Here is a 121,896-nt window from a genome sequence, read left to right on the forward strand (position 1 = left end):
CTGACTCTCCAGCAGACATGTGTGCCACCCACATGTGCTGTGGGTCCTCCTGGAAATATGCTCTGCCCCGTACTCGGCCTTCTGCTGGGTGGTGCCACGGCCCACTCTGGGGGACCTGGGAGCAGAGTACAAACAAAGCTAGGTCTCTGGTTGTGCCACTGCCCAGTCTGGTCCATGACTCCTGGTTAGACCAGGAGCCAGAGATGCGGTCCTTAGAAAACACACCCCCTCTCAGAAGTGCTCCAGAGTGGACCCCAGGCTCCCTTTATCAAGCAAGGAAAACCCTGCCCGGGGTCAGCATGTCACCCAGCACCTGCCCGCTGCCTCCTTTGGAGCTGTCCAGAAGGAGGAGGAAAACAACCTAAATGGCGTCACCCAAGGCTTTTCTGCCTCGCCCGATGCCCACAGAACCTCGCCTCCGAGGGCACGGCGTGTGCCAGCAGAAGCCCACAGTCTTGTGCTGCCCTCCTTAGGCCAGTCCATGCTGAGGGGCCCGGGCTCCATTAGGACTGTTTTGGAAACTTCTGTATTGGTCCACGTGCCTGTGGTCTGGGGGTCTGGGATGTTAATGCAGTGCAGGCCCTTATAGTACATTCCAAATGGATCCCTGGCCACCTCCTTTCAAGAAACACGCGTTTGCCACTGATTTTAGAAGACTTATCTGTGAGTCATCCTTTCGATTATCTGAACAGATGCTGCTGACTCTGGGCAGCACAGCAGGAGGGATGAGTCCCCGAGGCGTGGTGTAATCAGGCAGCCCGTGCAGAGGGCCAGCACGGGAACAGTAACTCTCCACCCGGGCCGTGGATCAAAGGCTGATCGGGATGGAGCTGTTGCCTCTGCTGACCAGTAGCCCGGTCCAGACCTGAGCTTTAGTCGCCAGCTTGCTCTGTGCACATCACAAAAGGCCACCTGAGCGCCCCAGGTGGCTTCTCTCACTCATCACGTTGAGTTAGTGGTCCGCCTTCTGCCCGACCACAAAAATCCTGCTGACCCTGATCTCAGGTGCGAGTGGCTTTTATTCCCTCTAACCCGGAAAGATGAAGATTTTACAGCTTTTCCTTTTCTCTGGCCCAAGTCCAGAATTCAAGGTAAATGCAGCTTTGCAAAGGTGTGAACTAAATAAAAGCAACCCTTAGGCATTGGGCCCAGGCAATCAGGGAACAGCAGGATTTCGTGAGAGGCTCGAGGCTTTGCATTTTCTGCCCCGTCTTTACCTGGAACAGGAGTTTCCAGAAGGCTCTCCTTCCCACAGAAGCCACTCTGCATCCCCTCCCTGTAAGGCTGGCAGTGCTGGCAGCACCCTCCCCATCCACGGCCAGCCCTGGAGAAGTTCTTCCTGCAGCAACAAGCAGCTCTTTACTCGTGGAGAAAATGCACAGGGCGCTTGGCCCCTAGCATCTGCTTTCCAGTCTCCACCAGGCCCTCTGTTTCGCAGCTGTTGTTGTTTTTTTTCATCCTCCTAACCTCATCCCATATTTTATCCCACAGTCTCTTTTCTACTCTCAAGCCACAAACACCACCTCTGCCCCTTCGATTCCCACAGACAACCCTGTCTCATCCCCCCGGGGGCAGGGGGCAGACCCAAGTTTCCTGACATCTCCTCCCACTTTATCCTCTGATGTGCCTCCCTTCCCAGGGCACCTGGTCTGACTTTTTCCTCCAAGGAGTTACCTTCCCTGAGTATTGCAGGTATCACTCTGTCCCCGATTCCTCGGCGGACAGAGACTGAGCCCCAGAGTAGGTTGGTCTGGTCTAAACATGTGACCACAAGGACGTCCCCGGAACTGACAGCTCTGGTCATTCCCATCCCCTCTGCCTCTCTGTGCTCTCAGGAGAGCAGGGCCCGGAATGTGAAGTCACGTGGAATCAGCTGGATTGGAAAGCTGGGAGAACCTCATGTCACGTACAGTAAGTCAGGGACACAGCGCCACTGAGGCAGGGAGCTGTGGCACTGGACCAGAAGCCCTGGAGTTAGAGTGAGGTTCCAGGGTCACCTGGCTCCTGCCCTGTGAGCTGGGACCTCAGCCAACTCACAACTTCCCTGAGGTGTGGTTCCCCACTGGCAAAATGGCAAACAATAATGGTGTCCCCAAGACCAGGTGTGCTGTGTGAAATAAGTGAGATGCTATGAATGGGCCCAGGACTGTGTGAGGCATAAGCACTGTTCTCCCAGTTTTCCCTCCCTCCCCCATCCCATCCTCCCTTCCTTCCCTTTTTCTTCTCTCCCTCCCTCCTCATTTGCCTCCTGGGCTGTAAACACAGGAAGATGAATCAAGCACAGCTCCAGCCCCTTGTTTAATAAGCCACTGTTTCAGAGGTGGGTGCAGACTCCATGGAGCTAAGACACGGTCCGGTCCGAGGCTACAAGACCTGAAACAGAGACAGAAACAAGCCTTGGTGAAGAGGAGGGTAAATGAGTTATGCCTCAGGGCACGGAGAAGGTGACGAGGAGGCAACTCTGAATTTGGCCTGGAACCCACCTGCCCTGCCTGCTGGGCCTGGGGCTGAGCACAGACTTGCAGACTCAGGGCTTCTGCTGTTGGTTTAAGGCTAATAAAGCAGATGAAAACAGGGCCGGGGGCAGAAACACGCCATAGTCCCAGAGCACTGTGGGGCTCCTACCCACTCAGAGATTCTTTTCTTCTTCCTTTTAAAGATGAGAAAATGGGGACCCTGATACAGCAGTTGACTTGTCCGAGGTCACAAAACTGGCCCCTAGTGGAGCCAGGGGGACCCATGTCATCTTACTCCATGACCAGAGATCTTTCTGCTGCCACCTCTTACTCTGCAGCCTGAGAAGAATGTAGATAAAAGAAAGGAAGGAAGGAAGGAAGGAAAGAAAGTAGGAAGGAAAGAAGAGAGAGAGAGAGCGAGGGAGCGAGGGATTGGGGGGTGGGGGAGTGGAGCAGATTCCCTCGCACCTGCAAAGTCCCTGATGCTTCCTTGAGTCTCTCAACTAATCAAGGCGGCTTGAGCGCTGTTTGCCACTAAGGACAGAAATCCTTCTAAAATTACTTCTCCCCTCATCTCGTCTGACCTACCACACTGCCTCTTAGAGTCGCTGCCCAAATGAAGAGGTTGGGACACTGGGCAACATGCTTAGCCCCTCATTCCGTCAGGCCCCTTCCCGGGGGGCCCTATGGTCTCATCCTCAGGGCTCTCCACCGCGCCCACGCGCGCTGGCACAGAGGTTTTCTGATTCAAGGGCCCCGTGATTGAGGTGGGACCGGAAGAGACTTCATGATTCCCTCCATCGGACCCCAACCAACTTGTCCTCCAGAAGTAGAATCTTCTGCACGTACGATTAGCGTGTTATTCTGATGCGTCGCATCTACTTGGGGCTATGTCAGTGTAACCTTCTGAGAGTCCTTCTTGTCAAAACAAAAACAAACATGATATGTAATGACTGGGGGGCCAGGTTGCTCTGTCCCACAGGCCAGTGCAACCGTCTCTTGCCTCGAGGTGACAGCAAGAAAAGGGGGGTAGGGACTGCAAAGGCAGAAGTGCTTAAATCTTTCTGGACATTGAAACCCTCCACCCAAACCTTTTTTTCATTTTTTTGTTTTTGTTTTGGTAGGTAAGGAGAAGCTTCTTCTCACCCAGTCTTCCTGTGGCTGGGACAGGGCCTTTCTGCAGTTCATTTAAATCTGGTCTGTCCACTATCAAGAGGTGGGAGAGAAGAGGAATTAGTCTCAAAGCTCCCCACCCCCAGCCCAGGGCCTGACCTTGTCGGGGAAAAGTTGTGTGTTTATACATCTGAGCATTTTCAGTGATTCTAAGATGACAGGGTAGGAACCATTGCCTTGGGAATGCACATCTCTATAATAAACATCCCATTTTAGGGGTTAATGTGAAGTTTCCTTTTCTCCTTTATCCAAGGAAAGTAGCAGGTCCATCGCGCAAGATCAAAGCGTAAGACCAAGTCTGAACCACACAGGCCTCTGCTTGACAGCTTAGCATCCCAGCGAAGTTAACCCGAAATGTTTCTCTTCGGTGACAGGAGAGTGTGGGCAGGAAAGAGGGGACATAGGCATCGACCGGGGAGAGATGGGCAGAGAGCCGGAAAGCACGCTGAACGGGTTTTTATGAGTTTCTGACTCTTGCGCCTATACCTCTGGGTTTCGGAATGTAAAGAGGAAAAAAAAAAAAAAACCCTCCCACAGGCTGCTAGGCTAACACGGCCTTCGAATTCCAAATTGAACACACTTTGGTTCTGGTTTTTCAACAGTCGCAAGACCAAGCCGTCCACGGGGAGGAAAGCCAGAGGGGGCCAATTAGGAAGGAAGAAATTAAAGGGAGGAATAAAGGAAAGGAAAAAGCCCAGATGAAAGGTCCAGCGGAGAGTGAGTGACAAGGCCGGAGGATGGCAGCCGGCGGCGGAGGTGGGGAGGCGGCTGCGCTGCAAGCTGACAGGTGGGTCTCGGGCCTGGAAGGGGGCGGGTGGGCGGGAGACCCTCCAACCCCTGGGCAGCGCCGGCCGCCGCGGCGACGCCTCCCGAACCCGGGCCGCAGAGGAGGGGCGGGGAGCGCGCGGGGCGGGAGGCGGGCGCGCGGGCTCCCACTCCGGCCTCGGCGCCACTCGCCCGCCGCGCTCCGGGCGTCCCTTCTGCCTCCGACGCGCCGCGGATACCCCAGCCTCCGGCGCCTGGTACGGGGAGCTCCCCGCGCCTGCCGGAGGAGAGGAGCGAGGCCGAGCCGGGTTGGCCCCGGGGCACGATTCGTCGCGGAGACGCGGGGACCAGACCTGAGGATGAGCGGCGGAGGGCGGCCCGGGCACTGACGCGAGTTGGGGCCACGGCTCCCGGCCGCCGGCGGTGCGATGAGCCTGCCAGCGGAGACGCCCTAGCCGGGTGCACGCGCCGGGCGAAGCGCGCAGGTGGGGCTGCGCTCTCCGCGGTGCGCCCCGCGCCGGGCCCCCGCCGGCCGGAGGATGGGCGCCGGCGCCCCAGGGCCGCGCCCGCCGCTGCTGCCCCAGCGCCCGCCGCGAGCCCCGCGTCCGGCCGGCGCCCTGTGCTCATGTACGTAGGCTGGGCGCCCGCCCCCGGGGGGTGAGGGTCCATGTTGGGTGTCCGCGCCCGGGGCGCCCTTCCGCCTCCCTGCTGCTCGGGAGCAGCCCCCTAACCCAAGGCCAAGTTTGTACATATGGGTGATCGCCCGGGCTGAAGTCCGCCGGACCGGGGATGGGGGTGGGCAGAGGGCACGGACGACCCGAGCCTGCTTGAGAGGGGTGGGGATGAGGGGGAGGAAGCCACCCGGAGGCGCGCTGAACGGGGGGGGCGAGGGGAGTTGGAGGGCTTGGTGGAGAGAGGCTGGGTGGCCAGCATCCTGCGGCGTCTAGGGTTCCATGGGCCCCTTGGGGCGGCATAAAGTTTGGGAACCAGAGAGGCTTTCGGAGACAGGCAGAGTGAAGGGGGCTCGCCCCGCCCGGCGCCCGCCATCCCCGGCCTCCTCCACCGCACACCCTAGTGCTGCCGGGCCCCCCTGCTCCACCGCCACGACCCCTCCCGGGTCAAAGAAATTAGGCGACTGCGCGTTGCGGCCCACGCAGGGGTCTCTGGTCTGCGCCCCGAGTCGCTGAGCGGCTGCCGGGGTGCTGGTGGAGGAGCCCCAGCCTCCCAAAGCCCCGACCCGCAACCGGGAACGGGGGTTGGGCTGGGGGACAGTCACGGACCTTCTGAGCAACCGGGCGGAGGGCGGAGGGCGGGGAAGGGGCGTCTGCGCCCCGCACTGGTGGCGTTTGCAAAGTTGTTAGGATGAGTCACCGGGTCCTGGGAGCTTTCTTACCCCCCTCGCGCCCTTCTTCCCCAAACACCTTCGGGCAAGCGAGGAAGGGTTTCCCTCTTATTTTCCTGCACTGCCGTCAGCGCCCGCTCCACTGCGGAATTCTCCACTGAGTCGCCTTTAGGGAAGTGTGGCCGGGACCCGGAGGGGGCTCCGGGCTCCGGAGTTCTGTGGCTCCATCCGAGCCTTGCAGGGGGCGCGGGCCCCGCTAGCTGCATCCCCGCTGCTCCGCCACCCGCTAATCAAGAAGACACGGGGAACACTGCGGGCCGGTGTTTTCCTGGGACTCGCTTCCGTGTCCGTGTCCACAGTCTGGGATGTGTAGGACCCCGGGCCGTGCCCCGGCGCCGGGCATGCCGCCTCTGCCCTCGGGGTCCGGCGCGTCCATTTCGGGAGCCGCCGGGCCGGGCGCGCGCGGGCCTCGGGGCTCAGCTGTGCTGCTTTCTCTCCGCAGGGACGGCGGCTCCAGACTGGCGGCGGCGCGCCCCCGGGCTGTGAATGCGACTCGCCCCTCGACCTCGCTCCCCGCCCGCCCGGCCGCCGGGACGCGGTAGGGGTTGCCCAGCTCCACTGCGATGGCAGTTGGCGCGCTGTCCAGTTCCCTCCTGCTCACCTGCTGCCTGATGGTGGCTCTGTGCAGCCCGAGCATCCCGCTGGAGAAGCTGGCCCAGGCGCCCGAGCGGCCGGGCCAGGAGAAGCGCGAGCACGCGTCTCGGGACGGCCCGGGCCGGGTGAGCGAGCTCGGGCGCCCGGCGAGGGACGAGGGCGGCGGCGGCCGGGACTGGAAGGGCAAGGGCGGCCGCGGGCTGGCCGGCCGGGAGGCGTGGAGCAGGCAGAAACAGGCCTGGGCCGCCCAGGGCGGGGGCGCCGGGGCCGGGGACCTGCAGGGGCGGCCCCGCGGGGACACCCCGCACGAAGAGCCCCCGGCCGCCGCCGCCCAGGACGCGGCGGGCCCAGACCCAGAGCCCACGCCCGAGCTGCCGGAGGAGTACGCGTACCCGGACTACCGGGGGAAGGGCTGCGTGGACGAGAGCGGCTTCGTGTACGCGATCGGGGAGAAGTTCGCGCCGGGCCCCTCGGCCTGCCCATGCCTGTGCACCGAGGAGGGGCCGCTGTGCGCGCAGCCCGAGTGCCCGCGGCTGCACCCACGCTGCATCCACGTCGACACGAGCCAGTGCTGTCCGCAGTGCAAGGAGAGGAAGAATTACTGCGAGTTCCGGGGCAAGACCTACCAGACCCTGGAGGAATTCGTGGTAAGAGGCGAGCGCCCGGGCGACTTTGCCCGTCCCAGGAGAGGGTGAACCGGCTCTGAGTCCCCACTTTGGAGAAGAGGCGCTCTGTGGTTTTCAGAGGTGGGCGGCGCTGTGCCCACGTCCCCTCAGCACGACCCCTCTTTTTCAGTGCTGAAGTAATTTTTGAAAGCCGTGTGCCCAGTCCATGTGCATTCGCTCGGTCTTCACGATAAAAGGGTTTCCTTAGAGTGAAGCCCGTGGCCCTAAGGCGAACAGCCTGAGCAAAATCACTGGCTGTACTTTTAACCTTAATTGGCTGCTCCTGAGTTAAAAGTGTTGCTGCCGAAATGCTCGCCCTGTTTTCAAACACAGGGTAATTTACCCTGCTGTTTGGGATGTGTTCTTGAGCTAATAGCTCATTAAGGGAGACCGTACATATAAATAAGCCGTTTCCCTAGATTATGTGCTGGGTATCAGGCAGATGTTCTAGAAATTAAAAGAAAAAAATGCTTGCTCAATAGATGCTAAAACAAAGTCGACAGCAAAAACAACAAGTCCAGGTTACGGTTAAAAATGGTTTTATTTTAGGTGAGTACTGGTAATAATATTAGTAGTGCTATTTCCTGAATGCCTAGTGTATGTTAGACTCCAGGCTGCATTTCTCACCTGTATTAACTTAGTTAAACCTCAAACCACGCAATAAAGTAGATTATTATCTACTATCTCCAGCTGATAAAGAAGAGGAAACTGAGACACAGAATATTTTTAAAAGGTGTCGAAGGCAACACAGCTGTTAAGGAGCAGATTCATGTGTCAAGCACGCTTTTACCCCCTACACTCTTATTTGAACCAAAAGCCCAGCCCCACAGGGGCACTGGTGTGGATGGAGATGCCATCCAGTGCTTGTGCTGGCCGGGGGGGTGAACTCCCCCCGAAAACCCTGCTTCTTCAGTACCGAGCCTGGGAGACAACTGCACGGCTGCTCAGTCATTCCAGTCCCCCATGGTCGGCTCAGTCCAACTGGACTTGGCCAGTTGACTTGGGATGCCAGAGGTTTCCCGGGCAGCAGAGGGCATCCTGGCACCTCCAGCCCCCAAAGCTGAACAAGGAGGCAGGTGCGAAGGAATCCTTCAGGGTGCCCAGACCATAGCCTCTGAGATCTGCAAGTTGAGAATGTGCCCAGGATGTGACAGTGTGTAGTGAGTTTTAGGAATGAATTCCTGAGTGTTGTAGAACTATTAATATAAAGCCGAGAAGGACAGATCTATAGGTAATGTACAAAGTGTGGAGATGCTGGGATTTGGTCAGAAAAGATGAGTTTCCATTCTGGTTTTGCCACTAATGGGCTGCATGATGGGAACAAAGCACATCTCCCCTCTGGCTTTCTTTTTCCTCATCTGTAAGGTAAGGGCCCGAAATTCCTTAAGGCTCCTTGGAGTTCTAACAACCTGACACCCAGGGTTTATCTCCAGGCAAACCTGTTTAAGACAGTTCTTGGCTTCAGCCCTTTGGAGAGACAGACAACCTTGATGAGAACCTGCTAGGAACCAGGCCCTGGCCATACTACAGAAGTAAGTCTGGAACCCTGCCCTCAGAATGCTCCTGGAGGACTGGGGAGCTGGGCAGATGCCTCCCCAGATGTTCTGGGGTGCAGCCCGGAAGTGCATAAGTAATGCTGGCCGTGGGAGCTGGTGGAGCCCAGAGGAGGGGCCTTCCGTGTTGGCCTGGGACGGGGCTGTAGCCGAATGATTCTCTGGAGTTTTAGATTCATAGGAAAACCTAAGTGTTACAAGATCGAAGACGAGGGATTCGTTTCTAATTAATACCATTTATGGTTTGCACTGTGTGTGGTTCCATAGTCATTTCTTGTAGGTGTCCATGAGGTAGGATGAGGAACTACTAGCATTTTGATCTCAAAAGCCCAAACGCATCCCAGAGCAGCCACCACAGGTAGAAGGAAGAATTCGAGCTTCTGTTCTGTTATTCATTGCTAAGTGCTGGATGCCATGAAGCTGCCCATGTGTATGGGGGTGGGAGATCGTTTTTTTGTTTGTTTGTTTGTTTTGTTTTTTTAACATCTTTATTGGAGTATAATTGCTTTACCGTGGTGTGTTAGTTTCTGCTTTATAACAAAGTGAATCAGCTATACGTACACATATATCCCCATATCTCTTCCCTCTTGCGTCTCCCTCCCTCCCACCCCCCCATCCCACCCCTCTAGGTGGTCACAAAGCACAGAGCTGATCTCCCTGTGCTATGCGGCTGCTTCCCACTAGCTATCAGTTTTACATTTGGTAGTGTATATACGTACATGCCTTGTATTGTATTCCTGTTTTCAAAAATTGGTGCATAAGTAGAATGTGTTTCCCACTCTGAGATGGAAGATGATAGCACCTAAAGGTAGATTGGAAAGATTATAATCTCAGTGAGAATTAAAATACCAATAAAGCTATTTTTAGAGTATTAAGCACATCTTTCATCTTCAAGTGATCCTTTGTTCTTAACTTTCATCCAATCATTACCAGATGCTAGGATGACACTGTGCACAGCTGCTATAAAATTTTCATTATATTCCTGCTCCTATGATAAGTACAACTGCATAACGATTGCGTTGTATATATCATGCTTGTTCATTCTGTTAGTATCAGGAACACTCCTAAGGCATTTCCCTTAGTGTGGCTTTGTGCAAGTTTCATTCCATGAACAAAAGAGGGTGCGGTGCTTTCTGGGAGTGTTGGGAGGATAAGCATAGAGGGGTATAGGGTCAGCTGTGAGTCCAGGGGTTTGTGGGGCACAACTGCTCTTGTAGCTGCTCTGGGTCCTCCAGGCTTCCAGGAGACCCATCAAGGCCTGCAGTTTGCACAGCACACAGTACATGGACGACAGGAAAGGAACGCATTTTACATCTGAAGCGCTTTGCGCTCCTCTGAAAACAATGTAATTCAGTGGTGGTTGAGGTGCCAGAGGGTCATGTCTGGGGCGCTCCCAATCACGGCCAGGTCGGCGGGGGGGCGGTGGGGTGAAAGGCAGGCCGGTTCTGGGCCTCTTTCCTTGGGAGGCACGCAGGCGCTTTCTGTTCTCTGCTTTCCGAGAGAGAGTCGGTTACTGAGGGAGGCTGGGAGCTCGTGGTGGGTGCCTGAGAAGGTGGAACCCCGGATCCTTGTGCCTGTGATGCTATTGCGCACATGTTCCGGACAGAGCGTGTCTCTTGCCTGCCCTCTCGTGCTCCTCTGTCCTGGGTATGTGTCTGCAGTCCCTGTGCCCGGTGCACAGTGAGGCCAAACAAACCGAAACGTCAGAGTTCGGAGCCGAGAAAGGTTTATTTATCACGGGGCCACGCCAGGAGAATGGCTGACTCATGCTCCAAAGACCCAGTGGGTTTCAGGGAAGAAGGTTTTATAGGCAAAACCTGGGGGGTGGGATTCAGGGTGTGTAACCCTACTCTGATTGGTTGGTGGTGAGGTCACAGGGCGGTGCTCCAGGGATCTGTGCTCAGCCTGAAGTCACCATCCTCCACCGGGATGGGGGCCTTAGTTCCTGCAGAAGAGCTCAGGGATATGGATCAGATATCTGTGCCCACCCCTCAGGAGGAACTGGGACCCTCCCACATCCTGCCCCTGTTTCCTTCTGCGTTTCCTCGCTCCCCTAATTAGTGACTATTTGAATCTGCCCTTTGGAACTCAGGGAAGGTCTTGGAGGCAGAAACCTTTTTCCTACAAACAAGAAATAGAAAGCACAGAAGGGCTTTTGTACTTGGGAGGGCCCCACAGGGTCCTGCAGGGTTTCACTCTCTGCCCAGTTTTCTCTGTACTTCAGTCCTGTCTTTCCCCTTCTCACCGAGGCTCTTTACCCCATTCAAATTCCCATTCCTTACAGCCTGGTTGATCTCAGGCAGATGTCAGCAGAAGACCTTCAGTGAAATACCGTTAAGCTGCTGATAACAATTAGAGTAATACCCTCATCCCTCCAGGGATGTTTGCAGTTTAGTTTGTATATTCAAATAAAAACATAGTTACCAGTAGAATGTCCTCCGCTGCCTCTGAAATTATACCAAGCGTCCTGTTCTTACACCAGCAGGCCTCCAACTTCGAGTAAGGAAGCTGGTCTATGCGTTTATAATTTTTATACACGATGCTATTTCACGTGCTCTCTCGCTTCCTGGGGCGTGCCATCTGTATAACAAAGTACCACAGACCCGGTGGCTTAAACAATAGAAACTTACAGCTTCACAGCCCTGGAGGCTGGAAGTCTGAGATCAAGGGGTGGGCAGGGCTGATTCCTCCTGAGGCCTCTCTCCTTGGCATGTAGAGGACCGCCTTCTCCCTGTGTCCTCACATGGTCGGCCCTCTGTGCATGTCTGTGTCCTGATCTCCTCTTCCTATAAGGACACCACTCATATTGGATTAGGGCCAACACATATGACCTATTTTACCTTAATTACCTCTGTAAAGACCTTGTCTCTAAATACAGTCACGTTCTGAGGTATTGGGTTTAGGACTGCAACATCTGAGTTTGAGAGGGGACACAATGCAGCCTGTAACATAGGGTCAGTGACCAGAGTTGACCTCGTAGGCCTGGGTCCAAGGAGGTGTAGGGAATGCAGTGGGGCAAGGATGCATCAGCAAGTATGACAGGAAGAAAGAATTAGTAGAGAAGGCACAGAGTGATGGGTAATACACGGGATGCCTTATGAACATAATTAAGCCACCCACCCAGATTTTGGTGATTTAGTGTCTATTCCATTCTGAGCTCCACTTCAGGAATTACTGTGCTACTTACTTATGTCATACTTGTATCATACGTATGAGGGCCTTACTTTTAAATTTGCCCCTGAGAGCTACCATACATGCCAGCAGCAAGTCAAATTTGAAATTCATTAGTTAAAACACGATTCCATTTTGAGCAACAAAAGAACTTGTTCCCCTCCTGGGAATCCTGATTTCAGGGGAACCGTGAAGACAGAAACAGGGTCTGCAAGCTTGTTTCCGTGTTCTGTAGAAGCTAACAGAATGCATGCGACTCCCCGAGATACAGGAGAACTGAAATTTCACTTTGCTTTCGGTTGGGATGGTATCAGTTCTGTGTGTCCACGCTGGTTACCGTAGCCGATCAGGAGGTCTGACTGGCAATTGTATTAAGTCTTAGAAGAAAAAGAGAAAATGAATTATTGATACGTGTTGCTTGCTGGGCTGTCTTGCAAAGCATGGGGACCGTTGGACAGAAGATCAGTGAACGAGGTAGTCACAGGTGAGATGACCCGGGACCACTGAGTCACAAGCCTCTCCTGGGGCCTCAGCAGCCGACTTGTTGCAAAATCTCCTTTCTCGGAGTTTATTAATGAAAAAGAACTTACATGAAATTTGGAATCAAAAGCTCCATCTCAATAGGTCTCTACTGCAATTATGAGCAAGTGCCCATAAAGAGAAAGACACAATTCTCCATATTTTTCAGTCTAATCGTATTTATATTCTTTTGACTGATGTTACTTAGACCACAACAACACCATTATTATTTTCCTTTGCCGAGGAACATGAACTAAGTTGTGTAAAGTCGACGTTCTTTCCTGTAAGTCAGTTTCATGTGCGCGCTATTGCTGCGACTGAATTTGTTTTGGCTTCTAGGAAGACTTGGCAAATTCTGGACTTCTTAGTTTCTGCCCTTCTGTGCAATGCCATTTAAATGTTAACTTTTGTTTTTTTAAAGAAAGGAGAGTACCTATGGTTTCCCTAGACCTTTCAGATGTGTCCCTAACTCAGGTAGGGGAAACCTAACGTGAATGACTGCACTTTTACATGCTCCGTGCAGTACTTTATTTGTGTGTATGAGACAAATGCTATAAAAGTTCCCACAGGACATTTGGTCCTATCCAAAACTTCCATAAAACCTCTGGTCCGTAAGATATTCCACCTCTGCCAAAAGGTCCTTGATATTTGCAAGACCATTTTGTCCGGTCCAAAACTTACATAAGATATTTGGTCCATAGCAGAAGGTCTTTGTAGCAACATGGATGGATCTAGAGATGATCATACTAAGTGAGGTAAAACAGGAGGAGAAAGACAAACGTCATATTATATTGCTTATATGTGGAATCCAAAAAAAGATACAGATGAACTTTTTACAAACGAGAAATAGACTCACAGACATAGAAAACAAATTTATGCTTACCAAAGGGGAAAGCAGGGGGAGAGATAAATTAAGAGTTTGAGATTAACACACACACACCACTATATATAAAATAGATAATCAACAACCACCTACTGTGTAGCACAGGGAACTGTATTCATATCTTGTAAAAACTGTAATGGAAAAGAATCTGAAAAATTATATATACTAATATAATATAATACTGAAACATTTTGCCGTACACCAGAAACTAACACAGCATTGTAAGTCAACTATACGTAATAAAAAAAGAAGAAAGGTCCTTGATATTTGGTCTTGTCCAAAGCCATTTGGCATGGACTCTTTGGATAGGACCGAATTTCAAGGACCTTTGGGTGTGGACCAAATGTCTTATGGAAGTTTTAGACAGGACAAATATCTGCTAACCTAAATGTTTAGTCTTTTATGTTGGGAAGAAGGAAACCAACATTCATCCATTGCTTATATGTTTTATATGTTGGGTGGGGGCAGGGTTTACACAATAGACTGATGAGCTGGTGGTATTTTTTTTCTTAAAGGAGAGAAAACTAAGGTTCAGAACAGTTAAGTAACTTGACTGAAGTCATCAAGCTCGTGATGGGGGAGCCAGGATTTGAGTCCTGGTCTGTTGGACACTTCCTTCCAACTCTGCCTCTTTACCTTCCTCATCCCGTGGGGATGGAGGGGCATTTTGTGTGTGGCTGGGACTGCACAGAGTCCTTACCCTCTGAAGACGTGAGCTTGTGTTCTGGTTCATCCCTGTGCCCATGGGCAATACTCAGAACCTCCTTATTAGCTGGCGGGAAAACGTGGAGAGGATGCTGTCTCTCACATTATAAGAAGGAAATGAGAGATATGAGAACCTGCAGAGCTCTGCGCAAACAGCAGAACAAAAGCCTGCTGCACTTGCGGCCTGGGGAGTTGTGCATCTCAGGGGCGGTCCTGCCCCAGCATGGCGCTTGGTCACCAGCAAGATGGCCTCTGAATTTCCTCACCATCAGAGAGTGACTCTAGGGCGCTGTGTGTGCCCAGAAGTGTTTCCTTCTCAGATCTGATAAGTCCCAACAGAAAGCTCATGCTTACATTTATTTATTTAAAAATACTTTTTTGAATAAATATTTGCAGGCATTGGGCTACATCCTGGATATACAGTGACAAACCGTCAGGTCCCTCCGATCAAGGGGCAGTGACCCTATAGAGAGTGATGTGCCCAGAGGTTGGTCAGGTGGGGTCGCGGTCTGCAGGGTAGGCAGGTGGAGGCCCCTCACCTAGATCTCAGTGCTGTTAACGCTTTGTGTTGAAATGACAGAGGAAGAAGGATCCTGGGGCAGCTTTCTAGGGAAAAGACCAGAGCCTGTTTCCGATAGCGTAGTTGTGAGATTGAGTAAAGGATACGGTTTTCCGCTCAAGTCTGCAGCCCCTGTAGCCGTCCTTCATGGCACGGTTCTGATTATGTAGCCGGAAATCCTTCTTGCTGCTTATCTGTTCCAAGGCTGAGATCCTGCCAGCTGGATCTCACTTCTCCTTCTATTTCTGTCGGGCACTGGGGTGCGTCCAGGACAGAGGGTGCCTTTCGAATGGATGCAGAAAAGGATGATGTCAGGCATCTGCCCGTGGCCCTGCGAGCTCTCTGGGAAGCCCTAGGCCTGTGGAAATGCATAGCAATGGAAAACTAAGATGCCGTGTGGCCTGTGCATTTCCCCTCATGGCAGAAATGATTTTACCTGGGAATATGGAAGACTCATAGGCTGAAAACCCACTGTTTAGAAAACTCATGAAATCCTGGATCTCATACAATAAAACACATCTTCTCAAAAGCACAGCAGGAATGGCAAAAAAAATAAGAGAAATTAGTCCATAGAGGTGGATGTATGAAACCAGAGAGGAAAGTCAGTCGTTCAGGAGAGGCCGTCCTAGGGTGTCCACTGATACCCGGGGCCTGGACCCTTGGTACTCGAGGCCAGGCTGGGCCACGTCACAAGTCCAGGGCCCCAGGTAGGGAGAGTCAGATCAGGGTACCTCTCATAAAAGCAGACTCCCCGGAAGAGCCTGTCCTGCAAGAGGTCCATGTAGACACACCCCCTGGATGGCATCAGCACTGGGCAGGGCTGGAGGCTTCCCTCTCAGCAGTTGCACATGCCCTGCTGTGGATGTGGAGCCCCTAGTCATGCTTCCCTGAGGGCTCTGGATAATCCATGTGGAATATTTTTATTTAAAGTGGTCCCAGGTTGGCAGGGCCCACAGGTATCTGACAAAGGCAAACACTCTCCGGCCGCAGAGAATCCCCCCAAATAAGGTTCCAAGGAATGTGATGTCAAAATAACAATTCCACACAAGAGGAAAGAGCGTCAGAAACCAGAGTCAGCCGAGACAGACGCAGTCAGATCAGACCCAGATGCTGGGATACAAACGAGAATATTTTCTTATGCACAGAGAAATAAATGCGGGAATCAAGTGGATGGGTAAACCACATCAGTACATACCAAGTGCTTGCCAGCTTTGGAAAGGAATCACATAGAGCCTGTATAAAGGAATGCTACAGTAATTGGAACTAATCTTCAAGGGGAGGATCTGACAGGATGATAGGTGCAGGTTGTGAGATAAGTTAGTGAATCTGGGGGTAGATTTGAAGAAGTTGCCCAGAATGAAACACAGGTGCACGGATGGAACATAGGAAGGAAATGTTTTGGTATATGGAGGATAGAGAAAGAAGGTCTAACATACATCCAGTTAGAATTTTGAAAGAAGTAGCAGAGAATGTGGAGAAGATGAAGTGATAGTGCCAGAGACTTTCTAGTTGAAAGACCCCTATTTCCTGATGCAGGAATCCCAGTGAATCTAAAAAAAGATATATGTATGTGTGTGTATATATCTCACACACACATATATTAAGTATATATAAAATATTTATATATATACATATATGTGTGTATATATATATGTATGTATATGTATAAAACCACACCTAGTGAGAGTGCAGAACACCAGAGAGAAAGGAAACATTTTAAGAGGGACCACAGAGTCAAGACTTTATCTGCAAAATAGCAGTAACTAGGCTGACCCCTGACATCTCGTCAAGAATAGAAAATTTCCGCCAGGATTTCCCTGGCGGTCCAGTGGTTAAGAGTCCATGCTCCCACTGCAGGGGCCATGGGTTCAATCCCTGGTCAGGGAACTAAGATGCTGCAAACCACCTGGCACAGCCTAGAAAAAAGGAATAGAAAACCCAAAGCTGTAGAAGAACATCTTTAAAGAACAAAGAGAAAATAAGCATGAATTCAATGGATGTACCTGGCAAAACTGTCTTTCAGGAATGAGCCTGAACAAAAATATTTTTCAACAAAAATAGAGTGCGTACTACCAAGAAACCTTTACTAAAAGAAGTTCCAGATGCAATCTAAAGGCTGAAATCCAGGAAGCAAAACAGGATCCCAGAAGCAGAGGCACAGAGTTAAGAAAGAAGGGATCAAAACCCCTCCTTCACTAAATTGCAGATCAGTAGTTCTCAACTGGGGTCCACGTTGTCCCTACGAGGGAGCCTTGGCCACATGTGGAGGCGTTTGTGGTTGTCATAACTGGGGTGGGCAGACGTTACTGACATCTGGTGGGCGGAGGCCAGACAGGCTGCTGGAATCCTACAGGGTCCAGAACAGCCCAACAACCAATATCAAGGGTGCTGGGGCTGAGAACCCCGACTGCCTATTACAAAAGCGGGGGCCTCCGGGGTGGTGACAGCTGAGCTGGTGGTGGGGCTGATGTTCCCGTGCCTTGCAGGGGTTGGTGTGTCCTGTACTGAATTTTGAGCTGTGCAATTTATCCTTAAACAGGAGATGCCATTAAATACAACTTTTAAATGTTCTTGGAAAAAGATGATCGCTGGGGAGCTGGTGCAGCTTGAGGCCAAATTCTGAAATAGGTGAACATTTTCAAAGGCTCCTTCTGTCGTCCAGGGCTACAGGTCACAGGTGGCACCAAGCTCCAGTAGGCCATGGCCAACTGTTCTGCCCTTCCTGGAAGAAAATTCAGACCACTTCGAAGTGATATGCCCCCTGCTCCCGAAGCGCCTCAGACATAAATACTAACATACACCGTACCAGACAGGTCGGCCCTTCTGTATCATGTCTTTGCTTTTGTCAGAGGTTGACATGCTACACTCGTTTATATCTATCTCCCTGGTCCAACTTTAAAAACAGTTTCTTACTTACATTTTACTTTTAAATTTCATGCATTTTTTGGAAAAGTATCTCAATATTTTCGTTTCAGAAGGCTTGAAACAAAATACGCAATTAGTTTCAAGCAAGCCAGGACTCGTATTTATTCATTCCTGTTAAGGTGTCAGGAGCCGTAGCTCTGTCCCCGGTCACGCTCTCTCATTGTTGACAGTTATGTTCTGGGGGCACAGGGCGCTTGGCCAGTGGACGGCTGTCACCGTGGCACCTTTCTCCCCTGGGGCCGCAGTACAGGGAGTCCCCAGCTGGCCAGGAGGCTGGCAGTCCCTTCCCACGTGGAACAGGGCCCCCCTGAGCACCTTTGCCTCAATCGGCTGGTAGTTCAGCCATGTCACACTTGGCAGAAATGTCAGGGAGTGTGGGGTAGGAAAAGAAAGAATTCTGACAAGGCTGCTGCCTTTCCCTGGGCCTGTGAGGAACAAGGGACGCTGGTGGCCTGAGGGATAAACTGTGCTGGGATGTCAACCCCTCAGCTCAGGTCACCTCCTGCAGCAGAGCCCCCTCTGGCCTCCTGTGCCCTCCAGGGAGTCAGAGAAATAAGCTCATCTTGCTCTAGGGTGACAGGATGCAGCAGCTGACACAACTGAGTGCTCGGCTCTCAGGGGTGCCTCTGAGCTCAGAGACGGATCCCTTTCTTGTGAGTGAGCCCCACAGTCTCTTAAACCCCCGTGGAAAGGGACCTCATTAACTGGAGAAACTGCTGGGCTGGCCTGTTGTAATATCAGGATGCTTTGGAAGAGGCTCAGCTTCAAGGGGAAGTGCAGGGGCCAAAGGTGTGAGCTGAGGATGCCTGTGCCCCGTTCTCCCGCCCTGGTCCAGCACTTGCTGGGTGATTGGCAGCTGAGGCAGGCTGATGGGAGCCAGGCTCCGACCTCAGATGTGTCCGGGTGGCCACGTCCTAGTTGGCGATGGTGAGCCTTGTTCCTGGAGCTGGGTCAGCTGTCCTCTGGTTAGCACAATTTTGTGTGCCTGACGCACAGTGAGGCCACGCACTGGAACGTCGGAGTTTGGAGCAGAGAAAGGTTTATTGCAGGGCCATGCAAAGGAGACTGGTGGCTCATGCCGTAAAAAGCCCCCAGCTCCTCAAAGGGTTTCGGCAAAAGCCAGGTGAGGGAGTGGGGCAGGTCGTAGGGTATGTGATCAGCTCCTGCACAATTCTCAGATTAGCTGATGGCGAGGGAACAGGGCAGGGTCACAGGGGTTAATGTTATCAGTCCTTAGGCTCCAGGAGGCCTGGGGCTATGGGCTCATGGTCATCAAGTAGTTAACATCTTCCATTTGGTGAGGGTTTTAGCATCTGCAAAACAACTCAGGAAATGTGCATCAGATACTGTTATCTGAGTACTTCCGAGAGGCCCCATGGCAGAGGACATGGGGAGGGGTCTGTCCTGGGGACAGACAGACCCATTGGGTCCTGCTCAGTTACACTCTGGTCACCTTCACTGCTCCCTGCTTAGCGTTTAAACGATATTACTGCCGTCTCAAATGAAGAATGATGAAAGGGAGCAGCATGGTTTTGTTTTCTGCGTGTGCGTGTGTGTCTGTGTGTGTGTGTGCGTGTGCGTGTCTATATTAGGAAGAGATACGCACATGGGTTTCAATGCATTAAGTGTTTTCCCCGTTTGCTGCAGTCTCCACCACTCCCTATTATGCACCTAGTTCACTGCCTCGTTTTCTTACATGACGAATCCCTGAAAGAATCTGAATTTGTGATCCCTGAGAGAACCAATCCCCACATCACACCGCACACCCATCTTTTAAAAGCCTACTCTTGGAAAACAGTTAGTTTTAGTCATTTATATGTTAAAGGAAAACCATTTCCTTTTCATTACTTCTTTCTGCTAAGGATAACTGATCCTTAATCTTTTATACTAATTCTAAAAAAAGGGTTTAGTGCTTCCCATGTTTTAAGAGGAGTTTGGCTTTAACAAAACTGCCCCCAGCCCCAGTCTGTAGGTGGTCACGCCCAGTTGGCATCACAGCCATTCTATTAAGGTCTTAATTTAGAAATCTGTGAATAGGCAAAGTATCTATTAGAGCTACTCCATCAAAATCTCACCATCACCCATGCTCCCAATTGGGAGGAGAGAGGCCGCACCTGACTGGGCCCAGGGTCCAGGGTAGCACTCCAAGCCTATCCGCCTGTGGCCCTGGGGTTACTCCGAGCCTTGCTGGCCCCTTCTCCTCCTCTCTGCACGGCTCTGTTTGCAGCAGGCCAGGACTGGGCGCCAGGGGCGGGTCCACCGTGGGCACACACCTGCCTCCACCACAGAAATGGGGGTGCACGTGCTGTCTTAGCTCAGGCTGCCAGAGCAAAATGCATGAGACTGGGTGCCTGAAACAACAGAAATTTACTTCTCCTGGTTCTGGAGGCTCGAAGTCCAAGATCAAGGTGTCTGCAGGGTCTGGTTCTGCTGAGGACCCGCCTCCTGGCTTGTACACTGCCGCCTACTCATCATGTCCTCACTGGGTGGGGAGAGGGCCCTCCTCCTCTCCTTACAAGGACACTAATCCCACCCTCCAGGGCCTCACCCTCGTGACCTTGGCCTCATCTAACCCTTATGACCTCCCAAAGGCTCCGCCTCCAGAGACCATTGCATTGGGGGTGAGGGCTTCACCATATGAATTTAGGGGGAGGCATTCAGTTTGTAACAGGAAGCCAGCAGGTTTTTGCTACATGTGATCGGACTGTGTGATCTGTTAGGTCAGCACCCTTCCAGGACATTCCCCAGGTCTTCAGCCCAGAAGAAGCACCTGCTTCATTTTCATCTGTTTGCCACCAAGTGAAATACACCATGTAAACACTGCCTGCATCTTTCCCCTGTAAGTGAGTTCCTGCATGATCCGTATTTATCTGAGGGAACTATTCACAAGAGGATTTGAAAGACATTAAGGGGTCCTGCCTCAAGCTAAACTACAAAAGTCAGTCTTTGGTGCCTGAGAAGAAAGCGGTGCCTTGTCGGGTTGTCAGACTGTTGTTCTGTTCATCTGCTCTGTGTGTGTGTGTGTGTGTGTGTGTGTGTGTGGGTGTGTGTGGTGGAGTCCTATTCTTCCTGAGACTGGAAGCTGACAGCTCCTGGGGACAGTTCTTAATTAAGTCCCTTTGTGTGCAAATCCGTTCTCTGACAGCCAGTAGAAAGACAAAAAGAACAAAACAAAACCAGAATCTTCTCTGAAGACGCAGGAAGCAGCAGCTTGCGGTAGCTCCGTGGCCATTGGCTTGTGCTGGAGGCTGGAAGGTGGCTGTGGACCAGGTTCATCCGGGGCTGCTATTCCCATGGGAGGGAAGATGGGGGGTGGGGACGGAGGGGCTGGAGCCCTCCCTGCTGGCCCTGATGTACGAGGGGAGCTCAGACAGCGGGCGGAGCCAGGGAGGCATGGGCTGCTGGGTGGGCACCTCTGTGTCTGGCCCGGACCCTGCTGCTTCCCAGGGTGGAGACAGAGCCTTGCTCTAGTTGAAGATATTTCAGGTCGAGGAAACTTGAGTAAGGTTGGGAAAGGACTTAGTTTGAGGTGACTGTTGAAAAGAAAGCTGGGACCTGCATAGCATCTTCCAGGCATCTTGCAGGGAGTCGGGAGGGTGGTCAGAGCAGGCAGGGTGGCCCAGCACATACTCATGAAGATGGTACGTGAGCAGAGCCCGGTGGCCTGACCAGACCCTGCGTTCCGGCCGCTGCCTTGCCTTGCTGTGTGGGTTTCTTGACAATTCACCCGACCCCTGGGTGTGTGTTCACCCCGTAAAAATGCAGAGTTGAAAAGCATTGCTCCTGCGTTTTCTTCCAGCTCCAAAATATCACAGCTCCGGGTTATCAGAAGCTAATGAGACCTGTGGTTTAAGTAGAAGGGGATTCCCCTTAAGTGCAGCGCACTTGACCCTGGGCACTTTTGGGAAGACACTAAGCAGCTGGAAGGACACTTTCGCCATCTGGTGACAAAAGTGTGACAGTGGCTTTGGGAGGATGCTTTTCATCCAGGGCCACGCCAAGGACTGCTTTCAGCGAAGGGCGATTTTCGCTCCTGCCTCTTGTTTCTTCTTTTTCTTTTTTTTCCTTTCTTTGTTTTTATTAGTTTCAGATATCATTTGATTTTATCACATTCAATTTTTGTTAAAATAAAATGAACATTATCCTATTAAAATGTAACGTCAGAAAAATAGAGAGAGGTTATTAAAGAAGTTACTATCCTTTTTGGGGAGAGAAGATATGCTTGAACAGAGGAATTCTTTTTTTTTTAAGAAGATTATCTGATTGCAAAACTTTAACTTAGATTGTTGTTTTGGAGGTAAAGAAAAAAATGAAATGATAAAACGATATAGTATCCAAACTCTAATACACTTACTTTAGATTTTTATTTTGAGAACTATTGAAAAATTACTTCTGGAAAAAAAGGTTAAAATTTATATTTATCTCTGTACACGGCAGCTTGTTTCTTAATTGGAAGTTATCAGAATAATTATGCAACAGGGTCATAACGTGCAAACAGAACTCAAATGCACAAACACTGAGATCTCGTTCTTTAGCTTTAGAACAATTCTTCTAGTTCTGCTGATGGTGGGAAACGTTATGCTTTCCAGTTTAGATTTCTAAGTCTCTTTGGGGTAGGTTCTCAGCCCCAGGAGGGAACCGTGGAGCCGGCGAGGCCCCTCCTTGTCTCCATGGCGCCCCTCTCCACCTGCTCTATCCTCCCCAGCTGACTTATCCACATTCCAGTCTGATCCCTTTCCTCTCCCTCCCACTCCAAGAAACAGCTCTGCCTTTAAAAGCCATAACATGCACACAGCTCAGCTGCCATCTGCCATTGCCTGCTTTTCTGTTAGTTTCTCTTTTTATGTGTCAGCTCCCCAGCCAGACTGGGCACAGAGGTGAGCGACTTGGGTGTGTCTTTGTGTCTCTCTGTGAGGATACAGGATTCTGTTCGGGTCCTGAGCCTATGGGATTGGTCAGTGGAGGGTGGAGGGCCTGGTGGTGGGGCTGAGAAGCCTGCTCTTGTATCATTGCCCTGATCCCCAGCCTGCAGGGTGGGTGTGTCCACATCGTATATCTTCCACTTTTGGATTTGAAGTTTGTTCACTGCGTAAGTAAGAGAGTATGAGTCCTCAGCTACTCCTTATAAATGTGAGCGATATATAGGAAACACTGACACACAGAGTAGAATAGTTAGGAAAGATGTAATAGGCAGAGGGTGGTGTGACACCTGCTCCCCACGTGCAGGACTAGATTGCTCCAAAATCTCGAGGTTTTGCTTCCTGATCTCAGGCTGTGCACTTAGGGACCCTGTTTCTAGCCATGCCCTTTATGCACTTGTCAGATCCCTTCTGGAAAGCCTCTGCTTTCGTGTCTATATCATCCTAGCATCTGTGTCTTCTCTTCCATTTGTGGATTAAATGTGTAATCCACATCTTGATCCCTCATGATGGAAAGATTCCTCTTTCTTCCCTTTGCCTCCTGTGTGGGCATCCAATCCTCCAGCAGCTCCTTACCAGGTGGTGACAGCCCTTCCTGAAGCAAAGCTGTAGATTTCATTTTTTATGTTTCTCCTCATGTGCTGTGCAAGTTAATTTCAGCTCCTGTGTCTTTAAATGGTTTCTTCCTTGACTCAGTCAATATTTATTGAGCCTGTGCAGCGTTTTGCATCAGCTCAGTTGCTGTAATCATCCTGGATGTGACAGAGACATGACACGCCCTGGCCCTTGAGTTGCACTGAATCTAGCTGGCAGCTGACTGCAGGCTGGGAGTCGGGCTCTCAGTGACAGGACACAGTGCTCTTGGCCAACACGCCCGGAGGAATTCAAGGGGTCCTGGGCTTATGGAGATTCAAAGGAAGGGGGGAGGGTCGAGGAACTGGGAAAGAGGAAGGGAGAGGGAAGCCCGGATTTCAGGGTTTCTCTTTGTTTTCATGTTAATCTTAGTTTGTGTCATTGTAGAATCCAACACTATGGGGGTTAGAAACATAAACGGAACCTCTCTGGTGATGGACAAAATAGAGAAATGGAGAGAAGACTTTATTTTAGGTGGAATGGTTTTAACTGAGAAAGGTCTGGGCTGACACCTCTTAGCTCACAAATTAATCCCATCTATGAAAACATTACAATTCCTTGGGAAGCTATGCTGGGATTTTCGTGCCTCTCATTTGTCTGTTCCTGGGGAGGCATCTGCATTCAGCCTGGAATTAGTGGGGTTTCGTGGCACCCACGCCAGCAACCACAGGGCGAAGTTCCAGATAGGAAATATAATGGTGGTTGCTTGTCAGAGAGCAGGATTCTGGTGATACAAGGCATCTTTGAGTTCTCACCCAGGCCACTGGCCTTTTCTGGCAGCTCAGGACAGAAAGATGTGTTGAAGCTGGATTTAAGAAAAGTATGTTGGCCTTTCCAAGTAGGTGGGCATTCTGCTGGGTGTGGAAGGTGCAGCTGTGTAGGCAGGATAGAGCAGGAGGAAGTGTCTGGAAATTAGTTTCTTTTTTTTGTGCATGAATTTTCATAGCAGCTTGATGGGTAACAGCCCCAAACTAGAAACAACCCAAATGTCCATAAACAAGTAAATGGATAAACAAACTGTAGCATGTCTATACAATGGAATATTGTCAAAAAGGAATGACAGGAAACAGCACAGACGCATCTCAAAATAACTATGCTGAGTACAAGAAACCAGACAAGAAAGAGTACATGTATGAAATAAGTTTCTGCCTTCCAGAATGCAAAGACATTTGGGACACAGACAAGAGTGAGATTCAAATTCAACCTGCCTTCTGCTGTATTTCAGAGCCTGGTCCTTCTCATGGTTATGAAATGACACAAGGCAAAGCTCCTTACAGATAGCTATCTAACTGCACCAGAGTCCATAAATGTGAAATATATGAGATAAAATACAACTGCTAACAAGCAGCTAGTACAGAAGCTCCTCCCAAACGACCACTTACTTCGTGTAGATCCTTTTATGTACGAGGCCCTGACTGTAAGCGGTTTCCATTAGGAAGGCCTCATTCTACATCTGAGAAGTGTTTCCCACGTAAATTAGATTGCTCGTTCCTACTTAGCTGTTTAGAAACCGGCTCAGTATGTATTTTACAGGCCTTAACTGCCTATGTACATGTGATACGGACATGTATATCATTACTGCGCGTTCCGAGGGTCTAACTAATTGGGAAAATACTTTAGCTGCCATCAAGTTAAGATCTTTCTTTCCCCTCTGCTGTGCACTTTGTATTCACGGCTGCTTCGTGGAAAGCATGCTCAGACGTGTCTGTTCTGCATGGTTTTGCTTCAGGTTAGACCCACGTTGCAGCACTGTCGTTCCTAAGCCACAGTCACTGGGGTGACTCTGAAAGCAGAGGGGGCCAGTGAGAGCCCTCAGCAGAGCCCTCAGCATCAGTACCTGGATCCGAGGCTGGTCCAGGCGCTGGCCCTTTGCCAGCCTTCCTAACCCCTCCCCCTCCTCCCCCCCAGCCATCACCCATGTTCCTACCTGCCTGGAACTAGCACAAGTGGGTCTCATCGGTCTGGGCTCAGGATTGGGATGAATGAATGAAGAGCACAGAGCTTCTCTTTACTCTCACTCCCAATTCTGCAAGACTGTGCTCTTTTCCTCCAGCACAGCGGTTGACTACTCCAGCCCATAGTGGGTACCTTGAGAATGGCTCCTCTTCCCCAGATGCCCGGGTGTTCCTCTAGGTGCTCCATCTAAGTTCTGTACAAAACTTGATTTGTAACCGGAAGATTGCAGAGGATGGCATTTCTGTCATTAGGCGTGTTATACAAGGTGTAGGTGGCTATTGCTAGCAGGCGGGATTGCAGAAACACCCTAGAAGCTCATGTTCCTGCTCACAGATCCAGCAATGCACTGGGCATTCTTACCTTCCGTTTGCACAGAAGGACAGAGAACATGGGTCGACAGGAGGCCTTCTGGTGCTTGAGCTGGTATCTGAGGGCTCTTCGGCTGGGGTGACGCTCAGACCTGGTGCCTGGAATCAGAGCAGCATGTGGAATCCAGTCACAGTCTGGGCAGGCTGACATCCCACCAGGGTCCCAGACACCGGAGCTGGCTGCCCCACCTGCTACCATGGGGTGTGGGGTGGATCCCAGCCACACGAGTGGGCTGGGGCAGACAGAGCAGGGCTGGGAGCTGAGGCCAGGGAGGGACACACACACACACTCGTGACCCTCACTGTAAGCCTCAATTGTGATTTCTGAGAAGTAAGCAAATCTCCCCATAGTTGAACCAGGATTTCCAAGTGTGTAGCGATAGTAAGACCCACAGTTCAAGTTCTGAGCACGCTGCAGACCTTTCAGAATTTAGCAGTCCTGGCTGCGTGTGTGGTTTGAGCATGGCTCTGTGGTGGGAGAGGGCGATGTTTCAGGCCCAGAGCGGGAGGAGGGTTTCGTTTGCAGGCCTGCCCAGGAGGGGCCCCTCGGGGCCTGTGACGATGCCTTTCTGATTTGGAGTTGCATCTTTGTTGTTCTCCTGAAGCCCTGTCCTGGGGACAGGACAGAAGGGCCCTTCTCTCCTTTCAAATTCCAAACCGAAATGGGGCTTTTTCCTGCCCCCTGCAGAACAAGAAGGGGGTGGGAAGGGCCTTGAACTCGAGCCGGAGCCCTGTCTCTGATGAAAGGTCTGCCCACAGCCTTCCAGAACAGGAAGGGCCGTGCCCCTTTCTTGAGGACAGACCCCAGTCATCCCCGGCCCTCTTTGCTCCTTCCTGACTATCCAGCCCTCCAGATGGGACCGTCCTCACCTCACCCGGGGCAGGGGCTGCCTCCCCACCGTCTGACCCAGAGGGCGAGTGCCCTCCAGACTGTGTGTCCCGCCCTGGAGGGGGCAGTGAGGAGTCTTACAGTGTTCCAGAAGCAGAGGGCGTGGTCAGCTCCTGGACATTCTTCTGATTGGCTGCTGGTGAGGTCATCGGGAGTCGGCATCAGCAACCTCCTGGCTCCAGCTGGTCTGGGGTCTCCGTGCTGGTGAGCAGCTTGCAGCTAACTTCTCCCACCCGGTGGGGATGTCAGTATCTGCAAAACAGGTCAAAGGACACGGCTCAGAGTATTGTCTACAGGGCTTGAGGAGGAGCTAAGTTAAAGGTCCTTGACTTTGTTTAATGGCTAAAGTATTATTTTGTCTTGCTTGACTGTTTCCCTTTCTTTCTGCATGTTCTCACTTCTCTGATTAAATTTACTCTTTGGCTAAAGTTTTTCTACAGACAAAAGACAGGCTGAGGACATGGGTGAGGGTCTATTCGGGGAAGGACCCATAGGGTCCTGCTCGGTTACATCCTGTGCAACTCAGGGTCTCTGCTTTTAGAATTCCGAATCCTTTTCTTATCCTGCTTGCTGAGTAAACCCACCCTGGACACAAGGATGCTACAGGCTGACAAGAGAACTGGTAGGAGACAAGGACAGGAGGAGAGCGTTGGCAGAGAGACGCTTGTTATGGTAGCGAGAGAACCTTCTTGTGCCAGCACCGCTTCTCAAAAACGTGCCTTTACGTTGTTGTAAGATTGATTTTTAACTTCTAAGGCTATAATGCAGACCGGGTCAAGATTTTGTCCCGGGCCACTCTAAAGGTTTCTTCTCAGTGTTTTCTTTCTTTTGTTACTTTCGAAGCGTGAACACACACACACACACACACACACACACCCCCCTAAGTCGTGACTCCCAGCCAGACAGTGGTCTAGCGCCTTTCAGTACAAATTGAGCTTTTGCTTCATGCAGTAACCAGGCCACTTGGTGGAGTTTGCAGTTTGGGGTTTTTGCACGGTATAGACCAAGGGAGCACCCGCGAGTGCTGTTTGCGCAGTGCTGGTCGTGCCACTCGTGTTGCACGCAAAAGTCAAGTGGGGCCTCCCTGCCCAGAAAACTGTTTGGTACCCCATCCACACTGTCCTTTAAAGCACGTATTTCCACATCACAAGTCCCGATTGCTGGGTCCACATGTGCTGTTTCTGCTTTGGCATGGGTCACCCCAGATGAAAAATCACTCTGTGGGTGGTTTCCAGGAAAAAAGGAATCATCCCCGTCACGGCCAGCCTGAGTCGCTACAGGAGGATTTGTTGGCAGTGTCCAGCGTTGCCAGGAATGGCCATTACGCTTGATTGGAGCCACCCAAAAAGGTAGAATTGGGGCCAGTGGCTGGAAAGTGCAGCAAGGCCAGTTGGAGCCTGGAGATGAAGGCCATGGTGACGCTGGGTGACGACCCCTGAGAGGCCTTGGACTCGAGCCGGAGCCCTGTCTCGGATGAAAGGTCTGCCCACAGCCGGTGGCCTGATGCCTCTGGGTCTCAGTTTCCTCTCCAGAAACTAGGGCGATCATGTTAGTAGGGGTGTTTAGTATTGATCTCATGAGACTGACATGAGATCACGTTGGGACGGCTCCCCGCCGGGTCCCCGGCCCTGAGAAGCCCCCCGTTTCTCCTTCCTTTACCCTGCCCTTCCTGCCCTGCTCTGCTGTCTTCTCACAGCAGAGATGCTGGGGGCGGGCCGGGCTGACTGGGTGGCCCTGGGCAGAGCTGTGGGAAAAGGGTTCACCTGCAGGATGCGTGGCTGGGCAAGAATTCAATATGACGTGTTATTTAATTTTTTAAGAAACAAAACCCTTTCTTCAACAGAAAGCTTATAAAGAAGCTCACTATGTGGGTTGATAAAAATACAGAGGCTCGGGTGTAGAGCTGGGAGGGATTGAGCCCCACCAGTGTGCCCCTCCTTCCCCCCAGGGGAGCCTGCTCAGCCCCAGTCCCGTCCTCACGCTCTGGGACCCCGGGGCTGGTGAGTGCCTGACGTTCAGGGCCGAGGATGGAGACACTGCCCTGACCGTGGCCTGTGTTGCAGGTGTCGCCGTGCGAGCGGTGTCGCTGCGAGGCCAGCGGGGAAGTGCTGTGCGCGGTGTCCGCGTGTCCACAGACCGAGTGCGTGGACCCCGTGTACGAGCCCGACCAGTGCTGCCCAATCTGCAAAAACGGTAGGTGGATGCGCGTCCGGCCCGCGGCCACGCAGGGGTCCCTGCGCGCTTCCCGCCGATGAACCACGGGATGCAGTGTGGGATACACTGCGGGAGGCATGTGAGTTTCAGTATTTGCATCCACGCCCTTGCACGCGGGTCCCTGCCCTCTGAGTCCCGGGGACCCGCGGGAGCTGGGCTCCAGTAAGGCCTGCTCTGTCTTATCGGTGTCAGCACAGTGTTTTACACACGTTTAGTTCTTTGGGGGAAAATTCAATTTCCACTCTTGAGGAGAGTCGCTTATTTTAATTTAACTTTGTTTGTTCTTGCAAAGCAGTTTCTCTCTTTCCGAGACAAATCAAACATGCCGGTTGGGCTTATTTACTTTTCATTACTAAGTGGATTAAACGTGAAACATCGTTGAATATTTTTCATAAGCAACATTGGCAGGAAGAGAACCCCCTCTTACTCCCAGTGAGAGCCTGGGGGAGATCAAAAGCCTTGTCTGCTTTGTGAAAGAAAAATGGCAGGATGGCTTTGGTTAGCAAGGGAGAGTGTTTCCTCATCCTAAAGGATAAGCACTTTGTACCTGAGATGCGGCGTGCATCCAGGCTTCACTTTAAGAGGGTGTTGAGAAGAGTGGGTTCCCAGGGAGGATGGGATGAAGACCCGTGGCTCAGGATGGTGGTTGGATGAAGCAGTTGAGCGCAGCTTGGAAGAGAGCAGACTCTGGACATAAGACCACATCTTCAAGTACATGCGGGTACTGCCTTGGGAGAGGGTTGGGCCGTCTCTCTGTGGCCCCAAGGCCACAGTGCTAGGACGAAGCCAGGGCAGAGTGTCTCAAAAAGAAGGCAACTCCATGGCCTGAGCATTTCAGAGACGGGAGGGGCTCACCTGTGATGTTGTCAGCTCATCATCTGTGGGGTTGCTGGACATCAGGCCGTGTGCTGTGGGCTTTGTCAGTGGCTGACGGTTACATGGGGCTGCTCTCAGTGTCTGCGGCAATTCTGAGATTCTGCAGTCATGCCCACTGTGTGGGCTGTGAGGTTCCACGGATGCCTTTCACCAAGTGCACACAGAAACCCAGATTTCACCACAAGAAATTTTAAAACTCTTGAAAGGAATCAATAGAAGAGGATGTGAAGCTTCTGTGGAAGCAGGACGGTGGCAGCCTCTCCACCGCTGGTGTGGAGTGAAGTAAGCATGGGGAGGGGGCGCTGGTGCCTGGGGTTGGTGAGGAGACCGCAACGACTGAGGTCCAGGCTGCAGCACACTGCACGAGGCGGCATGACTGAGCCTTCCCGAGTCAGTGATACTTAGTGAATGGCTTGAATATAAGTGGCTCAAATAGTTGGCATCTTAAGCATGCAAGATATTGTGTGGCTCTTGTCAGTTATGACAAAAAAATAAACACAAAGTTTTGGCCTTAGACAGGGAATCCTCGTTTCGATGTTTACAAAAGATGGAAAGACATGATTTCCATCCTTGAGGATATTTTCAATCCCCGAAACTTTAGAAAGGTTTCAGACCTACAGAAAAGTTGATAAATAGCACAAAGAACAGAGGTATACCCTTCACTGTATTTACCTATTATTCACATTTTGCCGTTTTATTTGCTTTATCTCTTTTGAGCTCTGTCTCTGTCCCCGTCTCTCCCTATCTCTGTATATCACCCAACACTGTCAATACATTTGCTTATTTGTTCTTTTTCATAATACACACAGGATACCTTCTATTTATACCACAACCAGCATGAAACCTACTGGTTAAAGTTCAAGATTTTTTTGCAGTTCTTTTTGCCCTTAAGATATATCCCACTTAGGGTATAGAGTTAGAGAACTTAGAAATTATTTGAATTAATTCTTTATCCTGTGTGGATATGTTAAAATTTTATAAAGATTTAAAGTCACTTATTTCTGGTTGATTCAGTTTTTAATGTTAAGATTTAATTTTATTGTTTGAAGAAGCAAACAGTGTTCAAAAGTAAAACCTGTATAAATACGGTATAGTCAGAGATTCACAGAATGTTTTACTGTTGCACTGATGGTTTGGGGAGAGAGATGGTTGTTGCCCTGATAGCAAACTTCTAAATGCTCTACCATTGCCTTTACACTTTGAGAGACAGCATAGAATGAAATAAGGCAGGATTGGGGGTATTGTATTAAAGATTCTTAGAAGGAGGATGAATATGTTTTGTAAAACTAGATTAAGAAAGATTACAGGATACAAAAGGATTTGTATTCAAAGGTTTGATCCAATTATATCAAAACAGCAACAACTTTTTATTTTCAGGAATACACCCAGAAATAAATGTAAATGTCTAATCATGTAAATTTAAATTTACTCTTAAATTTTGTTATAACGTATTCACTAGATATAATCTGTCTTTCATCTGTCTCTAGCTGTAGGGTATTCTGACCTTGACAGGGCAAATGGTGTTCGGAATTCTTACTGAAAAATTTGCTTGAAAAGTGAGAACAGTTTCTATCAGAAATGAACGTCCTGTAATAATTGGTTGAGATTAGCGAATAAGTGACAGTGGTCCATCCCTACTGCTGTGCACAAAAATCAATGTTTTCAATAAGAAAAAGTTATACATCTGATAGATCCCAGATTACAGGACGTCAGAAGTGATGCCTTGTAAAATTAAATGTTTGGATAGACTTAGCTTGGATGGAAAGGAAAATCACGATTCAGTTGCAAGCTGCCAAAGTCACTTGCATCAAAGGAACAAAAGTTTGACATCAAGAATGCCTGGAATATAAATAAATGATCACAAGTAACATACAACTTAAAATAATCACTTTGTTGATTTGTATAGATCAATCTCCCAAGGATTTTCTTTTCTTTGGGACTGGTTTTTGGATTTTTCCTACTGATACAAACAGTGAGTGTTCTATTGACTTTCGGGATTTCAGGTTTTCTCTGGTGCTGGTGTACCTCAGATGAGGCTTACGTTCACAGCACACATTCTCTTCAAGCCGGAGATCAGAAGACTTCCGTCCTGCTTGTGTGCACCTTACCTTACTTTAAACATTCAAAGGAAGGAAACTGACGAATGTAAGACATTGATGTTGACATACGAGGGCCTTGTTGGGCTTAGCGCTGATTCTCCAACGTGGAGTATTATACCCAAGAGGGAATATGTACACCAAAAGCACAAAGGCACTGAGTATAGAGATTGTATATCTCCCTGAAGTATTCAGTACTACCTGATGGTAGTTGTTTAGAACTTTATTTCTACCAGAAAATGAATATGGCTATTTTTGGAGGAAAATGAAAACTTTTATGAAATTTTTAAGATAAATATGGAGACTTCAAACTATTAGAAGCACTTTCATGGAAAACATGTGAGAAGCACTAAGAATTGGACATGGTTGTTTTTGTGTTTCTCTTGTGTATTTCAGGCAGTAAGATAAGATCATAATTAAACCACATGTAGTGAGTTGGACAGAACTGAATGGGGTGTGTGTGTGTGATTCATATCAAGATCCTTCTCACAAGGAAAAGCCTACTCCCGTCGTATGGCTTCAACATTACATTTTTCCAAAATTTTTACCAAAGTGATAATACCAATCTTGTGGAAACACTTGATCATTATTTAAGATGACATGATCTTAACCATAAAAAAAATAAAGGAAACTACAAACATCAGAATTAATACTTGATTATACCAAGTTTGTTTTACAAAATCAATATGTAAAAGTCAGCTGTATGTCTAGATACCAGCAACAAACAAATAGAAATGAATTAAAAACTACTCTTTCAAATAACATCGTACATACCAAATAATTAGAAGTAAATGTAACAAAATTGGACAAGAGTGCCACACTTAAAAATCTTGAAGATTTATTGAGAGAAATTAAAGAAATCCTCAGTAAATGGAAGGATAGACAATATTCATGATTGGAAAACTCACTAATGTAAAGATGTCAGCAGCCTCAAATTATTCTATTAAAGAAATAAAATCTATGTATTCAGCATAATTCCAGTAAAAAAAATACAATGACTTTTTTTGTGCAAGTTACCAAATTGATTTTAAAATCCACATGGAAAGACAAGTTAAAAACTGGCCAGTGAAATACAGAAGAAGAACAGCAAAGCTGTAAAATGTATACTGTAAAAGTGATTAACACACTGTGGTACTGTCTCAAAGATCAAAAGACTGACAAACCAGAGCAGAATAGAGTCAGAAAAGACTTAGGAATGAAAAACCTCTAGATACACGATGAAGATGATCCTGCAGTATAGTGGGGAGGGGGTGATCTTTCCAATAAATGCTACTAGGTCAGTTGGGAGCAATATGAAGATGAATGTTGATTTCTTCCTCACACTGTACAAAAAAAAAAAACAGTTCCAAATAGATTACAGATTTAAATATGAAAGTTAAAATAATGCTTTCAGAGGAAAACATAGAACATCTTTATGATTTTGATTAGGCAAAGGTTAATTTTAAAAGATACTAAAATCACTAACCATATGGAAAGAATTGATACATTGGACTTTATTAAAACTAAAAACCTCTGTTCATCAAACAACATTACTAAACCAACGCAAAGCAGCTCACATGTTGGGAAAAATATATGCAATGCATATATCTGACAAATGAATAAACCATTCTAACACAGAAAAACAAAGTAGAGAGATGAAAAAGTAGAGATGAAAAGTAGAAAGAAAAATGTAAAGGGATTCCAACTGTCTGTGGACCTCTGTGTCTTTCTTCTAGTTCCGCTAATCGTACACACAAGTTTTCTCACTGAGTTGTATGCACTGGGATGCTGCCACTCACCACTACTTTTGTAACATTGTAGTTCTGTGATAGGACCTGCTCTTGGTGTAGAGTCACGAGAGAACAATAAATTGGATTTCCTATTTTAGTGAAAATAATCTAGTATTAATCTGAAGTAGATTGTGATAAATTAAGATGCATATTTTAATTCTTAGAGCAATCACTAAGAAAATGAACAAAGGAATTAAACATAGCACACTAAAAAATATTTATTTAACTTAAAAAAGGCAGTCAGGGAGGATCAGAGGAATATAAAGCCAGAAAACTTGTAGACAACAAATAAAAAAATGTATATGCACTTAATAATAGAACCTCAAAATACAGAAAATAAAAATTGATAGAATTCAAAGGAGAAATAGAAACTTAATCATAGTTGGAAATTTCAACAAGCTATTCAATAATTCACAGAAAATCTAGACAGAAAATTAGCAAGGATATGGAAGACTTGAATGACACTGTCAACTAACTTGACCTAACTGACATATATGTGGAACATGGCACCCAGCCACTGAAGAATGCTTTTCAAGTTGGTGGACATTCTCCAGGGTAGACCATATGTCGGGACATAAAACAAATCTTAATAAATGTAAAGAACTTACTCATACAAACTCTATTCTTTGAACATAACCGAGTTCAGCAGAATCGATAACAGAAGAAATCTGGGAAATTTGCAAATATTTACAAATTACATAGCACACTTCTGAATAACCCATGTGTCAATGAAGAAATCACAGAGAAATTAGAAAATATTTTGAACTAGTACAAATGGCAACAGACCATACTAAAATGTATGGGATGATGCTAAGGCAGTGATTAGAGGGAAATTTACAGCTTTAAGCACCTATATCAGAAAAGAAGAAAGCTCTCCAATAAATATGTAAACTTCCACCTTAAGGAATGAGTGGAAGAAGAGCAAAGTATTCTAAAAACATAGCACACAGTGAAAGAGAGAAAGTAACAAAAACGTGAGCAGAAATAAATAGGATAGAAAATAGGAAAAGCTTAGGAGAAAGTTAGTTCAGTTAAGTTAGCTCTTTGAAACCTGGGACTTTGAAAACATCAGTAAAACTGACAAAACTTTCACTAAACTAAGAAAAAATCAGAGAGACAAATCAAGATGGAAAGAGGAGACATTACCGACCCTACAAAAATGAAAAGGAATATAAGGTGATATTATTAACAACTTTATACCAACAAATTGAACGAGTTGGAAGAAATGGACAAATTTCTAAGAGAACACAAATTGCTAAGACTAAGTTCATTTCTGAATTGCCCTAAAAGAAATAAAAATTCAAATTTGTAATCAAAAGCTTCCCACAAATAAAAATCTAAACCTACATGGATTCACTTTAAATATATTGTCAAATATTTAAAGAAAAAAATAACACCAATCCTTCACAAACTCATTCAGGATATAAAGATGAAGGAACATTTCTCAATTTATTCTGTGTGTTTTTTATGGTCCTGGTACTAAAGCAAAGCAAAGGTATCACACACAAAAATACAACTACAGATCAATTTCTTTCATGATTATATATGGAAGACTCCTTAACAAAATATTAACAATCTGAATCCAGCACCATAAAAGGGATAATACACTATAACCAAGTGAAATTTATCCTGGGAATGCAAGGTTGGTTTATGATCTGAAAAATCAATTAGTGTAATATGCATATTATCAAAAAGATAAAGAATAAGAAAAATTACCTAAAAAATGGAGAAGAGGTATTTGACAGTATTCAACACTCATTCATGATTAAAGCTCTCAACAAAATAGCAAAAGTGAAATTTCTATCCTGATAAAGGGCAACTATGAATAATCTATAGCTATAGCTAACATCATACTTAATGGTGAAAGACTGGATGTTTCACCAATAAGATCAGAGAGAAGGCAAGAATATCCACTTTTGCCACTTTTATCCACTACTGTAGTGGAGGTTCTACATGGTGGGGTTAAAAAGAGGAAGTAAGAAAGAAAAAAAATACAATAAAGCAAATTAAGAGGTAAAATTGCCTTTACTTAGAGATGTCATGAAAAATATTTGAAAAATTCCAAGGATTACACACACACACACACACACACACACACACGCAACTATTAGAACTAATGAAGAATAACACCAGATTAATGTATACAAAGTCATTTTTTGTAGCAAGCAGTGAACCAGTAGCAATGGACAATAAAAAAGAAATTGAGAAAATAGCTCCACTTGTAATAGCATCAAAAAGAATAGAATACTAAGGAATAAATTACCAACAGATGTGCAAGATTTATACACTGAAAGCTACACATTATTACTGAAAAGAGATATAAATAAATGGAGAGACATTTTATGAGTAGAAGTCTTAATATCATCAAGATTGCAGTTGTCGCCAAATTGATCTATAAATTCAATGAAATTCTATACAAATCCCAACACACTTTTTGGGTAGAAATTGACAAGCTGATCTTCAAATTCCTATGGATCATAAAGGATAGACAAAACAATTTGAAAATGAACAAAACTGGAGAATTTGCACTATCCAATTTCATAACATATTATAAAGTCTTAATAATCAATATACGGTGGTATTGGTGTAAGGAGAGACGTGCAATAATGGAACAGAATTGAAAGTCTAGAAATAAACCCAGAATGTAAATCCTTACCTATTTATTTTTCACCAAGATACTAAGGCATTTCAACAGGGAAAGAATGAAAGAACATCCTTTTCAACAAATGGTGCTGGGGTTATTAGACACCCTTGTGAAAAAAAGAAAAAAATTAACTTACATCCTTACTTAGATCACCCCATGTACAAACACTAACTCAAAATGAGTCACAGACCTAAATGTAAGAGTTTAAACTATAATTTTTATATTATTAAAAATAGAACATCTTCATGACCTTAGGTTGGTCAAAGAGTTCTTAGATTCAACACCAAAATCACAACTCATGAAAGGCAAAAAACCTGATAAATTGAATACCATATAAATTAAAATCTTTCACATTTCAAAGCACCTCATTACAAAAATGAAAATATAAGCTACAGACAGTGAGAAAATGTTTACAAATTATATACCTGATAAAAGTCTTGTATCCAGTATATATAAAGAACTCATACAACTCAATAAGAAGATGAACAACCCAATAAAAAATGGACAGAGGATTTGAACAGACAATTCAGTGAAGAAGGTAAACAAATGGTAAATAAGCACATAAAAATATGCTCAACCTCCTTGGTCCTCAGGGAAATAAAAATTAAAGGCACAGTGGGATACCAGTATACCCCCTCTAGAATGGTTCTAATCAAAAAGATAGACAACATCAGGTGTTGGCACAGATGTGGAAAAACTGGAACCCTCAAGCATTTCTGGTGGGAATGGTCCATGTGCTTTGGAAAACAGTTTGGCATTTTCTTAAAAAGTGGAACAAAAACTTTTATCTATCCTAGCAATTGCATCCTGGAATTCAATCCCAGGAAACTGAACACATGTCTATGCAAAGGTGTGTAGGTAAATATTCATAGCAATATTATCCTTTGTAGCCAAAAATAAATAGAAATAACCCAAATGTCCATCAGCTGGTGAATGGATAAACAACGTGATTATATCCACGCAATGGAGATCCACCAATAAAAAGAGATCAGCAAATGATAAATATATGCTACAAAATGCATGAACCTCAAAAACATCCTAAATGAAAGAAGCTAGTTGCAAAGACCACATATTGTATGATTCTACTTATTTGGAATGTCTAGAGAAGGCAAATTTACACAGGGAGAAGGCCCCTCAGTGGTGGCTAGATCTAGGATCAAAGAGGGGAATTAATCACAGATGGGCAGGAGGGAATTTACTGAGGTGAGAGAATGTTTATTAACTGGGTTGATTACTAAGATCATTAAATTGTACACTTAGAAGGGGTGAGTTTTATGGTGTTTAAAATATACCTCGATAAAGCTGCTAAAAATATGGATAGTCTCTTTAAAAGATAGACAGGTGAAATTTTTGTAATTTCCTTTGATTGAATTCTAAGGCCAGCCTTGATTACACATCTTTTCATCTTCCCTGAGAAAGTGCCTTTTCAAACCCTGTACTGGTGCCTTTGATAACTATGAAATCTTTTCATTAAGCCTGTAGAAGGTGAGGCCCTTCTAAGTATATACCGTTATGTACCTTGAAGAGCTAGGAGGCCATAAAGGGTTGCAGACACACAAACCCAAAGAGGCCCATGGGGTTTTCTAGACTTCCTGTGCTCTGGAGCCCCGTGCATGACACAGACGTACAGCCCACACAAACCCCTCTTCTGTATTCTTCACTCGCGGTGTGGACACCTCTCTGCCCCCCTCAGTGCTGCACTCCCCCGTGTCATTCTAGACTCTCCCTCACAATGACCCAACTTCCCAGGACACGGGGCTGCAGATGCAGGGAGAATGGAGGTCGCTGGGTACATCCAGATCTCATGCAGGTATTGTGCTCTTCTGGGATCCCAGAGCCCAGGAGGCAGGGTTCACCCAGCTCAACCCTGGTGAGCATCACCTCCAGGACTTGTTATAACACAGATTCACTGACGCACCCCCTCCCCAGAGTTCCCGATCCAGCTGGTCTGGCCTGGAGCCTGAGAATTTGCATTTTTAATATGTGCCTCCCTTGGTGTTTTTGGTGCTGCTGGTCTTGGGACCACCTTGGAGAACCACTGCTTTGAGGTGCTCATTTTCTCACTTTTTAAAAATTTTTCCTCCCAATCAAGTTTAATAAGAGAAGCACACAGTGGAGCTGTGCAGCTTTAGGCATGAATGAGATCTTTTTGAGATTTTGATGCATTTTTGTTGTTTTTCTAGAGATTTTAGAGTTTATAGAAATATGTAGTATGTAATATTTTAAAAATTGAAATCTCAGGGCAGAGAAAAAATGACTGTTGTATGGCAAGTGAGAAAAAGTTAGTATAGACACATGCTCCCCATCACCCTGTGTTTCATAACAACTCGTTGTTAAAGACGGTCTGCAGAGTTGACAATAAGTTTTCTAGCAGCCGAAGCAGAAAAGAGAAACTTAATAAATATCACCTACACAGAGAAACACCCCAGAGGAAATGACTTCCTGATGAGCAATTTTCCTAAAAAATAATACCTAAATAAAGTTTTTTTCTCATTCCAATTTACAGTCTCTGGAGGTGTAGAAGTGTTTATTATTGGCCTTATTTTTTATGTTAAAAAACACTAAAACGAAGAGAATTTAAATCTGATCACAGTGATTTTGTAACTTGCTGATATAAGCCATATGGTATATTTTTTCCTGGTTCAGTGTGCTTATCTTTTTTTCAATTTTATTGAAGTACAGTTGATTTACACTGTTGTGTTAATTTCTTCTGTACACCAAAGTAACTCAGTTTTATATATATATTCTTTTTTATATTCTTTTCCATTATCGTTTGTTACAGGATATTGAATATAGTTCCCTGTGCTGTACAGTAGGACTTTGTTGTTTATCCATCCTGTATATAGATTACATCTGCTAGTCCAAAGCTCTCACTCCTTCCTTCTCCCTCCCCGCTCCCCCTTGGCAACCACACGTCTGTTCTTTATGTCTCTGAGTCTGTTTTTGTTTCATAGATACGTTGATTTGTATCGTAGTTTAGATTCCACATGTAAGTGATATCATATGCTGTCTTTCTCTTTCTGACTTAGTTCACTTAGTATAATAATCTCTAGGTCCATCCATGTTGATGCAAATGGCATGCTAAATAGATTTTTTTAATGTCAAAGCTTTATTCACCTTCTTGTTAGTGTTTCCCAATGTAGACCAAGAACTTAACTCCAAGATTAAGTTCTTATCTAGCGGATTTCTTATCCGTGTGTTTACTTACATTTTGGTTCAGTGGGAGTAAAGATTCAGATCGTATTCCATGAATCCTCACAGAGCCCAGTGAGCATCGATACTTATGCTTTAGAGAAGCACTTGCGTGCCCCATGGTGTTCCTCCTCCTTCGTGAACTGTGAACGAAGATCAGCTCTGGGTTTGCTGAGGTCCAAGCCAGGTGAAGATGCTGGGTGTCCTGAGTGCAGACGGCTCTCAGGTCTGCTCACTTCTGACAAGTTAGACATAGAGAAGGGTTGGGTCGGGGCTGATCTCTTGATTTCAGGAACTTAGTTTGTTTTCATTTCCTCTGGAGACCTTTGAATTAGCAGCTCCTCTTTGCAAATTTGTGAATAGCTTAAAATGACACTTTTGTTTGCAAACATTGGGGCAAAACCTTAATTTTTAAGATAAATAAATCAAGTTAGACACAGCCTGCCCTGAAGTCGTTGCTACCCAGTTATCACAATGAAGTGCTTTCGTGAGTTAGGTGCTCACATGAACCTAGGCAGAAAGTGTATGGCCGTGGCTTTATCTGCATGTTTCCTAGAGTCTGGGTGCATTTGGCTGTGGATTTTAGACCAGTCTCGGGCTCAGGCCACAGACCAGCCTCCACGAGGCTTGGCCACTTCCAGTCTGCATCGTGCCCTTTGAACTTGCTGAGGACCCGCCTGGAGTCCCTTCCCAGTCTCCCCCTTTTTATAAAGACTGGCACTCAAATGTCCTCACCTGGAAAACCTCTCTGTCCTGTTTGCTACAGGAGGTTAATTCCCCTGTGTGTCCTTCTCACAACCCAGAACCCAAATCACATGTCTTCTGATGTAATTAAGCATGTCCTTTTGTTGAACTTTTGGCTCTTTTGTTGAATGCTGGGTTCTTTTCTTAGATTTAGAGGAGTCTGTGTGTATGTATGTGTGTGGGTGTGTGCTTATGTATTGCTTTTATGAAAGTTAGAGGCACTTATTATATATTTTACATCAAATACAAAGATGAGTCAGGTTCTGGTTCCTGCCCTTATGAGCTCACCATCTAGACGGGGAAGTGGTCTGTAAATAACCTGTCTGCTGCTTTTGTTGAATGATGAGGAAAGTGGTGAGGGAAGCAGAGGAAAAAAACTGAGTAATACTGCAGTAAAACGTCACCATGTGTGTGGCCTCTGTTTGCTTTTGAATTATTTCATTAGGATAATGTCACGGGAGTGAGATGATTGGGTCAAAGGCTTGGAACATTTTTATCGTCCTGGTACATATTGCCATGTTGTTTTACAGGAGGTCGTGCACAGGGTAAAATCTCTGGTTCTATGATAAAATCGCTAACCTTTCATTAATTTAATTTATAGAACATTGTGCCCATTGTTTGAATATTAAGACTGAAAACTCTACAGTGTTTTGATGCTATTTTTCCTACAATGTGTTCTACTTCTCTACCTTCTTAACAAAATAACTTTAAAGAGAACTTTCATGGTTCTTGATTACTGAAAGTCACTGATGTGAAAACCAGTTATTGGACTGCCCCATTATACAATGAGGACTTCAGAGTAAGAATCGGATCAAGTAACCTGATCTCTCTGTATCCTTTCTGGAAAATGGACATATTAAGTGTAGCTACATCTGTGGATGTTTTGTGACAATTAACTAACATGATGGATTTAGACGAGTTTCATTCATTCAGTCAGCAGATATCGACTGATCCTCTGCTGTATGCCAGGAGATAAGATGGCAATGGGAAAGACCATGGGAGGGGAAGGGGTGATTTCCCCAGGGGTGAGGAGGCTCTGAGGGGGCCAGGGAGGATTGTGGCCCCAGAGGTGGCTGGGCAGTGGAGGGATGAAGGTCCCCCTGTTTGTGGGCTGGGATAGCCCTGCAGGCCTGGAGGTGGAAGCAGAGCTGGGGCCTGCCAGGCAGGGGCACAAGGATACATTTCCAGCTGTATTTCACAGGCAAGGCCCTTTGTCCTCTAGAAGATTATCCATTCATACTCCTTCGCCATCATTCATCTGTTAAAAGCCACTTGGTCATTAATCCAGTGGTCTCAGATACCTCCAGACTGTGTCCTCAGCAAAAGGGAAATCAATTTTCACGAGATACAGTAAAGCCATTCATCCAAGGCAGGCAGATACCTGTACCCCATCCACCGCTTGATCAATGGTGCCATTACCAGAGGTAGCTTGGAATTGCATCCAGAACCCTTCCATGAGATGCGTTCTGGTAGAAATGAGCTGTCAGTGGCTGACAGCATGAGACACATGGCCCTGTGGACAGCTCGCCCAATCTCCAGGAGAACAAGGCGATGAATATTCTCAGCCAGGACTTCCAGTGGGCGCGTCCACGGGATGCAAAATACCCTCTCTGTTGATCAGAAGATGCATTCTGCTTACACTAACAGCAAAACCCAGCCTCTTATTTGTATTTCAGGAAGATAAGCTCCAGGTATAAAAGAGCCCATTACCCCAGGAGGTCCCCCTAAACCACCGGTTCTGAAAATTGCATCTCATCTTTTCTCAAACAAATGCCTTCGCTTAAGAGTAGTTACAATTTGGTAATCCTGACAGCTGTGAACTGAATTTATCTTTAATCACACATTCCCTGAGTGTCTATGGAAAGCACGTCAGCCATCACTGAGTAAAGCATTATTATAGGAGAGAAAAACATCACCACTCTTTACTTAAGAGCGCTCATATTAGATAATAAGAATGATAGGCCTCTGAATAGAGTGTCTGTATTTTAACCTGTGTTATAACTTGACTCTCATAACCCTGGATAAAAATGCGGTTGTTTGGGCAACCTTTGGTCCCCTGAGGCGGTGAGGTCACGGTGGGTACCAAGGTACACTTTAAACTTCACCTCCTGAGAGCACCAGATGCTGGTACATCTGAATCCAGGTCACCTCTGGAGAGACAGGCTAAAAATGGGTGGACTTTGAAACAAGGCAGACTTTTCTGACCATTAGAACTCTTTGTCAGCAGTGTTCAGAGGCTGGGGAGCCCAGTTCAGAGATAAGTACTTTCCAACTTGGACCAGATGACTGAAAGAGCACTTCAGTGCTAAAACTGATTATTCTTTGACACTAATGCATACATTAGTCAGGATGTCCCAGGCATCCTGACTCAGCAATCCACTCTGGTGGCACAGAAAGAACAAGGTTCCTTTCTTTGGTTAATTCGGACGTTATCTTCTTTTTTTTCCTCATCTTCTGTTATGTCACTAAGTCATTCTGTAAATTAACAAGATAAACAGTTAAGACAAGATAAACACTTATTCTTTGAAGAACAAAAGAGAGAAGACCCCGTATCACCTTCCTCTAAAGCACATGGAGAGAAACATAAAAACCGGGCAGGGCGATCTGAGCCTCCCCAAGGGACCTGGAGCTGGCGGCAGGGTTGCTGGCTCTGGTTCCACCCACCCTCTGCTGCTGCCACATCTGGACCTCACTTTCCTTATCTGTAAAAGGGAATAGATAGGGGAGAATATATATGAACTTGCCTTTGCAAATTAAAACCTGTTATATATCTGTCATTTGAAGGAGGGATATGCCTTAGCAAACAAAATACATGTGATTAATATTTACGAAAAGCCCCAAACATTCCCCCCTAAAAGCCCCAAATTCATTTATCTCCTAATAATTAGATTTTTGAAGCCCCCCTTGCCGCCCCTTGGACAGGCCCAACACACACATAGCCGCCCAGCTTGCCCACAGGGCCCCCGCCTCCCCGCCACGAACCTTCCTGGGCTGAACCTGCCCAGAGCTGTGGCCACACTTCGCCTGCTTCTCTGCAGTTGCTCCCTCCACCTGGAAGGCATCAGAAGCCTCTGGAACCAACAACTCTACCTGTTTCCAAGGGCCAGTGCTGATGTCTGTGTCCCACGTTACACGTGTTCCTCACCTTCCTATCACAGGAAACACTGCGGCCCCCGGACCTTTGTGTTCGCCACCCCCAGGAGTGATTCCGTGTTGGCCAGCTTTTTCCTGTGCAGCCGTGGACGGCCCCCAAGGCCAGGGCACAGGACTTGCTCATTTCATCCTCCATTCTTGGCTGTTTAGAATAAACTGTCAACTATATTGTTTCTTTACATGTTTCCAAAGTCTTAATCCCTTCTAAAAAGACCGAGCTCCCTGCCTTTACTTTGAGAGACTGACCATACCAAGCTCCCCCCAAACCCTGGAAGCAAATTTTGTCGTTTCAGCTCTTGTAAATACCTTCCTGACCCTCGACCCCACTGCCTCTTCGGGCTCTGACCCATTTCTGAGTGCCAGGAACATCTCACATCAACCACTTCAAACCCCAGGCTTCAAGAAACAATGATCACCAAGGCAGCCTGCTGTTCATTATGTAAAATACAGCATCGGAATAATGAAGATGTGAGACTGTTCCCTCTGGCCCTGTGAGTAATGAAAAGCCTCCAGGAAGGGCTCATTCATTAAGATTTTATAAGCAGGGGGGGAATAAAAGGATATTTGTTTTAAAGAAAGCTATTTTCATCCAGTCTGGTCTTATTTTAGAGGACATTTGGAGAGAATGTAAATTTATTTTTAAAAAACAATAAAAATGAAATCCAGCGCCTGCAAAAAGTCTTTCACCTGCCGGTAAGATGCTTCACTAGTAACGTTTTGTTCACAAATTCTAATCAAACAGACAAGAACTGATTTTTGCTCTGTGTTCTGATGGCATGTTAATCTGTTTAAGTGCCTATACCGGGAATCCAGAGGAAAGCTGAAACTGGCTGTTCTTCCCTGCCATTAAACTTACAGTGATTTACAGCACCTCACTCAACAGGCAAAACCCCCAAACTGTCAAAAGCCTTTGTGAAATTACCAAAAAGGTGAAAATGGACAGTCCTACCCCAAGGAAGCAGCACTCTGGCGGGACAGGAGTCCCTGAAAAGGTGATTGGACAGGGATGAGAAGCTGAGCTGTGTGCCCCCCATGCCCCCACCCCACATGGAAGTCTGAATAATGCTTTACTGTTTGGCAAATAATGATTTCCCTAGCAACGAGCTCAAAAAAAATTTTTTTTTAAAGGAATGAAATTAGGAAGAAAGTGAACATTTAACAGACCTTTAATATTGATTTTCTGTTTCTCAAAGCTATTGAAGATGAGCCAGTAATTTGCACAAACTTTGTCTAGTCATTTTAGAGAGCTGTAGTGAATTCACTAAGCAGTTAGGAATAAACTAGAAAACATCCATCTGTTTAAGAAGTATCAGCTTGTAGTTCATAAGTTGGTAGTCATTTTAAGAAGACGGTCTAAAGACAATGATTTAGGGACTTCCCTGCTGCTGCAATGGGTTAAGAGTCCACCTGCCTATGCAGGGGACACAGGTTTGAGCCCTGGTTCGGGAAGATCCCACATGCCGTGGAGCAACTAAGCCCGTGCACCACAAGTACTGAGCCTGCGCTCTAGAGCCCGCGAGCCACAACGGTTGAAGCCCACACACCTACAGCCCGTGCTCCGCAACAAGAGAAGCCACCGCAATGAGAAGCCTGCACACTGCAGAGAAGAGTAGCCCCACTTGCCACAACTAGAGAAAGCCCGTGCACAGCAACGAAGACCCAAACGCAGCCATAAATAAATAAATAAATAAATTTAATTAAAAAAATAATAAAGACAATGATTTAACAGGCATGACAGCAGAAAGCGTGACTTACCTGTCACCATCTGAGCCATGGAGTCTCACTGAGAACCACTTACTCTAGATTAACTTTGCTCCTTTTCAATTGCAGGGTTTTTTGTATCTGTGGGTTTTTTGTATTTGTACAGAAAGTAAAACATAGCTGTTAATATGTTGGCTCCAATAGCAGTAGAAAAACAGTAAAAACTTAATGTCAGTGTTGCATCAGTTTTCCGTGTGCTTTAGATAGAAAATCAATTCAGCTACTTTCACAAACAAAGTCAGTTGTCTTTGTTTTTAAATTCAGTTTCTGGAATCAAAGCAAAGCCTTTGGAAATTGAAATCAATTAAAATCAAATGCAAAACACCTAATGCTATTGCTAATTCTGTTTTAGGTGCATTTTCAAAATTCGATGTTGAAAGTAAAATTATTTTTGACTGCTACTGTGAATACATTTTTAGCAGAGCAAAGCGTCATTATAAAAACATGACCTACCTAACTTAAGGAACCAGTAGGGTAGAAATGCATTTGAAGTTGACTGGGGTACACATATTATTCATAATTGTGTCCAAACAAATTGATATCCTAGAAATAACTGTAGAAGCTATAATTGTCAAAAGTATTAAATAGTTTTCTAAGCATGTCTTTTTGTGAGTAAAAAAAAAAAAAATCTCAGCTTGGCTAGTGCCTCTTTTGCCAGTTAGATTTTTTCTTTAGAAATGGTTGAACCTTGGAAGAACTACAGTGAAGTCAGTCTAAGTGCTTTGCAACATTTTTTGACTTATTTCTGTAGATGAATTCTCTGTATTTTGGCTGCATGTTTCTTTCAAAATCAACTGGAGATCCTTAATCAGTATTCAACAAATAGATAAAAAAATCTTCTGCTTTTGAAGTTTGAGAAGGTTACCACTGTTGCAACAAAACCTGTGAACCAGACAGTGCGGAGGTATCTCCAGAACACCTGAGGGGATGACACAGTGGGACCTCCATGTGTATTTAAGGTTTAATTTTCAAATTTTCTTGCTGTGTTTTGGGCTGTATCAGCTTGTAGGTAGAATGTTTGGATTGAGCTTATATGTTTAATTGGATCTCTAGATATTTTGTGCTGAGAAGGCCCTTGATTTTTCCAACATTTGAACTCAGTGACCGCTCAAAAAAATCAGAGATGAATTATTTGGTGCTTTTGTCTTCAAACCTATTTATTAAGGCAAGTTCCTATACAGTGCTATAAAGATAGTACCTGTGAAAATATTTGGCATATCCATGAAAGTAAGTGATTAAAAAGGAGGATGTTTTCCATTTAACAGATTTTCTCTAAGTTTACCCAGCATCTCAGCATCTGTAGAGAGAGAGCATTTTCTTCATTAAAAATATACTCTTCAGAGGAGTCAGTTTAATGCGCCAATAATTCCAGATGTATAAAACCATAAAGTGTGACCTGAAAAAAATGCAGATGATTTAATGAAACATTTAAAAGGACAAGACTATTGGGGAAAATAAAAAAGCTCTCAAAAATGCGATTATATAGTTAAGAAACGGAACGGATTTTATGAAATATACCAAAAGGAAAAAGTTTTCTTGACCCTCTTAGGGTCCGTGGCTGGGTCTGAAAAGAAAACTGACAAAGACAGATTAACAAGAGAAAAGCATACAGACTTTATTAAAATTTTACATGTATGTGGGAGCCTTCACAAGAGAATGAAGATCTGAAGAATCGATCAGAGCAGGAGTCGTTTCTACCTTTAGGCAAATAAACCATAAATTAGTGAAGAGTTGACAGGGAGTTTGGGACGAAGGATAGGTAAATGATGGAGTAACTAGGAAGATAAGGGCGAGTTTAACAAGTTTGTTTGTACAGATTTTTCTTCATCGTTCAATCAGTTTTGTTTTATCCTGTATAAATTATGTAGTGTTTTTACTTTAGTTTTAGTGTTTTTTAGGTTTTTTTAGCATTTTTAAGTTACATATAACAAAAAGCCCCATTTTGACTGTGTGGTACAATTCTCAGTTATCCCTCCCCAAATCCCCAACCATACACCCTGTTCCCAAGCAACTGCTGACATGTTTTCTGTCATGATAGTGTTTGTAACTTGCTTTGTATGGAATTTCATACACCTGGAGTCAGAGAGATGAGCCTGCGTCTGGCTTCTTCCATCTGCTGTGTTTTTGAGATTCGTCAACACTGTTGTTGCATGTATCCGTCACATCCTTTCCTTGTTGGGTAGCGTTCCATTGTGTGGACACACCACATTCTATTATATTCCATTGTATGGATATGCCGCATCGTACTCTATTCCATCGGAGGGGTTCACCACATCTTATTATATTCCTTTGTAGGGATACATCACATCTTATTATATTCCATTGTATGGATAAACCACATTTTTATTGCATTCCATTTATGAGTATACCACAAGTAATCCATTTACTGCTTGATGGACATTTGAGTTGTTTTTAGTTTCTGACAAATATCGATAGCACTGCTCTGAGCGTTCACATATAAGCTCTTGTGCAGAAATGAGATATCTTGGGTAGATTCCTAGGAATGGAAACTGCTAAGTGTGAGTGTGTGTGTATGTTTAGCTTTGCCAGAAACTGCCCAGCCGTTTCCCATTTTACATTCTCTTTAGGATGGGGGCTCCAGTTTGTCTCATAACTAAATGACACTGGGTTCTTTGAACAGAAGGCATTTGGATGATGAAAGGCAGAACTCTGTTACTTACAGCTCCAAAGGGGATACCTCCAGGGTCAGGATGACAGCAACCTGGCACCCTCCAGGGCACCTTGTACGTGGGGGTGGCCTGCAGTGGGCAGGTGGGGCTACTTGAGCTTTCTGGGGATTTGCGGTATTTTGAATAAGTCCATGGTCTCTAGTAAAAGGAGACCATTCCTACGTGGGAGGTGTCGGGACCTCTGTAGGTGGGGTGTGTGTTTTCTAACTCAGGAGTGTCAGAGCCTGAGAAAGGAAGAAGTTGGGATGGGAGCTTAGTAACTGCCCATGGAGTGGACTTGAGAGATTTCAGCCCTGATTTCAAAACAGGATCAGCACAGCACTGGTGACACAGTTACTCCATATCCTTGAAGACACTTGGTTTGACGGTGTTTACTTTTAGAAATTCTGCTAGTTCTAGTAGACGTAAATTTGCTTTTACCTTATGACCACTGAACATCTTTGCACGTGGCCGATGACCATTTGCACAGCTTATTTCGTGAAGTGCCTTTTCAAATCTTTGGCTCAATTTTTGTTGAGTTATTTGATCCTTATTATTGACTTGAAGAGGTTAATACAAATTTTTTGATATATAGTGAATATTTTCCCTCAGTCTGTGGATTACAATTTCATTCTCTTAATGGCATCTTTCAAACAGCAGAGTATTTCATTTTAGTGGCAGCTACTCTATCAATGTTCCTTTTGTGGGTTATATTTTTTGTATTCTATCAATGGCACATTTGACTAACTCAGGTTACAAAAGTTCCTCTTGTATTGCTTTTAAGAAGTTTTGTGATTTCAGGTCTCAGACTCATTGTCTGTAATACATACGTTGGGTAGATGGTGAGAGGCAAGGGGTAATGTTTGTTTTTTCCCCAAATTGATATCAAGTTGTCCCAGCACCATTTGTTGAAAAGATTATCTTTTCTCCATTGAATTATTGTGACATTTTTGTCAAAAAATATATATACTTATATATATATAAGTTTGGCCTATTTCTGGACCATCTATTTTGTTCCATTGATCTGCACACTTATCCTTATGCCAGTGTCGGACTCTGGATTACTGTAGAATTATTTAAATCTTTTTTTATAGATTGCTTTGGACTTTGCATTGTCATAAAAATTTTAAATCAGCTTTCAGTTTCTACAAAAAGACTGGATTTCGATTGGGATTGCATTGGGTTTATAGATCAATATTGGAGAATAGACATCTTAACTAGATTAAGTCTTCCAGTCCATGAACATAGCATCTCTCTCCATTTTTTTAGGTCTTCTTTAATTTCTCTCAGTGATGTTTTATAGTTTTTATTATATAGGTCTTGTACTACTTTTGTTAATTCAATTCTTCATATTGTTTTTCCTAATATTAAATAGCAATGTTATTACAGTTTATTTTCCAGTTGCTTGCTGCTTCCATATATAAATACATTTTATTTTTGTTTATCAATCATTGTCTTACCACCTTGCTAAATTCAGCAACTTTGTGAGATTTTCAACCTTTATTTCTTCAGTTATTTTTTGTGCTTCTTTTTCTCTCTTCTATCCTTCCTGGACTCCAAGTACACAAGTGAAAACTTCTTAAATTGTCCCACAGGCTTTGAGGGTCTGTTCATTTTTCCTTCACCTTTTTCCTTTCTGTTTTTCACTTAGATAATTCCTATTGATACACCTGCAGGTTCACCGACTCTTTCTTCTGCCTTCTCCAATCTGCTGTTGAGCTCGTCTGGCGAGTTTTTTTTTTCATTTCAGTTATTGTGCTTTCAGCTCCAGAAATGTTACAGAAGTACTTTTACAGTTCTCATTGCTCAGTTTTGACTCTATATGTTTACCCATTGACTCATTAAGACCACATTTAAAAAAATTATTTCTGCATATTTTAATACCTGCTTTGATGTCTTTGTCTGCAAATCCGGCATCTAGACCCTGTCAGAGTCAGTTTCTGCAGCCTTTTTCCTTCAACTTGGGGTAGACATATTTGCAGTTGTTTCTTTTTATAGCTTCTCATTTTGGTTTAAAAACTATATATATAGAGAGAATGGATAAACAACAAGGTCCCACTGGAGAGCAAGGAGAACTACATTCAATATCATGTGATAAACCATAATGGAAAAGAATATGAAAAAGAATATATATATATGTATAACTGAGTCACTTTGCTGTACAGCAGAAATTAACACATTGTAAATCAACTGTACTTCAATTAAAAAAAAAAGAACTGGGGCTTCCCCAGTGGCGCAGTGGTTGAGAGTCCGCCTGCCGATGCAGGGGACGCGGGTTCGTGCTCCGGTCCAGGAAGATCCCACATGCTGCGGAGCAGCTGGGCCCGTGAGCCATGGCCGCTGAGCCTGCGCGTCCGGAGCCTGTGCTCCGCAACGGGAGAGGCCACGGCAGTGAGAGGCCCGCGTACCACAAAAAAAAAAAAAAACAAACAAAAACTGTACGGTGTAGATAGGATGCTGCAGCTCCTCTGGATCTGTTGTTTGTCTGAGGATCACTGGCGCCCTGCCCCGTGGGCACTGGCTTTCCTGGACTCACACTGTACCTGTGGCTCTCTCCTGCCAGGGCAGGGGCTCTGCCCCAGGCCTTCGTGCCTTGGCTGCTCGTCCCCAAGCCCGATGTCCTGGGGTCTCCCTGTGCCATCTGGAGGCCCCGCACTTGTTCTGTCCCTGCTGGTGCTCAGGCCCAGCCTGTCTGTTCCCTGCTTCAGGTTTCTCTCCCCACTCCCCACTTCTCTGCCCATCACACCTGTGTCTTCGGACGCCTCCAGCCAGGAAGGCTTCAGCCTACTTCTGCACGAGCCGCAAGCGTGTTGGGAGATGCGTGCAGCGTATTCACAGACGTTACGCAGGGCTCTGTCCTTTGGGATGCACTCCCCTCTCACACACCTCCTTCTGGCCAGCCTGTCGGACTCTCCGCCGCAGATGCTTGCTTACTGGTCGGCCAGGAGACAAGTAGACTTCGTGCTCAGCTTTTGCACCTCACCTTGTGAGGCTCCTTCACTGCAAGGACTTCCCCCCTCAATTTTCAGCTTTCCCTGACTCTGTCCTGGAGGCAGTAACACTGATTTTTCTGTGACTGGAGTAGCAAGGGGGTGTTGGGATCACCATCGGCAGAAAGACACAAACTCATGATTCTTACCCTTTGTTCTCAGTGTCTGTTCAGAGCAAAGTCTCTCAGGCTTTTGTCTGCTCTTGGTGACTTTCCAGTGCCTTCTAATTGTTATTCTTTTCTTCTAGTTTTCATCATTTTCATCTGTAGAGGATTTTTCAACTGTACCACCACCATTACCAAAATCTTCTGCTTTTAGTTTTCAGGATGAAGGTATGAGAATTCTTTAACAAGCTGTACTCTGTATTCTCACAAAATCTGATAGTCAAAAATGAAAATAAATTGCTAAACATCTTAGAACATTTAAAAAATTGATCATCTACTAGGCCCCAAATGAATTATAGATGGACTTAAAAAGGTAAAACTTATAGTCAGTGATTTTCAGTTGAGGACTAAACCAGATGTGCTTCTAAGGGTAGGATATGCAGACCAACAAGCCGCAGTCTGTGTCTGGGAGTACACGCACGTATGGCCTAGGAAATTCCAGTGAAACAAAGAAAAATCCTCCTCTCGGTTATTTTTAGCTTGAAGAAGAAATCATACTGAAATTATACACTGTTTAGAGATGAGTGGAAATAAATATTACGTGTCAAAACCCGTGATATTTTTTATTATTAAAGTTTTTATACACTGTGAGACTGGTGGGAAATTTTCAGTAGTTACATTTGAAAGGTCTTTAGTAGATTTCTTAGGCATCTGGATCGACAGACTGAAGTATTTAACTGAAAGTTGGAAAAACATTATCACAAAAGCTGGCTTAGGTTCTTTAACGGAGTCTGGCAGTTCTATAAATATACATGTGTGGTTTTCTTCAGCAAGTACTATGTACTATTGGCCTTACGGTAAGTCTGTTATTACGTGAATTCAGTATATTTTCTTAGGTAAAATTTTCGTCTTCAGCCACTCAGAAAAAACTAGTTTATCCACAATTATTTGGTGTTTGTCTTGTATTTACTTACACATCAGTGGCATCTTGTCCTTATTACCTTCACAGGTTTTCATATGTTTATTAAATTTTCAGATATTCTTATTATTTTTTGCTTAGCCTGGCGTTTGCACACTCTGATAACACAATTAGATATCTCGGCTTGCAATTGTGTTTTTGAGGAGGGCTTGCAGTTTTCTTTGTTTAGATTTTATGGCGCTTTTAATATTCTTGGGTTTTGGTAGTCAACTCCGAAGCTTTTATACTTATGCCAATAGAATGAAGCTTTGTCCATTCTAGAACTTTAAAATATGTATTTTGATTTTGTTTTTTTTTATATACTCAGCAAAGTTGTTTTAAGCAGCTTAAATTTGTTTTGTTCACCTTAAATGCAGGAGTATCTTCTTTTCTGTGGAATAGTCTAGCCCATTTGAGTGTTTTATTAATACTGAACCCATTTTCCCATATGTTCAGCATTGTTGCTGGCCTTTGTAGTCTCTTTTTGTTTCTGTATTTATTACTCATTGGAACAGTACCCTCTTTTCTTTGTATGAGACAAGAGGCAATTGTATGTGACTAAATGTATTTGCTAAGATTTATGGTGTTCAAAGAAGTTGCATTCGTTATTTTCTGCCATTGTTACCATCACATCCTATTTTTAAGACTAACCACATTTAGGGGGTCCGCTTTGTACAAGGAACTATGCGTGGTCTCTGCACGTAATGGCCCAGGTACCCCACCATCCTCCCAGGAGACTTCTGTGGTGGGGACAGGCCCTCTGGGCAGCTCCCCACATCTTAGTCCTTCAGTTTTCCATCAAGAAATGCAACACTTTCCCCAGAATTTTCTGCGAATATGTGTCCAGAATGAACTTTGTTTGCTTCTATGTTCTTTTAGTGAGGCATAATTTAGGTACAATGCAATGCACAGATCTTAATCATCCAGTCTAAGTTTTGATAATTATGTCCATCCACCTAACCATCAGCCTGGAAAATTCCTTCATGTCTATTACCTTTTATTTCCCCCCATCCACTCACCAGAGAAATATATTTTCTGGTTTCTATCTCTATAGATGATTTCTGTGTGTTTCTAGACTTCACATAAGTGAAGAGAAATTTTGTGTCTAGTCTCTTCCACTCAACATAATATTTTTAGATTCCTTCATGGTGCTGTGCTTATTTGTATTTCGGCTCCCTTTTCTTGCAGAGTAGTATCTGTTGTACGAATATCCTACAATCTGATGGACATCTGGGTTCCTCCCATTTGGGCTGTACTGAGCACAGTGCCATGGATATTTCCATGCCAGTCTTGTCATGGACATGCACCTCCAACACGACTCTTAGGTAAATAACAAGAGGGTCGTGGGTTAGGTTTGTGTTTAAAGTTATAAGAAGAGATTGTGCCATTTTTCACTTCTCTCAACAATTTAAGAGAGCCTCGGGGGCTACCCCCTACACCAGTACTTGATCTTGTGACTTTCTAAATGTAGCCCATCTGGTGGGCAGGTGGTGGTCCCTCCTAGTGTGTCCTGGCCCTGCTGTCACCCAGGTGGGTTCAGTTCCCAACCGGCTTCGGAATTTTTCAGAGTGGGATACGGACTTTCCCACTAGCAGGGCTTGGGATTTGAACACAGTTTGACTTGATATTTTTTTGTTGAGTCTTTTTTTTTTTTTTTTGTGGTACGCGGGCCTCTCACTGTTGTGGCCTCTTCCGCTGCGGAGCACAGGCTCCAGACGCTCAGGCTCAGCAGCCATGGCTCACAGGCCCAGCTGCTCCACGGCATGTGGGATCCTCCCGGACTGGGGCACAAACCCGTGTCCCCTGCATCAGCAGGCGGACTCTCAACCACTGCGCCACCAGGGAAGCCCTTTTTGTTGAGTCTTAAACTTCAGTGGCCAGCTTTCTGAAATGTTGAGTCGCTCTGGGGGTTGCTCCCGGCTGTGGTCCTGGCTCCCTGGCTTTGGGAGTTTCTCTGCTCTGCTGGCCTCCAAGGCCGGTGTTCTCCTGGGGTCTAAGCCTCAGCCGGTCCACTCACAATCATTCAAGTTGGTGACCATGTTCACTGCCTTCTCCTCGCCAGGCATTCTGCTGCCATAAAGGCACTTGTCTAGACGCAGGCTCACCCCTTTCTGGACTTAGTCCACTTGGGTCCTTCTGGGTCCTCAGCTCTCTAAGGATGAGCATGTTAGACAAACGACAACCACAGCAAACTAGGTTTCATAGTTTCCCCAGCTGCTTCTCCCGAGGGTGGAGACGGTCACGTCTTGAGACTTTGGATACCCGAACTGAAAGCAGAGCGTCCTAGTGGCTCCTGTGAATCTCACCCGCTGTCCATTGGGTTAGTGTTATTCTCTCTAGTTAAGCTGCTCTCAGGTCTCTATTGCTGCTTGTAATGATTTTTTTACAATCTTGGGAGTGTGTTTACAGATTATTCTCGTGTCCTCCAGCGACCGAGACATTTTTCTCCTTCCTTCAAAGAAACAGCATCGTGGGATGCATATTTTCAGGGGGCTCCCCTTTCTTCTGAAGCTTTCCCCTTTTTCAAAGTCTCCAGGAAGAAACCTGAGGCTTTCTCCTCCTTTTTGTCCTGGCACGCTGGAGGATCTTCATTTTTTTTCTTTAAAGTTTAAAAAATATCCTTGCAAGTAGGAGTCCTGGAACAGAAGAGAAGCAGTTTCCTTCAGAGTCTCTCCTCCGCGGGGTGCCGGGGGCTCTGTGCTGTGAGGATGCTCTGATTTCTCTGGTGTCTTGATTTCATCCCAGGTGGGGTTTCCTGGATGCGATTTCAAAAGTGTGAGTTCACCTCGTTATTACTGTGATTCATGTCTGTTGATAGTTTTCCTGAGCTGGTGTTTATCTGACCTCACGCTTTCATTATTTCTCCCTCTTCAGTATTTTTCACCTCATAGAAAGTTTATTAATCCCCGAGTCCCCTGGAATTCACTGCTTTAGCAGGTCCGGTGCAATAGCATATGCTTGTCTGCTTTTTCCAGGGACTCACCATTCTTTTGCTTCGAGAAGCTGCTCTGGCTCCTGAGTGGAGGGTCCCTGTCCCCTGCTGCCCTCTCTTCTTCCGTTGTCCCATCAAACCTGCTTGTCGTGGGTGGTTTTGATTTTCTAATTTCTTGTCGGTCTTTGGGGTCATTCTCATTTATTTTGATGTGGATGTTCTTTTTGTGAAATCACATCCTGTGCTTTAGATTGTTGATAGCTTAATTTTTAATTTTTTTTTTTCAGTGGCAGCCATAAAGAAGATCATTCCATGCTGTAGACAGCAGGATTTAGGGACAATACGACAAACGTTGTATGTCTTTAGTGTAATTATTTAACCTGGAGAAAAGAAGATGTTGAGGTTTCATGGGAGAAATGTAATAACTGAGTACTTATTTCCTGGGAAAGGGACCAGATTTATTTTGCTTAGCTTCTGAGGGCCTGCGTGTGCAGAATAAACAGGTGGCAGATTTTGTCTCAGTGTAAAGAGAAGCTTCTCATAATGGGGGCTGCTCCCCACTGAGGGGGATGCCGCAGAGGCTGTGACCTCGCGCACTGGAGGGGGGCGGGTGATAACTGAGTGGCTATGCCTTTGTGGCAGTGAGGAAGTCCTGAGTAGGGCAAGGACAAATACCATCCTATTCTTCAACAAGGCAACAGACTATCAAAAAATTCCCAACTTAGTAAGGAGAGACGTTTACTCTGAAGGATTATTGCAAGGGGGGAAAGGAACCATTGCCACAGGCAAGAACACTGTGCCCATAACACCTGCATGTGTCCCCAGCCTGGCCAAGTAGGTTTGCTGTGATAGAGAGGAGAGATCAAGGTGGAGAGAGCTGAGTGTGTGTGTGTCGGGGTGGGGGGGGGGGAGATGAAAGGGGGATGATGGATAGAAGGTCAGAGAACATTCTACCTGAGGCCAGCCTCTCCTAGGGGTGGCAGGGTGGGCTATCTGCTGCTCAGGCTGAAAGGTAAAAAATTATCAATCGTTGATATTCAGCTCTTCCATCAGGAATTGAGAGATGGTTCGGGAGTAAGAAACTATTTTCAAGAGATTTCATGGAAAGGCTTCTTTTTGGATTTTATTATCCTTCATTTGTATGAATGTGTGTGTTTTAATAATTTGACCAAAGATCACATAACCATGATTTTTAATTGATCATGGTGTCCTCACAATAAAATATAAATGGTTAGTTCAGCGTATGCACCTAGATTCTTTGTGGCTCTATTCTTAGAATTTTTAGTTAATATGAAAATTATCATTTTATATATTATTTATTTCTGGGTCATTTTCTCACCATCTGAAAATCAAATTAGAAGATGTAATATGATGTCAGGGGCTGGGAGAGAGGTTAACATGCATTTTGTTCTGCTTGATCCCTGGGGATAAAACAGTTCAGCTAATCGTTTATGAGGCGTGAATGGGAGGGTCTGGGTCTGGCCTTTTCCTGGGTAAACAAGCAGGCATCTGTGAGGTTCATCTCACAGATGAAACTCATGGGGAAGTCACATGGGGAAGAGCTGCTTTGCAATCTGCTGTTTACTAGAACACAGGAGGGTGGGAAGATTTCTTGACCTTCAGATGAAACTCAACATTGTCAAGTTCCATTGCTTCTCGACAACGAGATGTTCCCAGGGGTCATTTCACTTCTCTCCAGTGATTTGCAACCTGCCTGCCAGGCACTCCACCAGGCCCCAGGGTTAAAACTGCAGACGCCAAGGAGATCATACTCTACAAGTGTCCCAGGAAGAAGGACTTTTCCAGAATTGCAACTACAGATGATGTATGTCTTGAGTTGGAAATGTGCAAAATCCAGGAAGCCAGGCTGAGCAGAGAGAGGGCTGGAGATCAAAGAAGATAAGACCAGGAATGTCTGCTGATGGGTTGACCTGGGGCACTCAAGACAGAGAGGGGTCAACAGAGAGGTGAACTGCAGGTAGTTCATCCTGAGCAATGAGATGAATGGGATTGATATTTGCTGATTCTAAGAGGGATGTGGGCACAACAGGGTGGTGGGTGGGGTTGGTTTAGAGTTCAGTTTTGGATGAGTTAAGTTTGATAAGCCTATTAGAAATCCAAGTGGTTTTATCAAGGAGGGAGTTAGATTCTGGAACTCAGAGGAGGGCTTTAGGCCAGAGAGGTGGCTGTGCACATGGCCTTTGGATCATCACATCCAGGGGTCTAAAAGGTTGGCCTGTATGGGGGGCTGGTTTATTGGTGGGGTGAGACCAGCAGTCCTATGTTGATGGGTAGGATTTGGGAGTGAGGTTGGCTTGCATTTTCCCAAACAATCTTCTCTCCTCCTTGAGCAGGGCTGTTCTGATCTGCTGAATAACATTTTATGGGTTACGTAGGCCTTGGGGCAAACTTCAGGGTTGACTTGATGTAGTTCATTTGTCTGTTCTTCTGTCCTCTATTCATTATCCCCAGAGGCAAATTCATTTCCATGAGGGACTCTGTGGGAATCAAATAGTTCAATTATATGGAGGATGAATCTGGGCACAGAGCTTTCTTCACACATTAAGAAGCCCAGGCTGGAAACAAGAATCAAAGCTTATCAGAGTCGGATTCCAATTACGTAAATACATACGCCTGTAACAAGTTAATGAGTAAGTTGATGATTCAGCAGATTTGTTAGTCCTACTAAGTGTCTATAAAATATCCTGAAGAATCAATAGAAAATACAAAGGTTTCTGACAACATGGCAGATGGAACTGAGGTTCATGAAACCCCTCCTACTGGAAATACAAAATGCTGGGCAAATATATACTTATTTATTTATTTATTTTTGTTGTTGTTGTTTTTGAAAAATATAACTCTGTTTAAAAGAAGAAAACATAAGTAAAATCATCAGGTGCTAGAAATGAAGAGAGATGTAAAAAACCAGAGGAATATCAGACAGTCAATGCCACAGTGACCCTGGGAGTTTGAGACTGGCTGGCGCCCTGAGGATTGACTGTGAGTCAGGAGGCCGAGAACGTACCCTTTGATTAAAGTTTTCTAACTAGACTGTGTGTGATGTTGGGTGAGGGCAGAGATATTTAAACAGATGACACATGTAAGGAAGGAAAAATAATTTTTCCTCTACCTTCCGTAGTTCTTGCCTGAGACCCCCTATAACAACAGACAGATTAGCAAGAGAAACACAAACAGAAGTTTATTAACTAAAAAGACCCATGATGTTGGGGGGGCGGTTATGAGGTGAAAGGAAAAGCACAGTAAATAGGGGTGAGGCTGACATGCAGAGTTAAGTTGGGAGCCTTCTCCTTGGAGGAGAGTTTCTTAGTCATCCTTCTTTTCCTGGTACGGAGAAGGAGACACCCTCCCAAATAGGGATTTCCCTTATAAATGTCAATTTCCTTCACAAAGGGGCAACTTCTGTTTTCTGAGATTCTCCGGTGTTGGCAGCCACTCAAAATAATCAGCCCCCAATAATCCTATTCCCAAGAGGCCTATTCTGCTCCCCTTCACACACGTCGGCCAGGGGTGCAAATGTTCCTGTGTGCAAGGGGCGCGGAGTGGATAAAACAGGGTTGGAGACTGTCCTGGAGCAGGATACTAGGCACTGATTAAAAGCAGCAAGACTAATCCTTTTCAGACCACAGCAGTGGGGGAGAGACCAGTGTAGGTGAACTCAGCTCCCACTGACAGGAGAGCAGAAAGGGGACGGGGGTTCTGGAGAAATGGAATTTGACAGAAAAGGGGTGGGGGAGAGTTACTGCCTGTGGCTCGGCTCTGGAGCCGGACAGGGCCATTTAGCAGCTTTGCACTTTCCTGAGCAAAAGACTCAGCAAAGGCTAAGGGCCTGGGGTGGCCTTAGGGACAGCGGTGCAGGTGGCAGCCAGGCTACCGAGGGTCAGGTCTCAGCACTGCGGCGGGTGGTCCTGTGTGCTGCCTGGGGGGTTCCCAGATCACAGACGAACACTTAGATGTGGAATTCTGGCAGAAGGAAGCTCAGACCCCGCGATGTTATTTTCACAAGTCAGAATAAAGGAATCCCAGAAACTGTAAAACTGCACTGAGGGTGGGATCGCGATTTAAAATAATAATAAACTTACAGGATTGAGCATAAAACAGAGAAAAGACAAGCGATATTTAGAAGGAGAAAAGATCTGAGACCTGGTTACAACTATAATTGAAGTTATAAAAATTTAGAAAAAGAATACAGTAAATAATTTATGCAAAAATATGGAAAACTTAAATAAAATAAGCATTTTTCGAGAAATATATATTTCCAAAATTGACCCAAGGGGTGGGGGGAAAAAGCCCTAAATAGCAATGTAAACATTAAAGAAATAGAATTGGTGATTTAGTTTTTAAAAATCTGTTCACAAAAAACAGGTCCCATTTGTTTTACAGGTAGGTTTCATCAAACTTTGCACAAAGAGGTGGACCTTGCGTTTCTCTGAATAAAGGATAGGAAATTCTCCCAATTCTTTGAGGCCAAAAACCCTTAAAAAAAGACAGTATCTGTAACTCAATCTCACTTAAAAACATAAATAAAACAAATACTACATAAAATACCATCCTACCAAATCCATCAATATGAAACAATAACCACATTATGATCAGGTAGCTTTTATTCCCTGGTTTAGAAATGGTCAAAATAAGAAAATCAATGAGGTATCGATCACATTAACACATTAGATGAGAAAATGTGATTGTTTCTAAAGATTCAATAGAAAAAATGACAAAATTCTGCCCCCACTCATGACTAAAAAATAAAAATCATGTTAAATAAGAACAAAAGCAAAGTTTAAAGACCTGAATGTAGTATGAAAAAAACACCTGTAATTAATGCTGAAACATAAGTATTCTCTTCAAGAAAAAGAAGAGAATAACCATTCTCACCATTTTTTTTTTTTTTCGGTACGCGGGCCTCTCACTGCCGTGGCCTCTCCCGTTGCGGAGCACAGGCTGCGGACGCGCAGGCTCAGCGGCCATGGCTCACGGGCCTAGCCGCTCCACTGCATGTGGGATCTTCCCGGACCGGGGCACGAACCCGTGTCCCCTGCATCGGCAGGCGGACTCTCAACCACTGCACCACCAGAGAAGCCCCATTCTCACCATTAAAAAAAAAATTCAACACCTTACTGAGGATTCTAATAAATATAATGAGACAAGTAGTAATCATAAAGGGAGTAAGAATTTCAAGGGCAAGGAAGAAGGTTTTATTCACAGAACACAGAATGTAGAAACTCCAAAGAATCTATCGATAAGCCATTACAGATAATAAAGGAGTTCACTAAATTGTTGATACAAAAAGTCATTAGTATTCCTATACACCTGGAACAACTAATCAGAAAATGTAATAAAATAGGCTATTGATTGGTTGATTATCACTGAAAGACATTAGTTAATGGTATTGGCTATCTGTCTTAGAAAGTTATTAATACCTTTTTTATTAACATATTTCTTCCAGTGCGTTATAATGACCATTTTTTGAATCAGAAGAAATTATTAACCTGAAATAAATAGACTTGGGTTTATTTGGGATCAGTAGAGAATTGCAAGTCAGGGTCTGCAACCCTGGTGAGCCAAGTGCAAGTTCTCCCATGGGGAGAAGGATGCTTTTATAGAAGAAAAGGAAGGTGGGTGGGCTTAGTAAACAGAATCCCAGCCTCTCATTGGCTGAGTCCCTGCCTGGAAAGAGGAGGGGTCTGTCTTCTTCCTGTCGGGCTGGGCTGTGGTCTCTGGGTATAAGAGCTCCTCCTGCTGGCCTCCCAGCTCTATTTAATTGGGGTTTCTGTTTATTAATTTTTTACAAAAAAAAGCCTCTAAAATAACATCATGACTAAGTTCCTTATACAAGACAATCGAAGGTAAATTAAATTGCTTTGGGAGAAAATGCAGCTCTTTGGTTATCCATTCCCGGACGTTCAAGGATAACTTGAATATGATCATGAACAGAAGCCAGAGGAAGGGACTTGGTAGGCAGTTTGTTTTCATTCTGGGTTTAACCAAAGTCTGGGATGCTGTTCCCAGATTAATCCAATATGGCATTAAGCCATAAAATTTAATTTAGATAGAATATTTTAGCCAGGTAACTCAAGGAGTATATTTATATCTGAAAAACAAACTGGTAAAAATTTTTGAATTAAAATAAATTAAGAGATACATGTGTAGGTTGTTGGCATTCATGAAAATTTTTACACTTAAAGTAATGTCTTGTCTATGGCTTTATTTCCAACTATATTTAAAATCTATACTTAGGCATGCCCAGAATTTATGAAATTTTTTCTTGGGGTCAGGCAAAATGTTTCAGAATCTCGATATGCCAAGAAAATAAAAATTATATTTATAGATGTATATATATTCTGAAAAAGAAACCAAACCACTGTTTAGTTACAGATATACCTATACTGTATACCCTTCTCAGAGAGAAGCCAGGTCAGAAGTTCACACTACCTTTGTTCTGCCTGTGAACAAAATTTCAAAAGACGTAAGAATGAGTGGGCAATCAATTGCTAAAGAATATAGTCACTAATGACTTGAAACTTTAGTCTTTGAAGTCTCAGTTGTTTGGTTTGTGACATTAAAAATTGGCTTTACAGATGAAAATATGTGGCAGCTACTGAAGTGAGTTGAGAACCTTAACAAAAATGATCAAGTTCTTTGCAAATATTTTTTAAATGTATTCCATAGAGATGTGAGGACTTTAAATTAAGAATTGCAACTCTGATATTCAGTGAGGGAATATTTAAATAACCAGAACTCTGTGAAACTCAATGGACCATGCAAGTGTTTCTCATGCTGCCTTGTGTAATCAAACTTAATTAAATATAGACATTCTTAGAGTAATTGCTGAAAATTGTCTCTATCAGAAAGATAGCTACAAAGAAACTGGTATTAAATGCAAGGACACCAGTAACGACAACTAACCTCAGATATGAGCTTGCCGTGTGGGAGCATGGGTGTCCCCAGGACACAGGAAGGACCTTTAGGGTCCCCTCTTACTGGCTAAAAATGCAGAGTGATCCTTCACTTGAAGTGTTGCCTTGGAATCCTGAAGGCTGGGTGCGGGAGTGGAGAGAGTTCTGGGTGTGGATCCAGGCCACCCTCAGAATAGGGTACCTGGCCTGGCCCAACCTTGGGGGAATCATTGGCTTTGTGTGTGTTCTTTGGTCGAAGTTGGGAAGCTTACGTGAAGAAGGAGTTTTATCTGCTACACTGCACTTCATTTGAAAATGTTCTTGGCAAGGCTTATGCAAGATACAGAATATGAAGAGATTTAAAAATTATAAACCGATGCAATTTTTTTTCCCCACATCACTTGGTCTTATTTCCCTTGTGCAGTCCCTGAAAAGGCTCTCAGAGTGCACTTGTGTCACGTTGACTGGAGCTGTGAAACACTATAATATCAGCTCTTAGATGGATACTGGCACGTCTCCTTTCATTTAACCTTGACATTGTAAACTGTTACCTATACACAAATGTATGGGGAATGTTTGATATTATTCATTGTCACCGAATGGTTATCAGCAGCCCTAATAATTACACAGGAATAGCAATACAAGAAAAAAAAAATCCTGGGGTGATTATCATTATTCAGATGATTCTGTCAAGGTGAGAAAAAGGACAATAAAGACATGCTCAGGAATGAATTTTGCCCTTTGTTTCCATCTTGATCATCTAAAATGATGCAATTTGAAAAGGAAGAAAAAACATAACTCTGATAGCAAAGTCAGCACCCCAAATGCTTCTGAAGGTGAGACACACTTACTGGAGACAGAATACACATTTTGCTTTGCATTTCTAGTAGCCAAGAGGGAGAAATCTACCCCCTTCCATGATCCGTGGTGTTAATAATACAAATAAAACATAGTGCTGGAAGAGGAGCATATTTATTTCTTCTTTTGAGTCCCGAGAGCAATTTTCCTATGAGTTTTTATGATATATCATAATAAAAAACATCTTTGAAATCCTTACAGGAAATGCAACCAAAAGGTTTGAATATCTGCTTATCACCTTCTACGTCCATAATGGGATAGTGCCAGGCGCAGCTCAGTGAAAACAGTTCCCAGAGAAGCGGGCTCCCCAGGGTGGATAAGCAAGTCTCAGATGGCTGGGTTAGTCCAGGCATTACTTTACAGCATCTGTGGGATGAGCTGGATGTCCTAAAGGTGCTCTTCCATGCAGGACTCCTGAAGGATCTTGTGTCAAAGACTTATCATCAGATTTACCCATAGTCTCTTCTTTAAATAATGTATTTTTGGCAGGTGAGTCCTTGGTTTCACCTCCTAGGAACTGGTTGGACTTTTCAGGGGGTCTGGCCCTGAGCAGAAGTGGGGGAGCCAGGGCAGGATTTGAGCAGATTCCTGTCTCTCCAGGTCTTGTCCGTCGGGAAGCAGATGTTCACAGCTGGCGTCCTTCCAGGGGCTGGGAGAGGAGGGACCCTCACCATTGGAGTGGGGAGCATGGGTTCCAGGCCCTCCTCCTGGAAATTGCCCCTCTTGGAGCAGGGGGCAGCAGGGTGTGTGTGAGCAGAGCCCTGAGGGAGGGATTAGCCAACATAATCAACATCCTCATAACGTTAGGATGGTCATGATATTAACTATCATGTATCTTTCAAGACCCAAAAGTTTCCAGGATTTTCTGTGAGCTTTTAACCTATATTATAGCCTTTAAACCTTTCAGTGACTCTATGAAATAAATATAATGTACATTTCACAAATCAAAACACAAGGCTTAGAGGTAGTCTATGAGGTGCCCAGTGTCGCACACTAGTACGGGTTGCTGTGGACTGAATACTTCCCTTTGAAATGCTTATGTTGAAGCCCTAACCCTTGGTATAACTGCGTTTGGAGATAAGGCTTAAATAGGTCGTACGGGGGCCCTAATCCAATAGGGGTCCTTATCAGAAAACGAAGAGACACCAGCACCCTCTTTGCACCACGTATGGACACGGGGAGGAGGTGGCATCTGCAGCCTAGGGCTCCCTCAGTAATGGAATCACCAGCACCCTGACTTCCTATCTCTCAGAACTCTGAGGAATAAATTTCTGTTGTTTAAACCACCCAGTCTGTGATGTATTGTTACGGCAGCTTGAGCTGAGTGAGACAAGATGCAAAGGCCGAATGTGGATTCGGTCTGTGTGTCCCCTGAGGTCTTTCATTCCTGCCAGGATCCCTCTGGGTGATGGTGCTAACTTACCATTGGCAACATCCTGTCACCTGCAGGGCTCTGTCCCACATGCTCTCATGCCATTGGCACTGAGGGGCATACAGGCTTTTCTTCTTCCTAAACGTCTGGAGTCCCCCCCAACTTCTTGTTTGCACTGAGTTGTTTCACATTCTTGTGACTGGGGTGGAGAGAAGCCTGGGACTTACCCCGGAGGAGACCTGGGAAGGATGGCTGCTTTCAGTAAGGGCAGGGCTGGGATGTGGAAACTCGGCCTGGTTTCCGTTCCTGAGGCCAAAGTCCCTGTGCGGTGCCTGGGCCTGGAAGGTCCAGGACTCCGTATGTTGGACACTGGGAGTCCAACAGTGCAGCTTGGAGCCCCTGTAGTAGCCGGAAACATCCTGAGATTGAAACCGCACAGTCCAGGGTGGGACCTGAACCCACCATCTTTTAACTGAAATCACACACCTGGTCTCAGGACTTAATGAAGCTCAGGTTCTTGATGTCTCATTGCAAAAAGAATTTAGTGAGAGACAAAGTGATAGGTAAGAAGTAGATTTATTTAGAGAGAAACACACTTCACAGACAGAGTGTGGGCCATCTCAGAAGGTGAGAGGCCCCAAAATATGGAGTGATTAGTTTTTATGGGCTAGGTAGTTTCATAGGCCCATGAGTGGGAGGATTATTCCAACTATCTTGGAGAAGGGGCAGAGATTTCCAGGAATTGGGCCACTGCCCCCTTTTAAACCTTTTCTGGTTGGCCCTGGAACTGTCATGGCACCTGTGGGTGTGTCATTTAGATGCTGATGTATTATAGTGAGCATATAATGAGGCTTAAAGTCTAGTGGAAGTCGAATCTTCTGCCACCTTGGACCTAGTTGGTTCTAACCAGTTTATGTTGTGTCCTCAATGGCTATGTCATTCTCTTAAAGGTTGTGCCCTGCCCCCTTCCCTCCTGTTTCAGGCACATGTGAACACAACTGAGAATGCAGTGTGGCCTTGTTGTGAAAACTAGCATTTGCTGAAATAGCCTAAGATGTTTACACATCCTTTTTTTTTTTTATTGGCCGTGCCTCATGGCTTGCGGGACCTTAGTCTCGCAACCAGGGATCAAACCCTGGCCCCCAGCAGTGAAAGCACTGAGTAGTAACCACTGGACCTCCAGGGAATTCACTACATCAATTTTCTTTTTTTAAGTAAGAGGATCAGCCAGAAGTAATAAGCAGAACTGTGAGCTCGAAGTACTGTAGGAGAGCAAAAATAAAAGATTTCAGAGTGGGGAGAAGAAATTAAACATGTTGGTGAATTTCAGGAAGGGTTCTCTGCGTAAATGTGGATGTAAAGTCCTCCCTTGAACACAGCTGCAGGGTGTCTTTTCCTTGGAAGCTCACACCCAAGCTCTACTGTGGCAGTGTGATTGCAGATCTTAGAACGGGTCACAAACTTCCAGAAATGGTTTGGATGTGGAGCTCTTTCCCTCAGACCTTCTAGTAGGAGAGATGGGTTGTGGGGTGCAGCTGGGGCTGTGGTGGAGACCGTTTGAGAAAGGCCTGCTTTTCTTCGAATCCTTCATCCTATATGATGTCCTTGCCCACAAGTCTGAAGATGTGTCCGTTTATGGAGACATATTTCGTATAGCCTGTTTTTGTGAGAAATCAGTGTTCGCTTCTCGAAGGTTCTGAGTGTGGAGAGCCTGTCTGTGAGGGCTCTTTTCTCACATTCCTCAGTGATGACCAAACAAATTAAACATTCTGCTTGTTAACAAAAAAAAATTAATCAGTCAACCTAAGACATGGAAAACTATTCAAGCCAAATTTTAGGATTATAACCTGGGAACAACATCTCAGAAACTCCGAGAACTGTTCTGCCCATTAGAAGGCAAGGCACAATTATATAAGTTTTCTTAAGACAGAGGGCTATTCGTTAAATGACGTATTATTGTCAGTTTACACAATCCGGGTCTAAAGGTCACGTGACCCCTTATCAGGAAGGAATGTTATCTTATCAAGAAGGAGTTGTCTCACTGATGCTGGGAGAATGTTGATCTTTATAGTTGAGCAGGTATTTCTGCCGATGGGGGAGATTTGGTCCACACATAATGCAGATACACAGTGCACGGTGGGGGGAGAGAGGAGGTCAAAGGACAGAAAAAAATTTTATGTTTAAATTTTTCTTGTCTTGCCATAAAACATGACTTTTATTTCACATGCTTCATAGAAAATGTGCAACTCTCATGAGGAGAACCTTTGAACTCTTTTAAGTGATGTCCTTAGCATTATATTCATACTCAGTAAATATATGCTAAATTTTAGTGTAACAGGCATGAGCAAAAAAAAATGTGGCAACATCATAGTTTATATGAGAATAGATCATTCATAAAATAGAAAGAAATCTAAAAATATATGACCCATCCACTTTAACTCACTTAGAATAAAAAATAAAATAAATTTGCTATAACTGTATTTTTAAGTGCATGCCTGCTAGGCGTGACCATTTAAACTATAAACACAATAGGGAAAACCCTAAGAACTCTAAAAACTTAGAGATCATGTGAGAACAAAATAGGGATTAGGATATTAATGCTGGGGAGGGCCACCCAGTGATCCTGTCCCCCAGTGACAGTGAATCTCGTTTGTAGGATCCTTCCTGAAATAGATCACCCTGTAATCACGTGGTACTGATGCCTAAAACTCGGCCTCTGTGCACTCATGCTGAATCAAACCTCAAAGACAGTTTTGGGTGAATTAGAAAAGAATACCTTTATTGCTTTGCCAGGCAAAAGGGGACACTGTGGTCTAATGCCTCACAAACTGTGTGTCCCAGCCCGAGGGGATTTGGTGAGGAGTTTTATAGCAATGGTTCAAGGGCAGGGCTGCTGACAAGGATCAGAGTGTGTGCAGGGCCTGCATTCCTTTCGTCTGGACTCAGGAGATATCCTGTTGAGATTCTGGGGGGGGGGGGTGTTATCAAACTGTGATCTTCTCTGGAATGAAGAACGCTAACATCTTCCATTTATGGGGGTTTTAGTTCTGCAGAAGAGCTTAAAGATATTGGTATGTGTGTCCCTTGAGGCGGAACCAGGACCCTGCCCCCAGGCTGCACTATTGTTTCCTGACTGCTCCTCCCTTGTCTCTGCATCCCCTCCCTTCCCTGATTAGCAACTGTTTGAACCTGCCCGTTGGAACTCAGGGAAGGTCATGGAGGCTATGGTCTATTCCCTACAAATGAGAAACAGACGACACAGAAAGGGTTGCATGCCCAGGAGCCCCACACGGTCCTGCTTGGTTCCAATAGTGGGTGTTAGAAGGTTCTTGTCAGGAAGAGTCTGTACACTTGTATCTAATTGTCATTAATGTTATGGGGGATAAATATGGGGCATGATGTAATAAACTGTGCAAATCCACTGTCAGTGATTCCCATAGAGATGTTGAAATAAAGGAAAATGTTGGAGTGTGAATTTGTCCATGTAGCCTTAAGACTGTTTCCCTAGAGCTTGGCTAACATGAAGGCCAGTGTGACCTCACAGAAAAGAGTCATGTTTCCCCTTCTTCCACAACTTCTAATAGATATCCCATAAGGCTATCCATTGCCTCTTCCTTTAAATTTTCTTACTATAACCATAAGAAGTGGCGAATATGGGAATTCCAATAACATGCCTAGTCATGTAAATCCAGATTCAGATTATGGCCTAAACCTCTCTCTCTTATGGATGAGCTGCGTTTCTTAGGGCCTCATAACTCCGGGCACAGGAAGCCATCAGGCTGCAGATCAGAAACATCAGACCCCAGGCTCCACTGAGTGAAGGAGAGACACAGGTCTTGCAATTATTGAGCACACATTTGTGAAGGTTCCATTCCGGAGCCAGTTCTTATTCAGGAGATAAAGGGGCCTGTGATGAAGGAGCTTAGTCGGCAGTGGCCCAGCACAAACCCCTAACCCAGAAGAGTTTTCCTATTTTACTAAAAAAAAACCCACCAACCACCAAAAACCCAAAAATCTAAGGATCAGCCTTCAATGAATTATTTCAACAAGTGCAGGAAAGGTTTTTATCCATGATGCTTGCACTTCAGCTGCTTTGGTTGCCATCATGTGTTCCACAACCCCCAGAGAAGCAGCAGGGGGTCCTGAGCCTGAGTGGTGGGTGAGGCTTGTGCAATGCTCGGAGGAGGAAAGGTCTTGGAAACGTGGCAGCTGTGTCCCCGGGTCGGTCTCCTGGTGAGCTCCGGGGCTCGCCTAGATCCTCAGGACGGGTATCGCTAAGGAGCAACATGATGTTAGCAAACAAAGGAGTGCTTATTTTAGAAGCCGCCTCAAGTATTTTGGGGAAGAGCAATGGCAGGTAAACTCCCTGGGGTGCATCCGTCTTTCAGGACTGTGTCAAGGATGCCTGGATATCCAGATACACCCTGGGCTCATTTCAGGGACTCATGAGTGAAATATCTTCATTGATCCATGCCCGAGAGAAATTGTGTACATGTGTACACACACACACACGCACACACTATCTCCCTCTCCTTCCTGCCTGGATGCTGCCCTGTACCTCTCCTAGTGACAAGGTTCTGCGTCTGTGGCCCCAAAAATTCTTCCATAGCAAAGGAGGAAATGGACCCTGTCATTTTGATGTCACTTTTGTACTGGGAGGTGCTCTTGGGTTTCGTTTTGTTTAAATGTCAAGACCTTTTATCAGGAATTGTAATTTGGCTCTAAAGTATCTTGGAAGGTTGGTGTCTTGAGGTTTGGAATTTCTGTTTTTGAAGACTGACTTGTGTTTCGTGGGAATTCCTCTTGGCCCCAAAGATCCTGTGTTGCGTTAGCATCTGACCAGTTTCACACAGTTGCAGCGGTCACCTCTCTCAGATGTATGCACTCACCATTCTACACCTCATTCCTTTGTAGGTAGACCATTAAATGTCAGGGGTCTGTTATCTTACTAGTGTATTGATGGTTATAATCACAAGTCTTATTATGGAAGTTATTGATGGTATATGGAGATGTAAAAGTCTACCTAGAAATTATAGACTCTAAAAGCTGGGTAGAGGGCTAGAATTCACGCTCTGCATCACCAACTTTTGTAAAGGAGGAAACCAAGGCACAGACATGGGAGAGGATGGACTTGCCAGGTGAGGTGGCCTCTGGACTCCAGGTTCTTTGACCCCAAACTGACAAGGCCAGACTTCTCTCCCCTCTTCCACCCTCTCTCTCCATTCAGGGACTTGTATTTGCTGCTATTTCATGGCCTATTAACAAGTATAGATTTATATTCCTTAATGGGCGTACAACTGATTGAGTAACGTGGAAGAGAGGTGGCCCAGGGGACAATTTACAGGAAGGCTTTAGAAACACATCTGGAGTCAGCTGACTCCACTGGAGCAAAGCCCACCATGCCCATGGGCTTCTTACCTGGCGCCCTAGTAATTTAGCAAGACTTCCCAGATGTAACACTGCAGGGTTCTAAATTGCTTGAAAGGTGGAGAGGTTAGAATGACCGCCCTCAGAGGGCCCTGACTTCATCATCCACAGTGATGTAGAGACGCCTTGCACTCCCAGCCTGAGTGCCAGGACGCCCTGCACCCTCCACTCTGAGCCCCAGGAGGCATCTCTTCCTCTGGCCCAAACCCAGAAATCTTCATGGACTTTCCCCTTCGTCCAGTTAGTCCCACGCCTCGCCTTTTCTGTCTCCTCCATGTCTCTGCTCTCTCCTTTCTTCTCCACCTGTCAGGCCCTTATCACTTTGTCCTCCATCTCCTTTTGCCATTCACCAGCCACAGGGCTGCTGAGCCATCACCTAAGATGAGACATGACCGCATCCCTGCCCAGTGCTTGCCCTTCCTGATGCTGGGAAATCTCGGATGGATGGTCTCACGTGGGGGCTTCTCGCTCAAGCCCTTCTGTGCTCTGGCCTCCACCTTGTTGTTCCCCAGGGGGCATTCTGACGCCTGCAGAACAGCTGGGTTCTCCCTCACCTCTGTCTTTGCACCTGCCCTTCCCTGGGCTTGGAGTGCCTCTCCCTGCCTTCCTCATGTGGCCGTGGCCCTGCCGAATGCAGATGAAGCACTGTCTCCTAGAAAGCCTGGGAGTCTGGGACAGACGGCTCGATCCTTGGACCCTAATCACGCTGTGTTACTATTACTGACTTACTTCCTGCACTGAGCTGTGAGCTCCAGACAGACTTTTGTCTTGTATCCAGGGTGCCCAGAGGTGCTGACCAGAAGTCCCCCCCACTGCATCTCTGTCGAATTAACTCATAATTTCACAGCATAGGAAGGTGCACATTTCCCCATCTTGTGTATGGATGCGTATGTAAATTTCCCAAGCAGCATTTGACAGGCAGAAAAGTAGGTTTCTTAATCACGCTGACACCTTGGCAGTTTTGCCTGGATGAGGTAAAAATATTATGAAACAAATATCTGATTGTTTTTCTCCGAAGGAATAATTAGCATTTTGACAGATTGCATATGTGAATAATTCAGCGTGAGGCTGTGAATTTCCTACACGCAGAATTTAACTCTCTAGCTTGCAGGGAGCAGAAGGTCTGTGTTACAAATCTTGGATGTCTTTGAAAATGTTGGCTTATTATTTGCCAAGTGTTTCAAAAGAACAACAAGCCGTAGAGATGGCCTTTCTATAAGAATAGATGAATTTTAGAAGGGTCACTGCCAGGGGATAAGAATCTTCTGTGGGACACAATATTAAGAAACTAAAAGTTAGAGCATTTTCTAACCTAATGACTGATGAGGCTCTAAGTTCCATTTCTGATTAGTTATCAGCTACGTGAGCTCTGACAGGCTGTGTATTATCTGTCAGCCTCGGTTTTTCCTACTGAACTCGGCATCATGATGTTACCTGTGTTGTCGTGAGGCTCACACGGTGAGTGCACGTCTGAGCACAGACCTGGGCGGTGGTCCGTGAACGCCGGCCCTGTGCTCTCCCTGTGACCTGCGTGAAGAGCACACGCTTCACAATGCCGGTTTCATGATTATTAGTAATGATGACGCCAACAGATCAGCAGACGACTGCCGTTCACAAGAGAGCTTGAAACATCATTCCCAGGAGGGGGGCACTCACGCCATGGGCGGAGGCACCAGGGTCAGTCAGGGGGCCGAGGAATGAGGAGCTGTGGGCAACAGGCTTGATTCCGGCTCCCCGGGGAGGAACAGGCGTGGGACTGGCACTTTGAATCATTTCAGGGCTGGGGGCACAGGGCTGCCCCTAGTTGTCTGGAACCTGGCGCCGGGGGGATTAGGGCAGGGGGACAGTGGCCCCACAGAGGAGATGGGGGTAGCGGGGTGATCTCTGGATGGGTTAGTTTATATATGGAGAGCACTCTCAGGGGAGTTGTTTACTATGTTTAGGAATTAGCCAAGCCTGGGAGGGGCTGCCCTCCAGGGTCAAACCTCAGAACACAGGAGATAAAGACAGGCGGGTGGAGCCGGTCCCTCCTATGGGCCTCTTCCGGGACCCGGGTACCAGCCTGGACCAGCCCCTGGGGAGAAATCCCACAGGCGTCCGTTTGGTGCTGGATGCCCTGCCTCACACGTGGGGGCTGGAGGGGCTGGAAAGCGGGACCGGGCCTGCAGTTGTGCATCTTACGTACTCATCAGACCTGCAAGCGTCCTGGGGATGCGGCTGGCACCAACTAGCCTCCCATCCACGACCGGGACCCGCCCTTGAGAGTCACCGGAGGCCGCGCCCCCCTCGGGCCCTCCCCACTCCCCGCAGGCTCCCCTATCCCGGCACCGCCCCTGCATCCCTGGTCCAGGGACCCCCACCTGGTTGTGCTCTGTAGGACCCGGACGGGTCCCGGGACGGGTTGGCCATCTCAGGTCGCCCCCGCTGCGGACCTCCGGTACCCAGTGGCTGTGGGTCACATGCTGCTGATGGACTTGAAGGGCTTGGCTCTGCCCAGCACGTCAGGGAGATGATTTCATTCCATGTTAAACCAAACCTTTGTTTTTATTTTAAACTTGGGGGCGGAAGGGCTCAAGTCCATCCCCAGGGAGAACGGTATTTAGTGGTTGTTCCTGTTTCTGTGGCTTTTTGCTTTTCATCTAATTTTGGAGATGATGCGGGTGTTTGAGGGCGAAGAGCCTGGTCACCTGAAGTCACTGCGGGTTTGGGCCTCGTTCCTCTAGACCTACGTCTAGAGTGCGGGGGTGTCTCTGTCTTAATTAACTTCCTCCAGAGCCTGGGCCGGCACAGGCCTTGGGGACCTGGGCTTGTATCCCACTTGCCCTAAAGGACCCTCCTTTGTCCGGCAAACCCCCAAATGGAACGCGTGTTTGGGGGCGACCTGGACGGCGGCGCCATCTGGTGGCGGAATCCTTGAACTACAAGCGCAGACAACAGCCTGCTAAGGGTGACCCGCCGGTGACTCCCGAGACAGTGATGAAGAAGGTGGGCGCTGGGGCGTCATTCGGCTTCCATAAAATCCCATATTACTACACATCTCTTCTGATCCAACACCCTTTCCACTTCCTCCCCACACTGAAAACAACAGCAGTAACAAAGGACAGAAGAAAAAGCCACAGGAACGCAGCGTGGCCCAAACGGCGCTGCAGCCTCCACGGGGTTACAAGGCGGAGGGGCAGGCGTGGCGTCTCTGAGTGGGGACAGTCACCTGGAAGGCCGTGCTTGTGCCCTGGATCCCTGCAGAATCAGGGAGCAAGCCCAGGGAGGCGGGACCCCTCTGCCGGGGGGCGAGGCGGCGGAGCACACCTCCCGCCAGGAGGTGATGGCTGGGTGGGCAGCTAGTCGCCAGCACCCGCGTGGGGACGCCCACCTCGTCCTCCCCAGGGCCCGTTGGGATGCGCTTGAACCGACCTTGGTTGGCCTGGGTAGATGCCCGGGGCTGGTCTGCGCTCTGCCTGTTGGGAGAACATTGCGGCACCAGAACTCAGTCATCACTCCGGTGTCCGCGGTTGCAAGGATGCAGTGGGTAAACCAGGTGCTAACATTTCCTGATCACGGTAGCACCTGAACCCTGTGAGGAGGCTAAATGAGAGAATTTATATGCAGGGTTTGGGGGGATGTTTTTCTGGGGGACGGGGGTTGCCACGTGTGCAGCATGCAGGATCTTACTTCCCTGACCAGGGATCGAACCCGCACCCCCTGCAGTGGAAGTGTGGAGTCTTAACCACTGAACTGCCGGGGAAGTCCCTCTACAGGGCTTTTATGTACATTTATTTTTTTCTGCTTACCACTTATATTTCTAACATGCGACAAGCATTGTGCTAACTGCTCTAAGTAGGTCACATTTGTCACAGCACTGAGTGAGAGAGCTGTTGTCGTCCACACTGTCCACACTGTCGTCCACACTGTTGTCGTCCACACGTCCACACGTCTGAGTGCAGATGAGAAAGCTGAAGCTCAGAAAGGTTATTTGTCCAGCGAGTGGCACTAGTGACTGCCTGGCCCAGGGTCGAGGGAGGAAGTATTAGTTATTTTCCTAAGAGATGCGAGGCCAGGTACCGTGTCGTGTCTGTTTGGGAGAGAGGAGGAATTCTCAGCTTCTGCATTTTGAAATAGAAATGTCTGTATACCTCAGTAAAGCTGTGAGATTGTGTTGTGAAGAGCTTGCTCGCATCAAGTTCTTACTAGAGCAATGAGCATCCCTCATGGTCCCTAAAAGACACCGCTTTCTCTTTTGCATGTTATTGTCTTTGAAATTGGGACGTTTCACAGTCGGTGGTTGAAGAAGACCTTGGGTCACAGTTTCCTGACAGTCCAGTTTCTTTCTTAGTGATATTTCAGGATCCTTCTCATCACCCCTGACAGCTTAGATTAATTAGATGCTGCATCGCCAGTGGTTGGGTACATTGACTTGACAGGGACCCGGCCAGTGTTTCTGAACGAGAGTTCACCTTTCCCAGGAGGGGTTCCGAGGGAGGATGCCGGCTTGACTGGTCCAGGAGTGAAAAAGGATGGGAGTCCGGGGGGGGGAGGTGAGGATGGAAGGCCAGTCAGGACGGTGTGAGGGGAGAGAAGGGGGCCTGTGGGCTTTGGGGAGATCCTGTTCCTTTACATCAGGACAGGATTCATGCTCGGAGCTGGAGGAGAACAGGGCAGTTCTCCCAAACCATTTCTGGGGGCCTTGTGGTAGCAGATGGTGAGCAGTGAGTCAGCCAAAACTAGTCCCCTGGGGCCAGCTCAGTCCTTGGCCTCCGGGCAGGCCGACTCCCGGCTGGTGCCCAGGGATCTGGTGAGAGTGCCAGACCTGCGGCAAGAGGAGGCTGACGGTTTTCTCAAGTCACTGAAGGAACTAAGCCCTGAGGTTTAACCTGGCCTCCGATGTGTGCAGATGTATAAGGCTGCCTTTTGGGGCTGGTGCCCCTTCTGTGCCCACAAACGCCCCTTCTCAGAACCTTCTAGATCTTCCTCCCGAGGCCGCTGGGGTGGGGGGGGGGAGCACCCCTGTCATCTCAGGTCGGTCCCTGCCTGGCACGGCTGCTGTCCATGGTCTTGATTTCTTTGGTGAGAGACAAACTGATTATGAACAGACATCTCCCACCAGCCCGCCCCAGCCCAGCAGTAATGCTATCTGGCCCGCATACTGTGACTTGCAGTTTTTTTGACTTGCAGTTTTTGTTGTTGTTGTTGTTCTTTTTAGGAACAAAAGGAGAGTTTATTCATTCATTCATGCAGTTCATTCAACAAATATTCATTGCAAGCCTCCCACTCTAGACACAGGGGATAGATGGATAAAGGATGCAGATGAGTTCGCTGCTCTCCTGGATCTTATATTCAGAGAAGGGTATTTGCCAGTATGGGAAAGGCAGAAAGGAGATGGGAGATTAATAAACAAGTAACTAAGTAACAATGAAGTTATTCAAGTCCTTTGCCCATTTTAAAAAATCAGGTTGTTTGTCTTTTATAGTTGAATTATAGGAGTACTATAGATTCTGGATATTAAGCCATTATCTGATAGACGATTTGCAAATATTTTCTCCCATTCTGTGAGCTGTCTTTTCGCTGTCTTGATAAAATGTCCTTTGATGCACAAAAGTTTTTAATTTTGACGAAATCCAGCTTCTCTGGTTCTTTCTTCCGTTGCTTATGTTTTTGTGTTATATCTAAGAGTCCACTGACAAATTTATGTATACTGTGTGAGGTAAGGGTCCAACTTCATTGTTTTGCATGTGGTTGTCTACTTGTCCCAATGCCATTTGTTGTAGAGACTATTCTTTGCTATTGAATGGATTTGACATCCTTGTCAAAAATCAGTTAGCCAGGGCTTCCCTGGTGGCGCGGTGGTTGAGAGTCCGCCTGCCGATGCAGGGGACACGGATCCGTGCCCCGGGCTGGGAAGATCCCACATGCCACGGAGCGACTAGGCCCGTGAGCCATGGCCACTGAGCCTGCGCGTCCGGAGCCTGTGCTCCACAACGGGAGAGGCCACAACAGTGAGAGGCCCGCGTACGGCAAAAAAAAAAAAAAAAAAAAAAAAAAAATCAATTAGCCATAGATGTCTGGGTTTGTTTTTGTTTTTATGGCTGCATTGGGTTTTCATTGCTGCACACAGGCTTTCTCTAGTTGCGGCAAGTGGGTGCTACTCTTTGTTGCAGTGTGCAGGCTTCTCATTGTGGTGGCTTCTCTTGTTGTGGAGCATGGACTCTAGTTGCGCAGGCTTCAGTAGTTGTGGCACATGGGTTCAGCAGTTGTGGCTTGCGGGCTCTAGAGCACAGGCTCAGTAGTTGTGGTGCACTGGCTTTGTTGCTTCACGGCATGTGGGATCTTCTTGGACCAGGGCTCAAACCCATGTCCCCTGCATTGGCAGGCGGATACTTAACCACTGTGCCACCAGGGAAGTCCATGGGTTTATTTTTGGACTCTCAATTCTGTTCCATTGTTTTTTGTAGTCCACACTGTTTTGACTACTATAGCTTTGTATTAAGTTCTGAAATTGGGAAGTGTGTGTTTCTGACTTTTTTTTGTTTTTGAAGATTATTAGGCAAGCTGGGGCCCCTTGCAATTCCATAGGAATTTAAGGTTTGTCTCTCTATTTCTTTTTTTTTTTTTTAAAGCTGTTGGAATTTTCATAGAGATTGTGTTGAATCTGTAGGTTGTAGGTTCTTTTGGATAATGTTGCCATCTTAGCAATATTAAGTCTTCTAAGCCATGAACATGGGATTTTTCTCTATTGATTTGTATTCTCTTGAATTTCTTTCAGCAATGTTTTATAGTTTTCAGTGAACAAGTTTTTCATATCCTTGGTTAAATTTATTCCTAGATATTTTATCCTTTTAGATAAATGGAATTGCTAACTTACATTTTTTTCTTGTTCAGATTGTTTGCTGGTGTTTAGAAATACAACTGAATTTTGTGTTGATCTCATAACTTGCAACTTTGCTGAGTTCAATTATTAGCTCTAGTAGCGTTCTTGTGGATTCTTCAGGATTTCCTATGTTATCTGAGAACAGAGATAGGAAAAAAAAAAAAAAAAAACCCAGTCTCTGCAGACTGGCTCAGTCTGTGCTGGGGCCCTACTTCAGTCCATAGCTGGGCTTCTGCTGAGCATAGGGGTCAGCCTGCAATGAAAAGAATTTTTTCAGGAATTCCTGAAAGGACTTCAGGAAGTCCTTTCAGGAATTTTCTGAGCATGTATCTTGCCCTGGGCATGTGTGTGGTTTTCTAGAACCCCCTTGAGCATGCGCACTTTTGATTACCTTAACATGCCACATAAACTCTTCCCAGGTTCCTACTCCCTTGATCTAGGTGGCCTGTTGCCTGTCATGTTTTGATCCAGCAAAGGGGTCATCTGTTGACCCCGGTGGCTGCAGGTTGATTGTCCTTTACGGTGTCTGCTGCTTTTCTGCCCTCGTGGGTTCTGAGCTAGCAGAAGCAGGGACCTTGTGTGTCTCCTTCAGGTAGGCCCAGGCAACTTCAAACAGACACACACAGTAACGTGCAAATACAGTCAGCTCTGCTGCCCCGGGAACCAGGGGCTGAGTTCCCACCCAGGGAAGCTGAGCTGCAGTCTTCCGCACTGCAGCTGAGGTGGGGAGGGCAAGTTAAAACGCCACAGGGCTTTTCTTCCATTTGTACATTGCCTCTTTCTGGCTTCAGTATCCATTGGTTGCTGTAAACCTTTGAAAGTTGTCCACAGTTCCAGCAAAATTGGTTTTGACGGTTCCTGCTTGTTTTCCAACGTTTCTGTGGAGGAACGGAGTGTGGAGCTGCCCGGTCTGCCATCTTGCTGACACCACTCTCTATTTATTCTTAAAGGTCTTATTTTTTGTTTTAAACTATTGTAAGTGGGACATGTTTTATGTGGTGTTTTCTACCTGAATATCTTTTGTGTGTAGAAATGTAATTGATTTTGTAAGACTGTGGAGTTCAGGAAGAGGGGACCATGGGTGGTGATTCAGGAGCTGGACTCTGAAATCAGATTACCTTGGATCAGATCACGGATTCTCTCCCATCCATTTTGTAATCTTTGATAAGTTACTTAAAATTTTCAGCCCACAGTTTTCTCCGCTGAAAAATGGGAATAACTTGAGTACTGAGCAATTAGCTTTTGCTGCGTAACCGACCACCACCAAGTTCAGTGGCTCAGGTAAGACTTCTTTTCTGTAGCTCATGACTCTGTGGGTGGCGATGGCAGTGGGGCTTCTCTCCGCGTGTTCTTAAAGGTCTCTCCTTACCTCGTGGTCCACAGTAAAAATAGTCCCCTCTTCCTGAACTTCATATTCTTACAAAATCAGTGTACAACATCAATTATATTTCTACACACAAAGAAGTTTCAGTTAGAAAACATGACCGAAAGCATGTACCTTTAACAATTGTTTAAAACAAAAAACAGGACCTCTAAGAATGGTGGTCTCTCGGGAATTCCCTGGTGGTCCAGTGGTTAGGATTCTGCGCTTTCACTGCGGAGGGTCCGGGTTCAATCTCTGGTCTCAAAACTAAGATCCCAGTGGATCACGCAAGCCCCGTGGTGTGGCCAGAACAAAAGAATGTTGGCCCCTCCCCATCGGGGAGGCAGGTAGCCCAGGCTTCTTCACATGAGGGGCTCCGGGCTCTGCAAAGCAGCAGGAGAAGACAGCCTTCAACCTGCCTGTGCGTCACTTCCTACTGTCTCATTGTCCAAAGCAAGGCACAGGGTGAGCTGAGAACCAGATTGGTGGAGACCCTGAGACGTCGGCAGAGCAGGCAGTCCCGGCAGTGGTCCAGCCCCGTCCAGCCTCAGCACCAGTGACTCACCCTCCTCCAACACTCAAGCAACAAGCTCCTCCCGGCTCCTCGCAATTCTCATCCAGGACCACACTGGTCTCAGTGCCCAGGAATCCCCTACTGTGGGCAGCATCTCATTGTGTGCTGGGACACAATGTCCTTGTGACCATCAGTGCCTTCTGTCCAGCAGAGACCCTACGAGGCACTGCCTGAAGTCCTTCTTAGGTCTTCATAAAAGACCTTACAGGGTTTCCCTGGTGGCGCAGTGGTTGAGAGTCCGCCTGCCGATGCAGGGGACACGGGTTCGTGCCCCGGTCCAGAAAGATCCCACATGCCGCGGAGCGGCTGGGCCCGTGAGCCATGGCCGCTGAGCCTGCGCATCCGGAGCCTGTGCTCCGCAACGGGAGAGACCACAACAGTGAGAGGCCCGCGTATCGCAAAAAAAAAAAAAAAAAAAGACCTTACAGTCATTCCTTGATTTTTTTTTTTTTCCAAGGCCATTTCTTCCTTTGAGACTTTTCTACCAGTTGGGGATATTAGACATGTGAAACTTTTATTTTTCAAGTCCAGAAGGTTCTGGCTTCCCCATTTTTGCTCTAAATTCTTCTTGTAAGCCAAATAGTTCCTTCTTTGGCTCACCTCTTTCCTGTCAGGGGGACCAAGGAGGAAGAGGTGCATTTTTTCTCCGAGTCACTGCCAATGTCAGGGGTGCTAGTATTTCCTCATTTGTGAGCAGGAGGGGATAAAATATGAGTGGCTACTTCACGGGCTGGCCGTAAACACCACCTTGGCAGCTGGGGTTCTGTGCCAAGTGCAGCTCTGCCTTAGGACCTGCTGGCCCCTCTGTTGCTGGATTGGATCTGCATTTGCTTCCTTTCAACTTGGACATCCTGAGGCAGGAACAAGCCTTGGGTGGTTCCAGTGGACAGGGGCCAGGGAGGCATAGCCCCTTCCCCCTGAGGACAGAGAAATCCAGAAATCCTCCTCTTGGTAAGAGACCCCGAGTGAGCCTTTAGCCCAGAGCAAGGATCATCCAGAACGGAGACATCATTATCCTTATAACACAGGGGAGACAGATAGCTCATGAAATTTAAATGGCAGTACGCAGTGGTCCCGCAAATATCCTGGAGCATCTCTCTAGGGTCCAATGGATACAGAAGAGCGTGGGAAGAAAGCTTTTTCATTTTAGCGACTTCCTGTGAAGAGATTGAGCCTTACTTGTCCCACATCCTTTAACAATTCCACAGGGAAATTATATTGACCAAGATATCACTGAAATACATATTTAAAGAATTTTCACTCCTGGAGATTGCTGGAAAGGAAGAATTAGGAGAAAATGAGACAGGCTGAGTTCTCATTAACTTTTTTTGTGTCAAAATTTGCTGCTCAGCAGAGACAGGAGGGGTTGGGGGAGCACAGCCTGGTTTAAGAAAAGTGTCAGGAAAAGATGCACCACACTAAATAAAGCACACCTCACGTACTGACACTTACTACTCGTTTGTTAAAAATAAATGAATGTAAAGCATGGGGAACGCTATTCAATATTCTGTGATAAACCATCATGGAAAAGAATATGAAAAAGAACATACATATATGTATAACTGAATCACTTTGCTGTACAGCAGAAAGTAACACAACATTGAAAATCCACTCTACTTCAATAAACTAAATTTAAAAAAAATAAATGAATCGATGGACAGCTAAAGGCTCACAGAGGCCTGGGCTGTGCCCGAGCGACAGATAGCCTGAGGCACTCGCTTCTCTGAGCTCTGGCTCCTCTGAGCTCTGGGCTGAGGACGTAGGAGACTGGTCCTAAGGTACACCTATCAATCAACCATGAACTTGAGGCCATGGGGATGCTCCCAAGCCCCGTGTACAGAAGCAGGAAGATCAGAAGACCTGCCCAAGTGGATTCACGTGCCTACTGCCTACACCAGCATGGATTTTATGTCAGGAAAACTCCATCAAAGGGGAGAAGGACTCAGGTAATAATCCATTTCCCTTACAATAACTGTGTCCTTATCTTCTGAGGTAACGTTCGTGGATTCTCTAGAGCTTAGGGAACGATTAGGTTTAATTAGTAGGAGACGTGTACTCTCTGTTTTAAAGTGAACACCAGGTTTGATCCTCTTTTGCCAAATTAATTTTGTATACATTTCAAAATGTCCGTTGGTGGTTTATTTCCTTGATCACAAATCAGCTGATGCCAACACTTTCTTAGTGTTTGTGAGATGACGTGCCTCTAATTCAGGGCCACTGTGTCTACTTGTGTTTATAAGTAGCTTATGTTTATATTTTATAAAACATCAGAATCACCTAGTAGAGAAAATGCCTACACACGTTGCCACACGTGGATGACCGTACACCTATGAGCAATTTTTCTAAGCGTTTACATGCATCATTTAAATAATCTCACGTAGGGAGGTAGAGAAAGGCGTTATATGGAAGGAAGTTTTCTTGTCTCGAATTTATGTAGGGTTTTCAGGAATATAATTTCCAGAAGAATAAGCTACAAATTAGGAAAATGTCAGTTGTTTATCTTTCTGAATGACAAGGAATTTTTGAAAACCCTACAAGTGAGGGATCCTTTACTCTTTCATTCATATTTCATTCATATTTCATTCATGGAATGCTAGGTGCTGAAATGCTGCAGTAAGTTGTGGGTGTAATCTAGAAGTTTAGGAAAAGAGGCGACATTGACCATAATTCCACGTTATAATCGCTGTAAATTAAGCATTTGTGAATAACACAGTGGATGGAGGACTTATGCCACCAAGGGCCTCAGGGAGGCATGGTCGAGGGGTCTGAAAGGCTATGTTCACCTGTCCGGGTAGAGAAGGCGGGAGAAAGTATTCCAGATAGGTGAAAGATTTTGAAAATTAAGGCCTACACTAGGGTAGGAAAATTCCAGATAGGAAAAGAGAATGGTCTCAGATACTATAAATTAGGTGCTACAATCTCTGTGTTGTGGTTATTTCTAAGTTTTAAATAGGTTAGATTTTTATATCGATCCTTTTGCAAAATTTTAAATCCTTATTTTGATATCTTTTGGTCAAAGGAGTTAAAATAAAAGATAGTCTTTAAAAAGGATATGTTCTTCCCCACAATGGTTAAAATTAAGAAGCCTGCTGATAGAAAGTGATAGCAAGGATGTAAAGCGGCTGGAGTGCTCTCTCTCTACTTTTAAAATTTTTTAAATTTAAATATAGTTGATTTACATTGTTATGTTAATTTCTACTGTATAGCAAAGTGATTCAGTTATACATATGTATATCTATTCTTTTTCATATTCTTTTCCATAATGGTTTATCATAGGATATTGAATATAGGTGCCTATGCTATACAGTAGGACCTTGTTTTTATCCATTCTCTATATAATAGTTTGCATCTGCTAATCCCAAACTCCCAATCCTTCCCTCCCTCCTGTCCCCTCCCCTTTGGCACCATGAGTTTGATCTCTGTGTCTGTGAGTCTGTTTCCGGTTCATTTGTGTCATATTTTAGATTCCACATATGAGTGATATCATATGATATTTCTCTTTCTGTCTGACTTACTTCACTTAGCAAGATAATCTCTAGGTCCATCCATGTTGCTGCAAATGGCATTTTATTCTTTTTAATGGCTGAGTAATATTCCATTGTATATATACATACCACTTCTTTATCCATTCATCTGTCAATGGACATTTAGGTTGCTTCCATGTCTCGGCTATTGTAAATAGTACTGCAGTGAACATTGGGGTGCATGTATCTTTTTGGATTAGAGTTTCGTCTGGATATATGCCCAGGAGTGGGATTGCTGGATCATATGGAAGCTTTATTTTAGCTTTTTGAGGAACCTCCATACTGTTTTCTGTAGTGGCTGCACCAGTTTACATTCCCACAAAGAATGTGGGAGGGTTGCCTTTTCTGCACACCCTCTCCAGCATTTATTTGTAGACTCTTTGACGATGGCCATTCTGACTGGTGTGATGTGGTACTTCATTGTAGTTTTGGATTGCATTTCGCTAGTAATTAGTGATTTGAGCATCTTTTCATGTGCCTGTTGGCCATACGTATGTCTACTTTCAAGAAATGTCTATTTAGACACATATTTTGATTGGGTTCTTTTTTGTTGCTGTTGATAAGCTGTATGAGCTGTTTGTATTTATTAGAGATTAAGACCTTGTCAGTTGTATCATTTGCAAATATTTTCTCCCAGTCGGTAGGTCGTGTTTTCGTTTTGTTTATGGTTTCCTTTGCTGTGCAAAAGCTTGTAAGTTTGACTAGGTCCCATTTGTTTATTTTTGCTTTTATTTCTATTGCCTTCGGAGACTGACTAAGAAAACATTGGTATGATTTATGTCAGAGAATGTTTGGCCTATGTTCTTTTCTAGGAGTTTTATGGTGTCATGTCTCCTGTTTAAGTTTTTAATGTATTTTGAGTTTATTTTTGTGTATGGTGTGAGGAAATGTTCTAATTTCATTGATTTACATGTAGCTGTCCATTTTTCCCAGCACCACTTGCTGTAGAGACTGTCTTTTCTCTACTGTATATTCTTGCCTCCTTTGTCAAAGATTAGTTGACCGTAGGTGTGTGGGTTTATATCTGGGCTCTCTGTTTTGTTCCACTGATCCATGTGTCCATTTTTGTGCCAATACCATACTGTTTTGATTAGTGTAGAAAAGCAGCTGGCGCTCTCCTAACCTGACGGGGCAAACTTAACCCCATGCCTCCCCATGCACACAGTTCTCCTCCTAGATACACACCCAAGAGAAACAGTGCACGTGTCACCAAAAGATGTTCATAAAAGTGTACACGTCTGCTTTAGTCAGAATAGCCCCAAACTGGAAATAGCCTCAGCGCCCATCAAGAGGAGAATGGGTTAAAAACTCGCACATTCACACAGTAGAGAACCACTCAGCTATCAAAAGGAATCAACTACTTCTTATACGCAAGACAGGGGTTGAGTCTCAAAAATAGTATGCTGAATAAAAGGAGCCTTAACAAAAGAGTACGTAATCTATGATTCTATTTATTTGAAGTTCAAGAACAAGATAACTAACGGATGGTGAGAGAATAGAGGATAGTGCCATAGCAGTGAGGGGCATTAGGGAACTTTTGGGGGACATAGAAAACCTTGCATATGATGACCAGGGTGGTAGCTTCACAAGTATGTACATGTGTAAATATTCATGAACCTGTAACATTTGTATATTCTACTATAGAGAAAACTAAAAATTGTAAAAGATGAGTAAATGATAGTGGTGACAGTTACTTAAGTACTAAAGGATAGGGCGTGTCTTAAGGGTTGAGATTTTCACACCTGCACAGGTGAGCTGAGGCTGCAGCTCCCATGTGCATCTAGAAGGTCAGAGTAGCTTCCCCTTTCAGAACAAGAGCTGGGAAACCATGACAGTACTATGAGTAAATAACAGAAAATTTCCCCCCATCAGTGTAGACTGGTGAAAATGCATTATGCATAATAAGTCATGATTGGGTAAGAGTCACCCTTAAGGCAGGAAGTTAGAACAACTTCTTTTCATAATGACCTTTATGGGGGAAACTTAATTCAAGAAACTATCAAAAAACTGATTAATAACAGGTGAACTCCCTAGTACGAGGGCAAAGTGACCATGAAACTGCTCCAAGATATAAGTTGGGCTTTTTTAGAAGAAAACTCCTTTTTAATATGAATTTTTATCAAAAATGATAAAACCTACTAAAAAAATACAAAGCCGTGAAAAATAAACTACAGAACCAACAAATTGGAGATTTGCCCCTAAGGATGTCGAGAGAATGGAACATTCCAAAATGGACATGAAAAAAGTATTTTTAAAATAAAGTGATCAGGAAATACAATATCAATTTATAGCAAGATTTGAGTAGTAGGACTTCTCTGGTGGCGCAATGGTTAAGACTCTGTACTCCCAATGCAGGGGGCCTGGGTTTGATCCCTGGTCAGGGAACTAGATCCCGCATGCATGTTGTAACCAAGAGTTCACATGCCACAACTAAGGAGCCCGTGAGCCACAACTAAGGAGCCCACCTGCTGCAACTAAGGCCTCGCACAACCAAATACATAAGTAAAAGAGTAGTAAAAATAAAAGTGAGTGGTGGTATCTATTGCTGGTACCTTAATGAGACTTCTTACTGCCTTCAGGGTAAATAGGAGAGTGTGGTTGCCTAGAACTGAAACTTCGTACCTTTCAACCCAACAGTTCAACCCCTGGGACCACCATGCAGTGAAAACTCCAGCATGTGGAGGTCTGTGCCGTGGGATTATTATTATTATTATTATTATTATTATTATTATTATTATGGCATTGCTTGTAATCAGAGAAAATAAGGAATTATGGTGAATGCTCACCTGTAATGGAAAGACTGAAAGAAATATGGTGCATACCTTCATGAGCTAATATAGAGTGATTAAAAGAGATGACAGTGATAGATGAGTTACTTGGTGGAGTTTCCATGATGTGATTTTAGGTAGAAAAATGAGAGAGAGAAACATTGTTTTTCCTAAGAGAGGCATTGCACAAAACAAAACTGAAACCTCTAGGGACTTCCCTGGTGTTCCAGTGGTTAGTGCTTCCACTGCAGGGGGCACAGGTTTGATCTCTGGTAGGAGAAATAAGATCCTGCATGCCGTGCGGCATGGACAAAACCAAACCAAAACAAAAAAAACCCTCTATATGTTTTTATTCATTTTGTTCCTATATGATGTGAGAATGGACGGTTATGGAAGGAAACACATTAGGGTGATAAGTTGGTTTCTGCAAATGCGAGGCAGGGGATTTAGATTAGGTAAGGGGGAAAAATGGAAACAAATCAATGGTTTCTTCCAAAAAAGTACAGACCACAGAAAGTAGAATGCATTTTATAATCAGGCTTAAGGGAAATTACACCCCCAAACACACATATACGTACATATATACATAGACAGAGACAGAGAGAGAGGGGGAAAAGGAGGGAGGAAAGAAGGAGACAAGAAAGAATAAGACAATGTGTAGGAGAAATTAATTAAACAAAACTAAAACTAATGAAAGAATAACACATGTCTAAAGAACAGCAGACTATGAAACAGAAAAGGTAGTTGAGATATAGAAAGAAGTAAAAAAAAAAAAAGGCTACAAGTGAAATATATGGTCATTGAAAGTAAAACTCCAATTGCCCAGTGACAAGTGCCTCCCTTAGTGAAGGGGGAGGGGTGGGCTGAGGCAGAGGGGCAACTGATGAAGGAGTTTTGAGAAGTGCTTACAGATGGGAGGTCTTCACTTCACAGGGGCCACCACGTGTCCGGTTAGGACACCCAGCTGCATCCCAGCGATGCTGCAGCAGAAGAAATTCCTGAAAAGCCCCAGAGAGAAAGTGCAGGTCCCTATAAAACACCAACCATCGAGTGACATCATCTTGCCCTCAACAGTAATGGACGTGAACAGGCAACACACATTTTAAATTTTTGAAAGTGCGGTGAGGAAAGAATTGTAAACTAAAATTCGTTAGTGATTAAAACTCTCTTTTGAGAATAAGACCGAAGTGAAGGCATTTTTACATTTAAAAGAACCAAGACCGTGTGATCCCCTCAGATTACAGCTGAAAGATGTAGAGAAGAGGTACCTCAGCCAGAAAAGCATCTGCAGGAAGGAAAGATTCGCAGGAACATCCCAAAAGAAAAAGATTTACAAAATGGTGATTTTTAAGAGCCAGGAGTGGGGATATTGCAGTATAGAGACTTCCTAGCTCAGCCCATCCCAACCCGGGGTCCCTGCTGGAACCCAGAGGAAGAAAGGCCCATAAGGGCTGCTGCCGGCAGCGATCTGATCCCTGGTGCTCAGAGAGTCTCATCCTGTATGAAAACACCAATCCCAGGTGGTTTAGGACTCCACATGTGAAAAATAGTCATTCAGTCTATGAGAATCTGTAGCATAAGGGGTGGTGGAATTTTTCTCAATCAAGATAAAAAATATATGTAATATTTTTCTGTAATAAAATACAAAAATTCCATGAAGATAAGGATTTGGTACCCAAAATGAATTAAACCCTAAATTAGTAAGAAGAAATATTTGGGAAAAGGGCAGGAGCAGAATGGAGATATTGAGACCAGAATTATATGGAACGGTGTTCAACCTGAGTAGTTTTTTGGGAACTGCAAAACAATACAGATGAAAGCTAATTCTCACCCATTATTTCGAAGAATGAGAGTAACCACTTGGCTCGGGGTGGGGGAATGATGCTGCAGACAGCTGGGGCGAGCGTGAAGCAGAAGAGCTGCTTTGGGAAGACGTTCGGCAGAATATTTTAAAATTGTGAATGTGTATAGCAAGGCAATGTGCGATGATCGTGCGTTTCTGATTCTGGCTACACGGAGAGAGGCCCTCATGGATTTTGTACAAGGAGACGTGAACAAGCATACTTGTTACATCATTGTTTTGAACAACGCAGAAAATGGAAACCGTCTACACAGTGGCCATCAGTAGAAGAATGGATACGTTCATTATGGTCCATTCTTTCCTATAATGTACCACGTTACAGAATTCGAATTGATGTCAACATGGAGAAATGTCAAACATATAACCATGTAAAAATTTAAAAAGCAAGTTCTGATAGTATTATATATTACAATATGCTTGTTTAAATGTAAAAATCCAACAGATTAAAATCAATGCACTATTGTGATTGGAGTGTGTGTGTGTGTGTGTGTGTGTGTGTGTGTGTGTGTGTGTAGTTTTGTTGATAGAGCCAGAGCACACACAGCATAGATTGATACAGGTTTTCTCTGGGGAAGGGCAATGAATGGGATTGGAGTTCATGGGCAGAAGAGACCCTCACCCTGGGTGTTGTAGCCGAAGTTTGGAAAGAGCAAAATCAAATAACTGCACACACCCACACATACACGTAAAACAATCAGAAGCTGATAGAGTTGCTAGGTCTGGGTGGGAGGATTGAGGGCATTTATGGTCTTCTGTCTCTTTTCTGGGATTTATAAATTCACTGTACACATGCAGCGACCCCACTGGCAGCCCTGGGCCAGGCCGCCTTCCTTCTAAGCAACATGGGATGACGAGAGTGAGCCATCCTTCTCCAGCCTGACCTCTGCTGAGGATTCCTGCCCTGCACCCGCCCCTCTTTGTAGGAGGGAGGCAGATTCCTGGAATTCCCATTTCCTATGGAAATGAGCTTTAAATTGTGCAAAGATGTGGTTGAAATGATTTTATTATTCTAATGTCATTTCAGATGGGTAAAAGAAGTTTTGGAGACAAGGCTAGAAACTATTTATGATATTGTTTCTATGAAAAGAGAAGGGTTTTGTTTTTTTTTTTAAAGAAGATGTTGGGGGTAGGAGTTTATTAATTAATTAATTAATTTTGCTGTATTGGGTCTTTGTTTCTGTGCAAGGGCTTTCTCTAGTTGTGGTAAGCGGGGGACACTCTTCATCGCGGTGCGCGGGCCTCTCACTATCGCAGCCTTTCCCGTTGCGGAGCGCAGGCTCTAGACGCGCAGGCTCAGTAGTTGTGGCTCACGAGCCTAGTTGCTCTGCGGCATGTGGGATCCTCTCAGACCAGGGCTCGAACCCGTGTCCCCTGCATTAGCAGGCAGATTCTCAACCACTGCGATACCAGGGAAGCACAAGAAAAGTTTTTGATGAACTTAAATAACAGGGAAAGGTACAATACAAGTGTTTGGATCCAACCCACTCACCACGTGGGGCCCCTGCGCTGAGCTAGAGACAGTCTAGGAAAGCCGTGTCCCTGGGGAGTGCCCTGGGGTGGGACATCCATCTGAGCGATTATTCCATTAATCGAAGGAGACTCCGAATGCAGGGAACACGCCCCCTTCCTTCTTAGCTCTGGGGCCCAGGGTCGCCACGTTACCCCTGTACCCACCTCCTCTTCTGCACAGTGAGGGAATCGTGTGCATCTGACGGGACAGGATGAGGGTGGCATCACTTATATGTATTTAGTGCCTGGACCCCTGCCCGGCCCAGGTCAGAACACCCAGACTGTAGTTCTTGCTTTCGTCGGTGTCCATAGTGTGTGTCACCCTAACCCTAACCCTAACCCACCAGGACAGGAACCACGCCCGGAGTTTTCAGCTTGGCATTTTCTACAAATAGCTGCACGAAGGAGCAGAGGCACCAGCGTTGTGTGAGCTCAGGCATCACCCTCTGCACCGAGAATGTGAAATCATACACCACTTGACAATGTACGTAAAGTATTAGAAACGTTTAGAATGTGTGATCTGGATTCTACTTCTAGAAGTTCATTCTAAGGAAATAATCCACTTTGTAGGCCACGATTTATACGGAAGCTGTCTCAGGAGTGTGAGTAATCGGTGAGGACCTGGACTCCAGGATCAGTGGTTGACTAAGTCGTGTCTATGTGGAAGGACACTAAGATGCACTGTCCAAGAAGATTAGAAAATATGGGGGGAGAAGCACTTTTCCATATGGGGAGCAGTTATGGTTGATGCAATGGAAAATACATATGATTTTCACTTAAAAGTGCAGATTTTGATTTTTCTCCTTGCCACCTGTGGTTGACACCTCTGACGAGTCACTTAAGAGCCATGAGCCTCAGTTTCCACATCTGTAAAATGGGACCATGGCGCCTGCTTCACAGAGTTCTAAAAATAATCAAACGTGTGTAAAAGCTCTTCTAAGACCACAAACATATCTATATATAAAGTAATTCTCAAGGTGTATTCAGGGATGTGCTTTTTACCTAATTCATATTTAACTTAGAACTTCAACTAAATAACCTATTTGGAGAAAGTATATGAGCATTAACAAAGAGCAGCTTCAGGGCGGGGTCAGGATAAGAATTTCCTTTTCAGAAGCCTTGACATTTTATCCCATTTTCAGATCCCCCTTCTTCCTCCCTTCTCACAGCATGTTTCTGTATTCAATCATTACCTGTCAACACGGCTTCATTGGTATGCGTAAATATGGCTTAATCATCTTGAAAACGATTCTCTTAATTACAGTGGTAGAGTTCCGTTATTTGCTCAGCCTTCATGTCTAAGGAATATGACACAACCTGCCAAGTCAACTTAAAACACAAAGTCTGAATTTATCAGTGAGATGCTTTTGATGTGCCCATTTCACGGTGGTTTTGCCCAATTCCTTCTGACAGGTTTGGCGGGTTCAAATGCATTTAACCACATTTATTCCTTAGGACACCCTGGAGTTGAAGAACTTTCTATTTGAATGTCAGACTCTGCCAGAATGAGAGATGATGCCAGAAGGAAGCGGGAGGAAAGATGTTGCTGCCAGCATCCATCACTGTGGTGTGAAAATCCAATGAGAAAATACATTGGGAAGAAGGACGTGGCGCTTTCCTGGCACACAGTTGGTGCTCAGAGATATTCCCCAAGTCACGTGTTCATCCACTCATCCTTTGCCTTCCTCTGTTAGGCCTTACCATGAACAAAATCCAGACTCATGGATGGACCAATTCTGGTCTGTAGTTGCTGTGATTTATCCATCAGGGAGGGAGAACAGAGAGAACCTCATATCTGGTCCTAACTTATACCCTGGAGAGTCACTGTCACTTTCAGGTATCGGCTGCTTTTTGGAAGCCTTTATTAGTATTCTTTTGAAACAGGTGCTGGTCTCCAAAGGCGCCTCCAACATTTCCCGCCACCATTGGTGGGCACTTGTGCCTGCCCCATCTGCTTCCCCTCCCCTGGAATGTGCTCTGAGTTTTGTGAGTGCGGTTAAAGGATGTGTATTCCTATGTCACGGGGGTCAGCATCCTGTATCCTATATCATTTGGAGTAGATTTTCTTCTCCTTTCTTGATTTCTTTTGGCTGTCTGAGGGTCTTTTATTGTCTTCCCCCTCCATTAGCTCAAGTTTTCCATCACCTCACACGGTCACCTTGTTGTTTTTTGTGTGTGTGTGAGAACACTTAAGATACATCACAAATATGCAGTGCTTTAACTATAGTCATCATGCTCTACATTAGATCCCCAGAACTTATATATCTTATAACTGGGAGTTTGTACCCTTTGACCAACACTTCCCCATTTCCCATCCCCTCTAGCAGAACCAAAGTTCTGCTCTTTGCTTCGACGAGTTCTACTTATTCAAATTTCACATATGAGATCGTGCTGTATTTGTCTGTGTCTGGCTTATTTGACTTAGCATAGTATCATCTCGTTATACCCATGCTGTTGTAGATGGCAGGATTTCCTTTTATTTTAAGGCTAAGTAGTATTCCATTGTATATATACCACATTTTCTTTATCCATTCATCCATCAGTAACCACTTAGGTTGATTCTTACGTTGGATATTGTGAATAATGACACAGTGAACATGAGAGTGCAGGTATTTCTTGAGATAGTGATTTTATTTCCTTTGGATATGTACCCAGAAGTGGGATTACTGGATTATATGACAGTACTATTTTAATTTTTTTGAGGAACCTCTATACTGTTCTCCCTAGCAGCTGTATCAATTTACATTCCCACCAACAGTGCACAGGGTTCCCTTTATTTTTCCACACCTTTGTCAACACTTAACTTTTTTTTTTTTTTTTTAAGAATAGCTATCCTATCAGATGTGACATGATATCTCATCGTGGATTTCCACGATTTGATGATGATTAGTGATGTTCAGCATCTTTTCATGTACTTCTTGACCATTTGTATTCCTTCTTTAATAAAGTGTTCAGGTCCCCTGCCAGTTTTTAAAATTGGGTCATCTGTTTTTGCTGCAGAGTTGTATAAGTTCCTTACATATTTTGGATATTAAGCCCCTATTGGAAATATGGTTTGCAAGCATTTTCTTCCATCCTGTAGGTTGTGTTTTCATTTTGTTGTTTCCTTTATTGTGTAGAAGTTTTTCAATTTGATTTAGTCTCAGTATTTATTCTTGCTTTTTTTCCCCTGGTGCTTTTGGTGTTACATCCAACAACTCATTGCCAAGATCACTGTCAAGGAACTTTTTACCTAAGTTTTCTTATAGGAGTTTTACGGTTTCAGGTTTTACCTTCAAGTCAGGTTTTACCTTAAGGCATTGGTCAAGTTTTATCCATTTGCATGTGTAATTCCAGTTTTTCCAACACCATTTATTGGAGAGATTATCCTTTCTTCACTGCATATTCTCATGCCTTTGTGGAAGATAAGTTAAGCATATATGTGTGGGTTTATTTCTGGGCTCTTCAATCTGTTCCATTGGTACATATGTCACTCTTTATGCCAATACCAGTATGTTTTGATTACTATAACTTTGTAATAAAGGTTGAAATCAGGAAACATGATGCCTCCAACTTTGTTGCATGTACAGCAATACATTAATATTGTCATTTTCTTCAGACAATGATCATTTACATTAACTCACATATTTATGATTTTGCTGTTCTTTTGAATGTCTGCCAATCTGAGCTCCTTCTGGGAAACTAATTTTTCTGCTTGAAGATTGCCTGTAAGTAAGGGCCTGGTGGTAATGAATTTCCACACTACATGCTCATTTGAAATGGTCTTTCACAAATACTGCATGATCTCACATATATGTGAAACCTCAAAAAGTCTTCTTGAATTTACGTAAAGAATTTTAAAATCATGGTTCCTCAGTGTATCCTCTATTTTAACTGTCATTTTCTTTCAAAACTCTGAAGATTTTTTTCATTGTTCTTGATTTCCAGTGTTCAACTTTACACTCAGGCTGCTTTTTGCTCTATTTTTCTCTGCTTTATATAAAGATTTTGTATTTCATTATTTTTTCATTTGTTTGTTTGTTTCTCGGCGGTTTTATAATGATATTCCAAGCTGTTTACTAATGTTTTTAACATCTTTATTGGAGTATAATTGATTTACATTGTTGTGTTAGTTTCTGCTGTATAACAAAGTGAATCAGCTATACATATACCTATATCCCCATATCCCCTCCCTCTTGCATCTCCCTTCCACCCTCTCTATCCCACCCTTCTAGGTGGTCACAAAGCACCAAGCTGATCTCCCTGTGCTATGCAGCTGCTTCCCACTAGCTATCTATTTTACATTTGGTAGTGTATATATGTCCATGCCACTCTCTCCCTTGGGCCCAGCTTACCGTTCCCCCTCCCCGTGTCCTCAAGTCCATCCTCTATGTCTGCGTCTTTATTCCTGTCCTGCCCCTAGGTTCTTCAGAACTTTTTTTTTTTTTAGATTCCATATATATGTGTTAGCATACGGTATTTGTTTTTCTCTTTCTGACTTATTTCACTCTTTATGACAGACTCTATGTCCGTCCACCTCACTACAAAAAACTCAATTTCATTTCTTTTTATGGCTGAGTAATATTCCATTGTATATATGTGCCACATCTTCTTTATTCATTCCTCTGTTGATGGACACTTAGGTTGCTTCCATGTCCTGGCTATTGTAAATAGTGCTGCAGTGAACATTGTGGTACATGATTCTTTTTGAATTATGCTATTTTCAGGGTATATGCCCAGTAGTGGGATTGCTGGGTGGTATGGTAGTTCTATTTTTCATTTTTTAAGGAACCTCCATACTGTTCTCCACAGTCACTGTACCAATTTACATTCCCACCAACAGTGCAAGAAGGTTCCCTTTTCTCCACACCCTCTCCAGCATTTATTGTTTGTAGATTTTTTGATGATGGCCATTCCGACCTCTGTGAGATGATACCTCATTGTAGTTTTGATTTGCATTTCTCTAATGATTAGTGATGTTGAGCATCCTTTCATGCGTTTGTTGGCAATCTGTATGTCTTCTTTGGAGAAATGTCTATTTAGGTCTTGTGCCCATTTTTGGATTGGGTTGTTTGTTGTTTTGATATTGAGCTGCATGAGCTGCTTGTATATTTTGGAGATTAATCCTTTGTCAGTTGCTTCATTTGCAAATATTTTCTCCCATTCTATGGGTTGTCTTTTCATCTTGTTTATGGTTTCCTTTGCTGCGCAAAAGCTTTTAAGTTTCATTAGATTCCATTTGTTTATTTTTGTTTTTATTTCCATTTCTCTAGGAGGTGGGTCAAAAAGGATATTGCTGTGATTTATGTCATAGAGTGTTCTGCCTATGTTTTCCTCTATGAGTTTTATAGTGACTGGCCATACATTTAGGTCTTTTATCCATCTTGAGTTTATTTTTGTGTATGATGTTAGGGAGTATTCTAATTTCATTCTTTTATGTGTAACTGTCCAGTTTCACCAGCACCACTTATTGAAGAGGCTGTCTTTTCTCCATTGTATATTCTTGCCTCCTTTATCAAATATAAGGTGACCATATGTGCATGGGTTTATCTCTGGGCTTTCTGTCCTGTTCCATTAATCTATATTTCTGTTTTTGTGCCAGTACCATACTGTCTTGATTACTGTAGGTTTGTAGTATAGTCTGAATTCAGGGAGCCTGATTCCTTCAGCTCCATTTTTCTTTCTCAAGATTGCTTTGGCTATTCAGGGTCTTCTGTGTTTCCATACAACTGTGAAACTTTTTGTTCTAGTTCTGTGAAAAATGTCATTGGTAGTTTGGTAGGGATTGCACTAAATCTGTAGATTTCTTTGGGTATGATAGTCATTTTCACAATGTTGATTATTCCAATCCAAGAACATGGTATATCTCTCCATCTGTTTGTATCATCTTTAATTTCTTTCATCAGTGTCTTATAGTTTTCTGCATACACGTCTTTTGTCCCCTTAGGTAGGTTTATTCCTAGGTATTTTATTTTTTTTGTTGCAGTGGTAATTGGGAGTGTTTCCTTAATCTCTCTTTCATATTTTTCATCATTAGTGTATAGGAATTCAAGAGATTTCTGTGCATTAATTTTGTATCCTGCTACTTTACCAAATTCATTGATTAGCTCTAGTAGTTTTCTGGTAGTACCTTTAGGATGCTCTATGTATCGTATCATGTCATCTGCAAACAGTGGCAGTTTTACTTCTTCTTTTCCGATTTGGATTCCTTTTATTTCTTTTTCTTCTCTGATTGCTGTGGCTAAAACTTCCAAAACTATGTTGAATAATAGTGGTGAGAGTGGGCAACTTTATCTTGTTCCTGATCTTAGTGGAAATGGTTTCAGTTTTTCACCATTGAGAACGATGTTGGCTGTGGGTTTGTCATATATAGCCTTTATTATGTTGAGGTAAGTTCCCTCTATGCCTACTTTCTGGAGAGTTTCTTTCCTCTTTTGTTTTTAAAGGGCTTCTTTTATCTGTGGCACGATGTCTTTCATAAGTTTTGAAAGTTCTGTGCCATAACCTTTTAAAAAACTGCTCATGAATTATTTTCTCCTTGACTGCTGGCATTTTAATTTCTTTTTTTTTTTATTTTATTTTTTTTAACATCTTTATTGGGGTATAATTACTTTACAATGGTGTGTTAGTTTCTGCTTTATAACAAAGTGAATCAGTTATACATATACATATGTTCCCATATCTCTTCCCTCTTGTGTCTCCCTCCCTCCCACCCTCCCTATCCCACCCCTCCAGGCTGTCACAAAGCACCGAGCCAATATCCCTGTGCCATGCGGCTGCTTCCCACTAGCTATCTACCTTACTACGTTTGTTAGTGTGTATATGTCCATGACTCTCTCTCGCCCCGTCACAGCTCGCCCTTCCCCCTCTGTTAGATCAGGACTCAACTATGTGGCTGACTGGCCAAATTCGACCCTCTGCCTGTTTCTATAAATAAAGTTGTATTGGAAGACAGCCACACTTATTCATGTGTTGTGCATGGCTGTTTTCATGCTACAGTGGCAGAGGTGAGTTTGCTGGAGATGGTCTAGTTCAGAAAGCCCAGAACGTCCACTCTTTGGCACTTTGCAGAGTCTGTAGACCCCTGGTTTAATCTTCTTTTGAGCTCCTTTGCGTCTGTCACATACTCTCCATAGTTTTTAATGTTTTGTCTCTTTATGATTCATTCTGCATATTTTCTTCTGAACTGTCTTCAGCTCATTCACTCCATCTTCAGATGTGTCTACTCTGTGTTACTTCTTCCCATTGCCTTCTTTTTTCCCCCCATTGACACCTTAATATTGAATATTACTATCTCCAGTTTTAGGACTTCCACTTGATTCTTTCTTTATAGTTTCTAGTTCTCTGCCAAAATTCTCAATTTCTGTCTTTTACCTTCTTTAATATAGTGAGCAAATTTCCTTTAAATTCTGTGACACTTTTATGATGCATAAACAATTGAATAGTTTATCATTAAGCAAAAAAGTCTGCATGGTGAGCATGGGCTTAGAACAAGGGGAATTATCTATAAAATTCAAATTACTGTGACACCCTTGGATATTTATCTTTGTGACTGTTTTGTTTCTGTGCTGATGTGGCTGATCAGTCCCGTTTACGACTGACATTTTTTTTCTTGGGCTATACTAATGTATTGGGTTTACATTCATTTCTTTCTGGTCTTGGAGAATTTCTATCTCAAGACATGGAAAGATGGACGTACAGTTACCTAACTATAGCCGATTATGTTCCATAAACACCCTAACACGGTCTAGGACTAGAGATAGAAAAGTAGAGGGGAATTTGCTGTCTCCATATAGATCCAAACTGCAGTCTTGTATAAAATCTAATGGTAATAACCTTATTTTTACTTGATATCATCTTGTAACAGAGTATAAAAAAAGATCAAAAAAATTTCATGTCAGATAATTCCAATATCTGGAGCAATTATGTCTCTAATCTATAGATTTTATTCCTGTTGACTGGTCTCCTAATGTGTTTATTCATTTTTATTATTTGCTGGATACTCTCTTGGCAAAACTTTGTAGGAATGATTTGAGACTAAAGATGATGTTATCTTACCCATGGAGGGTTTCTCTTTGCACATTCCAGCTTGTATATACTGCAGTGGAGCTGACCAAGGAGAGCTTCTGTCCCATGAGGGCCTGTCTGCTCATATTTCATTCTGACTTGCAGGGGTAGCAATGTAGGGTCCTGACCCAAAGCTGGTGGCCTTCACAAACAGCTCTGCCCCATCCCAATAGGAAGGCCCTGAGACACAGTATTTGTGATGTATAATGTCCCCTTCCTGGTATACAGTACATCCTTCTCTTTAGTTCTTGTGTCATTTCTTTCCATAGTTAATTTTTTAAGTTAGCCCTTTGCTAACTTTGTTAATTTTATTCTTAGAATATTTAGGTGTGCTCACTATTGAAAATGGAATTCTTATCTAATTTCCTTTTCAGAAAGGACAGTTATTTGGTTTTCTGTGTGTCTCCACTTAACCAGCAGCAGGATGGATAGACTCCTCAGTAGTTTCCCAGTGTTTGCTGAGTGATTTCATTCTTTGCCCCTTTTCATTTTCTACAGTGTTCAAGTGTAAATAAAACAATGATGAGAGGGGGCTTTCTCTTCTAGTCCTTGACTTTTTTTTTAATCACATCTTTATTGGAGTATAAATGCTTTACAATGTTTTGTTAGTTTCCGCTGTACAACAAAATGAATCAACTATATGTGTACATATATCCCCATTTCTCCTCCCTCTTGAGCCTCCCTTCCACACTCCCTATCCCATCCCTCTAGGTCATCACAAAGCACGGAGCTGATCTCCCTGTGCTATGCAGTAGTTTCCCACTAGACATCCATTTTACATTTGGTAGTGTATATACATCAGTGCTACTCTCTCACTTCAACCCAGCTTCCCCTTTCCCCCTGTGCCCTCAAGTCCATTCTCTACGTTTGTGTCTTTATTCCTGCCCTGCTACTAGGTTCATCAGTACTCCTTTTTAAAATTCCATATATATGCGTTAGCATACAGTATTTGTTTTTCTGTTTCTGACTTACTTCACTCGGTATGAAAGATTCTAGATCCATCCACCTCACTACAAATAGTAGTGAAATCACCTCAATCTTGTTCCTTTTTATGGCTGAGTAATATTACATTGTATATATGTGCCACATCTTCTTTATCCAATCATCTGTTGATGGACACTTAGGTTGCTTCCATGTCTTGGCTATTGTAAATAGTGCAGCAATGAACATTGTGGTACATGTATCTTTTTGAATTATGAATTTCTCGGGGTATATGCCAAGTAGTGGGATTGCTGGGTCATATGGTAGTTCTATTTTTAGTTTTTTAAGGAAGCTCTATACTGTTCTACATGGTGGCTGTATCAATTTACATTCTCACCAATAGTGCAAGAGGCTTCCCTTTTCTCCACACCCTCTCCAGCATTTATTTTTTATAGATTTTTTCATCATGGCCATTCTGACCACTGTGAGGTGATACCTCATTGTGGTTTTGATTTGCATTTCTCTAATGATTAGTGATGTTGAGCATCTTTTCATGCATTTGTTGGCCATCTGTATGTCTTCTTTGGAGAAATGTCTATTTAGGTCTTCTGCCCACTTTTTGATTTGGTTGTTTGTTTTTTTGATATTGAGCTGCATGAGCTGCTTGTATATTTTGGAGGTTAATCCTTTGTCAGTTGCTTCATTTGCAAATATTTTCTCCCATTCTGAGAGCTGTTTTTTCGTCTTGTTTATGGATTCCTTTGCTGTGCAAACTTTTAAGTTTCATTAGGTCCCATTTTTGTTTTTATTTCCATTTCTCTAGGAGGTGGGTCAGAAAGGATCTGGCTGTGATTTATGTCATACAGTGTTCTGCCTGTGTTTTCCTCTTAGAGTTTTATAGTGTCTGGCCTTACATTTAGGTCTTTAATCCATTTTGAGTTTATTTTAGTTGTAGTGTTAGGGTTTTTTCTAATTTCATTCTTTTACATGTAGCTGTCCATTTTCCCAGCACCACTTATTGAAGAGGCTGTCTTTTCTCCATTGTATATTCTTGCCTCCTTTGTCAACGATAAGGTGACCATATGTGCATGGATTTATCTCTGGGCTTTCTATCCTGTTCCATTGACCTGTATTTCTGTTTTTGTGCCAGTACCATACTGTCTTGATTACTGTAGCTTTGTAGTATAGTCTGAAGTCAGGCAGCCTGATTCCTCCAGCTCCGTTTTTCTTTCTCAAGATTGCTTTGGCTATTCGGGGTCCTTTGTGTTTCCACACAAATTGTAAAATTTCTTTTTCTAGTTCTGTGAAAAATGCCACTGGAAATTTGATAGAGATTGCATTGAACCTACAGATTGCTTTGGGTTGTATAGTCATTTTCACAGTATTGATTCTTCCAATCCAGGGGCATGGTATATCTCTCCATCTGTTTTTGTTTTCTTTGATTCCTTACATCAGTGTTTTATGGTTTTCTGAGTACAGGTCTTTTGCCTCCTTAGGTAGGTTTATTCCTAGGTATTTTATTCTTTTTGTTGTGATGGTAAATGGGATTGTTTCCTTAATTTCTCTTTCTGATCTTCTGTTGTTAGTGTATAGGAATGCACGGGATTTCTGTGCATTAATTTTGTATCCTGCAACCTTACCAAATTCATTGATTAGTTCTAGTAGTTTTCTGGTGGCATCTTTAAGATTTTCTATGTATAGTATCATGTCATCTGCAAACAGTGACAGTTTTACTTCTTTTCCAATTTGTATTGCTTTTATTTCTTTTTCTTCTCTGATTGCTGGGCTAGGACTTACAATACTATGTTGAATAATAGTGGCAAGAGTGCACATCCTTGTCTTGTTCCTGACCTTAGTGGAAACACTTTCAGTTTTTCACCATTGAGAATGTTTGCTGTGGGTTTGTCATACACGGCTTTTATTATGTTGAGGTAGGTTCCCTCTGTGCACGCTTTCTGCGGAGCTTTTTATCACAAATGGGTGTTGAATTTTGCCAAAAGCTTTTTCTGCATCTATTGAGATGATCATTTGGTTTTAATTTGTTAATATGGTGTATCACATTGGTTGTCTTGCATGTATTGAAGAAACCTTGCATCCCTGGGATAAATCCCACTTGATCCTTTTAATGTGTTGTTGGATGCTCTTTGCTAGTATTTTGTTAAGGCTTTTTGTATCTATGTTCTTCAGTGATATTGGTGTATAGTTTTCTTTTTTGCAATATCTTTGTCTGGTTTTGGTATCAGGGTGATTGTGGCCTTGTAGAACGAGTTTGGGGGTGTTTCTCCCCCTACAATTTTTTGGAAGAGTTTGAGAAAGGTATGTGTTAACTCTTCTTTAAATGTTTGATAGAATTCGCCCATGAAGCCATCTGGTCCTGGACTTTTGTTTATTGGAAGATTTTTAATTACATTTTCAATTTCATTACCTGTAATTAGTCTATTTATATTTTCTAATTCTTCCTGGTTCAATCTTGGAAGGTTGTACTTTTCCAAGAATTTGTCCTTTTCTTCCAGGTTGTCCATTTTATTACCATATCGTTGCTTGTATGATATCTTATGATCTTTTGTATTTCTGCGGTGTCAGTTATAATCTCTCCTTTTTCATTTCCAGTATAATTGTTTTGAGTCCTATCCCTTTGTTCCTTGATGGGTCTGGGTAAAGGTTTATCAATTTTCTTTATCTTCTCAAAGAACCAGCTTTTAGTTTTATTGATCTTTGTTATTGTTTTCTTTGTTTCTATTTTATTCATTTCTGCTCTGATCTTTATGATTTCTTTCCTTCTACTAATTTTGGGTTTTCTTTGTTCTTATTTTCCTAGTTGCTTTAGATGTAAGATTAGATTATTTATTTGAGATTTTTCTTGTTTCTTGAGGTGAGCTTGAATTGCTATGAGCTTCCCTCTTAGAACTGCTTTTGCTGTATCCCATAGGTTTTGGATCATCATGTTTGTTTTTTTTTTTTTTTTTTAATTAATTAATTTATTTATTTATTTTTGGCTGTGTTGGGTCTTCATTTCCGTGCGAGGGCTTTCTCTAGTTGTGGCAAGCGGGGGCCACTCTTCATGGCGGTGCATGGGCCTCTCACTATCTCGGCTTCTCTTGTTGCGGAGCACAGGCTCCAGACGTGTAGGCTCAGCAGTTGTGGCTCATGGGCCTAGTTGCTCCGCGGCATGTGGGATCTTCCCAGACCAGGGTTCGAACCCGTGTCCCCTGCATTAGCAGGCAGATTCTCAACCACTGTGCCACCAGGGAAGCCCTGGATCATCATGTTTTCATTGTCATTTGTTTCTAGGTAATTTTTGATTTCCTCTTTGATTTCTTCAGTGATCTCTTTGTTATCTAGCAGTGCACTGTTTAGCCTCCATGTATTTATATTTTGTACTGTTTCTCTCCTGTAAAGTGATTTCTAACCTCATAGCGTTGTGGGTGGCAAAGGTGCTTGATATGATTTCAATTTTCTTAAATCTTCCAAGGTTTGATTTGTGACCCAAAATGTGATCTACTCTGGAGAACATTCTGTGTGCACTTGAGAAGAAAGTATATTCTTCTGCTTTTGGGTGGAATGTCCTAAAAGTACCAATTAACTCTATCTGGTCTATTGGGTCATTTAAAAAAGCTTGTGTTTCCTTATTTACTTTCTGTCTGAATGATCTGTCTATTGGTGTAAGTGGCGTGTTAAAGTCCCCCACTATTATTGTGTTACTGTCAATTTCTCCTTTTATGGCTGTTAGCATTTGCCTTATGTATTGAGGTGCTCCTATATTGTGTGCATAAATATTTATAATTGTTTTCTTCTTGGATTGATCCCTTGATCATTATGTTCTGTCCTTTCCTATCTCTTGTAACAGTCTTTATTTTAAAGTCTATTTTATCTCATATGAGTATTGCTACTCCATCTTTCTTGTGATTTCCATTTGCATGGAATATCTTTTTCCATCCCCTCACTTTCAGTCTGTATGTGTCCCTAGGTCTGAAATGGGTTTCTTGTAGACAGCATATATAAGGGTCTTGTTTTTGTATCCATTCAGCCAGTCTCTGTCTTTTTGTTGGAGCACTTATTCCATTTACTTACATTCAAGGTGATTATCAATATATATGTTCCTATTACCATTTTATTAATTGATTTGGGTTTGTTTTTGTGGGTCTTTTTCTTCTCCTTTTGTGTTTCTTGCTTAGAGAAGTTCCTTTAGCATTTGTTGTGGAGCTGGTTTGGTGGTGCTGAATTCCCGTAGCTTTTGCTTGTCTGTAAAGCTTTTGATTTTTCCATCGAATCTGAATGAGATCCTTGCTGGGTAGAGTACTCTTCCTTGTAGGTTTTTCTCCTTCATCACTTTAAATATGTCCTGCCAGTCCCTCCTGGCTTGCAGAGTTTCTGCTGAAAGATCAGCTGTTAACCTTATGGGAATTCCCTTGTGTGTTATTTGTTGCTTTCCCCTTGCTGCTTTTAATATTTTTTCTTTGTATTTAATGTTTGATAGTTTGATTTATATGTGTCTTGGCATGTTTCTCTTTGGATTTATCCTGTATGGGACTCTCTGGCTTTGTAGACTTGATTGACTATTTCCTTTCCCATGTTAGGGAAGTTTTCGACTATAATCTCTTCAAATACTTTCTCAGTCCCTTTCTTTTGCTCTTCTTCTGGGACCCCTATAATTCGAATGTTGCTGCATTTAATGTTGCCCCAGAAGTCTCTGAGACTGTCCTCAATTGTTTTCATTCTTTTTTCTTTATTCTGTTCTCCAGCATTTACTTCTACCATTTCCAGCGGTTACTTCCACCATTCTATCTTCCAGGTCACTTATCCATTCTTCTGCCTCAGTTATTCTGCTATTGATTCTTTCTAGAGTGTTTTAAATTTCAGTTATTGTGTTGTTCATCACTGTTTGTTTGCTCTTTAGTTCTTCTAGTTCCTTGTTAAATGTTTCTTGTATTTTCTCCATTCTGTTTCTGAGATTTTGGATCATCTTTATTATCATTACTCTGAATTCTTTTTCAGGTAGGTTGCCTATTGTGTCTTCGTTTATATGGTCTTGTTTTTACCTTGCTCCTTTATCTGTAATGTATTTTTTTATCGTTTCATTTTTTTTTTTGATGGGTGGGGCTCTATTCCTCTCTTACTGGTTGTTTGGCCTGAGGTGTCCAGCACTGGAGTTTGCAGGCAGTTGGAGAGAGCCAGGTCTTGGTGCTGAGATGAGGACCTCCAGGAGGCCTCACTCCGATTAATATTCCCTGGGGTTTGAAGTTCTCTGTTAATGTAGCGGTTTGGACTTGGAGCTCCCACCACATGAGCTCGGGCCAGACCTCTGGCCTGGGAACCAAGATGCCACAAGCTGTGTGGTGTGGGGAAAAAAAAGAAAAAAAAGAGAAAAAGAAAAAAGGAGTGGTACAATAACAAAGAATAATACACAAAATAAAATTAGAAAGATAAAAAATATATTAGGAAAAATAAAAATACAATTGAAACAACTGCAACATGGTAAAATAACACCACACCAGAGGGAAAAAAAAACCGGGGCGGGGTGGGGGGGAACAAGCCAAAAGGAGAGAGCAATAACAAAGTATAAAGAATAAAATAAAATTAGAAAAATAAAAGATTAGAAAAAATAAAAATGTAAATGAATCAACAACAATGAATCCACTAGGTAAAACAGAAGCCCAATCTAAACGATGAAAAAACATAATAAAGCCTTGGCTTTGGGGGCAGAGTTTAGGCGGGGGTGGAACTTAGGCAGGGGTTGGGGTTTTGGGTGGGGCAGGACCTAGGCGGGTGGTGGTGCGACATTTGAGCATGGGGTGAGACCTAGTCTCAGAACCCATGCAGCTGCAGCCGGAAAAGGCCCTGGGAGCGGGGCCTAAGCGGGGCATCCTTCAAGTGTGGGGCGGGGCCTCTACTTAGGACCTGTGTGGAAGGGGAGCGGCGGGACATGGAAGGAGGGCCTCTGGAGTGTGGAGTGTGCAGGTGGGGCCCTGAGTGAGGGCGTGTGGGTGGGGTTTAGGCCCAGCGTGTTGGAGGGGGTCTCAGAGGGGATCTCCGAGTGTAGAGGTGGGGCCCTGGGTGGGGGTGTAGGGGCGGGTCTTGGGCTCTGCCTGGCAGGAGGGAAGCTCCTAGGGCAGGGAGCCCAATAGGTTCCCCGGCGCCTAAGTGGACAGGGAAAGCGCTAGCCCCGTTCCCTTCTGTTCCTTCGCTCCCCTCCCCCACCGTCTCCCCCAGTCTCCCCCATCACTGCTTGACCCCTAACCGTGGGTGGGTCCCGCTGGATGTAGGAACTCATCCCCTCCCCCAGCCACCCTTCAGGGGTGCCGGTCCCAGAGGTCCGGCTTTTACTTTTGCTCCCCCTTCCCTCCCTCCCTCTCCTTCAGGACCCGCGTGGCTGGAGGGGCCCTCGGTGGGCAGAGGATCACGCCTGGGATCTCAGCAGGTTCCTGGGGGTCCACCTGGGCAGGGGAAACCTGGCCACGCTCCCTTTTGATCCTCTGCCCTCCCAATGGTCCCCCAGTTTCCCCCTTCGGGTGTGGGATCCCTTCCCCTCCCCCAGCTGCCCCTCAGGGGTGCCAGTGTTGTCCCACCTCCACTTCTCCTTCCCCTTCACTCCCCCCATGCTCCACATCCTACCCGGTCTCTTGGGGTTCCTTCCTTCCCCTTAGGTGTCCATGGTCCCCCACGGGTGCCTGGTAGGTGCCCTAGTTGTGCAGAGACGCGAATTCCACATCCTCTTCATACGCAATCTTGACTCCGCCCCCCTAGTCCTTGATTTTAACTGAAATGATTCTAGTGCCTCATCATTTAAGAGGACAACTCTCATTAGATTTTGTTGAACAGCTTTCCTCTTAAGAGTTTTCTGCCTTTGCAGTGTTTTACTAAGAGTATCTGCTATATGTTATAAAATGACTTCATATGATAAAGGATTTGCTGTTATAGGCATTAGTATAAAGCATGTTGATGTTTTCTAATGTTGAACCATACTTGCATTTCTCAGTGCATCATTACCGTCTTTATTAGACTTTGGAATTTAAGTTTTTCTGGCTTTATTTTATCCTATGACAGAATAGTTTAAATAGCTCTAGGGTTAAAGGTTACATTAAAATCAACCGTCAGTTTACCTGGCATTGGCATCTTTTGTGAATAGTGGACTTTTTATCCAGCTTTCCTATGGGAATTGATCCATTCAAATGTCTCACCCTTTCTTGGCTCCTTTTCCATTCCTTGCGGGCTGAGGCCTTGCTCGGAAGTACCCATTCCTGGTTCTGGTTCTTTTGGGCCCCGGGACCCAGTTTTGTGTTTCACATGAGTGCAGTTGTCCTGGGGCCTTAGGAGCAACTGGCCCAGGAGGTGAAGGTACATGAGCTTGAGGAGAGGAGGGTCCAGTTTGGCCCCAGCTCTCCAAGTCTTTTTCTTTTTTTGTTTTTACTAGTTCACATCTTTGGAGTGTTGCCTGCCTACATAGCAACTCCCATCTGACAATACAGCTTGTCCTGCTTGAGACATTCACAAGACCAGGGCAGGAATTATGTTTGGGGTAACAGGAAACCTGGAATAACAGTGAATTATTAGAATGTTTAAAAAATAAAGAGCTCATTTGTCCCCACCCCTATCGTACCTCTTTGTCTTCTTCTGTTATGGCTTTAGTTGTGTGGGTTGTCCTGGGAAATAATTAGGAAACTAATTAGTTATGTAATTACAAGATATGTGTGATGAGACCCACAAAATGTGTCCCATAGTTCCATTGGGGAGGAAGAAAATGTCCTCGAAGTTCTTCTGGCTGGTCTAAGAGTAAAATGGACATGAGACAGATTAACAGGAGAAAATAAACAAAATTTAATAATATGTATACATGGGAGAGACCCAGGAAAACTGAGTAACTTGCTAAAATGGTCAAAGCCTTCATCTTAAATACCGTCTTCAGCTAAAGATGAAAGAGGTTGTTGGGAGTAGTGGCTCGGAAATTCAAAGGGGGTGAAGGCAATTCACATGGAGACAGAAAAGCAAATGTTGGTAAACAAATATTTGCTGGGACAGTGGGACACAGAGTGGGCTTTGGCCTCTGGGCTGTGCCAGCTCCCCCCCACCCCCACCCCTCACCCCAATTCTTTGCAGACATCCCTCCCTGCTGATAACTCTGTTCCAAGGACAGTCCCTTTATCTCAGATCTTTAGGCAGCTAAGGGGGAGGTAAAAAGAAAGACCTTCTGGGCTTCCCTGGTGGCACAGTGGTTGAGAATCTGCCTGCCAATGCAGGGGACATGGGTTCGAGCCCTAGTCTGGGAAGATCCCACATGCCGCGGAACAACTAAGCTCGTGTGCCACAACTACTGAGCCTGTGTGCCACAACTACTGAGCCTGCGCTCTAGAGCCCACGAGCCACAACTACTGAAGCCCACGTGCCTAGAGCCTGTGCTCCACAAAAAGAGAAGCCATGACAATGAGAAGCCCGTGCACCACAAGAAAGAGTAGCCCCCGTTCGCTGCAACTAGAGAAAGCCCACGTGCAGCAAAAAAGACCAACGCAGCCAAAATTAAATTAATTAATTAATTAACTAATAAGAAAAAATGTAAGACGTTCTGTGTCTTCAAAATAATCAGCCTAAATGAATCCTCATGCCAAAGAGACATATTTGGGGGTGGTGCATGTGCAAATTGTTCTGCTCTACAGTTTCTTTGAGACATTCTGCATCTATCATGCTTTGCCTGTGTCCTTGAAACATACCACCATGATATTGTTCTAGGACGTATCAAGTTTCCCTAAATGTCTTTGGTTAGATTTCTATTTGCATAGCCGAATTAAGCTTTTGAAGGGAAATTTCTCCTTTTTTAATAATGACTGAAATTGTTTTTATATAATAATAATGTTAACTGAAATAATTAGTAATTTATTTTTGTATTATTAAAGAGATATATATCTGGAGTTGAATTTACAGATATATTTAGAAAGGATGAACAAATACTAAAAAGTTTTTATTATTTGGTATAATCTGCAACTGATTAAGTTTTTCTGTTCTTTGTTGAAACTTGTCTTAAAACTAAATTGTATTTTTGCATCATTTTATGTGCCTGAGAGAAAAGGAAAACAGCCCCTAGGTAAGCATCCCAGCACCATCTGCCTGCTTAACTGCTACTCACAGATTATTCTTCTGTTTTAGAAATTATTTAACATGGAGAATGAGGGTATATAAATATTTAAGAGTGGATTTACATATGCCATAAAACTGGAGAACAAACTGGTGATGCAGTCAATATTTGTTCTATTCTTTGATTGATTGAACAGAAAACAAAACTAAGGGAAGTGACCCACCCTTACAGGGAAGTTGTCCAAAGTTGGCAAATAGAAGTAGGGTAGATTTCTGGAATGTTCCATTTGTTCTGTAGAGCCTGGCTTCATTCCCCACCCCCTGCCGCCCTGCCTTAAAACATTTACACGTATATAATGGCAATAAAAAATAAATTAGAAAACAAGAGAACAACATGCTACTATTTCCTATCAATAAACCATCCACTGTCTTCATTTTTGTGTTCTCTTCTAGTCTCTTTCCCCATACATCCTGCAATTTAGAGTGTCATTATAATAGTTTGGATACAACTCTGCAAGCTGTGCAGGGAAAGGAGTGGAGAGGGACAGGGGAGGGAGGGAGAGACGGGACAGGTGTTGGAACACAGCGTTGTGTCGACTCCTGGCATGCTGTAGCTTCCGCACCCCCAGCCTGCAGTTGAAGAGATTAATGTGGAACCCTAAAGCCATGAGATCAGAATTGTCTCATTCCAGAAGCACAGGCAAAAAATTATTAAAAGGAATCTGATTCTCTACTTTCATTCCTAAAAGGGAATTAAGGCAATTTATAAGCTTCATCTACATCTCCTTCCGGTCTGAGTTTTCCTCCCCCTCACCTGATCAGAAACAGCAAGCCATCCCAAGGCTCAGTCCTCTCAACACACCTTCAAGTGTTTTATGTCACCCCCTCCCTGCCCCCGCTGACCTTGCAACCTGGACTTTGTCTCCCTCATTGTGCTAGTCTGGGCCCTCTGAGTCAGAGATGCCGAGACAGGATTAGACAGGCAAGAGATTTTCAAAAAGAAACATCTTTGAGGAAATGAAGAGGGAGGCCAGGGAGGTGTCTGACCTTGAGGAGAGAGGGAAGAATGGTAAGTCAGGTGATCCGTACCCTCAAGCAGAAACCTGGTCCAGGGAGACTCCTCCCAGATCAGAGGCCGGACATCAAAGCAAGGCCCTGCCGTGGAGAAGCAGATCAGGCTGATGGATGCGTGACCAGTGCCCTAGGGACCCAAAAAGAGAAACTCGTGTGCAAAAATAAATGTACTGAAAGAAATATACTAGAAGAAAGGGGAAACAAATTTGGAATAAAAGGTAATTTAGGTTCTCAAAATAAACGTTGGAAAGAATGATCTATCTATGAAATTAGATTTAAAGTAATTCAGGGAGATTAGGAAAGCTAATGAGAAAACTAAAATTTTATTTTCCAGTGTTTAAAAATTGCAGTGGAGAAGTGAAGTGAGTTAACTCAGAGGTGTGGACATGGCAAACGGTGTAAAGATGGAAAGGAAAACGTTGACAGAGAAGTCGGGAAGAGCATGAAATCTCACTTCCTAAACGAGACGTCAGAACAGTGAACAGATTGAACACAAATTAACAACAACAACAAAAATGTTCTTAGAGACTTTTGAGTCTGTTAATAGAAATGCCTCACCAAGCATCAGTGAAAAGAGTCCAGTATGTAGACACACAAAGTAGTTCATGTTTGAATTTCTGGAGTAAAGAAAGAAAGAGTCCAACAAAGAAGAGAAAGTCTTCCTGGCCTTGGATCTGTCCTGTGCAGAGGAGAGAGCAGTGGCCAGCAATCCCCCGGAGCCTGATGGTGAGAAAAGCACTTTGATGCTGTAGGGGTTAGGACAGCCAGCTCTCAGGAGAGAGGTGAACTGCAGACAGAATTGTTAAGCAAAAGGGAATCAGAACTTGGAGGTTTGGAACATTCTCAGCCTATCCACTGTTTCAGAAAATTAGAAAGCTTGTTCTGAAGAGAAAACTAGGGTTGCGGCTGAAAAACTATTTGATAAAGTGATCCTGGTGAGCTGTGGACTTAATCAGCTGTCTCAGCAGAAGCCGGGAATGGAGACGGGATTATACCAGCAGGAACATGGCCAGTTCGAACTAAAGGGACACAGAGAGCAGAATGAAGGAAGGGATTCTACACAACAAACCACCGAGCTAGTCAGCTGTGAATGTGTACTATCCTTCAAGAAAATCATTGTCTTAAATATTTCCATTTCTAAACAAGGGTAAACATAAATCAAGCAAAGTTTCCAAAGGAGAGAAAAACAAACAGTCCAAAAATAATACAGAAGTTAGTAGCTAGTAAAACATAGAAAAATAATGAGTTAGAAAATTTTAAAAAATAGAATTGATAAAACCAAAAACTATCTTCGACCAAATCAATAAAATTATGACTGTTAACAAGTCAAATAAAGAAAAAGATGAAAAGCACTGATTTTATAAAACTAGGGAAAATAAAGAGAAGATACTAGCTGTGGAGCTGAATTTAAAGGTATAGGAGAACACTTTGTGCAATTGGAACTTTTATTAATAAAAGAGGAAACTCTCAATGAAACAGACTATTTCTGGGTCTACTGAAAATGTCTCATAATTTTCTGTCCTGTGTGCCGTAGGTTTTGTCTTCCCATAGAATCGAATTAGATAAAATCATCGAACAACCTTCCTGCTAAGGGCAAGTTTCTCTTACTTGAGCAGCCTGGGTTTCATGCCCAGGAGGTCACTTCTGTTCCCAAGTCTGCGGCTCCTTCCAAAGTCACGTGTTGCAGCTCCGGGGCGGACTTGATGAAAGTATAACTGGCAGTTCTTCTTCCTGGGTCTTCTTTCCTTTTCCTTTTTCTATCCGAGAGCCAGCTGTTAAATGCCTTCCAGACCACCACTAGATCTCCTTTCCCCTCTTTCCTCCTTAGGTTGAATCCTGGCTCATGTGACATAACAGGCAATGCTTGGTTTACTTTTCCTTATTTGTTCACAATAACTTAGGGTTGATCCATGTTGTCAGCTCTGCAGCTGTGGTCTAGACACGCACTGATTTTCCAAATCCAGCTCTTGTTCAGATATCAATTTATGGGTTGAAGAAGGCTAGGAAAACTGTGGTTTCAAGACATTTTATTCTATTATGAGTATAGATTCTGTTCTAATTCATAACATTATTACTGATTGCAAAGCTTACCATTCAGAATTGATGAGACCCTCTCGGCCTTTGTACAAGCCCGATATGAGGGGGGTTCCGACCAATCCAGGAGCTGTCTCGGGGGTGACTCAGAAGCTCATCCTAGTGCCTGGATGGCCGGGATGTGCGGACAGGCCAGCTATGTCACTGTCCACACACGGAATTGCAAGGGAGACCAGATGTCCACGGCCCATGTACCTTTTGTTGCTGCTGCTGCATCGTGGTGGGCTGTTCCCTCACTTCTGATCTCACAACGTTCACTTCACATTCACTGCTGACCCTGTGTATGTTTCAGGTGACTTTTTAGATATGTCACCTGAGAAAAATGCACAACCTGAAAGTTCAAATTATGCTTTATTTGGCAGACTTTCCCAGGACTTCAAGCCTGGAAGGTAGTAGCATCTCAGATAGCGCTGAAGGATGGCTCTGGAGAGGTAAGGGGGCCGCCAAAAATAGGGATCTTTGCAACAAAGGCCAGGCGGTTGGAACATCAAAAGACGACTACGTAAAGGAAACCAGCTATCTCAGGTTAAGGAATTCAGTGTTTTTCTACGTATGGGAAGATGCAAGAGTCTGGGCTCACTGAAAGCATTCCTTTGATACACACCTTGACTACCTGGGGCCAGTATCCTGTTTTTCTCCATCCTGAATTCCCCTCAGGGCCCATAGTCTGGGGTGGCCACATTGGCTGATGGCTTGGTGGCCCCAACATTCATTGTTTACTGGAAGGGCAGGTGACATTTTTTGGTCCACAGATACATTAATGGCATTTGGAAAAAGGCTATTTCCTGGAGCTGCCATTTCTTCCATTTTTTCAGGATGCTACTTAGGCTTCTATTTTTTTTTTTTTTTTTTTTTTTTTTTTTTTTTTTGTGGTACGCGGGCCTCTCACTGCTGCGGCCTCTCCCGTTGCGGAGCACAGGCTCCGGACATGCAGGCCCAGCGGCCATGGCTTACGGGCCCAGCCGCTCCACGGCACGTGGGATCCTCCCGGACCGGGGCACGAACCCGCGCCCCCTGCATCGGCAGGCGGACTCTCAACCAGTGCGCCACCAGGGAAGTCTTAGGCTTCTATTTTGAAGGTTAAATTTGATGACGTGCTGTGGTATTGAATAAAGCTAGGTCTAACTACCAGAGTAAGGTGATGAATCATTTAAACAGTCTGGCAACAGCGCCAGTGTTTCCCCCCATAGGTGAATGTTTGTGCCTTGTGTGCGGGGATCAGAGGGAAGCACAGACTGCAGAAGGTGGAAGATGCTGGCAGGATCTGGGAGCTCAGGCATTACACTGACCCTTGAAGGAGGAGGTCCCAGGAGCTGAGACCTAGAGCCATCAAAGGGGAGGAAACCAGGAGGCAGCTGCAGGGTGGTAGCCTGGATGGAATATGGGGACACACACGGGCATCCCTGTGGACACTGCTTGTACCCTGAGAATGAACAGTGTGTCCCGGGAGCTCCAAGGCTCCCACACCGGCTTTCCACGGTGACCACTAAAACTGTATTGGGAGAAATGGTCTAAATTGGAAATAAATGAAAAACTTGATTTACATGTTTTAAAAATATTCCATTTGAATTCAAGAAGACTTAGTAGGCCGTTGGCAACAGCAAATGGGTGCCCTGTGGTCGTCATTCACACTTGCAATTTTGAAACAGGTGGGCCAGCTGGCCTGTTAGATTGTACCAGAAACGCTTGAGAGACAAATCCATGCTTTGCAAAAGGAAGTCTAATGTACAATCTCAATTCTAATCTCTTGATATTTCTAGGTTTCAGCTTTCCCATCTCTGTGTTGAGGGAGTCTGAATAAAAGATCTCCAAGGTCTAAAATCTGTGGTGCGAACATTCTCCACCTCGATGTTCCCACCCCGCATCTCCTGTAGGAACAAAGGGAGGGTAAGCAAAGCGAAGCAAGACTCCGAGTTCCTAGCAATAAGGAACCACATACATTTACGCTGTACATATGATTATCCTAATAATTGTTAGTCAGAGGTACTTGCTGTAAACTGTGAAACTGAATCCTGATATAAATTATATTTTTACATAAATGGATAGACAACACAGGCAAAATTGTGTTTAATTTGCTGAGGATAGAACCAGCAGGAAGACAAAAGAGCCTGTTCAAATACAGGGAAGCACAGAATCACCCAGGAAAGGAATGCATACAGGAGATGCTAAATTCCATAACCTGCTGTCTGACTTTTTACAGACCAATAAATCCACAGCATCTTCGAGTCACCATCCCCACTTGCCTGAACAGTGAAAACGTCGGATCAGTTTTTACAGGTTAACATCCTATCTTACAGGGCTACTTAGCATCTCCTCCTTTCTCACTTGGGAATTGTTAGTGTCAACTGAAAAAATAATGCACAACCTAAAAATTGAGAATTCTGCTTTATTTGGCCAAAAAAACTGAGGACTTAAGCCCAGACAGGCTCTCAGATAGCTCTGTGGGACTGCTGTGAAGAGGTAAGGGTGGGCCAGGATATAGAGGAGTTTTTGCAACAAAGACCAGGTAGTGGGAACATCAAAAGATTACTGTTAGTTAGTTAAAGAAAGCCAGACATCTCAAGTTAAGGAATTTAGCGCTTTTCTATGTGTGGGAAGATGCAAGAGTCTGGGCTCACTGACATCATCCCTTTGTTCTGCACCTCAGCCATCTGGGGCTGTGTTTTCTCATCCTGAGTCCCCTCAGGGTGCACCGCTGGGGTGGGCTGCAGTGGCTGACGGCTGGATTGAGGGCATCCTGCTTCCATCCTGAGTTCCCTCAGGGCTCACCGTCAGGGCCGCTGTAACGTGATGGCTGGATGGCTGCAACATCCTTTGTGTACTGATGTCACAGTGACATTTCTCATTCACACCATGATAGAGTGTGTGGAAAAACTCTCCCAGTGAGATCAACTCTAAGGTTTGGATAAAATATACATGCAGTTTTTTTTTTAAAAAAAAATGGTTTGAAGATATCAGAGTGCAAAGGACTTGGAGGTCTAGCTGTCAGAGGAAAGGCAGGCTCACTGAGCTAAGCTCCATACTTACCTCCCCAGTGTTTGCTCAGGGCATTTGCAGGATCTAGAGCAGAGACAGATGTCCTGCGGAAAGCCATAGCCCAGGTGGCAGCTTCTGGCTGAGCTGGGAGGTGGAAGGTGGTGTTTGGGCCGCCAGGGAGGCTGGGAACTGAGAGGGAGGCTGCATTTGAGAAGAGGAGGGAACCACAAAGAAGTGAGGCCAAAATTCTTCATGTAATTTTCCTGCAAGGCATTTGCAGACTGCAAAGCTGCAATGTGCCAGGTAAGAGAAGCAGAACCCGAGCAGAAGGCAGCAGCTGGGTGGCTGGAGCTTGCAGAGACCTGCCAGGACCACAGTGCTCAAGAGAGCGTGTGGAGGGGCCCCAGCAAACAGCAGGAGTTTTCAACCAAGACTTCAAGAAAGGCTGTGCCCTAGGAGTGAGGGGGGGCTGGAAAAGACCAACCCGAACAAAGCCTCAAATCCATTCGCGGCCAGATCACTGTAGCCCTCCTGTGCTCTGTCAGCCAAAAGGCTCTATCCAGGGCCTGTACGATGTCGCTTTCACAGTATCTGTTGTTTAATTCAAAATTTCCAGGCAAGCCAAGAAATACCAAATGACCCCAAACCAAGAGAAAAGCAAACTAGGAAATGAGAGGCTCACAGGTTATCAAGATATGGTGACTATTTCAGAAGGTTTTTAAAGTAACAGATTAACATGCACAAGAAGACAGAAGAAAAGTTGGAGAATTTCACTGAGAACTGGGTTATGCTGAAAAAGTTGAAACTGAAAAATGCAATAACAAATTAAGAATTCAGTAGACGGTTTGCTAAAAAGACGAGGCAGAGCAGAAGGGGGTATCACTGATCTAGAAGACGAATGCTGGGCTCATGGCTGCCTGGGTCTCCCTCGCTGCCCTGCTGTCCTGCTGTGCTGGGCTCTTCCTCAGTGCTTAGCCCCTGATGCGGGAGGAGGAGGTGCCCCCAGGCACCCACTTTGGCCTTTCTTCATTAATGCCCTGTCTTCTTGTGGCTCACCATTCCGTGTAAAAATCTAAAGCGTGTTGGCAATTTACCCTTCTGTGTAGCCGTGGCAGTTTTATTTTCATTGTGTCAATTCATTATTTAATTCTAAAACTGTAACTCAGTGGTACATGCCCTGAGTTCCAGCTCTGTGCTGCGTGCAGCGCTAGACGCTGTGATGACCCTCCCTCCTCCCTGGCGGGGAGACCCTGAGGGCCCCTGAGGGTGGCACTGTGACAGGCAGCTCTGCCGGAGACACAGGAGCACCCAGGAGGGATGCTTAATTACAGATGTCCCTGTAGGTTCAGGCTTGGTCTGGAATTTGTGAGCCTCAGCCCAAGTTATTGTCAGGTCAGTGGACACATGACATCGTGGGCTGGGTTGTGCTGGTGTCAACTGAAGAAAAGCACAACCTAAAAGTTGAGAGTTGTGTTTTATTTGGAGGACAGCACTGAGAACTTAAGCCCGGGACGCAGCCTCTCGGGTTGCTCTGAGGGACTGCTCCCAAGAGGTAAGGGGGAGCCAGGATATAGAGGGGTTTTTGCAACAAAGACCAGGTAGTGGGAACATCAAAAGATTACTGTTAATTAAAGAAAACCAGGCATCTCAAGTTAAGGAATTTAGAGATTTTCTATGCATGGGAAGGTGCAAGAGTCTGGGCTCACTGACATCATCCCTTTGTTCTGCACCTCAGCTACCTGGGGTCAGCACGCTGCTTTTCTCCATCCTGGATCCCCTCAGGGTGCACCGCTGGGGTGGGCTGCAGTGGCTGACGGCTGGATTGAGGGCATCCTGCTTCCATCCTGAGTTCCCTCAGGGCTCACCGTCAGGGCCGCTGCAACGTGATGGCTTGATGGCTGCAACATCCTTTGTGTACTGATACGGCAGCGACATTTCTTCACTCGCACTGGTAACTAGGGCAAAACTGGGGGCTTGACACAGACTCTGCATTTCGGGAGACTGGATGTGGGGCTCCTAAGGGGATGAGAGACCTCCTTGGTGTTGAGTCCCCCGCCAGCACCTCGGGTCCTGGGCTGGGCCTGATACAAGCTATTCTGACACTGCAAGTCAGTCACTGTGCAGGTGATGTGAACGACAGGTAGGGACTCCTTGCTCTGAAGTCAGAGCAGCACAGAAAAGTTCAGGGTAGCCAACGCCCATCCACTGCCTGCTTGAACAACTGTTCCTCAGGCAAAAAGGCATTCTATGCTGTGTTCGTTTTGAAATTAGCCATTTTTAGCCTGAGCGTCCTTGAGTAACAGCCAGGCCAGCAATAGAATTTAAGGTACCAATAATTAGTTATGAGCCGTGTGACTTGGACTAATGTTTATTCCTTCTAAATCTCATTTCCATTTATAAAATTCTTCTGCATGCATCATAGTTTTTAAAGTACCGTATAAATATCAGATATTATAATTAGATTAATTAAGATTAAAAACTGCTTCTCTCTATTCCCCTACTTACTAATGAAGTCATATATATAAATATTGCTTTATTTGCCACTGAATAATTATAGTGACCAGACTGCTTTTGTACATCAGGATTCTCTTCAGTAATTTATATTTTAGCTCATCAAGTTATCATGTGTTTTTTTTTCAAGTTTCTTAGTTGTTCTTGGACTTCAAGTCTATAATTTTTTTTTAAGATGTTGGGGGTAGGAGTTTTATTAATTAATGAATTTATTTTTGCTGTGTTGGGTCTTCGTTTCTGTGCGAGGTCTTTCTCTAGCTGTGGCAAGCGGGGGCCACTCTTCATCGCAGTGCAGGCCTCTCACTGTTGTGGCCTCTCTTGTTGAGGAGCACAGGCTCCAGATGCGCAGGCTCAGTAGTTGTGCTTCACAGTCCTAGTTGCTCTGTGGCATGTGGGATCCTCCCAGTCCAGGGCTCGAACCCGTGTCCCCTGCATTAGCAAGCAGATTCTCAACCACTGCGCCACCAGGGAAGCCCCCAAGTCTATAAATTTAAAGTAAGTGTTCCATGAAAATGAAAATACAACTGCCACACATCAAAACTTATGAGACCACAGCTAAAGTAGAACTGAAAGAGAAATTTATGGAACTAAATGCTTACATTAGAAAAGAGGAAAATTCTCAAATCAGTAATGTAAATCACCAACTCAAGAAACTAGAAAAAGAACATCAGGGACTTCCCTGGTGGCACAGTGGTTAAGAATCCGCCTACCAGTGCAGGGGAGAGGGGTTCAAGCCCTGGTCCGGGAAGATCCCACATGCCGCGGAGCAACTAAGCCTGTGTGCCGCAGCTACCAAGCCTGTGCTCTAGAGCACGCACGCCACAACTACTGAGACCACATGCTGCAGCTACTGAAGCCCATGCACCTAGAGCCCGTGCTCCACAACAAGAGAAACCACCGCAATGAGAAGCACGTGAACTGCAACCAAGAGTAGCCCCTGCTCGCCGCAACTAGAGAAAGCCCGCGCGCAGCAACAAAGACCAAGGCAGCCAAAATTAAATAAATAAATAAATAAATAAATTTATTAAAAAAAGAAAAAGAAAAGCAAACAAACTGAAAGTAATAGAATCAAATAGTAATGATAAAAACAAAACAAGTCAATAAAACTGCAAACAGAAAGTCAGTTGTGAAAATTAATGAAATAAAAAGCTGTTTTTTTTTAAGATCAACAAAACTGATAAACCCTTAATACAACACAGGAAAAAAAAATAGAGAAGATGCAAATTAATAATATTAAGAATAAAACAGGAGATGTCATTACAGATCCCACAAATACGAAAAGGTTAAGACCTAATTATGGGACTGAGAACCCTCCCTCCACCTTGCTGTCAGGGTTACTAAAGTTCATTTTAGAGTAGTTCCTCTTCCCCAGTGCATCATGGGTGACCATTCAAAACGAAATTAACGAGGTACACTAGGAGGCAAAAAACAAACAAACAAACAGTTTGAAGAGACCAGAACCAGAGTCAGATAGGACATGTTGGAATTATCAAACCAGAATTTTAAAATAATTATGATTGAGAATGCAAATAAACTGATTGCTGATTGGAATGTAAATTTCATAGTTACTCTGGTAAACAGTTTGGTAGTTTCTCATAAAACTGAACCTACAACTGCCGTAGGCTCCAACGATTGCACTCCTGGGCTCTCATCTCAGAAGAATGAAGATTATGTTCACACAAAACACATACATGAATTTTTATAGCAGCTTTATCCTTGATAGACAAAAAACTGGGAGAAAATCCAAAATGTTCATCAGTAGGTGCATGGATAAAGTGGGGTCCATCCATAGCATGGAAACGTCTTCTCGGTAAAAGGAATGAGCCGTTGGTGCTTCGACAACTTGGCAAGATCTCAAGGGTATTATGCTGAGTTTAAAAAGCCAACCTCAGAAGTCACTTACTGTTCCATTCCACATATATAACATTCTTTTAATGACAAAACTATAGATATGAAAAGGATAGTGATTTCCAGAGTTAAGGTTGAGCGGGTGGGGAGGGTGGTAATAGTGACTCTAAACGGAGGCATGAGGGTGATCTTGGTGGTGATGGAGCGGTTCTGGATTTTGGTCTGTTGATGGTCACACAAAACTACGCATATGATAAAATGACACAGGTGTGCACACACCCACTGTACCCACTGTACCTGTCAGCTCCTCCCACTGGTTTTGTGCTATAGTTATAAGATGTAAGATGTAACTTGGGAAAACTGAGTGAAAAGCACATGGGTTCTCCCTGTAGTACCAACTTCCTGGTTTGACTGGAATCTATAACTTCAAAATAAAAAATTTTTAAAGTAATATGGTTCATAGGAAAATAATGTGTGTGTGTACACACACATATTCAGAGGGAGTTGGGTACAAGAGTCTCATAATTTGGTTAATTTATAGGAACATTGCTTTTAAGATGGAAGATTTAGAAATTTTCAGTAATTGGAATCTGTTATAGAAATATCAATAGGTTGTAGAAATTATATTTTAGTGAAATGTTCATAATTTACCAAACACTTTTATGTAGTTTTGATTCAAAAAGAATTTACAAAGTACAGGAGCAGTAACTCTGTTGAACTATATCATAAGTAAATATTTGAAGCAGGAAGAAACAGCAACAGTGCATATAATTCTAAAAGTCATGTGAATAACCCTCTACTCAGACTAAAATCATTTTACATGAAGAAAGCTTATTTTTCTTCTTTTTTTAAATTGCAGTATAGTTGATTTACAGTGTTGTGTTAGTTTCAGGTGTACAGCACGGTGATTCAGTTATATACCTATGAAGAAAGCTTATTTTATAAATTCTTCAAGGGTCGACACTTGTACCACCTAACTCTGTGTTTCTGATACGACCACACAGAGAAAAGAGTTAAGTGACTTTTGAACAAAACGCACGAATTTGGAACACAGTTCCCTCTCCCCTCCTGTCAGTCTTGCCACGTCAGACAAAAGTGTCCCCACGTGGTGTCCAAACCTACGAGGGGTTAGGAAAGGGGTTATAACATAATCCAGATGCAACAATGGTCAAGAATTTACAAATTATGTCATAGTAAAATCTTTTACCAGGAGTAATTGCTCTTTTTTAATCACAGGCCTGGGAGACAAATACCTGACAGTCCAGATGCTTGTAGAACCTTCGACCTGAGTTTAATCCAAAGTTGAGACTCAGTGAAGACCCAGAATCAGGGTTTCTTCTCACTATTCATTAAGCAGTAATAAGGAGATGACTTTATATATAAGTATTTTGAAAGCTTATGAAACAAACACTTTCTTATATGAGACAAAGTGTACATTGTCGCTTTCTACTTCTAGGATTAGGTGTTTAAATTACCTTTTTGAACACTTGGTGTTTTTGTTGGATTTTGCTCTTCTTCGTGAATACACATTTTACTAATACACTACCAGCACTTTCTTGTGAGCCTCACTTTACCATATCTCTTCCTAGCCTGAAGCAAATGATAATAAATGCTCTAAGCATTTAAGCATTTCGTATACACGGGGGGGGGGGGGCGGTTTGGGAGGCCGGTTTCCAAATGCCCACTGACCTTGCTTGTGACGGGGACACAGGGGCGCTGCCTCACACGAGCCCTGTGTACGGATGTGGAGTGACCCCCTGGGACATATTTTTAAGTGAAAACAGCCAAGTACGTAGAGTTAGGAGTATGCTACCTTTTATGAAAGAAAGACGCATCAATAATAATTTGCTTCTTCTTTTAAAGAAAGTTATGCTAGGGGGTACAGTAGAGCTAGTGAAGCTGGTCGTCGCAGTGGCTGGGTGGGAGAGCGCAGTGAGGCAAACGAGGGTCACGCGGTACACCGCTGTTCATACGGCCACGTGGAGAGAAGGGCTGGGTGACTTCTGAACAGAGGGCACCGGCTCTGAGAACTAAGAACATCTTACTGTTAGTTAGGAATAGCACTTACGGTGGCATTTTAAACTCTTTTACGTAACTGAGAGAGAGAAAATAGGTGAGTATGCTAGTGATTTTAATAAACAAGAGTCTCAGTGGAAGACGAGGTACATAATTTAAAATCTAAGTTAAGCAAAGAGTTAACAGGATCAATTACATACATAAATATGTTCAATTTGAAGTGTTTCATTGTAAGAGAAAAGAGGTACACATATAAAATCTAAGAAGAAAGCGTTATGAATCCTAATAATGTCAACTCACAATTTAAAACCTGTGCGTGTGCGTGTGTCCCCACCTGTGCCCACTGAGAGGGGCTGGATGCAGGGACTCCCCAGTAATGATGAGCACTCGCAATAGTCAGGCCTCGGATCCTCAGTATTGCTCTCCACCAAAGGCATCTGGGCCCCTCGGAGAAAAGGCTGCTTTCAGATGTGGGCAAAGTGAGCTGAAGATGCGTTGCTGGCACAGAGGGGGCGGAGGCTGGCAGCAGCTGAGGGAGTGCATCTGAAGGACACGGGAGTGGCCTAAAGCTGGGGCCACTCAAAGCCGAATTGGGACAATTTGAATATAAAAAAGAACAAAGACTGCAGTGGTTGCACATCATTGAAAAAGAAAGATCCAAAGTCTTACAGTGATATAGAAAATAGACATAAGTTAATACTAATAAAAACTCATTAGAAGTGACTACGACAATGACATAGATTAATTCAGGCAAGAGGGATAGGAACTGTTGAATAACCTGAGGGCAGAAGTGTACTATCTATTCTAGTTTAATCCTCAGGACCCTGGCGATGTATGGCATTCCCATTCTGCAGATGAGGCCATGAAGGCTCAGAACAATGAAATCCCTTAGTCCAAGATCTCATAACTACTAAGTAGTGGTACCAGACTTTGAATCCAGATTTTTCTGAAGAGGAGACAGGTAACTCTGCGTGAATATCTGTATCTAAAGGTACAGGTTTTCGGGGCAATTATGGAGTACCCTCTATGTGCAAAGCACACTGATAGATATTAGGGCAAATTAGCAGGCGATTGGACCCTCAAATCAAACTCTGAAAAAGAGACAAAAAGAAAAAAGCACACCAAAGAGACCTGGTGTCAAATGTCAAAGTCAGGGCATCCCAGGAGCCGAGTGGGACCAGTGCTCACAGGGTGGGTCCCACCTGGAGCTGCTGCTGTGGCCCTTTGGCCTCTGACCTCACAGAGCCGAGGACACAGCCCAAGGCCGAGGAACGGGAGGTGGGCTGGGTGGGGGGTTTGGAGATCAGGGACCTCCTGTTGGCCTACAGGTGGGGAGGGTCTGGAGTTCAAGTATCCTGATTCACCAAAGCTGATGCAGGAGTGACTTTGGGACCGAAGAGGCAGTGGTTCCAGGCGTGTGAGCCTGAAGTGTCAGCAACCTGCAGAGCCCGCTGCCCTCTGGAAAACCAGGAGCAGTGCTCAACGGAGAAAACCGGGTTGATCTGTGTTTGAGCTCCTCCTCAGCTGGGTGACTGTTAATGCTTCGAGGTCTTGGGGAGACAAGCGGGGTCAGGAGAGGAACCTAGGGCGGGTCTGAGTGGAGGGGCCCGAGGAAAGCGGAGCTCCTGGCGGGAGAAGGGGCGGTGCCCGGGGGTGAGGTCTCCAGGGCCACCTTCTGGAGCCCTGATCCTTGCCGCTTGGCTGACAGAAGACAAAGCCACTGAAGCATGAGTTACTCTGCTTAGAGTTATTCTGACTAGAATTACAAAAGAGCCAGTTTTTATCCTAGAGTTCTGGCAGATTCATTCATTTTTTAAAATTCTGCAGATGAACATTTTTCATGTCTTTGATGACTTGATACAGTGTCATTGGGCGTGCTTTGGTGTGAGCACATTATCAAAGGCTGCAGAAGCAAAGGAAGGGAGGATGAGCCTGAGAGCCTGTGTTCAAGGCTGAGGTAAGGACCGATGTCTCCGTTGCAGAGAAAGGTTTGGAGGCTGAGCAGTTGTTCCCACGTGACTGAGTGGTATGGACTGTAGCACAGAAACCATTTGTTTCAACCGAAACAACTCACACTCGGAATCTCCCTGATAACCGTTGCTTCGTGTCCTGGATTTTACATGGAGTAAGATGCACACATGGCACCTTTGTTGGTGGAGAAGCTGGTAGGTATGTTGATCAAGAATCGAGGGGTCTTCAGTTCTCAAGGCAGACTGTGGACCATGTACCCCTGGTTCATGCTGAGACAGTGCCTCTCAAAGCGTGGCCCCAGGCCAGCACCAGCATCACCGGGGCACTTGTTATCCAAGCAGATTCCCTGCTCACAGCCCAAACCTGAGTCAGAAGTGCTAGGGGGTGGGACCACTAACCGGTGTTTCTAGAGCCGTCCAGGTGGTTGTTCTGTAAGCTGACCTTTGAAACCTGCTCTAAAAGGTGTGGTGGTAACACTGGATTTATGTCACTTCAAGCAATTTGCTTGTTTCCGCTCTCTCTCCTGATAAGCCTGGTTCTCTGAATGTCCCCGTTAATCAAGTTTTTCTATGATTACTTGGAATTAATTGAATCAAACGATTGCAGATCCAGCCCATGTAGAAGGCCCCCAAATTGAAAATCACAGTCGGTGAAAAACACAGGATTGTCATTCATAAAAATTTTATTTTAAAAATTTTTTTAAACTTTTAATTTTATGTTTGAGTATAGCCAGTTAACCATGTTGTGATTAAAAAAATAAAACAAATAAAAATCAATGTTGTGATAGTTTCAGGTGCACAGCAAAGTGACTCAGCCATACATATGCATGTATCCATTCTCCAAACTCCCCTCCCATCCAGGCTGCCACGTAACATTGAGCAGAGTTCCCTGTGCTGTCCAGTAGGTCCTTGTTGGTTATCCATTTTAAATATAGCAGCGTGTACATGTCCACTGATTCCAAACCCCCGGAATATCCCTTCCCCCTCTGCTAACCTAAGTTCATTCTCTAAGTCTGTGAGTCTGTTTCTGTTTTGTAAATAAGTTCATTTGTATCATTTTAAATAACATGGCTTTCATTTCAGGAAAAAACTGGGAACACTTCATAGTCCTGAAATGGTAACTTTTTCACTGTCCTTCCTGAAAGGGAGTGGATAAAACATGCAGGGTAAAGCTAACTCTCCTAATTAAGTGCAACCTGTTTCTTCTTTCCAGGCCCAAACTGCTTTGCCGAGACCGCTGTCATCCCCGCCGGGAGGGAAGTGAAGACGGACGAGTGCACCGTCTGCCACTGCACCTACGAGGAGGGCACCTGGAGGATTGAGAGGCAGGCCATGTGCACCAGGCACGAGTGCCGGCAGATGTAGGGCTGGCCGCACGGACCACAGATGTTCTCTAGGATCCTTTCCCGATCTACCTGAACGTTCTGGATGCCTCTGGGAAATATCGACCAAAAGGAGCAGACTTTTGATGAGGAATTGTGGAAAACTGTTGGTACGTTTTCTTTTCTTGGTCACAACAACTGCAGGAGAAGGAAATGGACATATTTCCAAACATCGACAAGAACTTTGGGCAAAAAAGTCCACTTCTAAATAAATGTGCTATTTTCACAGTAAGTACACTAAAGTACACTATTATATATGAAATGTATTTCTATAATCCCTCTATTAGAGAGCTTCTATAAATGTTTTCTATAGATACAGATTAAAACTGCTGTGTTGTCAACTGTCCTCACTGCGTACCTGCATTTCTTCTGCATTTCTGATTCCATCACGTGAGATTATTTGTGGTCGCTGATTCTCCTACGAATCTTGGAATAGTGCACCCATTCATGGATCATAAGATAAGGGAACTGATTTTCCCTGAGATCCTCTCCAAATTCTATTTCATTGCAGAGAGATATATAGTGTCGATCCTTAGAAGATCCAGTCGAATTCACACAAATATAATATTTCCTTCTTGTAACTTACTGCTTTTAGTATCTCCATTCTCAGTCATTTGGGAGATGCAGGTACAAAGATAACTGATACACGCTTTTTCTGTTCATTCAAAGCTCCCACGTCGTGGGCCACTGACGGATGCACGCAGATATTTCATTTTCACTTACTTG

The 121,896-nt window shown here is 44.6% G+C and overlaps 1 protein-coding gene across 2 annotated transcripts; it reads left to right on the forward strand.

Moving 5' to 3' along the window:
* Window positions 1-6,247: 6,247 nt before the first annotated feature.
* Window positions 6,248-121,553, forward strand: VWC2 (von Willebrand factor C domain containing 2). Of its 2 annotated transcripts, none has more exons than XM_079931894.1 (3): window positions 6,248-7,037; window positions 28,199-28,328; window positions 121,002-121,553. In XM_079931894.1, exons 1-3 carry the CDS (start codon window positions 6,360-6,362, stop codon window positions 121,151-121,153), a joined length of 960 nt encoding a protein of 319 aa, XP_079788020.1. In that variant the 5' UTR covers window positions 6,248-6,359; the 3' UTR covers window positions 121,154-121,553. The 2 variants fall into 2 exon arrangements, with proteins under 2 accessions (XP_079788020.1, XP_079788021.1); XM_079931895.1 differs by lacking the exon at window positions 121,002-121,553 and adding an exon at window positions 88,725-88,804.
* Window positions 121,554-121,896: the final 343 nt, after the last annotated feature.

The sequence above is a fragment of the Stenella coeruleoalba genome, assembly GCF_951394435.1.
Source record: "Stenella coeruleoalba genome assembly, chromosome: 9".
Lineage (NCBI taxonomy): Eukaryota > Metazoa > Chordata > Mammalia > Artiodactyla > Delphinidae > Stenella > Stenella coeruleoalba.

Excerpts from the sequence above, each read along its gene's own strand:
- VWC2 (XM_079931894.1), top strand. The coding sequence starts at position 6,360 with ATGGCAGTTGGCGCGCTGTCCAGTTCCCTCCTGCTCACCTGCTGCCTG. Across the intron at positions 7,038-28,198 it reads AGACCCTGGAGGAATTCGTG|GTGTCGCCGTGCGAGCGGTG; the intron begins GTAAGAGGCGAG and ends CCTGTGTTGCAG. Across the intron at positions 28,329-121,001 it reads CTGCCCAATCTGCAAAAACG|GCCCAAACTGCTTTGCCGAG; the intron begins GTAGGTGGATGC and ends TCTTCTTTCCAG.